At 35.0% G+C, this 120939-nt stretch overlaps 10 protein-coding genes across 12 annotated transcripts; 5 read left to right on the forward strand and 5 right to left on the reverse strand.

Moving 5' to 3' along the window:
* Positions 1-3799: 3799 nt before the first annotated feature.
* Positions 3800-32739, forward strand: LOC100377106 (1-phosphatidylinositol 4,5-bisphosphate phosphodiesterase beta-4-like). The gene is made up of 29 exons (XM_085494406.1): positions 3800-3938; positions 5178-5257; positions 7024-7159; positions 7380-7480; positions 7857-8023; positions 8426-8636; positions 8826-8919; positions 9587-9751; positions 10222-10312; positions 10493-10576; positions 12527-12598; positions 14279-14418; positions 16689-16833; positions 19064-19148; positions 19542-19718; positions 20213-20315; positions 20549-20713; positions 21315-21414; positions 21980-22084; positions 22385-22473; positions 23107-23242; positions 25199-25311; positions 25575-25690; positions 26313-26388; positions 26795-26970; positions 27641-27742; positions 28135-28192; positions 28414-28500; positions 29196-32739. Exons 1-29 carry the CDS (start codon positions 3822-3824, stop codon positions 29262-29264), a joined length of 3360 nt encoding a protein of 1119 aa, XP_085350532.1. The 5' UTR covers positions 3800-3821; the 3' UTR covers positions 29265-32739.
* A 3164-nt stretch (positions 32740-35903) lies between these two features.
* On the reverse strand, positions 35904-38108 carry LOC102803032 (uncharacterized). Its single transcript, XM_006811897.3, has 3 exons — positions 38023-38108; positions 36870-37905; positions 35904-36590 (listed from the first exon to the last, which is right to left on the reverse strand). Exons 2-3 carry the CDS (start codon positions 37903-37905, stop codon positions 36208-36210), a joined length of 1419 nt encoding a protein of 472 aa, XP_006811960.2. The 5' UTR covers positions 38023-38108; the 3' UTR covers positions 35904-36207.
* A 5342-nt stretch (positions 38109-43450) lies between these two features.
* Positions 43451-51399, forward strand: LOC100376501 (galactosylgalactosylxylosylprotein 3-beta-glucuronosyltransferase 3-like). 2 transcript variants are annotated; one of them, XM_085494424.1, is made up of 6 exons: positions 43451-43748; positions 45051-45619; positions 46127-46420; positions 49001-49067; positions 49489-49534; positions 49892-51399. In XM_085494424.1, exons 1-6 carry the CDS (start codon positions 43649-43651, stop codon positions 49893-49895), a joined length of 1080 nt encoding a protein of 359 aa, XP_085350550.1. In that variant the 5' UTR covers positions 43451-43648; the 3' UTR covers positions 49896-51399. The 2 variants fall into 2 exon arrangements, with proteins under 2 accessions (XP_085350550.1, XP_002731115.3); XM_002731069.4 differs by having other exon boundaries at positions 49001-51399.
* A 404-nt stretch (positions 51400-51803) lies between these two features.
* LOC100377257 (ataxin-3-like) lies at positions 51804-57368 on the reverse strand. The gene is made up of 8 exons (XM_002731073.4): positions 57257-57368; positions 56177-56225; positions 55899-56014; positions 55152-55282; positions 54669-54823; positions 53770-54039; positions 53515-53596; positions 51804-52903 (listed from the first exon to the last, which is right to left on the reverse strand). The coding sequence occupies exons 1-8, from the start codon at positions 57278-57280 to the stop codon at positions 52657-52659; spliced, it is 1074 nt and encodes a 357-aa protein (XP_002731119.1). The 5' UTR covers positions 57281-57368; the 3' UTR covers positions 51804-52656.
* On the forward strand, positions 57315-70746 carry LOC100376653 (serine/threonine-protein kinase Nek2-like). Its single transcript, XM_002731070.4, has 9 exons — positions 57315-57429; positions 57644-57780; positions 59057-59274; positions 62666-62903; positions 66815-66897; positions 67456-67582; positions 68194-68411; positions 69524-69597; positions 70305-70746. The coding sequence occupies exons 2-9, from the start codon at positions 57685-57687 to the stop codon at positions 70541-70543; spliced, it is 1293 nt and encodes a 430-aa protein (XP_002731116.2). The 5' UTR covers positions 57315-57429; positions 57644-57684; the 3' UTR covers positions 70544-70746.
* On the reverse strand, positions 70724-73544 carry NDUFB1 (NADH dehydrogenase [ubiquinone] 1 beta subcomplex subunit 1). Its single transcript, NM_001184933.1, is given in 2 exon segments — positions 70724-71181; positions 73380-73544. A coding segment is annotated over 1 exon segment (171 nt). The 5' UTR covers positions 71180-71181; positions 73380-73544; the 3' UTR covers positions 70724-71008.
* Positions 73545-73597: 53 nt separating this feature from the next.
* LOC144355625 (uncharacterized) lies at positions 73598-75265 on the forward strand. Its single transcript, XM_078010688.2, has 2 exons — positions 73598-73724; positions 74166-75265. The coding sequence occupies exon 2, from the start codon at positions 74180-74182 to the stop codon at positions 74636-74638; it is 459 nt and encodes a 152-aa protein (XP_077866814.2). The 5' UTR covers positions 73598-73724; positions 74166-74179; the 3' UTR covers positions 74639-75265.
* A 552-nt stretch (positions 75266-75817) lies between these two features.
* Positions 75818-80194, reverse strand: LOC100376955 (small integral membrane protein 12-like). Its single transcript, XM_085494449.1, has 2 exons — positions 80047-80194; positions 75818-77756 (listed from the first exon to the last, which is right to left on the reverse strand). Exon 2 carries the CDS (start codon positions 77741-77743, stop codon positions 77468-77470), a length of 276 nt encoding a protein of 91 aa, XP_085350575.1. The 5' UTR covers positions 77744-77756; positions 80047-80194; the 3' UTR covers positions 75818-77467.
* Positions 80195-80410: 216 nt separating this feature from the next.
* Positions 80411-105968, forward strand: LOC100377407 (phospholipase DDHD1-like). Of its 2 annotated transcripts, XM_078010666.2 has the most exons (12): positions 80411-81240; positions 85663-85827; positions 89051-89179; positions 89903-90050; positions 90370-90598; positions 91586-91851; positions 94984-95062; positions 96156-96305; positions 97314-97542; positions 99675-99818; positions 100787-100819; positions 102154-105968. In XM_078010666.2, exons 1-12 carry the CDS (start codon positions 80541-80543, stop codon positions 102312-102314), a joined length of 2433 nt encoding a protein of 810 aa, XP_077866792.1. In that variant the 5' UTR covers positions 80411-80540; the 3' UTR covers positions 102315-105968. The 2 variants fall into 2 exon arrangements, with proteins under 2 accessions (XP_077866792.1, XP_085350586.1); XM_085494460.1 differs by lacking the exon at positions 100787-100819.
* Positions 105969-109285: 3317 nt separating this feature from the next.
* LOC100377555 (protein phosphatase 1 regulatory subunit 27-like) lies at positions 109286-115888 on the reverse strand. Its single transcript, XM_002731075.4, has 2 exons — positions 115641-115888; positions 109286-109780 (listed from the first exon to the last, which is right to left on the reverse strand). Exons 1-2 carry the CDS (start codon positions 115774-115776, stop codon positions 109506-109508), a joined length of 411 nt encoding a protein of 136 aa, XP_002731121.1. The 5' UTR covers positions 115777-115888; the 3' UTR covers positions 109286-109505.
* Positions 115889-120939: the final 5051 nt, after the last annotated feature.

Genomic DNA, 120939 nt, shown 5'->3' on the forward strand with positions numbered 1-120939 from the left:
TTTTTTTTTTTTTTACTGAGTAAAATTATAATGGGAAATAAGTAAGAATTTTTTTTTTCTCTCTTAAAATGCAAAGTTCTGCTGCGAGACTGCATGTTGCTGGCAGTCTAAAAGGTCTAATTTGTTGGTGATAGAACATCTTAGTGTTTTTACTACATCAGAAATCTTTATGACTGATATTTTCACACCCATTTCTTGTATAGGATCGAAATATCCAGTGACTTCAGTTTAAAATCACTGATTAATGAATGCCAGCATTTTCCTGACTGCTAAGTAGTTATACATCAGATGGCCTTTTTGAAAGAAACAGCGCCACCACATGACGATGAGTGGGCTAATCATCAACCAGCCATTTTATGATAATCATCTTTAATACAAATTGACTACTGTAAATACTGTTTTGTACGAAGTTTATTTTCACTGCTTTTTGATGAATTTAATGTAAAATATAGAAAAAGTGTATATTATGTTTTATGAATCATCCATTCAGCAAAAATAAAGTATTCTACAATATTTAAAACCATAATGAAATTTGATGGTTATGTTGTCTTTTTTATATGTACATGTAGTAACCATCATGCAACTCTTATCTATGTACATTTTGTTCACCCACATCTGGAACTGATCCCTTGCAAATTACCGTGTATGTCGCTACATCAAAGAATACATGCTTTATTATTCGAAATAATTTATAATTCATAAATATTACTTGTTATAATGTACACACGTATATGCATGAACATTAGAATGGCCACGCCAACCTTAGTTTACAATAGAAGTAGGGAAATCAATTTAATATCAAACTGGGTAAGATATTTATCATGATGTACGATAAATATCAGAATAAATAAATCATCCAAACTATTCAATGAAATATATAGCATATACTGTACTAAAGAAAATATACTAAATTTTTATCAGTTTAAATTTAACTATAATAATAAATTTACAGTACTCTGCATGAATGGGAGTAAACTGCACCATTATAAAATTCCCATCCTGCTCTGGTTGGGGGATGATATGTGAAATGTAATAACAGGCCGAAAGCCGTATACTGTGCAATTTCATTCAGGTGTCACTGTAGCCGATTGGCAACAACAAAAACTGTGATGTTGTTATTTATCGTGACGGTTATTAGAAAGTAGCATTTATGTTTCTTCATCACTGTTGGTATGGTAACAATAAAAGGAAGGTGAGCTGATTTTATGGGGAAGTGGAGGGAGAGATAAAAGAGAAACATAAATATTTCACATCCATATCCCAACTTCTCATAAAAAAATAAAAATGCCTAAAATCGTTTTTTAATCTTTTCTTTGTGTTATGATGTATACAGAGTCATCAGTGCATATGCACTGTTGCCAAGCAGTTTTCTTTAAATATTCTTGTTTTAAAATTCCGTGGCTCAGAGACTCGATACTCTACGGGTACAGCAGTTGTATTGAAATAAAGGATATGGTTGATTGCATGACATATGCCCCAGATTCAATTAACCCTTTCATTGCAAGACTTTCTCACCTTCAATTTTTCTGGAAATGAACCCTAATTTTTGAGCCAACAGTCAAAATTGGAGTCAATTTTAATTTTTGCTCAAAAAATTTGGCTATATTTGTTCCAATCTTTTGAAGGTAAGTGCAGACTATAAACAGGACTATTTTGTGAATTTGGGATGAAAAGTGGAAACTGGTAGTGAAAAGGTCAAATTTGTACCCAAGATGTTGAATTGCTATTGTTGCCCATATCTTTGAAAAATTGAGAATTTGAAAAAATATGGTTCTTTTATTTCTTGCAAAATAGTGAAACAGGGCTGATAATGGAATTTGTGTCACCCTGTTGTTGTTAGTCCCCGTTCGGACGAAGTCCGACAACGGGGACTTATAATTCGGTCTCCGTCCGTGCGCCTGTGCGCCTGTGCGTCCGTCCGGAGTCATATCTCAGAATCCCTTGGACCGATTCCGTTCATTCTTGCCTAGTTTTTTATGTGTGACATATGCACAAGCAGGGGTTTAGCGATTGGATTCAAAATGGCCGACTGGCAGCCATCTTGTTTTTTGAAAATGTTGTATTTTGGACATGCTTTGTCAGTTTTCACTCAAATTTAGTACATAGATCATACATGTTAGGGTATATGTCCCCGACCTTCCGTGAGTTCCTGAGTCTATCCATCCGTGTGTCCGTCCGTTTGTCCGTGCGTCAGTCTCTCCAGAGTCATATTTCATAATCCTGTGGACCGATTCCGTTCATTCTTTGCATGTGCCTAGTACCTTATGTAGGACATATGCACATGCAGTGGTTTAGCGATTCGATTTAAAATGGCCGACTGGCAGCCATCTTGTTTTTTGAAAATGTTGTATTTTGGACATGCTTTGTTAGTTGTCATTCAAACTTGGTACATAGATTATTCATGTTAGGATACATGTCCATGATGATTTATTTCACAATTGGAACAAAGATGGCCGACTGGCAGCCATCTTGTTTTTTGAAAATGTCGTATTTTGGACATGCTTTGTCAGTTTTTACTCAAATTTAGTACATAGATCATACATGTTAGGATATATGTCCCCAACTGTCTGTGAGTTTCTGAGTCTATCTGTTCGTCTGTCCGTCCATCTGTCCGTCAGTCTGTGCAGAGTCTTATTTCAGAATCCTGTGGACCGATTCCGTTCATTCTTTGCATGTGCCTAGTACCTTATGTAGGACATATGCACATGCAGTGGTTTAGCGATTCGATTTAAAATGGCCGACTGGCAGCCATCTTGTTTTTTGAAAATGTTGTATTTTGGACATGCTTTGTCAGTTGTCATTCAAACTTAGTACATAGATTATACATGTTAGGATACATGTCCATGACGATTTATTTCGCAATTGGATCAAAGATGGTCGACTGGCAGGCATCTTGTTTGTTTTTTTATGCGGTATCTTGGACGTGCTCTGTCAGTTTTCATTCAAATTTGGCACATACATGTACTTTATACATGTTAGAATGCATGTCCATGACAATTTGTTTCAAAATCTGGTCAAGGATGGCCGATTGACAGCCATCTGAGTTTTTATCTTACTACTATATTTCCACAATTTATGTACCATTTTCATTCGTATTTGGCAAATACATCATACATATCAGTGTGTTTCATAATCAGATCCAAGATTATTTTTGGCCATATTACTACTACACGGAACACGTGTTTTGATGTAAATGAACAATCTGTTGTATACATCAATTGGAACTCAAGTTTCAAGGACACTCTCGCGACAACCCCTCCGCTTTAACATGACTAGCACAAAGAGAACTTAATTTAACGGGGACTGTGTCATTTTCAATGACTTGTTGTTGTTGTTGTTGTTGTTTGTGCGTGCATGCGTCCTTAATTTGGATATGAGGCCTTGATGCACCTCATTTCGTTTTTCAGATTGGATTCAAAATGGCTGACCAGTGGCCATTTTGTTTTAATTAATGCTGTTCCAGAGCAATATCTCTCAGTATGGACAAGTACTCATTTGACGATCAGATACAAGATGACTGAATGTCAATCATTTTAATTCTAAAAAATCATCAAGCATCAGCTTCCGGATCCATATCTCTGATATGTTTATGTTTATGTTTAAACTATATTATTATAAACAAAATTATACATCTTAAATTTTATAACTAATGGGTACTCTTCCATGCATTGTTTGTTATAAATGCTTTAGAACACCTTCTGGAATAGTCATTCTCTGTTTGCGTTTATAAATGTATTACGCTTCAATTTCTACTGAATATGCGAGTTTAAAACCATGGTGTTTTTTGGTTATTGTAGGAAAACAGTAAAATATATTCGGTGATGGACCCGGATGGCTCAAGAGACTTGGATGAAAGGTCAATCACAGTCTGTAGTGGGCTGGATTTAGTGAATATTAATTACATGACAATAGTAGCGGACAGCGCCGCCACAGCCCAGGTAAGAAGTTATGGTTTTATGATATGATTGTTACCCCAAATACGTATCTCTGATATTGAGGTTATATATTCAATTTGCTGTGTTTTTTCGTCGATTTTTTTTTTTTTTACCAAATGTGCATATTTTCCAAATTTTGATCATTATTTAAGGTCGTTTTTCGCTTATCTAAATTTGAACGAAATCAATAAATTGCTTTTGAGCAAGACAGTGAATCAATTCAAAATGCATGTGCTACTTATATGAGAAGTACCGGTAGGTGATCCACTTATATAATTTGTAACCGATAACCATCCTCCAATTTTCCTGGATGAGTGAGTTTTATTTATTTTTTATAGCCACTCACTGTAATTCAATACATACATGGATTAGCCCTAACGCTACACCCAAAGCAATGCAGTTGCCTCGCTATCTTGATACTGGGTACTGTTTTTGTATATATGTTATATTGCGTAAACAGGTACATTTATTTACTCCGTCAGTTTACCCTGTTCTGATTGTTTTGATCAAGTCAAGCGAAAACACAAGCTGTGAATTTTTGACAATATAAAGCTTAGTTTGGATTTCTTTCACATATATGTTTACTATTGCCTGTTCCGCTGTCTTAACTGTCAGTCGATGTCAGCTTCAGGCAAAATTGTGTACGCTGTGGATTTTGAAATGATTTTCCGTTCAAAAACAGGCTCAGGCTCATGCATATTTGCCATTCCTTGTCAACATGGCAATAACAAGCAGACTAAGTAATTACACTGCTCGATCATTCTCGAAGTACCAAACACTTTCAGAAAAATACGTTTTTCAACATGGCTGAAACAAGGAGATCTTTTCAATGCAATGAAGCAACGAACTACATTGTTTAAATTCTGGGGGCAGAATAAAGTAAATTTCACCCTCTTTTTTTTTCTGAATCCTGGTAGAGACATGAGCATCTACTTCGTCAAAACAAAAGTTGTCAGCGAATTAAATTAGAGGACAAGCTTGCAAACTTGCTGCCCCCCAATAGTTCTAATGCTTTCTATATGTTGCATAGTTATAATAGAGATAGTGTGTCACGACTGGTCAAGATTTATATCAATACCTCAAAACTTACAGGTTTCTTGGGTAGCTCATAGTCAATTAACGCAGTAGAGAGTATAGCGGCTTGAAAGGACTGTTGTCCTTGTTGTTAACAATTCTTTTGTCATCTTGAAAAAGTGCAAAGTTTTAATAGATTTGCTATGTTTTTTTATTGTTCTTATACAGTCATGGGTTGAAAGTTTACAAAGAATCACGCACAATACCAAGGCCAGTAACATATGCCCTATGACAAGTTTGCAGAAGCAGTAAGTATAGATCATGGAACAATGACTAAAGTCTGAACTACAAGAAAATGAAAAAATGAAATTCTGAAAAAATGACTTCCATATTCGTACAGTTAGCTGAAATATACATTTCATAATAGACCTTATGTTTTTAACATCAAAATTAAATAATTGTAATTATAAATTTCCTAAGTGATGGATGGGCAAAATATATATGTATGTATATATATCGTTGAAACCATAATACTGTAAATGGGTTAATTATTCACTGGGTTTTAGCATAGAACACATTATCTAAATGATAAAATCCTGAATTTAAAACCCACTGAATATGCCTGAAATGGTAAATCAGTGAAATTTAAACCCAGTGAAAATTAGTCATTTTACAGTATGCCATAGGTGTTGACTGATATTCCATTATTAATTTAGTACGCAGTCACTGTTTGGTTAAACTCTGTCTGCGTGGAAAACGCCGTAATGTTCTATTTCTCTTTAAGTTAAGGGTAGTTCTGTTCTAGTTTTTAGTTCGTGCTCAACTTTGGGTCAGTTAGTTCATCATGTTTTATGGCATTCTACAAGTTTATGTATTTATCAGAAGTTTGCACTTTCGTTTGAAGAGTTTCGTTCGCAAATAAATGCAGTTTATGTTATCAAATGATTCGTGAAAGTTCAAGTTCAAGTTCCGCTGAAATCCTACTCAAGTTGGAATGTGGCCGACCGAACCCAATCACAATATATATATATGTACATTAGTTTGATAAACTTTCACAATTGATCCACACTAAATTTTTTTGAATCCCTTCGTCAAATTGATTAAAATTTGCTGTGTATAGTTGTTTTCAGAATACATTTCAAAGCATAATGCAACAAGATAAAAACTAGAACAATTAGATCAGAAGATGAAATGAACACAACTACATGTACATGTCTTGTGGCAGTATTCCGTTTCCATCGTCATTACGTAGTGACGTATTATTGTGGATATATATTGTTGCACATGCTCAAAGCGTGTTCATTCGAAGTCAAGACTGTTGATTGATTTTACTCTATAAAGAAAAAAGAAAAGGGAAATCTGGGAGGCTATTGTAAATTTGATTTAATCTCATCAGGATTATTTGAACCATAAGATACACTCTTAAAGTGATACCTGAATTGCTCACTTTAGGAATTTTTTTTTTTCTAATCCTAACCAAGTGAATTTTAATAATTCTAACTGGATTATAGAGACTTAGCGTTGAATGTAGTCATTTTTGTTGAGTTCATAAAATTTATTGTATACCATCACAACTACCTAGTTTGAGTTTTTGTCAATTTTTATATGCAGAAATTTATATTGATATTAATGACAGTGAAGAATAATCTAGCAATAGAGGGCGCTCAACCTTTCAATAGTGAAACTTTTCTTGTCTCCCACTTGCATTTCTGCAATCTGTACACACATTATTGATGAATTTGTCTTCTTAGTCTCCATTCATGGCCGAATGGCAGCCATTTGAAGGCCAAAGATGTATCAAAATTACACATTTTTACCATTATGGATCTCAATCATGCATTGACGATTTTGTTTAAACTTGGTATATACATTTAACATAACGGTACCTTGGTGCATTTCATTTTATTTTTCGGATTGGGTTCAAAATTGCAATATTTTGTTGATATTTTATTTGACACAGTCACTAAAAAAAAAAAACTTAAACTGAATGGCAACTGTAATTGACAATGACTTTATATTTTCTCATGATTTTAAACTTTCCCTTCTTAAATTTGTTTTTATCATCGTTTTATAGTTGGATGCGTATCTGTTTTCAAGTCAACCCAAATGGGAACATTCCAGTTAAAAATCTTACGAGGACATTCGCTTCTGGTAAAACTGAAAAAATCATTTTTAAGTCGCTTGATGAAATTGGACTGCCATGTAGCAAGGTAAGTTTGAGAAGGTGATGAGTTTTCTTCTCATTTTTTTTTTTTCAATTCTCACAATTGCAGTGGAACAAGAACATAAATCGAGTGAATCTATTCAAATTCTATATTTTTGTTGATTGTTTTTCACATGCGAAGGAGTTGGCACATGTCCATCATATTTCCGTTTTTCTCAAGGAATTATTATTTTACACACTCATTTTTGTTTTTTTCCTTCAACCAGAATGAAGAAATTGATCCCAAATATTTCCAATTTGAGAAGTTTTATGAACTTTATCACAAGATATGTCCCAGGACGGACATTGAGGAGCTTCACAAAGATATGTAAGAAACTCATTTTTTTTGTTAGCTTCGCTGTTGACTTTGTCAAGAGGAGCTTATCATTTTATGATGATATCATTAATTCTCTAATTTTCGTAAATATTTTTGTCATTTTTGGTAAAAAGTTATATTTTTGACTTCTTGTTAAAAAACACAAGTTGATTGCTTTGATATATATATATATATATATATATATATATATATATATATATATAGGCACTACATGTGGACCTCTCTCAGATGGTTCATTTCGTGATGATATCCTCAATTCTCCAATTTTGATGAATATTTTTGTAATTTTCACCGTCTTTCTCAGAAGATTTATTTTTCATCTTTACTGCTGCAGATTGTCAAGCATTATTATTATTTCTCCACACAGTATCAAATCCAGTAGGGGTGGAGTGTCAGTGGATCAAATGATAAATTTCCTGAACGAACAACAGCGAGATCCGCGGTTGAATGAGATTCTCTTTCCATTTTACAATCGTGAGCGCGTTCTGCAGATCATAAGTACTTACGAGTTTGATGATGAATTTTGCAAAGCAGGTAAGAAACATGGGCCAAATATATTAATGTATCTTTACTTCTCTCAGGTCTGCTGATTTTCCCCCAAAAAAACATTTTGTATATTGGAATTTGTTGGCATCATTATTACAGAATAAATAATAATTGGTGAGGGAAATTAATATTAAAAAAAAGGAATTAATCAAAAAAAAGAAATCAGATAAAATGTGATGGAGAAAAAAATGCTGATGATAATGGTTTAAAAGACATTCTATACTTAACAAGTATGTCTAGGTATATACAATAAAGTATTTATGTATAATATTTTTGACTGAAATATATCCTTGGTGAAGTCAATGCCCTGTCAATATTTAATTAATGACGATTGAAATAATAATAAACAATCAGAAATCTGACAACTTTTTCTCATCTCTTTACTTACAGAACAGCTAAGCGTAGATGGTTTGTGTCGGTACCTTATGTCGGATGAGAACGCTCCAGTGTTTCTGGATCGTCTGGAACTCTACATGGACATGGACCAGCCTCTATCACATTACTATATTAACTCATCCCATAATACTTACCTAACAGGTCGACAATTTGGCGGTAAATCGTCGGTGGAGATGTACAGACAAGTCTTGCTATCAGGGTGCAGGTCAGTAAAAACAACAGCATCTGGAAAGTAGCACGAAACTTTTTGTTTTATATGATTCTGTACTAACGTATTTTCATTACGCTGTGTTCAATAATCAATGAAAGGAGCGTATTTGTTTCATGCAGACACTATTTAACGGTTTAATATGGCCACATTGCTACATGTTTTATTATTTATTATGCCATACAGATGTGTGGAATTAGATTGTTGGGACGGCAAGGGAGACGATGCGGAGCCGATCATCACTCATGGGAAAGCCATGTGTACAGATGTTCTGTTTAGGGTGAGTGATTGGATGGGCAGTTTAAGAAAGTTGTATATTTACATCTTGATCTGCCGTGGCGTATTAAGCTAAATCAATCAAGAAAACAATTCCCATCTAGTTGTTATTGTTGTTAACTGGGTTAATGTAATATTCAAATTTCAGAAAATAAATATGTTCAACGAATTAAGTTTTCCACGACCTCGAAAATGTGTGTTTTGAGAAGTTTAAAATTGGTTTCTATGGCAGAAACATTTCATCATATCTAAAAATTTGGTTCAATGACCTGTGCTATAAACATGTTTTGATGTCTACAAATGACTGTCATGAAAAATTGGAGAATTTTGAATATTAGTACAAGTTTTTCTATGGAAATACTGTGTTTACATGGACTCCTATAGAAAATGTTACAAAATGGTCGCTTCTTGTATTATTTTGGATAATTATGTTTTCTTAAAGACACATCTATATCTTTCTATAAAAACTTTAAATATGAATGGTGTGCATGTATGTGAATCATCACACAACAAATTTGGAATGATTTACCATGATCAATTACTTCTATGTTATAAAACTATCGGTACCTTAAAATCTACTTTGGCGGCCATTTTGAATTCAGTTTCAACATCAAATGTCTATAGCTGCATTCGTTCCTAATTGGCTCTCATTTTATATTGTCTGTCATTAGGATGTCATATATGCTATACGGGACACAGCTTTTGTCGTCTCAGACTACCCTGTCATACTGAGTTTTGAGAATCACTGCACCAAAAAGCAGCAATATAAACTAGCCAAGTACTGTGAAGACGTGTTGGGTGAATTTCTACTGAGAGAGCCCCTGGAGGATTTCTTGGTAAGTGAGACAAGGATACATTTATGTATTGGAAATCTACAGTATGCTGATCAACTCATTGTGGTTATGACTCAGAGAGATAGTCACCACTGGTTATATAGTGCCCTCGGCAGATGATTCAGTGATTTACTTTGTTTTTAACCTCTATTTCAACTGACTCAACAGAAAGGCAGACATTGAATGATTTATTCGGTGAAGTTAATTAACAATTTTTGAGTTTCTAATAGATGTTCATTTGTATAACCATTTTAAGGTTTTTTTCCACAAAATTAATTGAACCCCACTCCAAGCGCTGAACACCACTCTCATCCGGGTACTTTCTTATGCCCTCTAGTAAGTGGTGTTCTGGAAAAACCCAACTACTCGAAGTCAGGAATTAGTTAATTTGAGAGCTCAAGCAATTTCAAGACTTGTATATATATATATTGTGCAAGAACAGAATGCATATATATTATGTTTTATTTCATTAGCTTCAACCAGGTCAACCATTGCCTCCGCCGAGCCGGCTAAAGAGAAAAATCCTGATCAAGAACAAGAGGCTCAAACCGGATGTAGAAAAAAGTGAGTGTGAAATAAAATATCATTTCTTTCACACAAGAGGCAACATTTACGAGTATACTAGGACAGCAAAAATATCTACGAACCGTGAATGACAATCTCAAATTGTAATTCTAAATTTTTAGAATGTTAACAGCATTTTTTTTCCTAGTTGAAAATTCTTTTGTATTTAACCGTTCACAGGACAGTTAGAGCTGTTGAAAGTTGCTGGATTACCGATGGCGGATATCAATGATCCAGATGATGTGGAAGGAGAAGACTCATCTGGTAAAAACTCGTTTTGTTATTAATACTTATAATATTTGATAAAAATTGAGTTGTTGAATAATTATTGTTTCTGTCAAGGAATTTGAAATTGGTGAAAATATGGAATGTAATTGTAGCTGCAATTCAACAGATTTTTGTTTTGTTTTGTTTTGTTTTTGGTGAAAATTTAGCAGCCCTAAACTGGTGAATTATTTTATCTTTTTATTTTGAACAGCTGTCATATTTGTTCAACTTTTGTTTAAATTTGGTAAATAAACTAAAAGAATGCTAATCTGTTCTTTGATGTACTATTTAAAAATTGCATCATTATTGTTGCTTGATTCATCGGAAACCAAAATTGTCCCTATGATGTAGAGAACATGTTAAATTTCATAAAAATTTTACTCATTTAATTCTTGTAATGCTGCTCCGACTGCAAATTTTGTTTTCTTCAAATTAAATAAAACATTTGAGGGAAATATTGATCTGATTTGTTTACTACATTTCTTATCAAAGTATCTCTTGGTGAGCGTAGGTTAATTTATTGAGGCTACCTGTCATGAATAAATTCCGTTCATCACTATATTTTCTTTATTTGAATCGTATTTGGTGCAAGGTGGATATATATATATATATATATAAATTGCGTAAAAATGTAAAATCATTGATTTTGTGTTTATTATTTTCTACAATATGCTACAAGGAACAAGTGTCATCATGGCTGTTGCAATTTTGAATTGGGTGGGGATGGGATTTGCGGTATGGGAATGATATCACTGATTTATTATATGACTGAGTATTGACTTGTGTGTTGGGAAAGAAAACCAAAAATTAGTATGTAATTATGTGAAGCTGCTATTAACACATATGAATACACTAATATGCTAATAATTGACTTCACAACAACCAATCAGCTTCCTTCTATTTGTTTTCTAGTCTGTAACCGAATACTAAAGCTTGTCTACTAACACCCATATTATAATAATAGAATTGTATGCACGGCTTAATTTCTACTAACTGTAACCATAACAACACATACTTGTGATGCTGTTCATTTCTCTCATCTGTTTCTTTATTTTCTTGTGTTTTGTTTTTTTCAGAATATTTATTTACTTATTTTAATTTAGTTCTACGAAAAACAAGGGCAGCCCCTAGCTCATTCATTTCGCAACATGAATGCAATAAAATTGGTGATGAAAAAAAAAAAGTTCACTTTTTTTAATAATACTGATAAATTTTTAATCAAGCCTTATTTTTGAACTTTTTTTTATTCATGTACAAACAAAAGTTAGGAAAAACTCAAAATAAACATGTTCCCCATAAACATCAAAATTTTTTTTTTTTAATTTGATTGCCTAAAAAAAACAAAAAAAACTTCTAGACCAGTCCATTCTGTGCTTCCCATATGGTACAATTGCCCGCCCTTTTTAATAATGGAATTGCCCAGTGATCAAAACAAGTTTGTAATACTTTAACAAAGTGTGGTTTGTTTGACAAATCTTTTCTATCACTGATCTGCATCTTTTTTTTTCAACTCTTAATTTAATAAATAAATAAAATAAACTCTACTGGAAAGCTTTCTCTATTTGAATTTCCTCTTACTCGCTCGCAAAGATGTACTGCAGCTGCCATGATTACAAGATGTAACAGTGATTGTGATTGGTGGGATGGGATTGGCTTTATCTATACTAGTTTGATTATTCAAATTATTTTATTTATTGTACTGCAAAGTACATTGATTTACATAAATACACACTTCACACAGAAAACAAATCCGTTCCCGTCCAACTACCTGCCATCAAGCCCAGTTAACCAACAGTTGAAGTTCAAGTTTTATAAACAGCCCCCCCCCCATCCTGTTCTACTTTTTTTGAAGTGTAACAGAATTTTTTTTTCTCCCCGATCATTTTGCTGTGAATGAGTGAACTTCCTCTCATAGGTTTGTGTGTTTGTTGTTTATTAACTCACCAGACAGTGACTCACAGTCTGAAGCTGGAGATCCACCCAAGGCTTGCATCTCGAACGACAACTCTACTAAAACTGGTACAGCACTTAAACTTCACCTCCCCCCTGCACACAATTGTTTCAGTGTGTACAGGTCTATGTTTATATATTATATTATATTTTATATTTTGTTTAATTTAATTTAATTTTTTTTTTTTTTTTTTTTTTGTGAAGCAGTTTGTAATTTCGCCCACCCTCACTCATGGTGCTTGGGATGATTTTTGATGCACTTGATGTTGTCTGAGGTGGTAAAATAATTAAAAGCGCACTTGATCTAAACCTATTCACTGCATGGAACAATGCCAAGTGTTTTTTTATGCTGTCACTACTTTTCTTTTATCATGTGGGTGTCGGTATTATGGCCTGTTTCATCTCTCAATATTTAATCTTTTATCTCAAAAGTCTTTCTCAATTCAATGTTTGTTTATTTATTTTTTCTCACACTCCTCTCTTTTATCACACATTTCCATGTCTCTGGTTATACTTTGAAAATCTATTTTTCAGTATGGTAATAGATAAATTCCATACTTTTTTTAATTACATTACAGCGCATAATAACCGTTTTTAAATGTCTTCGGTGCAACATCTTTTTCGTGTGTTCGCAATAATATAATAACAAAACCCACATATTTGTTGTATTATTTACAAGTTTCCATCTACGATGACAAAAATCAAATTTAAAGTCATCTATATTTCCTACTATCGTAACATGCCGTACATTTGAGCTACTGCGTTTAATTTATGCTGAAGAGAACAACAAGATGGCTTGCAGCGATTCACGATGTGTCTTCATCAGGAATTGTTTCACCATTAAATTCGGAGTGACTCTATCTAACAATAAAACAAGACTGGTTATACTCCACCTCATTTCAATATCTCTCTATTCTTGGATCTGTGCCTGAAACCAACCATGACTAGGGGCCGTCCAATTCATTTTTTTGCAGCTTCCTTTTCTGTTTTCATAAATGTGACTTTTAACCACCACCCACCTTAACCCTCGTTAATCCCTCCATTTGATTTTTTTTTGGTATATATTGCACTAACTTCATGTTCTTGATGCATACATGCAGTCTTCTTTCCTGTACCCATATTACAGTTTTATACACACATTGCTGTATGAAAGTGCGTGTGCATGTGTATTGGTTTGATGCTATTGGGTTATGATATCTGGGACACTCTGTCTATATTCGATTACCGCATGGAACAAATCAATTCATTGTCTTCTATTCTCTCTATATATTTTCATTTTATCAGTTTTTTCAACTTTAAATACACCTCACTTTTAATCTTAATTGGTTCTTGTTTATTTTTCAGCGTTACTTTTTGATTCTCACTCTACATGCTCATCATTTTGTAAACAAATTACTGTTTGCTTTTTTCGTTTTGTTTTGTTAATTAATTAATTAACATTATTTGTACTAAAGTAAAATTCTGTGTTTTTTATTTTTTTATTTTTTGCTATCTGTACATTTTTCTGCATCACTAATTGGTTTCAGTTCTTGGTATAGATGCTTTATAGATGTTTACTTCTCTGTTTATTAAATCATTGCATTATGGTGATCAATATTTGCTTGGTCTTTCCTGCATTGCATCGTTTGCTGTGATCTAACGAATGTCTTATTAAGACATTGTTTTAACAACAGCAATACAAAAGCCGCAAACGATACCTGTTTTACTAACTTGCTATATATATTCCTACCCCTCTATCCTACCCGACAGAGGTTGCTGTAAACGGCGAAAAACCCACTGTACCAACCTTAGAAGAGGCACACCCTGAGCTGAAATTCAAGGGTGAGGTGACAGAGCCTCCAAAAGATGAAGTGAAACCGAAACAATCCAGTGTTAAAGTCACAAAGAAGGTACTGTTCCAGTAATACTTTTGTGTGAATACCTGGTTATTTATGCAAATTGTGTCATGAATATTCATTAATATGCAAAAACATGTCTTGAATATTCATATTCTTTGCATTACAATGATAGTTTTCAAATAGAGAATCATTTAAATGCTAAGTTTTGCAACAGTCAGAACTCATTCACACATCATGTATGGCTTATATGATGTGTTTTGATGTCCTGGTTCAATCATTCTAATATTTATGCTTTTATGTGTTTTTTTGCCACTCGTTAACCACATTTAATACTTTAATAGTTGCATTATTCAAATAAGGTAAATGTGTTAGATCCATATTAGGTATTCCTTATGATGTCATGAAAAAAAATCAATGCCCATATTAGGTATGAAATCATGACAAAAAAATTATTGTATTTGTGATTTTGTATGTGAGAAAATTTGGCTCAAATTTTAAACCGACAAATTTGAAAATAATTTTTGAAACTTTTTTCAATTTTTCAACATTTCTTTTCATTACTTTTTTCTCTTGGTTGTTGATTCATTTCACTTTTCTCTTCACATCACCCGCCCTGTAAAGGGGGAGCAGGTAAAGGGCGAACAGGTACAAATTCAAACTTCATCATCCTCCTCATCGTATCTTCTCATTTTCTCTCCGTCATCCATTCCTTAGTTTGTTCTTATTTTCTCATGTGTGATGTTGCGTAATTTTTTTTTTTTTATATATCGTCAAATTGGTGCTGGTGTTCAATTGCGATAGGGACGACACTGTAGTTTGATTTAAAACTAGCTGTGTACACTAGCGTGTGGGGTTTGGCCATTGATTTTTATTTTGGTCTGTTTTAGTGTCACTCGCAATTACACGCCAGCATAGAAGGCAATTTGACGATACCTCCCAATGTTTGCACCGCATGTTGTATTGAACATTGCATCTGATTTCAATCAAATTATTTTTTTATCTAAAAATAATAATTTCAACTTTGAAACCTTTTGTCATTGTTTTTTTTTTTTTGTTGTTTTTTGTGGAAGTACTTCTTCAGAATACTAACATTATTTACAAATATTTACTTTTTTCTATTTCTCACTTTATGCGATTAACAAACTTTTTCTGACAAGGTCTGCTTTTGCTTTCAATATCAGAATTTAACACTGTTTCTGTTATTATCGTATTGTCATCTGTATTTTATTGGCAGCTTTCAACATATGAATTATTCTGTGACAGTATACCCAGTACCCAATGCAATGCAACCATGATGCAAGATATTTAGGACGGAAGCCTGGAACCAAAAATAACCGAGCTTAGATTTCTTTGTGACATTTCAGAATCTTTTAACACCATCATTAAAATCATTGGTCTTTACAAAAAAAATAACAAATTCGCACGAAGCAAGTAGTTTTCAAGTTTTGAATTTTTTTCTGCGACACCATTAGGTTTCTCCTTCCAAAATTTATATGACTTTTAATTTGTGTTGCCATGGCATTCAAGCAAACTGATTCCAAGGTTACCTCTGTTTAGCATGACCCTGAAGCAGAAAACATGAATAGATTTTAGGCAGGCAAGGTGAATGACAAAATCAATCAAAATCCATCCATCCATAGTTCAGTTTTCTTCATATGTTAAAAACCTCCAACAAAATATGGAAGACAGTGCTTCAGATAGCGATCTATTAAAGTTTTAATACTTTCTATATTACTGCTGAATAAAACATTTTTGCAAAAAAAAAAAAAAAAACTGCATGTTTGATATTTTTGCAACTTTGAAAAAATCATATCCTTTTTAAGCAAATTTGGTTTCCAAAAATACTATCTACATATTCTGAGTAAGTTCTTTTCACTGATTTGTTTCTGTTTTGTTTAGAACTTTTTTCCCAGTGTTTGTTCCTTCTTATAAATATTGTTCCATTCAGGCATCACCACTTGCTCTCTTTTTTTTTCTTTTCTTTTCTTCTGTTTTTTTTTCTTTCTTTCTTTTTCCTGTATTGCGATCATATTCGTTCGTTCACCAGGGGGAGGAGCTGAACTCGGACTTGCCGCCAGAGGACGAGGCGGCGGTGGTGGCCAATTACCACTACACCGGCGCCACCACCAACATACATCCACTTTTGTCCTCGCTCGTCAACTACGCCCATCCGGTGAAGTTCCAAGGCTTTGATGTTGCAGAAGGTATAAATGCCCTAACACTAGCGTAGCGTAGATGTTAGTAGTGGCAGCACGCTAGTGGACTAACGCTGGCACTAGTCGTGTTGCGAATTGATAAACGTCTAATTTGGTTGCTTTCAGGAGGACAACAACGAAGACTCTGAGGTGGCCGTAGCGTTAGCCCACTACCAGTATTCTGGTGGCACCACCAATATTCACCCCCTTCTGTCCTCACTTGTCAACTATTTGCATCCTGTCAAGTTCAATGGCTTTGACGTGGCCGAAGGTAGAGCGAATTAAAGTGGTGACAACACTTCTTTTCACACTGTTACTGTGCATATGACAAACTTGCCATTATCTACTCTTTTGACCGTTTTGTCAACATTGTCAAAAAAAAATACCAATTTAGAGACTGAAACAAAATATATATAATAAAACTGGAAATATTAAATACTTTTATAATAGCTAACGTTGTCTTACAAGAGTAAATTATTTAATTATTAGGTTGAGCCATTCCATTCAGATTAGACCATGTTTGGTAAGTGAGAATGACACCCCTTGATTTAAAGTTAGCACTATTTATGAAAAAGAACCTTCTTTCAATCTGCGTGACCCACAAGCGAAATAAAAGTGATGGGAGTATGAGAATTACCGGTAGTGCCGCCATTTCAATCTGAAGTACGACTTGGATAATTTTGATCAGATTTATAAAAATGTTTCTGTGAAATTATTTATGTAACAATAACACCTTTTTAAGTAAACTTTGTTTTAAAGAATCCAAAACTTGATTACAAAACAAACCATATTTTAATGTTTTTCGACTCAGTTGGACTAAAATTAAGATAGCGCCCTCCCCCAGATTGAATATATGCATGCAATGGCAAGGTTTGAAAATGGTAACAGTTGTCGAACAGGAGGGTTTGTTTACCAACTTGATTCACAACAAATTTGAGAAAGGAAAAATCAAAGAACTGGAATAAAATATTGTGGTGGTTATTGGTCATAGGTTTAGTATTTGTTTGTTTGCCTGGCAGCCATTTTTATTAAAATGTGTTTAATTTTGGATCATTCAAACACAATAAATCATATCATCATTCATTAGTTGTACATTGTCTGGAGTCTAAAAAAGTGTGTTTTTTTGATTTTGCTAATTTTACGTTCTACGTGTCTCTCCTGGTTTTACAAAATCATGTTCCTGGTCCTGCCATATACTTTTGGCATCTCATGTTTTCGTTGTTTTAAACGGCACTGCACAGTTAGTTTGGTTTGTTTTCTTTGCAAATACACGCTTATAATACGAAAAAAAAACACTTTTGTATACTGCGTATTATTAATACTCAGTTTTGCGTGTTTATTATGTTAGTGTTTTCGTGTGATGGAGTCCCATCACTGGATGTATACATACATATATTTGTTAAATATTTGAGTCCTTCGTACATTCATAAAAATGAATGAAATTTGTGTATGTCATTTCAGGATTTATATGTGAAATCAATCATCACTAGACAATATTGTTTACCCACATCACAATGTACTTACATTTTGTTCCCGTATTTTGGTTGGGTTGTGGTTGAAGGGGCGAAATGTTTTTTTTTTTTTTTTTTTATTGTGCCGGACATCTGCAGTGTAATTCATGACACAACACTATTCACATGATCACATGACCTGCTGTACTTACTGTCCATTGGTTGTTTGTGAATACAGACATTTCTTGGTGAAGGAACTTCATTGGTGGTGTTGATACTAATTTTATAAAAAAATTAAAAAGTTGAATAGGATTTTTTTTCTTTTAGAAAGAGTCAAAATTGTGTGTGTATAGTTTTTTTTACCTTGGAATAAATTAGTAGTGGTAGTGAAAAGGTCAAGGATCCACAAAAGGAATTTTCAATTCTTCTATTAAAGTTCTTTTCCCGGGACTCACTAATTAAAAATTCCTCACACAATGGATAAAAAGCCACACCAGTGGAAGTTCTATCACCATAACTGTTTTGTAGTCTGTCTCAATTATGATATATTTACATTTTTTTTAAATTTTTAATATGGTTATTGTTATGCACATAAGAACAGATTTATCATTTTATTACGGCTACGATTTTTTATATGAACTGACCATGCCTGCTGTTTTTAGTGCATTCCTTTGAGTTTTGCTTGGACTTTCGTAAAACCTTTCACGGGAATCCACACTTTGTGAAACCGATTTTGATCAGGCGATTCTCAGAGAAAATTATTAAAAATATTGCACATGAAAAAAACAAATTTACTGCATGTAAAACTTCCAAGTTATAAGTTATATGTATATAAATTTTGACAAAATAGACATGTCCTAAAGAAAAAAATGTTTATATGTGTTCAGTTGATAACAGAAAGCTGCACTTAATATGCATTCTGCTTTACACAGATTCTAAAAAAAAATTCTAAAATTGATATTTGAAATTTACAATAAATAAATGGTATAAAGGGTTTTGAACTTGAATTTTCTAGCAATACTAATATATCATTTCTTTTGATTCATCTAGACCAAAATCTTCATTATCATATGTCTTCGTTTAACGAATCGGTTGGGCTTGGTTATATCAAGACTCAGTGTATAGAGTTTGTCAAGTATCCTTTGTTTTGAGTCGACTGTTGTACATTACAATGATTTGGAAACCTGTGTTTTATATCACCTACACGTGTTCGCAAGTATTGTGGGACATGATGAGTATTGCAGATACATTACTATTCCTTTGTTTATGATAGATGCAGCAATATTGGAGCAATACTTTACAAGGTTGTGACTGATTGGCTACCTGACCCTAACACTTAACAGTCAAACCAATCAGAGACCAGCTTGTATGTTGACAGGTTTTTTCAATGTTTATAAAAAAAAAAATTGCTTTCCTTTTTGATTTTTTTGCATCATGCATGCCAAACTTTTAGAGAAATACTCAAGTCTATTAATTCATGCTTCAACCAATTGTTGCAGTTCTCGCATTTCCTTAACTTTCGGTTCAGTTATAACAAACGACAGATGAGCCGTATCTACCCGAAGGGTGGCCGAGTTGATTCAAGTAACTACATGCCTCAAATCTTCTGGAATGCTGGGTGCCAAATGGTCTCCCTGAATTTCCAGACCCCAGATCTGGGTATGCAACTGAATCAAGGAAAATTTGAGTACAATGCATCTTGTGGGTGAGTATAAAATAAAAATTGTATTTCATCTAATTTTCATGATAACCAAACAGTACACCCTGCCAGCCACTGAATTCAAAATATAAAATATTAGGAAATATTATCACTTTACACTATGGTTCACACAACAATACATCAATACGTGTATACAGTATAATGAAAAACTTTAAGTTCTTTTTGATTTGGATAGATATGGTTCTGTATGCTTTTATTTCCGGTTCCCCATGTACATTTCCACTAGCTACATTTGACTATCCAAATTATTTTCAGACAGATCCTGTTTAACCCAATTTATGAATCAATTGAGGGCACCTTACTAAAAAAAAAAAAACTTTTGGTGAAAGCTGAACATGATTTGGTCTTTGTAATTAGAATTAAAACTGTCATCATTTATTCAACGAACAATATTTTCTTTCTTTCTTTCGTCTTTCCCATATAGCCATGCAAGTGAATGTTGTGCTATGATAATTATTCGTTATTATTTATCCTCACAGATATTTATTAAAACCAGACTTTATGAGGAGGCCGGATCGAACATTTGACCCTTTCTCTGAATCGCCTGTAGATGGCGTCATTGCTGCCACATGCTCTGTGAAGGTAAGCCATAGTGTTTCTATTCTTGCTATAAGAAGCGTATCTGGAATAGAAGTGTGGGTATTCCAAAATGCATATGTACATCTTGTTAGAAATAAATTAGACTCATTAGTATTCACATCTTATTTCATATAATTTATAAGTAGTCGTAATAATGAGGTATTAATTATTATCCTTTTGAAGTTTAACCATTCTTATCAGTTTCTCGACATCCCATAATATCTCCTGTTATCTAGGTCATATCAGGTCAATTTTTGTCCGATAAAAGAATTGGTACATACGTAGAAGTGGATATGTATGGTCTACCAACCGACACTATTCGTAAAGAGCACAGGACTAGAGTTGTACCCAACAATGGCCTCAACCCTGTCTACAATGAAGAAGCATTTGTCTTTAGAAAGGTAGATTTTTGATCTTTAACCTTTAGAGCGTCAAATTTTAAACTCGCACATTTTGATCAAGAATTGTAGCCAATAAGAAATTTCGTTCATTTGGGCTAAAATTGTCCAAAACATATACCGGTAGTAAAATGCATAAAAACACACAAAAAGTTGCAAAAATGTTGATGCTCAGAAGGTTAAAGGTCATCATTCTAGCGTTATGTTCCATATGATACCCATAGTGGTATATGCAATATGAGTAAAATTACATTATTTGTTTATATGAATTTCAAACACACTACCTGCAATGACCACAACCCTTTGAATAAAACAAGTTTGTGAAAATTTCACAAAGAATCTAAGTTTCATTAGTATAATATAACCACCATTGATAAGAAAGAAAAAACGTGTTAAAAATATGGATGATATTAAAACAGTCATTTATAACCACTAAAGATGAATTGGGGGTCTGTGAATCCAAAAATGTTTTATCAGGTTGATGCAAATCTTGTGTGAGTTAATAATAGTTACACTTGACATTCACGGATTCTGAAAAGGGGCCTCTCCAAAATGTTGTTTATGTGAAATTAGGACCCTTGAGTAATATGTTTTTCTTTGACAGGTCGTACTGCCGGACCTTGCTGTCTTGCGTATTGCTGTATATGACGAAAACAGCAAAATGTTAGGTCAGAGAATTCTACCTCTTGATGGTTTACAGGCAGGTATGTATGTGGGGAGCAACTGCCCTTCATAGTTCATAGTCACAATATTATGGTAGATTATTTCACTAAAGGATTTCACAGTTTTGGCCTGTGGGGGCGCTATTCGTCTTATTTTGTTGCTTCTTTTCAGGCCCCCCCCCCAATAAAAAGTTAGATCTGTTTCCAGTCATTATGTGTGTGTCAATTCTAAACACATGCTTGGAAGTTGTTGTTTTTTAATTTGAAAGAAGGAAAAAAAGGGGGATGTGCCTGCCATTGGTGGTGCAATTTCTTGTTCATCAATGTACAGATCCACTTTCTTGATGTTTTTTTTAAAAAATCACTGCTTTGATTTTCTAGACACTTTGGTCCTGAAATAAATCTTCTTTTATTTGACTTATCATACCAATTCTAATGTGGGGGCACTGTTCATTTTTCCGTATAATAAAACACAACAAAAATGAGATGAATGAACTTGTCTCTTGTATATATCTCTGACTTCAATGATTAAACCAGACTTCATCATTATGTTGACTGGAATTACAATTTACAGAATTTTTTTTTGAATTTTTTCCCATCCTCCTAGGTTATCGGCATGTTTCTCTGCGTACTGAAGGTAACTTTCCTTTGTCACTGCCAACTGTGTTCTGTTACATTGAACTAAAGACCTACGTCCCCGATGGGATGGGAGGTAAGACATTTCAACTCATTATTTGTATCAAGACTATTCAGTGGTCAAGAATACTTAATAATAACAAGGAGATACAATCATGCTTGATCTATTCACCAGCTAATCTTTGATGGGTAGAGCGTATGTATGTAGGGATTCTGATTACAACAAAATATATCTGTTATTACACATGCTCACTCACTCTTTTATAGTTTGCAAAATGTATCGCTCATTGTCATGTGGGCTTACAATTGGACAACTTAATATAACGTGACGTTTATTGATGTCAGAAATATTAAATCTTGTTTTTTCTTCCTTCAGATCTAGTCGATGCTTTATCTGCACCACTACAGTATCTTTCTCAAGCTGAGAAGAGAGCCCAGGCTTTGAAATCTATGGGTATTGAAGAGGTAAGGAAGACTCAATAATTCATGGATATGTCTCAGTAATGGCTCCCATTCATCTTCAAAGCAACACTGTCATCATAACTAATTTTTTTTTAAAGCCCAGATGTACAAGCAAGCTTGTAAATACAAAAATATGATGATGGTTAATTGTGTCTTAAACTATGTTTATTGCAGCTATATTAGGCCTGGATTAACTTATTAAACAGAAAATCAATATTTGAATATATGAACTACATAAATGTAGAATACATGCATGTGCAGTTCTGATTACAGTGTCCTTTAAATGTTTCTTGTTTCTCTCTGTGAACCATTATTTACCAAATTATTATTAATAACTCATTACCAACACCTTACCATTACCAACTCATTACCATTACCAACTCATTACCCACACCTTACCATTACTAACTCATTACCATCACCTTACTATTACCAACCCATTACCACTATCTCACCATTACCAACCCATTACCATTACCATTACCAATTCATTACCACTATCTCATCATTAACAACTCATTACCATTACCAACTCATTACCACCACCTTACTATTACCAACCCATTACCATTACCAACTCATTACCACTATCTCACCATTACCAACTCATTACTTTACCCTATTTTGATTCATCAGACAGACATTCAGGATGTTCCTGTTGGAGGTAAGAAAAAACAACCAACTACTCCAACTGGGGAAAAGAACAAAATTTCAAGAGGAAAAAATGAAACAGTAACAGATGGAAAAGTAACTACAATAAAGGAAAAGAGAGGTAGGCCTTTGTGTGTTGTAGGATGTTTTGGTGTAGCATAGTGGATATGGTGTTGTTTTTTGTGTTGGATGTGTCATTGTTTTGTTTTTTTATGTAGGATGTATATTATATAAAGTATTGGATATGGCATTGTATTGTGTAATTGAATGTGTAACGTAATGTATTAGATATTGTATTGTGTCATGTATTTGATGTGGCATTGTATTGTGTAATGTAATGTAATGTAATGTAATGTAATGTAGTGTGTATTGTAAAGTGTAATGTATTGAATGTGGTGTTATATTGAGCAATCTATTTGATGCGACATTGTATTATGTATTGAATGTAACATTATATTGTGTAGTGTAATGGGTTGGATGTGTCATTGTATTGTGTATGTAGTGTAATCTATTGAATATGCCATTGTATTTTGTAGTGTAGTGTGCTATTTTATCACGTAATGTAATGTATTGGTTATTGCATTGTATTGTGTAGTGTAATGTATTGGTTATTAGTCCCCGTTCAGACAAAGTCTGAAAACAGGGACTTATAATTCGGTCTCCGTCCATGCGTCCGTCCAAAGTCATATCTCAGAATCCTTTGCACCGATTCCGTTCATTCTTTGCATGTGCCTAGTACTTAATGTGGGACATGCAAATGCAGTGATTTAGCGATTCGATTCAAAATGGCCGACTGGCAGCCATCTTGTTTTTTGAAAATGTATTTTGGACATGCTTTGTCAGTTTTCATTCAAACTTGGTACATAGATTATACATGTTAGGATACATGTCCATGACGATTTATTTCACAATTGGATCAAAGATGGCTGACTGGCAGCCATCTTGTTTTTTGAAAATGTTGTATTTTGGACATGCTTTGTCAGTTTTCATTCAAATTTAGTACATAGATCATACATAGGATAGAATACATGTCCCCGATCGTCCACGAGTTCCTGTGTCTGTCCGTCTGTGTGTCCATCCGTCCCTGCGTCAATCTGTCCAGAGTCATATTTCAGAATCCTGTGGGCCATTTCCGTTCATTTTTTGCATGTGCCTAGTACCTTATGTGGGACATATGCACATGCAGTGGCTTAGCGATTCGATTCAAAATGGCCGCTGGCAGCCATCTTGTTTTTTGAAAATGTTGTATTTTGGACATGCTTTGTCAGTTGTCATTCAAACTTGGTACATAAATTATACATGTTAGGTACATGTCCATGACAATTTATTTCGCAATTGGATCAAAGGTGGTCGACTGGCAGGCATCTTGTTTTTGTTTTTTTATGCGGTATCTTGAACATGCTCTGTCAGTTTTCATTCAAATTTGGCACATACATGTACTTCATACATGTTAGGATGCATGTCCATGACAATTTGTTTCAATATGTGGTCAAGGATGGCCGATTAACAGCCATCTGACTTTTTGGCCTTACTATATTTCCACAATTTATGTACCATTTTCATTCGTATTTGGCATATACATCATACATATCAGTGTGTTTCATAATCAGATCAAAGATGGCCAAATAACGGCTATTTTTATTTTTGGCCATATTACTATTACACGGAACACGTGTTTTGATATAAATAAACAATCTGTTGTATACGCCACTTGGAACTCAAGTTTCAAGGACACGCTCGTGACAACCCCCCTGCTTTAATATGACTTTCAAAAATTTAACGGGGACTGTGTCATTTTCAATGACTTGTTCAACTTAAATTTTTCCATTTTGATTCAATATTTCTTTCTCATTATGCATCTGAAACAATGGAGATATATCAGCCGCTGCTTGTTTAGTGAAGCGATGCAATTAATTGTTCAGTGCTAGAAATGTTAATGTGCTGATAATTTGAATGTGTTAACAAGGCAAAACTTACTGGCATTTTTGAAAATCTGTCATTCCTGAAATTTAAGCCAGTTACAAAAAGAGAACGATAACAATATCACATTCATTGTATGGTATACTTTCTTTCACAGAGCTGCAAATTTCTAAAGTTGACATAGAGGCTTTCAAAACTGACAAAACTTACATCAAGACGTTGAAAAAACATCAAAAAGAAGTGGAGCTCCTCCGAAAGAAACAGAGTAAAGTAAGAATTTGTTTATCTAATTATACACTTCCCTTAGTTTGACATTTGACCTGCATAATTTTTTTCGGTCAAAAATTCCACATACATTTTTACCTATTTTACAAAAATTTTCAACATTTTGAATTATACAAACAATATCTGACACTGGCTTTTAGATTTTTATAAACCAGTCGTGTTTACCGTACATAAGTGAAATACGTTTGTTTGTTTGTTTTTCTGCTCTCCACTGAAAAGATATTCCTTGAATTAAATTTTGATTGTAGGACAAAGAATCTATGCAGCGATTACATTGTACTGTGGTTGATAAAATGGTGTCCAGACATGATAAAGACAAAATTACACAAGAGAGGAACCTGGAAAAGGCCATTAAAAAAAAGGGGTATGTAGAATGTAGTTTAAGGTAGAGATGCAGGTTCGTGGACACTTGGGAGAGAAATTTTTTGTTTTTTTGCTTTTTATTATCCAAAAAGTCTTGGCTATAGACTGTTAAAATTTTGTAGAATTGTGAATAGTGGAACATACTCAAAAAAAACGATTTTAAAATATAGATAACAGGTGCAAACATTCTCTCTTTTGAATGCTTAGCAAGATTTAGCAAGGCTGTACATAAATAATAAAAAAGAAACATGGTGAAAAAAAGAAATGACAGGATCTCCATATTATGCACTATATTTAACTTTTAACAAAACGATAATACATTTAAATTTGGAACTGTTACAGCCATTGTAATTATGAGCAATAGCAAGCTTTTTACTGAGTGCACATCCGAGAACTTTAAAAAAAAATAGCTCCTAGACTGCATCTCTACCTTAAGTCAGATTGGTTTAAACTATCATCTTTTTATGCTCGCATAATTTGTCACCAGAACTACCTTGCCTTTAGCTTTAGCTTTTTTTTAACAGTTCATTTTAATGTCAGAAAAAAAAAGGAGGGGGGGGTATAAAATAAAATTGTTACTGGTGAAGGACTCCACCAATAACTATTGATTGCATTATTTACAGGGAGAGTAACTGCACGGACGTGAAACTAGAAACAGAAAACCGAATCAAGTCGTTGGTCAATGATCATAAATTAAAGGTATGTGTCTACCACGAAGGCAACAAAACTGACTGATAGTATACACAAATAATGTTCTGCAAAGTTTTTTAATGATTTCAATGTGAGGTTATTTGTAATATGTGTGTGACAGTGGCATGAGAAAATTTGTATATGGAGTTCCATAACAAATGTTCAATACCAATGTTAGTGATATTTGTCACACAGAAAGTTGCATTTAGAATTAAATCTATCATTTTTCATAGATCAGATGAAACACCATGATCATCATTTTTGATCTTATCAAATCCGTGTGGACTGGTTTACCATTCAAATTGGTTGACTAATAGTTTTCTTTGTTGCACTTGCAACATAGACAGATTTTGGCACATGGAAGGTATTTAACAAGAAGTTATGTCATGAGAAAGTTTTTTTCTTCTTTCTCTAGGTGAAGGGTATTGTGGCTGACCAGACTAATGAATGGACCACCATGATTGCAAAACACAGCATGGACTACAGCGAGCTTTTAGAACGACAAACTCATCAGCTTTGTGACTTGCTTAAAAAATTGATGATACAGAAGCATGAAGAGCAGCAGCAACTGATAGATTTCTTTATTGAAAAGTGAGGGCGCTCTCCATTTTGCTTGAGCCATTATTTATTATAAATATTATACTATTTAAGGTTTTAGGAAGGATTTTGAAGTTGTTGTTATCATTATAATACTGTGTTTGTGTGTAAACAGGTTTTCATGCGATTCATATTAGCTTCAATAAACAAGAATAAGAGCCAAAAAAATGAAAATCAGCCAAAAATGTTATTTATAAAGTTAGTTCTGAATATTTGCATTTTGAAATTAGAAAACTCAAGAATTTTAATGGTATTATAATAATTTTAATGACAAATTTGAATGGCATAATTTTTCCCGCCAACATTTTAGCGCAGCCTATTGCAAATTTGTATGTATTTTGATATACTATGTTGTTTATTTTTACACAAATGTCTATTTGCCATTTTGACCAATTTCAGCAGATTTATTTCGTGAAAGGTGACAACAGTTTATGTTGAGCTCAAAAAATTTAAATAAGTTGTGGAATAATGTTGATAATTTAGGTAAAATGTAATACAAACACTTAACTTACTGCTTTTCTGTCTTTATCATTATTATGTTCATTATAAGTTCTTTGTTGAATTTTTTCAAACAAAATATTGTTAAAAAGTAACTTACATTAAATTACTGATAATTTTATGTGGAAAACATGCCTTTGATTATTTTTTTTGTATCTGTTTTCAGAGAAGGCAAAGAAATGAGATCAAATCAAACCAAAACATCAATGGAGAGCATAAAGCAAGTCAATAGCGACAAGTCAATCAAAAACAAAGCAGAGAAGGACAGGTAACGACTCGTAACAAAAAACGCTTGAATTTCATGATTAACGTGGAAAACATGAAACTTGTCGCAAAGAAATATTCACTTGAGCACAGGAGTCATTTTCACAACATTTTAACCTCTCATGAACAGCCATAAATTATAAAATGATGACAAACTACAACAATGAAAATGTTTGTTTTCATTATGACAGTGTTAACGCATGCAGTATTGAATAAGAATAATTTAAAACAATTGATTCTTTACTTACGTTCTTTATATGGTGAGTTGTTGCTTGAAAAGTCAGTTTTATATCCATTGAGCCAGCTACACTATTGTTGCCATGGCAATGATTAACTGGATTGGTTTCATTCAGAGTTGAAATTACTCAACTTGACATTATTCTTTTTCTTTGACAGGAGAATACGTGAACTTCAAAGTAACAACACAAAGAAATTTATGGAAGAAAGGAAAAGGGTGAGTTTTATTACTTTGCTGGAACTTTAATAAAGAACATTTGAACATGGTGGAATTTTCCAGACTAAACGTGTGTATGTCATTCTCTGTGTATTCAACTACCTTCTAGAAAATCATGTTTATTACTAAAATTACACACATGCCCACAAGTTGTGAATCCTTTTGTTGACTTTTTTTTCTCCATTCTGTTAAAGTGACGCATCTTTGTTTTGAAATTACAGCTTGCCATGAAACAAGATAGAGAGAAGGAACAGCTAAAGAAACAACAGGATGAAGATATGGAAAGGTTACGGAAAGAAAATGAGAAGGTACAAAACAAATGTATGATATCTTAAAATTTGCAGTGACTGGACCTCTACACAGTGACTGGAATTCTACACAGTGACTGGTCCTGTACACAGTGATTGGTTCTGTACACAGTGACTGCACCTGTACACAGTGACTGCACCTGTACACAGTGACTGGTCCTGTACACCGTGACTGGTCCTGTACACCGTGACTGGTCCTGTACACCGAGACTGGTCCTGTACACAGTGATTGGTCCTGTACACAGTGACTGGACCTCTACACAGTGACTGGACCTCTACACAGTGACTGGACCTCTACACAGTGACTGGTCCTGTACACAGTGATTGGTCCTGTACACCGTGACTGGTCCTGTACACCGAGACTGGTCCTGTACACAGTGACTGGTCCTGTACACCGTGACTGGTCCTGTACACCGAGACTGGTCCTGTACACAGTGATTGGTCCTGTACACAGTGACTGGACCTCTACACAGTGACTGGTCCTGTACACAGTGATTGGTCCTGTACACAGTGACTGGACCTCTACACAGTGACTGGTCCTGTACACAGTGACTGGTCCTGTACACAGTGACTGGTCCTGTACACAGTGACTGGTCCTGTACACAGTGACTGGTCCTGTACACAGTGACTGTTCTTGCACACAGTGACTGGTTCTGTACACAGTTAACAAAATCATCATTCATTTGTGTTTTCAGATGATTGAAATGCAACGACAGGAAGCAGAAGAAGCTAAGTTAGCAATGAAGCCTGAAGCTGTTGTATAATAAGCACAAGAAACAAGAATCTTAATTACAAGTAATTATTAATCTAAGCAATGTGGCTACTAAACCATCAAGTAACAACATTACAAAAATACAAAACATTATTTAAAGCAGCCATTGATTCATTTGAATATTTTTACTTTTAAAATAAATCAATACCCTCTAAGTTTAATGCCTTATTGTTATATTAAAATTGTAATATCTGTATAATTCAGCTAATGAGCATTCCAGAATATGAAAGGAAAAAAAAAGGACTTTTTTTTAGATTTACAATTAGTTCGTAACTTTTATTTATCATTTCGCGGTGATAATTTGGCTGCCACGTGTATGTCATTCTAAGGTCATACATTCCTGTGTTTCAATATATGGCCAGTGAGTGGTTTTATTCTTTGGAACTTGTTTGTTCCAGAATGAAATCTGAGTTCAGCTTGATGGCATATGGCAGATAAGTTATCTGATATGAAGTGCGTGTGCCTGTGTGTGTGTGCAATTCAGATTAGTTTTTACATGATATTACCGGTATTTTTTTCAAGACCTGATTACTCCCTAAACCTCTTCCTCCTTGACCTCCTTTAATACAAGATACATGACCTTTTTCATGAAAGATACAAATTGCATGCATTATCAGTTTTAGTTGGATGCCTGAATTTGAACTTTCCAGTAAATGATCGTTTTACATTTTAAAAAAATAATATAGAGTGTTTTGTTTTCTCTTTGAAATTGTAACAGTTTAAGATTACTATGTATATTGTGCTTTTTAATTCAAGGGGTGTAGTTTATTATTTGTTAAGGGTGGGTTGTACATAGTGTATATTGAACCATTATTTTTTTTTTTCTTAGGTTTCCCTGATACATATGTATTGGACTTTTTCTTGTTTTTCTTTCATTAAATTAATCTATTATCGAACCTATGTTGTATTTTTATTTTCATAATTGAATCAGATTTTTTTTTTTTAGACGTCTGTTCTATGTCAATCTTGTAAAATTCTATTGCAAGCACTTGTGTTTGAGGTTCTTTTTTTTTATTGATATTTTTTTTTTTTTTTGATCACAAATGAGATGTTTATAATTTATTCCAATTGTCAGAAAATATTCGTACTCCATTTCATTTTTTTTTTTTTAGCTTTTCTAGACTGCCAGAATTTATTGAGTGTAAAGTTTAGGTTTATTGTCCATCATTATTATATTGGTATGTTATGAGTATAATTGATTATAAAAACCATAGGATTAATCATATTTTAATGCCTGTCATATTTTTATCCTTCCCATGTACAAGTCTTCAACTCTGTTATCTGATGCCGCACAGATTACATCTCTAGCTTTACTGTGATTGTTTGTCATCAACAGTCATAGTTTGTTTGTTTTTTTACGTAAAACAACTTTATTTCCCATTTTATTACCAGAATGTTATTTGGTTTGTTTCATCTCGGATTTGTTGATTTCATGGTGAATACTTTTGTTTATACATTTGACTTCCTTTCCAAAACCGTAAGCCTTTCACTGTTTTTGATCGTTGTAATCATATTATTTGGGGGTGTTTAAAATGTTATTTTAAAATTCTTTCTTGTACGATTATTTTTAAATTTTCCTGAATTTCTACCTAAGTGTGGTAATTTTTATTAATTTATACAATTCGTTTTATCATGAAATGGATCAATTTCAGGTCAAGAACCCTACTAGTATTATAACTTTTCTGAAATCATCCAATCAACAGGATTATATTAATATCTTCGTAAAACATAAAAAATCATGGTAATTGCAAATTATTGATTAAAAAGTTGAAAATGACAGCTTTTTTAATGCATGTCTCATGCTTTTGGGTTTATTGCATGGGTCAATTTTTCCAGTTTGTGAGTTTGATAATAGATTTTATTTGTGTAACCAATTATGCGCATAATTAAGTTGTGAATCATAGTTAAAGCTTTATCATGTTTTGGACATCTCACAAATATTGTCATCTTTCATTAATCCTTTGAACGTCAAAGACAACCTTTGGTACCATCAGTAATTGAAACCTATGTAATTGTTTTCATTATTTTTTTTTATTTTGATTAAAACCGATAGCTATTAGGAAATAATGCCCATTTGGTTCAAATTTATCCAAAAAGAATACCAAAATAGCCCGAAAAAAACAAATATTTCACCAAAATTGTGTGGCAATCAAAGGGTTTAAGATGTCAATAAAGAACAGAAGTGTAAACTATTGAATTATGCAAATCAACATACCTGGTAAGATGACAGCCTGATATTAACAACATTTATAATATATTCGACTTGTAAAAAAAAAAAGAGTTGCCAAGATTTCTTGGTCTGTGAAATAATTGTTTTAATACATAATAAGTTTTCATCATTTTCTCTTATTGTATGACTAGTCAGCTGCTGTTTTCTTCATCACTAAAATAAAAAAAAATACATGAACCAGGTGGGTTGGATGCTGTCACTATTTTTTATTGTAATAATTAATGTGTACTCTTTGTTTTACTGTGTTTTTAGCTAATCTAGATTTTGCTGGGTTGTTATTTTTTAGTTGCAATATTTTTTTTTAAATTTAATAATTATGTCGGGCCTAGGAAGAAGTAGATTGGGCATCTTTTCTCAAGGAATGTACCTCTGATTCCAGGGTTTTGATCGTGATAACAAAAAGAAAATCCCACATTTGGGGGGGGGTGAGACATACTTTATTCTGTGTTGTAATTTTTTTTATAATGCAAAATGTCTTTCTCTGTATTATAAATTTAGTAAATTGTTTTTTTGTTTTTTTTTCCTTTTAAAAATAATTTTAAAGTTAATACATCATCATCCAAATACAGAAAATCACCCTTGCGGCGTAGTGTTTTTTTTTTCATCTGTATTTATTATGAAAACAGTTGATGTTTTGTTTTTTTAATTTTCTGTTATTTCCATTATTTTTTTAAATGATTCCATATCCAGTATTAAATGAAAAGGGGACTTTAAAATGATCTGTTGTATATTGTGGGTCCTTCATTTGAATTTTTCCAAAAATATTGATTTTTTTTTTTTATAGCTTCCACCTGGCCTTTTCCATGCAGCCAATTTTTTTCCAAATCTGTAAATTAAGGACTTTTAGTTGTTATGTGCTCCCTTTAAATAATGTAACTGAAACAATACAGAGATTAGATGTTCCCTTCCATTTTTTTTTGTCTCTTCAGAAGTGTTTTTAATTATCTGTGTGTGTATGGAAATCGTTTTGTCGCATTTGCCACTTTCTTCAAATTCAACTCTTTGTTTACCACTGTTTTTCACCTGTAGATACTCTGAATCAGTCGAGTATGGATACCACATTGTTTTGTGGATTTTTAATATTTAATAAGAGAACTCTGCAGTCAGCTGTTGTGAAACCTTCATCCAGCCTTACGTTTCAATGGGGAAACAGTCATGGCCTCCAGGACTGTCCCTGTTTGCGGGAAGGAGTGTTGAGGCTGCTAACATGCAAATAAATTAATCTATCTACAAGAAATTACTTTTGAACGAGTCTTTTTTTGTGTGTGTGTATTTCTGCATTCTGAAAGTTGTAAATTTCTTGTGGAGCTGTGTGTAATGAGAGTGGATCAGGTGCAAAAGGTGTGACTGTGAATCATTAGGCTTGTGTACGTGAATATAGACACCTCGCAAAGAATTGTAATCCACAAAAATGCATGATTTTGAGTTCTCTTGGCAACTCTGTGATAAGACCACAGGAGACCATGTACTGGCTGCAGGGTAATAGAAATTGCACAACACTTTCATTTCTTGCTACTTTAAGAACTTTTATTGCTGGCAGCACTGGCTATCACATGTTTTTTTCACAGGGCAGAGGGTATGCAACAAACCTTGCTGTATGTAGAGTTAGCTGTATACTTTGGTACAGTCCCTCCTTATGACTAGAGTTTACTAGTATTATGTATTGTAAAAATGCATCAGGATGTCTAACTACGATTTATTATCATTGCAGGGTACATGAATATTTGTAGGATTATGAAAAAATTCTAGTTTTTAAAATAAGTTTGTTTTTTTGATATTTAAATTGATGTATATAAAGAACCACTCATTGAATTTTGATGATTTTTGGTACATGGATCCTCTGGACTAATGTGTAGATTTGATTAGTTTTGGGTAAAAATCATTGTTTATTAATTACCTTAATTGCTAATTTAATAATGATTATTCAATTTTGAACTTTTTTCTTTCAAGTACTAATCATCACATTTCAATGAAACTTGGTACGTAGATGTCATAGGACAATGAATGGACCTGATCAGTTGTGGCTTAAAATATGTGCATATTAATTGCCTAATTTGCATAATTAACCAATTTTTAGCTTTCACACTGATATCTATAGTACTAATTATTCCATTTCAATGAAACTTGGTACATAGATGCTCTAGGACAATGCACAGACCTCAGTTTTGGGTAAAAAGCTGTTTAAATTAATTCCCTAATTAGCATAATAATTCATACTTTTTTGGTCTTATCACTTTTCAATGAAACTTGGCACATAGATGGTCTGTGACATTGCCTAGATCTCATTAGTTTTACACTATATAAATTAGTTTTCAGCTTTTCCATCAATATTTTAAGTACGAATAAGTTTTAAGTAATTTCAGCACACACTGGTTCTTGAACATGCATTAATCTAAATGATTTCTTACATAAATGTAATCTATTTATTGAAAAATTGCGTGATAATGATATTGAAAAGAACATGACAATCGTATCTCACATTTACATGAATCAATGCCTAATAATGAAGGGCAAACAATATTCATGACTACATTCAACCCTTATATACAAGGGTCTAAGCTCAAAAGAGCCCTATTAAAAAACCGAGACTTAATTCGCAATGATCAGTTACTCAGTAACATTTTTCCAAATCCTCCCCTTATTGCATTTCCTAGAAATATTAACTTGAAAGATAAACTTACAAGTTTTACTCAACATACTGACAAACTTGTGAAAAACGACACACCAAACGATGAAGAATTTCTTTATATATTACTTTATATTATATAATGAAAGTAATAACGTTGAACATTCTGAAAGCTAAATAAATCGAACGATTCGTCAAGTACTGTTCAGACTGATGAAGGGTTCAACACAGAACCCGAAAGAGCACCATCACACTAGTGAATAATCCAATTACGGATATATTTGAGTGCTGTATCGACATAGACTTTCTTTGTATTCATATTTCAATAATTTATCAGTGTTTACTTCTATCGGGATCACACATGAAATATTCTAACATGGAATAATACATCTGTTGCATATTTAGTTAGCTAATGCAATACTGCCCTCATTCGGTGAGATGTTCGGCAATCCACCACCCCCATCGATAACAAATGAATTGTTAGAGACAGTAATACAGCAGAAAGTCATTGTGATAGAGCTGGTAAACAACATCGTTGATGAAATTGTTGAGGGATCAATAAAAATCATTCTTTAAAAATTTATTTTGTCTTGATTTTTTTCAGGGGGTCTGAAAGTTTCAGATTTTTTTTACGTACATATAGTGTAGGATTTTTTTTTCAAGCATTTTTTTCAATTTTTTTCCCCACAAAATCCCCCCCGGGATATCAAATGGTCTGCCCCTTAGTATCAGGGGCCACGTTAAAACTATTAACGACTTTGGTGTCCCGCCCTCAGTCTACTAATTTGTTTATTGGTTGGCACCAAAAATGCTCATTCATACCTCCCCTGGTTAGCTCCTCCACGTTTTTTTTACTATTATTCATCTGGTTCCCTCTTCGCCGTTGAGGGCGCTGCTTATTTGTGGGCAATCGCGTTTGTAAGTCTTTATTTACTGATCAGATAGAAGATGAGCATTTTGTGTCTGGGACCACAAACTGAAGAAACATATTCATAGAAGTACCATATGCATCTCCTAAATATCGATGACTCTTGCAATTTTTTAGAATCTTGTGTATTTTGTTTCATTGGTGTGCGTTGCATTTATTCAAATTGTGTAAAGTGAAAACAAAAAACATGTCAAGCTAGTGCAATAGATAACATCTAAATTTGATGGGTTGGCGCTATATTATGCACTCTTTAGAGGGACTGTGGTTGAACATAGTGGGACCTTGATCGGGTTTAAAATCATGGTAGGTTGAAACAATATAACAGTCAAAGAATACAGTTCCGGGTCCAGCATCCAGACATAATTGGACCTATCAAATTTAAACTTCACACAGAAAATATCGATTAAATGCACGTGCTTGTTCGTGAACATCGAATCCAAAATGGTCGACCGGCGGTCATGTCGTTCAAACATGGCTGGGCATATCATATTTGAAACTTGGCACATTACATGCAAGTTATACATCTTGCCTCTGACTACTTGGTTGCTCGACTGTATACACTAAATTTCGTCAGCACATATTGAAAATCAGTCATCTGTATATGGATTGGGTTTTGCAAGTTTGATAAATTTTGTGGTCCAGCTCCTGGTATGAAGCACATAATGGAGCTTTGACATTTTATCTTGTTGGTTAAATTTTGCATCCCCCGAAGGGTACAAACAATTTACCCTATACTTGAAATAGTGTTCAAAATCTACAATGAATTGTCGGGCACTTTGTCGACCAACCAAAACACTCACTTCGGGGGGGACACATTCAGAAATATATAACAGCACATTACAACTCGTTCATATTGCGAAATTGTTTATTTTTTTAAATTCATCGTGGTACATAGTTACTAGTATTCATAGCTTATGGCGTGTAAGAGCAACACATGCTGACAGATGAACTATTTGTTAATGTTAACACCTTGTTCAGTTACGCTCTCGGTATACAACTTTGATATAGAAATATTGTAGACAAATTCCATTAAGTATTTGTGAAAAAAAAATACATTAACTATAACAAAATGTACATCATACTATATACATTTACAAGAACTGATCACACTGCAGAAATAAACTACATTATTTGTATAGTGCATTAGCAATTCAGGGTTTGCGGAATCCACAGTCTGCACAATCTGTACCAAATTCGCAATGGTCGTAAACGCTACCGGGACCGCCATCGTCACAGACTCCGTTATAATCCCAAGTACAATCATTAGTGCACACTACAGGCCTGGCACCACAGTCTCCACAATCACTTCCATAGTGGCACAAGCTCAGACAGCTCTCTGTAGCACCATCGTCGCATATACCATCGTACGCCCATACACATTCGTTAGAGCATACGGCTGGTCGTGGTCCACAGTCTGCGCAATCCGTGCCGTACTCGCAGTCTTTCATTGTACTTCCTGGTCCGCCATCGTTACACACGCCGTTATCACTATGAACACAGTACATGGTACATTTCTCAAATGAAGTACACTCGTCTTGAGTAGGGGGGAAAAATGAAATTGTTAATATGTTGATTACATTGTAAAGAACACTAGCAATTATGATTTTAGAAAGTTAAAATTTCACATATTGCCAAGTAAAGAGTATTGACGAAAAGTATTGTGGGATCTTCGTCCGACTTTAGCGGTAAAAAAAATACACTTGACGAATAATCCAGAGAATTTGGCAAGAATTCGGCCTTTTCTCAATCTTCTTGACGATACAATTTGTGGGGAACAACAAAACAAAACGTTCAATATTTTCAAATTACTTACCGATTACGCCTTTCAATGTTTCGACGAATCCCTCCACCATATCACAGTGTAATGAATTAGCCTGTACCAAATCAGCGTCATTTTCTGGTTTAGCCCCTTCACTGGAAGAAGAGCTTGATTGAGTAGTGTGTACAGGTTCGTTCCCTTCACCAGATAGCACTTTCTCAGTAGCAGTTATGTCTACCTCCCCAACGCCGGCAATACCAATCGTAATTGCATCTTCAGAGGGCTTTTCTTCTACAGTGCCTGTTATTTCGTCAACATCATTTGGCGAATTCGTTGTACCTACCTCCCCAACGTCGGCAACACCAATCGTAATTGCATCTTCATCCGAGGGCATTTCTTCTGCAGTTGCCGTTATTTCGTCAATGTTAGGCGAAACAGTAGTGCCCAGCTCCTCAACGTCGGCAATACCAATCGTAATTGCATCTTCATCCGAGGGCATTTCTTCTACAGTTGCAGTTATTTCGTCAACATTAAGCGAATTCGTAGTGTCCACCTCCTCAACGTCGGCAATACCAATCGTAATTGCATCTTCATCCGAGGGCATTTCTTCTACAGTTGCCGTTATTTCGTCAACATTAGGCGAATTCGTAGTGTCCACCTCCTCAACGTCGGCAATACCAATCGTAATTGCATCTTCATCCGAGGGCATTTCTTCTACAGTGCCTGTTATTTCGTTAACATCATTAGGCGAAACAGTAGTGCCCAGCTCCCAAACACCGACAATACCAACTGTACTAGTTGCATTTGAACGATCTGCCTCTCCAATGTCGGCATCCTCTGTAGTTGCGATATGCGCTTCAGGATTTGCTAAAGGTTTCTTGGGAATAGATTCACCATTCTGGGAGTTAGTTTTAGATTTCGATGCATCTGCGCCAGATTGTTTGTTTTTTGTCTTTGCTTTGAACTCAAATTGCCGATGCTCATGCCCGTGCCGAATCTTCCAGCGTTGTAGTATTTCTTTTGGAGACGCTTCCACCATAAACAACTCCAAGGCAACCATTGCCACAATTAACAGACAGGGACGCATCATCTGAAAACAAGGAAATGCAGTTACAAGAATGGAAAAAATAATAATTGGGTTTGTCAAAATACTTTCGATCAGAAAACCAGGGGGGGGGAACTGTGCATTGCAATTCCTGAAACTTACCGTGACGGATGATGGCTCTGGAGCTGAATGTAAGCACGGACCTTCTTCAACGAAATGCGACTAAATTGGTGGTGGCGTGGGCATTACAACTTTATACTGTCATTCAGAAAATAGAATATGCCGCATAAATTACCCAGACTTGTTTTGATTGGTCATTGAAATTTACCACCTGAAATAACAACCAATCCAGTGCAAAGTAACATACTAAATTCATGAACATAGTCTATATGTCAGGTGGATTGGTGTGGACATTGATGCAAGCTGGCATGGACACGTTGCGTCGAATTAGCGGAGGCGAAATACTACTTGCCAAAATACGACTTGCCAAAATACTACTTTTATACTGTAACTATATGGTGACAGAGAGACGCATTCCATCTATATCAATTGGCAGAATAATTCACCGACGACTACTTTGTGCATGAACATTGTGCTTTCCTATTACAGTACTAGTCCCCGCAACCAAATTGGTGTGGTCATACGTCTGAAATAACACGCCTGCCGGGATACTCGCGGGTTTCATACAGCTACGGTATTTGTTCTCGTGTTTTATTATTTCTGGATATGTATTAATTTTGAACGAACACTGAATGGGATTCACACTTATTGTATTAGGTGATGCGTGTTGATGTAACACAGTGGCCATCGACAGTGTCCGGACATCGTATATGGATTTGAGCACACATGTTGGTCAAATAGTTCTCAATGAAACATGCCAGGTCACGAATAGAAGTTTCCTTAGTATAGCCCAACCAATACAGTCAGCTCAATTTCTATCGGTGTCATTCCGCCAGGTATGTGGGTACATTGGGCATACTATGTTCTACACACCTGGAAATATAACCAACTTCCCACGAAATTATAGGAGTCCGACCAGGCTATTGTCACAGCATAAACCTTGGGTCTATGACCACATGGAATAGGGGGAAACTGTATTAAAAAAAAACATTGAACGGGTAGTTTGTCTTTTATCCAACCTCTGTATATTGACTGTTATTCCTGTTAATTACCTTTCCCGCTTTGTACAGTGGAATGATTCGTTTGTTAATGACCTTCATGGATGTACTTTTTCAAAAATTAGTCCGTCCGATATTAGTCTACAGCAGTCATGTTTTGGGAACGAAAGCCCATACCAATCAAAGGTTGAGGAGGTGCATCTTGGTTTCCTCAGATTTATACTAGAGAGTACCAAAAAAAAAATACACCCGAAATGGGTATACATGGCGAACTACTAAGTATATATAGGCAGATTCTCAGTGGATGTTTTTATTAAAAATAATTAACTAAATATTATAACCCAGCCATAAATGCGTCAAATGCATTTTTAAATAAACAACGCAATTTCAAACTGGTATAACACAATAAAGTCTAATTTGAAGAAAACAAACCTACCACGAATTATAGACAAAAAAGTACAATTTCAAAATCTGGTGCAAGTTTAATAGAATTAAAAAATGTAAAAAGCAGAAACCTGGTATGGAAAACTACGTTACGTTATCAAATGCAGAACTTTGTGAATGTCTCGCAAGATTTTGACTCCGTAATCATCATTTACAAATTGAAAAGGGTAGACACACCAGACCAAAAACCCCAGAAGAAAAACAAAATGTGCGAGGTATGTTTGAAGAATGAAGCGGAGGACGAAGAGCGCTAATTAATTTTAAGAGACATCAACACCCCTTCCAAAATAACTTTTTTTATTTATCCTTTTGCTTATTAGTGTTATAGCATGAATTCTGTATTTGTATTTTTGGCAATAATTATTGTTCGTATATTTACTTTTATTAGTGTGTGCATGTTTTCTATGTGTAACCATTTTAATTCTTTCCCGAAAAGTTTTTATGAGTAAGTATAAATTGGTAATTGCATAATTATTCACTCTGTAAACTAGTTTTATTTCCACTGTACACTAGATATTGACAAAACAATTTACTGTCAGTAACATAGAAATGAAGACGACATAAGCCAGGCTGGGGATACCTAAGCATGGCACTACAAATTGCTCGTACTTATCTCAAACTTATTTAAATTTGAAAAGGACACTATTAAATTCCTGAGGAATTTGTTTTTTCAAAAGTACGTTTTGCAATTTTGGAAATATGTGTTGTCAGAATGCATGAAGCATGTTCACAGGTAGCAGCCATACTAGTGATATTCGTCAAACTTTTATCAACTAGTACAGTAGTTGTAGTACAAATCACACGATTGTGTGTTATCGCAGGCATTTTACTTGTCAATGTGCGACTCTTGAATGAAAATTTAACAAAAAAAACAAAATTGCCGAAATTAATTCTCTGACATGATGATGGCGCTCTTTCTCTTGACAGCTCACCCTGATCCCACAGCGTTGTCAGAATGAGCGTTATTCACATTCGATCGCTGGCTGTCCACTCAAACACCATCATGGATCCTGATATAACCAAACTGGGTGGACACGCAAGACTGAATACATGGAATGGACATGCGTACACTATCAATAAAGTTGCTGTGCATTCACCCAGTTTGCTATAATATCACCCTCAGTGCCTGATCCGGCATGGTAGTGTTGGAGGGGCAGCCAGCGACCGAATGCGAATAACTCGACATATTCAAACTAAAATACAAATAAATATTATATAAAGGGTCATAAAAAAATGGAGCCTCATACCTACATCGGATTTTAATCGGATTGCGCGTTTTGCAAACTATCCGAAGGTGTGACATTACTTGTAGATGAAAGCCGTAAAATCGATACCCCAGACCATTCGTCCCGGTGTTATCGCTATCGCCACACGTGTGGCGATAGCGATAACACCGGGACGAATGGTCTGGGGTATAAAATCAATGAGAAAAAGTTGGGATGATCATTCTTCTTGTACCGTCATACCACAGATTCCAACGCCGAACATCTGTCCCCATTTATGAAAGAGCATTTGATTTAAAGAATGTTTTTGGAATCTGAATAACGTTTTGTAGAGACCATATACTAGTAGTTATGTAATCTAAGATGTTTTAATGACGTGACTCGAAAACCGACGCGTCAGCCAAACAAGAAATTACGCATCACTCGCGAATTGGCAAGTGTTTTTAATTTCGTTGTCTAAAAGTTTCTGAACTGTTTTGTGATTGATGTGGACTTCATACTGTCACGATCTTTTCTTGCAATTTGATCTGCGTAATAAGTGGGCTGTCAAAAGTTTGCGACCACGTATTTTTTAATGTGATGTCGTAATTATGACAATCATGATAATTCGAATCACCCTCTTAATTGTTGCTGTGTTTTGCTCATTTATTTTATCATCCAATCAAACGCCACCATTCACGCACTTTTCCTCGTCAGGATGTCAATTCACTTGCACGTGGCAATTATTTAGTAACTGTGATTTACGAATTATCGACTCATTATATACATATATCTGTTCTATTTTTATAGAAGAACCTTCTCAAATAAAAGAAATTCTAAAATTTAAAAATATAAGAGGTAGTCACTAAACCATGTACTTTCACACTCAAGCAAGAGAATAGACATGTTGGTGAACTAACCTTACACTGTGAGTGTTTTATTGTTTACACTCTGTAAAATACCAGTTTTTTTCACAAATAAAAAAAAAAAAAAAAAGAACTGCAGACCACACTTCTTCATATTTTTGAGTGGGCCAGCCATGTTTCCACATACAAAAATACACATATTTCTATTTAATTTATTTTATTTAAAAAAAATATATATTTTAGAAGCATAACAATACAACGATTAGATTTGGTGTCACAGTTTGCTCCCAATTCATACTGGAATATTGCCAGCAATAATTAATAAAGCTTGTTCAGAAAACCATTTATTCCCGACATCATATTCAATGGCTAGTTCTCAGGATCTACAACAGTAAATAAACAGAAATCATTTTGATGCGTGTTTTTTTGACGACACTGCCATATCGCACAGATATTCAACACCGCCATATCGAATTTGAATTTGGACCATACCATTTCAAGCTGCAGGGTGTATAAACAATGACTCAACAAAAAATAAACCCGTCTTCCACCCACCACACAAATTTTAGCCACAATTGAACAACCAAGAAAGCAACAAATATCAGACTGCATCTTGAAAACAACGAGATAGCACATTACAACCAGTCATCGCAAAAATGAAATCCTCCACCTCTCCCAATACACCCTACAGCATTAATGGTTCCTATACTCATTTATACAACAAGCTTAGCCAATAGATGCACCTGACTCATCAAACTTTTGACCAACCACTCATTCTAAATATTGCTGAGTGAGGACGCTATTTACTAATGAGAGGAATCTTTTAAACAGATATATATATTTGTTATCATTTTTCAATTTCATTGATCGCTATAATTCTATGTTTAGAATGTTAAAACATTTTCTCTTTTATATTAATTTTGAATCTTTTTTACATAGACTATCGATGGAATACATCAGTGTATGAACATATCCAGTAACCTGACAAATAACTAGAAGACAAGCTAGACGTCAAACTCGAAATAGTACATAGAGATTGTGGAGAGTTCCGTGACAATAGATGTCGGCACTGCAGCCGACTTCATCGACCACAATACAGTGACTCTGATTGTGCAGTACACGGCGGTTGATCGCGGCGACCAGCTACGCCAGAAGGGACATCTTTCGTATCTAACTCAACCCTATACGATAAACTTGATAATATGTGGTCTTTATGGTCCACTCTTCCTCGAGAAACAAGTACATGAGTGGCAATTTGGTCAAAGACGAGAACATTGAATAATAAATGTGCCTTGTATACATTATCGGCATAACCAGCAAGTCCCCCTTCATACGTCACAAGGGGTATTTGAGTATGCAAATGAGAAGTTAATGAGAAGCCTCGTTTTAAAATGCGTAAAAATAAAATTGGCGTAGTAATAAATGATTTTTTGGCCAGAAAATAGGCATTTCACAGGCACTTTAACTGCCTGTTTAGTAGAATCCGAGTGCTTAAATGCATAAAAACAAACAAAATGCTACTTGTACCGTATGAGGACAGGTACTACGAGATCTTTTTAAAAATTGTGTTGATGACCATCGTATTGGAATGAAGTGTTACCTGTGTGCGCAGGTCATATTTGGCATATTTAGTTTGATCCCTGAAGATAATGAATGACCTGGGCAATTAGAAAGAATGAAATGTGCGTTATTAGATTCCATTTATTGTTTACAAGAGTTTGAGATGTAAAATATACTAATACGCGCCTAGGATAAGAACTTGTGAACATTGTTTATAACAAACCGCGGGATTCGGAACCAACTAGAATGGTAAAGTCGGGACTTCTTTTTTGTTTTACAAACAAAATATAATTGTCAATTTAGCCTTTTTAACGTGATCGCGAAAACTAGCGTGACTGCGAAGAAATCTTTTCATCCCAAAGATTTCTATAGCGGTCAGGTTAGTTTTCGCGATCACGCTAAAAAGACTAAAAGAACAATTAATTATTTCTTTTTGTAAAACAAACAAGGTACCAACCAACGATGAAATTACTTTCCGGCGCAGAGGGCGCAACTCAACCAGCATGCTTCGCGGTTCGGTCTTCCTCTCAGCTGATGTCCTGTCAACAAAGACAGTTTAGCATGGATGTAAGTACATCCATGGTATGAGCAAGTACACATGTCAACTCTCGAAATGGCGAGGATCCATCTGAAGAAGGTTGTCATTGTCTTCGTTGTACTGTTTTTTATAACGCCAGTGATTCTTGTTATCGCGTATGGTAAGTTACCGCCGGCAGTGTCAAGTTTCAATGGCTGACACATCACCACTTTTTCGTTTTCATGGATTTCGTATCACGTACGTACATCAACCGATTTTCAAATGTTCTTTGATTAATGAATGACGTAATGGGGTCCACTACACGGGAAATGACTGCCTGGGTACTGTAAAAGTGTGCAATGGGCTGATCTCAAAGTTTGACACCACAGACCACGGGCGCTCGCAACAGGATTTATAGACTTGGATCTTTATTTCTATACTAGTACATAACCTTACCCAAGCCTACCCTTAACCATAAATCCTGTTGCAAGCGCCCGTGCCACAGACCATGGTCTCCCGTGGCCCAGTTGCACATGTCCCAGGGTGATGTTTTGTTGTTCATGTTAATTTCAATATCGACCCCCCCGCCACTGATATTTAGAAAATTGTAGACCACCACTTTTCGAAGCAGTCATTTTTGAAAAAAATGTGGTAAAACAAATATGCAAATTGGATAATTAACATGATAATGGAATTAACAATAAACACTTTCCCCTGCACTTTCCCATAGTTATTACCAAGTTTAGTCAGTTTGAATTTGGCACATTTAGATCAATAACACAAGTTTGTTTACTTTAAATACATATTTTTCCATGCATTCATTTTTTGTAGGTTTATTTTTTCAGGATTATGAGAAACATTATTACAGTCAGAAGGCAGAATAATCAAATAGGCTAATATACTATATACATGGGTTATGCTTTTTTTTTTAACGTTTAATCATTTTTTAATCAGTTTAGAAACTAGCTTCACTTGGCCCACAATAAATTTGGATAGTTGCTAATGATAAATTCTTGTTCCAATGTAGTTACACCAGGGGTTTTTCTAGAAAAAAACTGCAAGAGGGAGCAATTCAGCGGCGTTACCAAGTGGGGGAGATACGGCTCTCCCTACCAGCTCAGTCTGAGACGGTCCATTACGACCTGAGGGCAGAGTTGCTTGAGTGCATTATTGTGTGCGCCCAGGACTCTTTTGATAAATCTAAGTCAAAATGGAGCATTCTATGGCTTCCTTGGTGCCAAAATTACTATCAGACAGGTCACAGTTGAACACTGTGACCACATGTGATCCCTGGTCAATCCGAATTTCATGGTTGCCAGAGGATCTGTTCCCCAGGGTAAGAGGGCACATGGCCAAGACATGAGGGCGCTGCGCCCCTGTTTCCTTGTTTAAAAAAAATCCCTGTTACACCGTTAAATATGTAACATTGATACTAAACTAAACACTGATTTCGCCTGCAATTGGCATTTTTGTTTATTTCCAGGTGTTAATTGCCGAAATTTCATATCACCTCTCAATGAAGAAGACTACAGAGATGCAATTGCGAAAAAGGAATCACCTCTGAAAATGAAAGAAGATGAACTCAAAAAATATGAGGAGAGACTCAACACATTATCTGTGGCACTGAGGCGTCAATTTCCAAATGCAGTAGAGTACATTTTACAAATATTAGACGATAATATTCCCACAATCTATGCAATCACACCAACACACACACGGCATGTGCAGAAAGCCGAACTTGTGAGACTCACAAATACGTTTCTTCATGTTAAAAACTTTCACTGGATTCTTGTAGAGGATTCAGAGTATAGGACACCGCTGGTGACAAACTTTCTTGCACAGAGCGGGCTACGATACACTCATTTAAACACGGCAACGCCAAAAAATTATAAAATGAAGGAGAACGACCCGCATTGGCTGAAACCTAGAGGTGTTGAACAGAGGAACTTGGCATTAGATTGGTTGAGGGAGAATATAGACATTGCTACGAATTCAGGTGTTGTCTATTTCGCTGATGATGATAATACTTATAGTCTACAGCTTTTTGAAGAGGTAAGATTGATTTGGAATGTACCCGGTACCATTTTTTTTGTGGAGAAATTATTTTTGATAATTTTATTTTAGCTTCGCTGTCATTAAATATACGTGATTGTCCATTGTCCGTCAACAATCTTGAAAACCACCAGACCAATAATTTGATATGTAGGTACCTTGGATGGATCTTTGTAAAATTTGTTGAGTTCACGACAATAACTTCAGTTCTCTATTTTTAGCCTATTTTCGATTTCTTCTTAAATATTACTTAATTGCTTTGATTTTACTCCATGAAGATATTTTCTATTCTTTTGGTAAAAATTAGTGTACCATCTTTTTGCAAACCTGCTCATTTAACCCCAATTATTATTCAGTATGTGTATATCTTAGTAATTTAAAAGATGATTTACATGGTTAGTGCGGTGGTTTGTGAGGGGACTCGTAGTTCCATGATATTTTGCAAGACTGGGGGCAAATCATAACTGATTGTACAATTAGGAAATGTTTTGTTTTGCCTTTTCTCAGATGAGGTTTACTGAAAAAGTTTCAGTCTGGCCGGTTGGCATCACAGGAGGCTTAAAATTTGAACGTCCGATCGTTGGAGAAGACGGTAAAGTGAAAGGTTGGTATGCTGCTTGGAGGCCACAAAGACCATTTGCAATGGACATGGCTGGATTTGCTCTTAATTTAAACCTGCTGAAGAAGTATCCCAATGCTCGGTTTGACATCACTGCCAAAAGAGGTTATCTGGAGTCATCTTTTCTAACACAGTTGGTTACTCTCAATGAGCTAGAACCGAGAGCTGAATTGTGTACAAAGGTGAGGTTTGCCACATTCACACACTGGCTGAATGCTGGTTTGGTCCATATACATGACGTGTGCTTGCCATGTTCACACTGGCTGGGTGCTGGTTTGGTCCATATACATGACGTGTGCTTGCCATGTTCACACTGGCTGGGTGCTGGTTTGGTTCATATACATGACATGTGCTTGACATGTTCACACTGGCTGGGTGCTGGTTTGGTCCATATACATGTGTGCTTGCCATGTTCACATTGGCTGGGTGCTGGTTTGGTTCATATACATGACAGGTGCTTGCCATGTTCACACTGGCTGGGTGCTGGTTTGGTCCATATACATGTGTGCTTGCCATGTTCACATTGGCTGGGTGCTGGTTTGGTTCATATACATGACAGGTGCTTGCCATGTTCACACTGGCTGGGTGCTGGTTTGGTCCATATACATGACGTGTGCTTGCCATGTTCACACTGGCTGGGTGCTGGTTTGGTTCATATACATGACGTGTGCTTGCCATGTTCACACTGGCTGGGTGCTGGTTTGGTTCATATACATGACAGGTGCTTGACATGTTCACACTGGCTGGGTGCTGGTTTGGTCCATATACATGTGTGCTTGCCATGTTCACATTGGCTGGGTGCTGGTTTGGTTCATATACATGACAGGTGCTTGCCATGTTCACACTGGCTGGGTGCTGGTTTGGTCCATATACATGACAGGTGCTTGACATGTTTACACTGGCTGGGTGCTGGTTTGGTCCATATACATGATGTGTGCTTGCCATGTTCACATTGGCTGGGTGCTGGTTTGGTTCATATACATGACAGGTGTTTGTCATGTTCACACTGGCTGGGTGCTGGTTTGGTCCATATACATGACAGGCGCTTGCCATGTTCACACTGGCTGGATGCTGGTTTGGTTCATATACATGACAGGTGCTTGCCATGTTCACACAGGCTGAATGCTGGTTTGGTCCATATACATGACAGGTGCTTGACATGTTCACACTGGCTGGGTGCTGGTTTGGTTCATATACATGACAGGTGCTTGACATGTTCACACTGGCTGGGTGCTGGTTCGGTCCATATACATGTGTGCTTGCCATGTTCACATTGGCTGGGTGCTGGTTTGGTTCATATACATGACAGGTGCTTGCCATGTTCACACTGGCTGGGTGCTGGTTTGGTCCATATACATGACAGGTGCTTGACATGTTTACACTGGCTGGGTGCTGGTTTGGTCCATATACATGATGTGTGCTTGCCATGTTCACATTGGCTGGGTGCTGGTTTGGTTCATATACATGACAGGTGCTTGTCATGTTCACACTGGCTGGGTGCTGGTTTGGTCCATATACATGACAGGTGCTTGCCATGTTCACACTGGCTGGGTGCTGGTTTGGTTCATATACATGACAGGTGCTTGCCATGTTCACACAGGCTGAATGCTGGTTTGGTCCATATACATGACAGGTGCTTGACATGTTCACACTGGCTGGGTGCTGGTTTGGTTCATATACATGACAGGTGCTTGACATGTTCACACTGGCTGGGTGCTGGTTTGGTCCATATACATGATGTGTGCTTGCCATGTTCACATTGGCTGGGTGCTGGTTTGGTTCATATACATGACAGGTGCTTGCCATGTTCACACTGGCTGGGTGTTGGTTTGGTCCATATACATGACAGGTGCTTGACATGTTTACACTGGCTGGGTGCTGGTTTGGTCCATATACATGATGTGTGCTTGCCATGTTCACACTGGCTGAATGCTGGTTTGGTCCATATACATGATGTGTGCTTGCCATGTTCACACTGGCTGGGAGCTGGTTTGGTTCATATACATGACAGGTGCTTGCCATGTTCACACAGGCTGTGTGCTGGTTTGGTCCATATACATGACAGGTACTTGCCATGTTCACACTGGCTGGATGCTGGTTTGGTCCATATACATGACAGGTGTTTGCCATGTTCACACTGGCTGGGTGCTGGTTTGGTCCATATACGTGACAGGTGCTTGCCATGTTCACACTGACTGTGCTGGTTTGGTCCATATACATGACAGATGCTTGCCATGTTCACACAGGCTGGGTGCTGGTTTGGTCCATATACATGACAGGTACTTGCCATGTTCACACTTGCTGGGTGCTGGTTTGGTCCATATACATGACAGGTGCTTGCCATGTTCACACTGACTGTGTGTTGGTTTGGTCCATATACATGACAGGTGCCTGCCATGTTCACACAGGCTGGGTGCTGGTTTGGTCCATATACATGACAGGTACTTGCCATGTTCACACTGGCTGGGTGCTGGTTTGGTCCATATACATGACAGGTACTTGCCATGTTCACACTCACTGGCTGGGTGCTGGTTTGGTCCATATACATGACAGATGCTTGCCATGTTCACACTAGAATTGTAATGTGATCTAAATCTATTAAAAAATTGTATTCTTTATTCAATGGCAATCAATATTTATCGCTTTAGCAGTGACTTGCTAAAATAAACTTTCCTTTCACAATTATGAAGACTTATTTGGTAGATGTTAATTTTTTTTCTTTGGTTTCATTATGAAAAAAATGCTGATTTGTTTTCCCACAGGTATTGGTTTGGCACACAAGAACTGAGAAACCTAAATGGAAAGAAGAGGATGCAATGATAGCGAAAGGTCAGCCATCTGATCCGAGAGTGGAGGTCTAGAATTCTGCATCAATTGCGTCTTACTCCATCTCTGCACGTGTTTGGATCTCTTTTCATTGGCCTGATTGGATGGCAAGTTACTGCCTTCTTATCAAGACAGTAACTACAAATAAACGTGCCTTGGTTGGTTATGACTTCTTTGTATAAGCCCGTGATGCATGCTCCCGAGCCTCAGAGCAGTACTTTTCCCATAAAGGAATTCCCAAGCTTATTGACACTATTTTCTGATGAGGTGAAATTCCTCCATGGAATAATATAGTGAAGTACCTCAAGATTTAAAAAAACAAAAATAATACTGTCCTTTATTGGTATATAGTGCTTATATAATATACCACATAATAAATTATTTTTGCTCTTCTATTTGGTTTTTCTCACTTTTATCCGTATAGAAAGCAACAACTACCAATCTGCCAATGTGCAAAGATATTTATCAATGTAAGAAAATAAGTTTTTTTTTTTTCTAACACAAACACACTAACTTCAAAAACTAATTGCATAAAACATTTTACAATGCATTTGTAGCCAGGCAACGTAGTTCAGAAATAAAATTATTTTCACATTCATTCCAATTTTCTGAGATACACCATGGAAAACTGCTTTAATAAATGGACATCATAATTTAACACAGATGGGTTAAATTAAAAAAAAACAAGAATTTTAAAGTGTTTCTTAACTTTATCTATGTTTGTGCATACACAAAACAAGTTCTTTCAAAGTTTTCTTACACAGGAAATTGTGAGGGCACCTAAATTATGAAAAGTGTCTATCAACGTTTCTTTTTCTTATTTTAAGTTAACTTTTGACCACCAGCAGACGATGTGTTGAGGTGGCTTGGTGACTTTCCTGTGGTTGTGCTGAAAAAAACTTTGTGCAACATCCATCAATGCACGTGGTCTATGTGGTCAGTTTTGTGCATATCCAGGATATCATGCATGGGAAGTTATCTGCAGTATAACGTTTACTTCACTTTTATTTACTGATATGACCCCATATGCCAAAGATTTACGAGACATGTGTGTTTGTTATTTTTTGTAGCATTTATGATTATGTAACATTACATAATTGCTAATCTTAATGCATGCAGTAAAATTTGAATGGCACTGTGTTGTGGATGTATATTTCACAAATGAGACCACTTTGAATGTGCTAGTACTGAATGAATCACATCTTGGTTTCTGTTATCGATTCTAAGTTAATATATAATTTAATATGTTAGATCTACTTAATCCTTAAGTTTAATTTTGTCTCTGAGAAAAGAAACGCATATATGTTGATCAAGAGTTGCTGCTTATGACAAATTATTATAGAAATATACATAATAATAATTTTCAAAATACTTCACTGCAATGTTCAAAGGTTAAAGCGACATTGTTGTCAGAATTCAACATGTACAGAGAGGACTTGCATAACAACCGTTTACATATTGCTAGCAGCCATTTTCTTCAAGGTCTGTGAAAAGCCAGTTGCATATTCAGTAAATTCAAACAATTGTTGTGTTGTACATGGTCATAGTTGAAAGTCCTGTGTGATGACCGTGGCCAATGTTTTGAACTGCGTATAATGAGTAGTGTACACAATGTCAATAGATTAACAGGAGAATGCACATGTGCAGTTTTGACAATTATTTCTATTTAAATTGGACAGTTCCATTACTCTCAGAACAAGACCTTAAAATTTGCCATATTAGGTGCATTCATTCATTACATAAATGCATGTACAAGGCAGGTATGAAGACTTATTTGTGAGAATTTTAAGTACATTAAACTTTTTATTGGGAATTTTTAGGAGTCCCTGTGTTTTTAATGGAGCAAACGCGAAGTTATGAAGTAGAATTTATTTAACAGGAGAGTGTCAGTCAGTACTCTGCATTAAATTCAATATAGGTCACAAAATAGGTCACACTCGCAATGCATGCAAAAGTAAAATTTGTTTTAAATGTATTGGCAACTGTCACTGAAAATAGTTTCTTACTGTAACTCTCTAAATGTGAACATGGAGGTTTAATAATTTTTCACAATTTATTTATTATCAAGTTATTAAAATATTTCTGACAACGGATTGAGCTCACATTCCTTGTTTGTTTTTTTATTGTATATATATTTTTCTTTTTATCATAAAGTATTGTATTTAAATTACTGTATATTTCTGTTCATATCTGGTACCATATTGGTCCATGGACGAATTACCTACCTCTTATTTCCAAAGCAATGCAAGTAGACAAGTTGATTACTCCAAAATGTACTTTCTTGCCAACAAGGTCTGTTCTCTTGTGAATGAATAAAACTTGATTCTATCACTGACATGTAATGTTGCTTTTGTACCACCGCCATGTGCTTTGGGGGGGGGGGTACTATTTTGAATCATATTGCAAAACAGTTGTCTATGTACAACTTTCCTGCTGTACCGACTGTGGCTCGAGTTACCTGGACATTGCAGAATATATCGGTAGTACCAAACTAACAAATGTGTACATTGAGCTATTCAAAATCAATAGATGTACCCGGTATTAGCTCATGACCAAATGCAGCTGTTGCAGTACTTGTGATACCAGCTGAAAATTTTTGTGCATAGCAGATTTCAATTTATTATTTCAATGTTTTTTTACCTTGTTGCCACTGCATACAAACGAACATTGAAGATAACTTCCTAGGTTTATTGAGTGCATAGTACCCAGAACAGAATTTGACACTGATTACTTGGTCAATTTACTTCACATAACACAATAAATTGCAATTGTTTCAATTTATTTTAAAAATTAACATGTACAAGCATGGGAAGCCTCATTGTTTTTAAAATATATATATATATACACAATGCATCTTAATTGTACAAAACTATTTGACGACTTGAGGCAAATGAAAACATGTTTTCATTCTTTGTAAATTAATTGTCATTCAAGCAAAGTAATACAGTGGATATGCTAAAATTTTAGCCACATAAATTTATTCTTTCCTTGGACACCAAAAATTAAGAGTACGTTTCAGGTGTACAGAAACACAATCCCAGTTTGACGTAAACAAGTTTTGTTATTAACCCCCCCCCCCCCCCCAATAGTTGTTAGTGACAAAAAAATCAAACATGCCTGTAGATTCCATGGTAAAGTCACTCCTATTCAGCATTTTGTGAATGTTAATATTCTGCGAGTTTTTACCCTACATTCTTATCAAAATGTAGACTTATGTGGCGCCTCCCCAGTTGAAATGTAGAATTAAGTATGATGATGAGTTTCAGCAACAGACTAGATATGTATTAATTTTTGTGAACAAATAATACATGATTAGTTTTGATACTAGGTGGGTACTGGTAACTGTTTGTGAAAATGTATGTAACATCTTGTTTCAACTTGATGAAAATAGTTATTCCTGGAAGCAATGTATATTTAAAGCAAAACAGTTTTATCTTGATAAGCCCAGGTGATCATTATAAGTCAATAAAGATACTCCTAAATAAGGACACAAATGGTTCAGATGACTTTATCATTTTTTTTTACTACATTGTATTTTGCATAGAGGGTGGGGGTAAGGGTAGTGGCAAGATTTTTAGGATATACATTCATTTCACTCTGTATCCTCGGCATTCATAGAAAGGTCCATAGCAATCTTTAACATTTCTTCCTCTGTCAAGTCAGAAACAGTTTTTTTAGTTCCTTCAATGGCTGTGGTTTCAAGTTCCTGAGTAGACATTTGTTCCAATTCGTCATCCGACTGAGTAAATGATGTAATTTTGTCATTGTCATTAATTTCAAGTTCTGGACTCCCACAATTTAGCTGTGTCTCTTGGCATTGTTCCCCTTCTAGTCGATGTCTGTGAAATAAAAGTTTTGTTAACCAGCATGCAAAGCAATTCATTTTTTTTCAACGATATCATGTACATTAAAATGAAATGTAGCATGCCATCATTCAACTAGTATAGCAATTATGTGTAAATGATTCAATATCCGATCTTTTAAAAAAAACAACAACAGGAAATGTAATGAAAATGTTTATTGTTAAACTATTACCATGTGTTGGTTGAGAGAACAAAATCAAACTGTACAATTTAGCAGTAAAGTGTACACCAGGGTCACCAAAGTGTGACAAAGCTTAAAATGCAACGTATTGTGACAAATATACCATTTTAAAGAAACCAAACTTATTTGTGATTGTCAGTGAATTAGTGAACAAGTTTTCTAACTCCTTGCCCCAATACTTGTGAGACTTGCTGTAACACATGGCCAGCTGACATTGGGTTCATCCATTCATCTCTATAGGCTTGCAGCAAAAAATGTGTGACATGAAGGAGCAGACACAACACAGTATTATGCAAGGGCTAAAGTGGATGTGGAATATTGCTCTTAGAGACATTATAAATGTCAATCTTAATTAATATATACTCCATATACACTCATTCAAACAAATTTCGCTAATGGCCCTTACCTGTCAAAATATGCCTGTCTCTTTTGCCTTACTTCGTCTAAGTCAACCGCTTGAGATGAACTTGCACTGCCACCATCACAGCCTGTCAAAGATAACAATCCTAATATGAGAAGATTGCTAACTTGTACCCATATCAAGGGATTTTTTACCTCAAAAATTGATTCCACTGATCAAGTAGAGTATAAAAACACTACAACCATGGCAATGATTATCCACATTTATTACGGTAGACTGTATCCCATGCAACATTCTCACCTTGCATGCTGAGCCTAATAGCTTCCTGCAATCTGTCTTCTTCCTCTTGATCAGACTCGAAACATTGCCCACTGGCTTTTAAAGCTTTTTGTAAATCGTCTAAGTTGACATGTTGTTTTGATGTACTAGCACCATCGTTTGCACTCTTGTTTTGTTTTTGAAGTTCGCTGAGTAGTTTTGGTCTCTGTGTCTGCACGGCTTCTATTATTTGCAGTACTTCATTGGCTTCGCATTCAGGAAGCTGTCCCTTAACCACAAATATAGAGTAGCCTGTTATATGAATGAAAAATAAAACAATATATGTATGTGTGTTCATGTAAAATTCCCTGCTAAAAAAATTGAACAGATAGTCAGTTAGTGTGTTTCTAAAATGGTTTGCAATTTTCTACTTTTATCACTAAACTGAACCATGTGGATAGTAAAATTATTAAGTACATCAATGTTCTCCTAAAAAAACTGCAAGGATCTTTGGATTTAAGGAAATAAAAAATTAAATCAACAAGATAAACTAATCAATTCATACATGTGTCATGATGCTTCTCTTTTGAGAACACTGTATGTGTATGTATATCAGGAATGAATAAGTGTACTGATGTTGCAGAGAGAGAAGCGAGAGATGAGAGCACCTCAAACACTGACTATTTGTTCTCTTCATTCAATTAATTAAAAGATAATGACCTTTTCGAAGACAGAATCATAAACAGAATCATATGCTGATATTTTTTTTAGAAAAATTCAAACTATAGAAATAGTACAGTTGTATATGCAAATACATGTATTGTTTGCAATCATTGCAGATACATTGGATAGACAATATCTTTAAAGTTAAACTACTGTAAGTAAACAGCAAAGAAATAACGATGATCATAATTGTAAATCTGGCCGACAACGTTACTTACCCTCTTGTCGTAACTGCGCAAGAAACATTGAAAGATATGTATCCGATACTAGTTCTGGTCCCGTGAGTAGTGAATTCAGGTTGAACCACTGACGCCCTAGTTTGCGAACTGTAAACCAGTGTTCTTTGTAATTACAAATAAAAGCTATTTCTGTCCTATGAAAAAAATGCACAGACTGATAATGTGCATGATTTTGAGTCACATGACATTTGTCATTCACTAGGTTTTAATTTTGCCTATTTCACTGGCTGGAAAATGTGCTGAAATAAAAACCAGTGAATATGTAAAATTGAGCATAGAACACATTATCTAAATGATAAAATCGTGAATTTAAAACCCACTGAACATGCCCGAAATGCTAAATCAGTGAAATTTAAACCCAGTGAAAATTAGTCATTTTACAATATCGGTATATCATAACATTATGGACATATCCCATCAATTTGATCATTCTAGTTTTAATTTTATCACTAAAATACTTACGTTGGATCAACTGTAGCCACTGTGGCAGCCTCACTACCAAATGGTACAAGATCAAGTCCCCATACTGATAATGCACTACTGATGACTTGCACAGAGAAGAACCCACTATCATCCATGTTACCTGAGGGTTGCTGGAATAAAAATATGTCAGGTAAAATTTCCGAAAACAGTCCTTTTCTTTGTATGTCATTAGTGCTGTGACAAAATATACAAACAAGCCAAGCTGCGTCTTTGCTTTCCAGCAATAGAGGCTGTTCTTGTCATGTCAAGATCTTTGCATGAGACTTATAGCTGAACCAGTATGTCTGACATAAATATTTATCAACTAGAGAGTGGTATAATCAATTTCTTTAAATGATCGACATTAATTTACAAGAGCATAGCTTAGAATTGGAAATTATAAAACCCACAAGCTGTTCAGATTATATTTAGATTGTAAATTAAATCAACGTAAATAAGCTAATGCATTTATTTCACAATAAAATAATAATATTTCAATAAAAAGTCAAAAATATCACTTTTTTTACCAAAATTTGAGAATTAAGGATATCATCACGAAATAAACAATTCTAAAAATGGCCAAAGTACATATATACAAAGGGTCAAAGCAATCACACTTGCGGTTTGCAACAAGAAGTTGAAAAAGTAAAAAAAAGTATTACCATAGCTCCGTGCTCGACGAAGTCAACAGCATAGTTCATAATATTGTTCATTGAAAAGAATCAATGTCCTTTTCAAATCAATTACCTCAAGAAACTTCAGATATTCAGCAGATTGTAAGTCACCTTCAGCCATTCTCTTTCTTTCTTCTTCATCAAGATCTCTAGCCAGCATTGAAAGATCAACAGCAGTGAAGTACTCTCCTGTGAAATTGAAACAATACTATCAAATCTCAAGCTCCAGGGGAAGGGGCGAGTCTGAGCTAAAATTATCGAAAGGAATTATAACATAGAATTCCATGGTGTGATATTGTACAAAACTACTCAATTACTACTCAAGTTAGAACACATTTATAATCAACTCACCCTGTAGTAAAGCATTCAAGCAATGCTGAGCACATAATGAACCATCTTGCTGTATGAATAAATGAAATGATAATGTAAAACTACACATACCCATAACGTAGTGGAATACATGGAAAATAGTTGATTGACAAAATTCATAATATGTACTATAACATGGCTAATGCGATTATGTGAACTAAAAATTCGAAATCACATTATCATGCAACCTGATAGAAAAAGGCATGATGTAAGGAAATAATATTCACCACAAAGCAGTGAACAAATATAATGAGGGACTTTTAAAATACATAATTTTTTAATGAATTCAAGTATTACAACTTGTATGTGGCTAATAGTAACTTTGTATGGCTAGTAACATAACATGCTAGTCAACATAGTGGCTAATGATTATAATGAGCCAGCACTAACACAGTATGTATGCAATTTCAAGTGTGATTTTCCATCAATCATTTCCATGAGTCTTTAATTATACATCAATATACATGGCCATCAGTGTTTTATACAGAAAATGAAGCGATTATCTGAAAGCTTTAGTGAAATAAAAGTTAGCAGTCTTAGTCTGTAACAACCAATATTTTGTACATTTTTTGTTGATTATGTATGGCTATTATGGAAATTATGGTAAATTTTCAATCATACATTTACCATGTCAAATGAATTTTGTACCTGTTTAAATTTGGAGTGCCTGTCTAAAATATCAGGTACTATCACTACAGGGAGCTAAAAGCCTGATGTTTATGAAAGTTGCGCACCTTTGAGCACATCTACCTCTTGATTTAGGCCATAATGTTAATGACTCCTTTAAATTATGTTTTTTCCACCAAAAAATACATACTAGTAGTAAATATTGGGAAGGTCTCTAATTACCTACTTCCCCATTCTGAATTCGACCGACCTGGGTTGAAGTGCCCACTACCCAGTAGTCTGTGTGGTCGTACTATGTTCCTGAAAACTTATATCGTTTCTAACAAAGTTACGTATTGACGATAACATTAGGTGTTGCTATAGTAATAGACAACCGAGGGCAACGCTACTTTTACCACACAACTAAATTAAAAGTTGTCTCATTTATTTACCCACCGTTTCATGTACTATGGCGTCCATCTTGGAAAATGACGTCACAGAATTTCCCAGCGTTCTTTAATAAGGCGGCATAAACCAATCAGCTACCGGGTTCTATTACAGCCAGCCAATCAACGGATATCGTTTTGGAAGGAATTTTAAAACTGTACAAGTCCACACCAGACGTGTCGGTGAGTTTGGTCTTTTGAGTTGTAAATGATAGTGATTGCGTTGAATATCTACTCATCATAGCGGCTAGTATTTTTAGTTCATTCCGACGAACTGTAAATATTTGAAGCTCCGTTACTGCTGAAAATAAGACCTAAGTTGTGTGTGAGGTCCTGTTTTTTACAACTTTAGAATCAATCGAGTCAACGTAAACAGATCCTTTCTTCCATTCTACAGTTTTAGACGTATTTATACAAACTGATATTGCCTGTGACAAAATGCCAGCCAAGTTGGAAGATTACGAAGTCCTATATACCATAGGATCGGGATCTTACGGAAAATGCAAGAAAATACGCCGGAAAAGCGACGGAAAGGTAGGTTGACCTCCATGACCTGACATTGTATATTGTGGGTGTTGTTGTGTTGTTTGTTTGCAAATGTTTCGTCCCAACACGCTCTAACAGTGAAACTTCATATGGGCTTCATGCGTGTTCCCGTTACCACATACAAGTACATGCATTTATTTGTAAAATAATCAATATAAGTCCATCACGAGTATTTTATTTGATATTTATTAATAATTTTCTATGTAAACAAAATCTACTGATATCATTATTTTTGCCATTTGTTGGTTGGTTAGTTTTCATAATTAATGTCCTTGACATAGTTAAGACCCTGTAATAAGAATATTCCACTAACTTTAAAGTCAACAGCTAACTGTCAACTGCAATTTACAAATTTAAAAATCTTTTAAATTGTGAATTCCATCTATATTAAAATACTGCTTCAATAACCCTTACTTGTAACTTGAACTCAACACATATTTACATGATGTCGGATGAATGCTTCCATTTTAGTGTTTCCATGGAGATATAGTGTTTCTTATGTTAATATATATATATCATGTTTTTATTGCCGTGCTAAATAATAGATGTGGAATTTTATGATTTTAATTCTAACCGAAGTAATGTATTTATAATTCCTTATTGGATGAACCTTTGCTTTTATCATATCATACACAACTTACTTGAATATAGTTTTCAGAATTTAACATATACTGCCTCAATGTCTTGTAATTGTAATTGAATTTCTAATTGAGAGAGATCTCTGCTCCTTGTAAATCAGTGATTCATATTCTATAATACAACAATCAGTTTAGATTTTTCCAAGTTCAGCCAGTGCTGGATTTCATTAGAAAGCTGAGACAATGAAAATAGCTGTCTGTGATGCATGAGGGTGATTTGCATGTCATAAGCAGTGATGAAAACAAGGTGCTAACAGTTTTGATACTGTCAACAAATCAGTGTAACAGATGCGAGTAACTACTTGAATTGGTGTTACACTGGAGGAGGAAGTCTGTGAACAAAGAAGATCAATTGTTAAAAGCCAAGGTCTTCAAGTTGCAGCCTGACCACAAGACTATCCTTATTGTCTCTGTTGTATACACTTTAGATATTCTCTTTTGTTTCTAGTATTTGTTCCTTATTTAATCAATAATGGGAAATGACATATGGGCCCATGAACCAACATGCTTCTTTCACAGATGGTTTTAGAAACTTTTGTGGTCACTTGCTTGTCCTAATTGATTCTGTATTCTATATATTCGTGAATATGATACATTTTCAAAATCTATTCGTCTTCTCCCGTCAGGTGTTGGTGTGGAAAGAAATGGATTATGGCAAGATGACCGAATCTGAAAAGCAGATGCTGGTGTCTGAAGTGAATCTTCTCAGAGAACTAAAACACAAATACATTGTCAGATATTTTGACAGAATACTTGACAAAAGTAACACAACCATTTACCTGATAATGGAGTACTGTGAAGGGGGTGATCTTTCTACTCTCATATCAAAGTGTCGTAGAGACAGGTATGTTTTCGGTGCAGTTTTGTAATTTATATGCGTTGTAACATGTGGTGCCCCAACTATGGCGCTGAGTCAGGTGGTTAAAATAAAAAAAAAAAAAACGTGGTTGTCTGCATGAAAATATAGTTATCCAATAACATTTTGTTTTTATCACTTTGACTGTGAAGGCCAACTTTTGTCTTGTTCATAAAATGAAGCTGAATAAAGGTTTGCAATAATGTCAATTGAAGTAATTGTGTTAGGTTGTAGCAATTCTCAGAAATATAAAGGTTTATTCATATTTATAGTTTTTGTGCGTGCTCTTACAATCTTTCGTTCTACCTATACGTTTAAACATTTACTTCTATGCTGTTGATAAAGAGTCATTTCTCGAAACATCTAGCTATTTTTAATAGTTACTTAAGACATTGATTACCAAATATTATCTACTATATATCTTATGATAATACTACATTGTTAATACATTGCCAAAATGAATGTAAAAACTCAACGGCTAGTGGTGTGTTAATAGTGATTTCAGTGTTCTCCCCAGGCCTCTGAAGCGACACGGTACCGTGACGCTTGGACACTCGGTCGTGATGCTTGCCCTTTGTCCGTGACGCTTGGTCACTCAGCCGTGATGCTTATATTTTTGTTTACAAGTGTCAGTCTCGTCTTGCACGTATTTAAAACAATAACATGTATTGATGGATTTAGGTAATCCCGCTTTTGTTAGCCATACAAAGACAGTGATAAATCATTTACCTTCATGGTTGCCTGAATGGTCAACCAGGTTTCATTAGTTGCCCCTTGACAAAAGTGATTGTCTAAGACTACATATCTAATTTGAACCCCCTGTTTATATTTCTGTCTCATCGACTGGGCTTTTAAATTTCCTTCCATCAAATTTGACCATTTTTACTATACATATAGTTTTGTTCATCTGAACCTGTTTAGGCTAGACTTTTTTTTATTCCTTGTTTCTTGAGTCATTTTTTTGGAGGAGGGCGAAAAAAATAATAAAATTAATTCTTTTTTTCCATTAGATTTGTGTGGTTCTCAAAGAATTATAAGCGAGATCATTGATCGGAGAGAAAAAAATGAAATAAAATGTTATTCCATGTATAACGTGGTTGGCAATGTCCCCAATGGTGGCACAATTTTCAGCATTAATGAGGGATTTCTCGGTTTTTGACGACAGAGTTTCACGGCGTGTCACCACATTAAACCACTGTCAACCAACGTGCATATAAAGGCCACAAAGTATAGCTCTGCGCGAGCCCCTGGTACTTTGATCATGATACTCCCATGAACATGCAACTTTGATTTGTTAGGCGGCGGGTGGGAAAAAATGAAGATAAAAATAATATTTTTTGTCATTTTTTTGCACTCACAAGTCGGCGGGCGCGAGAAATTACGCAGAAATAAAATTTTATTTTTATTTCATTTTCGGCTCCTGTTCACTCGGCGGGTTCGCGAAACAAGGGATAATAAAAGTCTGGCCTTAGTTCAATAAATGATCATTTCTGGTATCGTATATTTACAGGTTGTGAGTCACAGTAATCTTCATGTATATGCTCAAAATAGGTTCTACAGTCAAACCTGTCTATAAAGGACAGTCAGTGGACTGAGCCAAACTGTCCTTTATAGACAGGTGGTCTTTATATGGAGATGGCCTAATTTATTCATTTAATCATGAATATTAATTAGGACCGGAATTTTAAGGGAGATCATAAGCAAAACATAAAAACAAACCTACAATGAATATGTCTTTTTTAATAAAAGTCACTCATTTTCATCTGGATAATTACACAGCTTTACTTTTTTACTACAAATTATATCATGTAAATTCACTGAAACCAAGTGATTCTGCCCATGGATTCATTGGTGTATTTAATGCAGAAGAACAATTGTCAACGATCGGTCGCATTGGCGTTTCAGCTCGGACTTTTCACACTCTCGCCAAGCAGTCTTATTCCCCAGTCTCTTACACATATTCCATCACAGGCGGTAATCAGTCCCATTGTTCGTATTGTCGATTGTACACTGTGACAAAATGCACAGGCAAAGTTGCCGTGATTGAAAAAACAAACAAGCATTAAAAATGAAGAAGCATTGGTAATAAACAAAATTGACCAAACTCGTAACGATTGCTCCAACTCTCGGTGTTGAATCAGAAAGTCAAACGAACCGGAAATGAAACACGGTGATCGTACACGCAATTTTACAGTTATTTGTTGCAAGCATCGACGTGTCAAAACTGCCCAAACGAAACGAATTTTCTCGATTGCGAAATATTGATATTACCGTTTATAAAAAAAGAGGATCAAAATAGAAAACATCTTTCGTTGAGAATAACCCCGAGATGACCCCTCAGTAAATATACGTTTTGCCCATGCGCTAGCTTTATTAGTATAATTTATAACGATCAACAACAAACAACATGGCGGCCAAAATAGGTCGGATTTTGCAATCCCGCGATGAAAATGAAATAAACGAATGTTTTATTATTTTGTTTGGATATTTCATGTCGACAAGGTAAATAAAACATCTCTCATTTAATAAAACTGGTTCATTTTTTTTGTTTTCGAGACAGGGGGAATTTGCTCTTCATGTGCGAGACAGTCCACAGAAGTGCCGCTGGCCAGCTGGGCGTCGATAGTATACCGGGGGTAGTACCGATCCGAAACAAGCTAGTTTTTCATTTCAAACTTTGAATGAAACTGTTTTAATTTGTTGTTAAAATCTTTCCAGTCTCTAGACGTTACATTCAGATGATATTCAACTTTTTTTTTTTTACTTTTTAGCAACTTCACAAACCAAGTTGCGATGGTACCCCTGTCTATTAGCCCTAAAGATTGCATACTCGGTAATCTGAACGTAACATATGGCCACTTTCCTGTTAGCGATTCGCAAGTAGCTATTGTCTTTTTGCTGAGACAGTCTGATGGAAATGTTGGTGGTCATTATACAAAGGTTAAAGTGTGAATAGGTCTACAATAGGGTGGTCGCTGGTCGCGTTGGACAGGTGGTCGCTATATCCAGTGTCTTTAACGTGTAAATTGCGAAGGGACTGTACTAAGGTGGTCGCTATGAGCAGGTGGCCGCTCTGCACAGGTGGTCGTTAACACAGGTTTGACTGTATTTATAATTTCCTTTTTTTCCCGTAAAATGTTGGGAAAATTTCAAATTTTATGATCGAAAACTCAAAGTAACATCACCTTTTGTCTGTTTGGTCCAAAATTATGATTGAATTCAGTGAAAATTACACAAAATGTGAACAAATTTACCCAAATTTAGGCAGGAAATTTAGCGCTCAAAGTGTTAGGTGTACTGAGCCTACTGGAGCTGCATTCATTGATTTATAATTTTTGGTTTCACTTTTTAAACCTTTGTCTTTTCTGTATATCAATAGGAAATATCTTGAAGAAGCTTTCATTTGGAACATATTCCTGCAGCTGACATTAGCTCTTCAAGAATGCCATCGACGTGATGCGGGACGAGCCATCCTTCACAGAGATCTCAAACCAGCAAATGTATTCCTCGATGCTGATCATAATGTGAAACTTGGGGATTTTGGTCTTGCAAGAGTCCTCAACCATGACCACAGTTTTGCAAAGACATTTGTAGGCACACCATATTACATGTCACCAGTAAGTATCTGTATTTTTGACTCCCATGTGCGAAGCACAAAATGGGAGTCTTTGCAGTTAGTGTGTCTGTATGTGTGTATGTGTGTATGTGTGTATGTGTGTATGTGTGTATGTGTGTGTGTATGTGTGTCCGACTGTTCCACTGCTATCTCAAGAACCATACATCGGTTTTTGATGAAACTTGGTGCATAGATGCTCTGGGCCAATGCGCAGATTTGATTAGGTTTTGGTAAAAATCCATGCTCGTTAATTACCTAATTTGCATGATAATTAGCTAATTTTTAGCTGTTCTATGACTGTTCCACTGATATCTAAAGAACCACTCATTGGATTTTGATGAAACTTGGTACATAGATGCTCTGAACATATGCGCAGATTTGATTAATTTTTGGTAAAAATCCGTGCATATTAATTACCTAATTTACATGATAATTAGCTATTTTTTAGTGGTTCCATGACTGTTCCACTGATATCTAAACAACCACTCATTGGATTTTGATGAAACTTGGTACATAGATGCTCTGAACTAATGCTAGGTTTTGATTAGTTTTTGGTAATAATCCGTGGATACTAATTACCTAATTTGCATAATGATTAGTCAATTTTCGGTTTTTCCACTGATATCTCAAGTACTAATCATCACATTTCAAATGAAACTTGGTACATAGATGTCATACGACACTGCACAGACCTGATAGTTTTTATGGTAATATCAGTACATATTAATTACCTAATTTGCATAATTAATTAATTTTCAGCATTTGATATAAGTAGTTAGCATTACATTTCAATGAAACTTGGTACTTACATACTCAAGGACTATGCAGAGATTGATTGTTTTCGATAAATATTTGTGCATATTAATCACCTAATTTGCATAATTAGTTAATTTTCAGCTTTTCCATGGGTATCTCAAGTACTAATCATCGCATTTCAATGAAACTTGGTACATAGATCCTTTAGGACTATGCAGAGACCTGATTAGTTTTAGGGTAAATAATTGTGCATATTAATTACCTAATTTGCATAATTAATTTTCAGCTTTTCTACTGATATCTAAAGTACTAATCATTTACATTTCAATGAATCTAGAATTATGCAGACCCAATTAGTTTCCGGTAAATATTTGTGCATATTAATCACCTAATTTGCATAATTAACCAACTTTCACACTGATATCTCAGGTACTATACATCACATATCAATGAATGTACATGGATGCTGTAGGACAATAGACAGACCTGAATAATTGTGGGTTACAATCTGTACATATTAATTACCTAATTTGCATAATTAACCAATTTTAAGCTTTCACACTGATATCTAAAGTACCGTAAAAACTCCAAAATTTCGACCGGTTTTAAATAATTGGCGTTAGAAATGTGACATGTTTTTAGAGTCGTGGCCGAGTTGTAACTCAAAATCTAAACAAAGTCATCAATCAGTGAGTATTATGACAAGCAAAACAAAACATCAAGACGCGCAGAAGAGGTCAGCACAAAACTAATAGGTCAAAAGACAAAGCTGTCTCGCACTACCTAGGAAAACTTGCGAATGTTCGAAGTACAGGTACCCATTGGACAAAAGATACATGGAAGTTTAGCAAACTATCTCCCCGACCCAGTGCAATGTATCCGGTTAGAATCAAAGCTCACGTGTCCCTTATTTGAGGGACCAAATTCTGCCGTAAATTCGCCCTTGGATTAAAAAATAAAATGGGATTTAAGAAAATAAAATGGGACTTTTAAGGTGTATTTTGGCGTCATTTTTCGGACATTTCAATCAATCCTGCCGGCTAAAATAGAGTCTAAGTTTTACCGTAGTCATTGACGTCTGTCTATTCAAGAGTACACGTGTATGATTTTTATCGTGACTAGCGTGAGCGGGTAAGCTTCCTTTCGAGAATGAGCTGTTATCACTGTGAACAATGTTAAATTATTCTTCAGATGACCAGTTTATTTTTTAAAAACAACTATTTTTTTTATTTAAAAAAAAATCATGCCGTTTTCGCATCAAAATCCAAGCCAAAATATCGTACTACAACATCAATCTCTTCGCATTGCGTTCAATAACATTAACATATTTAAATAAGCTATGGTAATTTAACACGTTGGCATCATCCAGCTTTTTGATTGGTTAATTAGCGATTTGACCTATTTGACCTAAGAGAACATGGCGGATATCCTACAGCATCAAACGTTTATACGAGACCGGAATCATTCGCTTACGATGAAACTTAGTTGACTTTTATTTGTATTTCATAACCATTCAACAAATTTATTTTGTGTACATTATTATAATCACTACTGAGTACAGTAATAATCAACAATTCAGAAACGCAGCATGCCGAGATTTTTGTGTTCGTTTTTATTTGAAACTTCGTTTATTTAGAATATATTTTCGTTACCAATAAAATAAAAATCTCTCAGTCAATCAGAAACCCGGATTCATGCCTTCGAGGAAGGTCCCGTTTGAACGCTCACATCGGTTTTTTTTTTCGTTTGGGGGAAAACTAAAACTGGTCGCAATTTTCGAATAAGAATGAGTCGGCAATTTTTAGTGGAGTCGAAAATTTGGAGGTAAATAAAACACCGAAACCCGGCAAATAAATAGCCAATCGAATTTTTAGAGGGGTCGAAATTTTGGAGTTTTCACGGTACTAATTATTCCATTTCAATGAAACTTAGTACAAAGATGCTCTAGGACAATGTACAAACCTAATTAGTTTGGGGTAAAAATCTGTTCATATTAATTCCCTAATAAGCATAATAATTCATAATTTTTTGGTTCTAATCACATTTCAATTAAACTTGGAGACATAGATTTTCTGTTACATTGCGCAGACCTCATTAGTTTTACACTCAAATCTGGTCATATTAATTTTCTGATTTGCATAATTTTCAGCTAAGTAATTTCGAATTATATTTAATGTGTCTCCAATACTCTCAGCACATGGGAGTTCTTTCTAAGCTTTCTTTGATTTTTGTATGTCTGTGCTACTCCCCCCTAATACACCAAGTCACGCCTTCTAGCGATGAAGTATTTTTGTGAAGTCAAAATGACGTATATGAGTAAAAGCTAGGTTTAGTTGTGTAGTTGTTCGTCATCTAGAAAAGAAAAATCTTTCAAAAACATAATCTTCAAATTGATATCAACATTTTGAACAACCTTTGTGTCACCCATGTACAAGTTTTTCTAATAAATTCTCAAGAAAACTCGGAGTCCGTTATATCAACATCATGTAACCCTCTCAATTCTTATTGGTGCATGTCTTAGCAGCTGTTTTTAATCTCTACAATGAAGCTAAGTTTTTTGTATAATTCAAAATGTAATGATAAAATCATACAGATTTTTGTACCAGTAGATTTAGATCTTTTTCCGCTCAAATGTTTTACATGTGGAGCATATCATGAGGTTATTGGGAGAATATCTTAAATGCACGAAGACTGTACAGGTGGAGTATCGCCCGACGCGCAGCATAGGTCAATGCACGGCATACTGTCTGAGTGCATAGTTTGAGGTATTCTCATAACAACCTTATTATTATACATCTTTTCCTTATAAGGATACATCATAGGAATGTCGAAACCCAAAAAGTTAGAACAGAATCAGCGAACTTTATTGTGTGAAGTCCGGTCAAACCCTGTTTGCAGCCATGTTTGTTTTTATTATTAGAGGACACTTATGCGCATAATCATTCCATATTTGGAATTCGCATTTCCATATATGGTAAGATGAAAATACCCTGTAAAAAAAACGCAAAATTACAACGCGCTGTAACTTATGGTGACAGATGTATAATAATAAATGTTACCCTTCTAACTGTACTAGTAATTTAGGCAATTCTTACAACCACTTATGGTACGCAGGATCCCTGCAGCATGTGTCAACTCTTACACTGTCTATTATAGGAACAAGTCAACTATTTATCATACAATGAGAAGTCAGACATATGGTCTTTAGGATGTCTTCTTTATGAACTTTGTGCTCTAAGGTAAGTTAGTTTTCAAAAATACATGCCATGGCCACCAGCTCTCTTACATGTAGCTTGTCTCTTCCAGAGTAACTCGTAAATACATGTAGTAATTAAATACAATAAACATTTTGCATCAGATTGTACTGCTGATAGTAATACTTGACCGGGTGACAATTTCTAAATGTTCAGTAAAATTATCTGATATGAAATTTAATTTATGCCACACTTTACTGGTAACCGTAATATGAGGAATGCTCAAGTGTCTCGTCTGGCTATCCTCCCAATCTGTAATACCACAGAATATACCATTCTTAATTTATTAATTAAAGATGCATTATGAGAGCATTCCTCTAGCTTTATTGAAATCTCAATTGTGTGAAATATTTGATGATCTGATTTTGCATGAATGATGTCAATCGTTTGGACTTTGGATTGTACGTTTGAAACTTTTTAGCAAATACATTTGAATTGTGTGTCTGTGTGCAGTAATTCACAAAGATTCATTTCAGCGACCCGCAGTATTAAATTTGAACTTGAAAACACGTTTATCTTAATTGTATTTATTCTTTCTTCCAGCCCACCATTTACTGCTTTGAATCAGAGGGGCCTCTCAGAGAAAATACGAGAAGGAAAGTTTCGTCGTATACCCTCTCAGTATTCAGATGATTTGTCGGAAATCATTGCAAGCATGTTGAAAATTAATGTGAGTATAATGTAACCATTCTATAGATCACATCGGTCTTTCTTTAGCATTTAAATTAAGTGAACAATTGTTAATCTTTAGAATGAATATTGAATGAAGTGTATGATTTTGGATTCAAATAATAGGTCTAAATTAGAGTTTGTGATCAACATAAAACTGCTTCTGGAAAAATATGCTTTATTGATTTTGATATTTTCCAAACTGTTATTTGGTGATTTTATTTTTTGTGAGGGCGAGATAATTTGTTGCTGTGAAAATGCAGTTAGTGAACATTTATGAAACTGAAAAATGATGATAGCAGCCTTTTACAGAAATAAACCATTTTTGATTACTGCGAGATCTATGTTATGTATGAAATTGAATGTAAAAACAAGAAGAAGGTCATAGCATAGTGATGGGGCTAAAACATCAGATTCGTCAAATATGAAAATATTTTTTAGATATGCTTGATAAAGTGCTTCATAATGTGATGACAGTAGATTTTAAAGTAAAAATATCTCAACGCATTATTCCTTGTTTTTGCGACAGACGTTCAAACGGCTTCTTTCATGCTTTACATGAGATCTCGCAGTGAATAGAAAATCACCTATTTATGTCACTTTTAATTACAGGATATTCTCAGACCAAGTATAGAAGATCTTCTTAAAATGCCGTGTCTGTCATCACGAAAACGAGAAAGTAGTAGTCTAGAGTTAAGCAACTCGCTGAAAAGGAAAGAAGAGGCTCTACAAGCACGAGAAAAGCAGGTGGAAGAGAAGGAGAAGGAACTGGAAAGAAAGGAGAGAGAACTGCTCAAAAAAGAGAAGATGGCAGATGAAAAACTAGCCAGGTTAGTAAATTAATGAGATTTTGACATTCTGTTTTCTCAGATAACAAACCTAATTATATTATGCACATGCTTTTTGTCAAACGGTCATGATTTATTTGTGAGGTGTGACAATTTAGGCAAAATGTTGGCAACTACTGAAAATAATGAACTACTACCGCAAGAGCAACTTTACTTTAAACCTGCCGACAGCCCGACTGTATAGCAAAGATCACTACACTGATTGAAATCTAATTATTTTCTCGATCAATCAGAATGTTCCATTGCAGGGCTTTATGTACACTAAATGTTGTGCTACCAACTCATACTTGTGCCCTTAATATGTACACAACTAGAATAACATGTAGAAAAATTGTCAAAAAAAGCCAGAGACTTGTCACATTGATACAAGACTCATTGTGCTACTCTTATGTATACAATATGGATTGGGTGGTAACAGTTCTTTGGCTTTTATAGCATAATCCGATCTAAGAAAGTTTAGTTTTTAAAAAATTAATTAAACATTTAAGATTAGCCTTTCAAACAAGAAGCTTGGCAATTAATATGCATGGGTTTCATCAAAATCCAATAAAAGCAGTTCTTTAGATATCAGTGGAACAGTCTTGGAACAGCTAAAAATGCACAGATTTCAACCAAAAACAAATCCAATAAGTGGTTCAAACAGACACTTGCACACACACACACACACACGCACACTGACTGCAAAGAATAGTGTTAACCTTTAACAAACTTTTCTATCGTAAAAATGGATGATGGAACAGTTTGGTTGAACACAATATGATCTTCAATAGGAACCGGACTATTAAACTCTGTCTCAACAAAAGAACAGTGTCTTTTTCCTCCCAAGAGTGAAATTTGTGATGGAGTGTTGGCAGGATTCACATTAAATGCCTTCAAAAGTACAAGACTTCCCAAAATGTATATGGGATGGAAAAAAAACTCCTATTTGGGCTCTCCTGCTGTATAAAGTCCTCCAAAGTCTGAATTGTATCGAAGAAGAGTTTAGCCTGCATATAACTTGGGCTTCAGCCTATATTTCTTGAAATTGCTTTTGAGTGAAAAATATACTATTTTTTAAAAATTCTAACATTGTACTGTTTTTTTTTTTATTTCAGGGCTGAAAGCTTGATGAAAGAGATGAATGGCCTTAAAATCAATACAAGAATACAGGAAATCAAAATCGAAACAGGTAGAGCTCCTCTAAAATACAAGAAATATAGACAGCATGAAAGGCTAGGCAAAGAGAATGATAGAACCAAGGTTTAGATGGCATGGATTCTAGTTTTGTGCAATACTGTATTCGAAAATCCAATGTACCACAAGTTGGTTATCGAGCAGCTCTGAATACTTCATTTTAATATCCATGTCTTTATTTAACGTGATCTAATTTGTTCACATCTGCAATATTATGTATTTATTCAAGTGCATGTATTTTTTAGTAAAAGAAAACCTATCATGTTTTGTCAATAAATTTTAATTTCCAAATAAGATATGGTAATCCTCCTGAATTTGCATTGGCCTAGAAAATAAAAGGGCAATATTTACATTATGAATAGAATCCCTGGTTGCTGTGTTACTGATCAAGCGATTAGTTGGTGCCAACAAAGCAAAATTAATGTTTGGTGCATACTTTATAGTAAATAGTAGCAGGTACTTTTTGTCCTTTGTAATTATTCAGTGTGACCAAACATTATGACCCATCATATACATTCACTACACTGAAGGGCAACAGTCTGCAGTCTGACATCTGGTTATTTAAAAAATTACAATCGCCTGACTAATTACATTGCTCGATTCAAACAGCTTTGTACCAAAACCTCTACCCGATTCACCTCGCAAATAAATTTCCATTAATATACGAGTGTCGCCCACTGAACAATACCTTACTACTTACAGGTGCTCCAGAAGATGTGTTCCCACAATTCACATTAGAGGAGAGTACCAAATTGAAGAAAAAATGTCCCTTGCAAGGCAAAGAAAATGAACAGACCACTTGTCCAAGCAATATTGATGATGCCATCAAAATGAAGGAACTAAGGGACAGGCTTCACAAAGCAAAATTACGTGGCATTGAATTAAGGAATGCTGAACTCACCTCAAGAATTAAAAGCAGAAAACTACTCGGAATGCGTTAAAGCACAGGGTTTTATCACATTAATTTAAACTTTTTTAATTCAAAGGAAAGACCGCTTTACTCTTTCTGTGACTTTGTTAGTGTACTACTATCTCATCCATCTAAATTTAAATTTGCTGGTTTTGGAGTTTCCCGAAAAAGGAAATAATCGTGATGCTTTTGTAAAATAGAGTGCAAATCATTTACTATGTATATTTACTTTAATTGAAGCAGAACACCAATTAAGACTGTATATTTTTCTGTAAATAACTAAGCTTTAATTATGTTATGCTGATTACAGTGTGAACACAAAATAAAGTAAAATAATTCTGAAAACAAGTCTTCTACATTTTTTTTTAATGTCCGCTAGAGTACTGTACATCAACATTTTCAGTCTACAAGTGTAGAAATTCTTCAATCTTCCAAAGTAGCATGCTTGTTTCTAAAACATCACACAGGCTTTCATAAGTGAATGAAATTACAGTGTTTATGTCCATGGATCTTTTTCACCAGGCTGCAGCTCTCTTCTATACAGGACTGATTTGTTCTTGAATCGGCTGTAGTTGTTGTCTGACCGCTTGTCTAGGTAATACCCAAGTGCTATGAAGGCTGGTGTGACTGTCACCCACCACCATCTTCCAATTAACTGCAAAACCATGACTAAAACAGATAAATAATTGGAATTTACAATTAGGTTAAAGATCCTAACGATCACATATCATTCTCTGTCTGTCTGTCGTTTCATTCAGAACCATAATTTAGCGTATATGATTCAGAAACCTAAGTAGAGGGATAAGTTCGCACAAACTGGATAATCATTGTTTACATAAGTAACACATGACAACACAAATGGTGAACCTTGTAAAAATGACTAAATCCCTGATTGGTAGAGCTCACTGTGGAATTTCCAGCTAAAATTTACGTCATGCATTGTCCGTAATCAAGTCCATTGAAATGAGTCCCCAGTAATCAAAAGACCTATTTTTCCCCTATTTCTAGAGAGTTTGTTTTTTTGTCCCCTGATTATTTCATGCTTGACACCTTCAACAGACTATTATTCGGTGACAAAGCATTTTCTTAAAAAACCCAGACATATTTTGCACGATAAGTGCGAGTAGAATGTCATAGCCTGAACGCACTTGATTTGACGATGGTCCCAATGAGCCGTACTGAATCAAACCTTAAACTCGCGAAAAACAGTTTTGGATAGTAAAACAATACAGATTTGCTGCATTATTATAAACATACACGAAGAATGGCCAAACTTATTAACCACTAATATCATAGAACCCATTAAGCATATCAGATAACGAATAATTTTGTTAATAAAGTCTGAAAATTGAAGAAAATGGCTTAGTCCCGTACTGCTGTACCATTCGAGAGACATGGCTTCCATTGGTATGCAAACGCACGAGGGATAATCCTCTGACAAACATTACTGTCCCACTGTACATGCTGACTGTTTACAAACAAGAACACTATTATCACGGTGAAACAAAATGTCCGATGATCAAAAAAACAATTTGCTGCGACAAGAAAACCATAGCTAGACGCCGTAGAAATCACAAGAAAACAGTCCCTTCTTTAGTTACTGCTCATGAATTATTGGTGAAAGAAATTCAATGATGGGCAAGCATCACCCAGTTACAGCTTCGTCACAAGGATTACCAAGTTTGTTACGCAAAATTAGTATTCAGATTACATTTTTCAATTAAAACGTTGTTTTTGACTATGCTATATCGATGTTACGTTCTGTCGTCGCAATTAGCAAGTACAATTTGTTATGACTACGTTCATTACTTTGAATTCTAAACAAAGCGTAGAATGGGTCTAACTCGTGTATCCAGGCAATCAACTTTGTGTTATTAAAATTATTTTGTAGAGAAAAAACATAAAGCTGTGTGAATTGATTTAAACAACTAACACGGAAAATTAGATGGGCACACTATCTCTGCGTAAACGGAAACGATGACTTTGTTCATTTGGCCATGGACGTACTAACATGATTTGTCTGATATTGACAAGCAACAGATTTCCTGTACTCTATTCCTTGTCTGATGTATCAGTGTCGCCATCGGTTTAGTTGTTTCAAATCTTCAAGGAAGCGGATAGTTTAACGTCTCTTACAAACCACTTGCGGGGTTGGTCATAAAATGACCCTGTGTTGAGCAAGGCTAACCTGGTCGTGACCTCGATGTGGTTCGTAACCAGTCTTGCGATTGGTTGTTGACAAATGCTGAACAGGCCACGCCTCCAACTGTGCCATGCGTTCGGGCAAACCGTTAGGAATTCCTAAATGGAGTAAATTTGTGTAGTTTTCTTGATTTATTCTGCAGATATCGGTAAAATGTAGGTAGGGCTTTGGCGAAATTTGAAGAAGCAACTAGTATTCTACAACCTGGTATTTTTTTTATATTTTATTTTTCATTCTTTTCGTCTGTTTTTTCGAGTTTAAAAAATGTGAGCTGGCTGGAGCCTTCATCCCTTGTCTATTTCTTACAATAGATACCAGCCGATACCCCCCCCCCCCCCCCCGCTCATAGAAACTGCTTATTACAGTTGATTATAGTTCCTGGGCTCCCTGTGCTAGTAAATACTAAATAAATCTTTATAGTAGTTTCTATCCTGGTGAAACAATGTTGCATTATCATTGGCTGACTGTATTTATTATAAAATTCAATATTATCAGTATTAGTATTATGTAATGATAATATTACAAATTGATAGATTCCAACGTACACACTATACAAAGAAACAACACATGAAATTACGTGCTTGACCCTAAAATATTCCAGGGGTCAAAAATACGGCGAGTAAAAATGGTAATAAATAGTTAATTCGCCAATATAAGCACTTACCTGTAACACCTTATCCGCAGGTGTATTTTCCGTTGGACAAATGCCTTATAATTTGGGTGTTAACAGCTCCGCTCAAACACTTTCGTGCGAATAACCAGGACAACAAAACTTACACCCTCAGCTTCTTTCTCTGATAGAAAGATGGCCGACCAGAACGTTTCAGCGCTTGCGCAAACGCTTCACCCGCAGGGACATCAAAACAAAGTAGTCACCGATATTAACGTAGAGGGCAGAAATAGCTAGTATGATCAGCTGTTCGTAAAGTTTACACACGAGGGCGACTCGAAATACACTAAATCAAATATGAACTACACATTTTCTTAAACCATACCAGATATAAACAATGTGAGTAGTTACAATAATGTTCTTACACAGATGCGACATAGTATTAGTATATATAATACTACTACTAGTATATGGTCTAATTTGTCAAAAATGTCATGCTTGTTGCCACAAAAAAAAAAAAAATCTTCTGACCGGCCATGTTAACCCAGATTGTATTGAAGCCAGTAAACCACCCCCCCCCAGTCTATATATACATGTATATATATATGTTATTCTGTCTCTATTTAGTAGAAGTTTTTATGACGAATATTTCATTTGTGACTTTTACAATCTTCAGTATAATATACACATCCTACTGCAATCACCGTTGTTTACTGGGCTATCTGAGTGTATCACTGCGTTCTGGAAATAATTTGAAAAAAAATCTCAATACTTAACTTTGCATTTTATAACAATCTTTACAGGCTGTAATGTTACCATAATATATCTGTATTATTGTAGTCTGATGCAGTAAAATGGCTGAAACAATAGAAGGAATCGCAAGTCTTTGCCTCTTGGAGGATGGTAGCGGCTTTCAGGGAATTCTCATCACTGCTGAGAAGCAACAGTATGGATTGGTTGGCATAACAACCAAGGTACCAAGGGGACATTATCACGAATGCTGCTTTGATGAGAAACCACATTTTTTAGCAGTCACAATCATAGACCACGGAAGGAACAAAGAAACGTGCATCAAGAATGTGATGAAGACTAATGAAGACAACTGCTCCCTCTGTTGTGAAGATTTACAGTTTAACACAGATGAACTGTTTGTAGACAGGAAAGCAGAAGCATACATTGAGAAGTATTTCAGTAGTAAGCTTCTTGGAAAGAACTGTTACGTATGTCTAGGACGTATGAAAGTTAGCGTTGAGAAAGGCTTTAAACAAGATGAAAATAAAGATGAAGATGATGATGATGATGATGATTTTTAAATACTGTTTTGATATTTAATGCGGTACATCCAGTTTTATATACAGTAATTTAACATTGCCCTATTGCACAGAAGAATCGAAGGCAATGATTCAGACGCTCTCTGGACATCAGCAATTTGCTGGTATTTTTTTCAAAATGTCCTGAATTTGGTCAATCATTTCAGACTAAGTGTTTTCAGATACTATGTTACAACCAATATGGTAAATAACTAGACATTAGATACTGAAAGAGAAAACAAAAAATTGGGATCACTGGCAAATTTGTTGAGATACCAGAGTCGGAAATGTCATGAAAATGATATTTAATTCTTCACATCTCAAAATTTTGTTCAGTGACATGGGATGGAAAAGTTATATATTATTATTTAATACAAATCCTAATATTGTATTTACTTTTATTTAGTAAGTTTCCACGGTAATAATAGTTTCCCCATTACACTAGTATACAATGGGAAGTTCTTCTCCATAATGCATTGCATATATGAGCAGTAACATGCTCAGTAGTACAAAAGTTGAAATAGGCATGAACTCTTTTACCGGTAAGTGCCAATGGTTTATGATATGTGTGAAGATAAAGATGTGAAGAACAAATTTGTTTGGAGTTAAATAAAATTAGGTTTGAGCTGATTGACAGGTTTTCAAGACGAGTCATACTATTGAGTGTTTTCAATTTCAAAACGATTTAAATCCCTATCGTACACAAGGTATATGGGTCTCGTATAAAAAAAAAAGGTGACTTTGATTGTTGCACAGATCAACGAGTACAAACTGAGACGTTACCAAGCTTTAATTGGGTATTTTTTTTAGATGATTGGAGGTATCGAAGGAGTCCCCGGCAGTAATTAATGCAAGTCAAACCTCATACTTGGGACTTCCATTGGAAGAGCACATTAGATTGTGGGAAAATCAATGTTTATCAACACAAATGTCGCACGTGCGCAGCACGACGACCATCGCTCTTTAATGAATTCCACCATTTTAGTTTATATTCTTGAATAGAACTAAAATTGAACATTCTCGCTAAATTTCTCATAACCAGTCGACTCGTTACTGTGGCAATGACTACAGCAGTCAAAAACCTGGTTATCTTGAATATTATGAAAGAAGAGTGTCTGCAAATATCTGTTGACTGGAATACAACACTGACTGGTGCAAATAAAGAAAATGTTCTTGACAACCTTTTTTTTTTTTATAGATAAATAATTTTATTCCAAAAAAAAAGTCTGTGTTGCATACACGTAAAGACAAATTTCTCGCATGTTTCACACGTGTTGATGATTAGAACATCACACTTGTACCGGTACTACACAGTGTTTCCAAGTTATTTGGTTGCTAGGCTCCCGAGTGTCCATTAGTATAATACTCGAGAGTGTGAACAGTTTTCCATTTGAAAGCATTAGCATAATACTTGTCACTATGAGGGGGGGCTTAATTTATTGAGAACAGTTATCCATATAGACGGCTACGTGAGAGGACATCTCTCAAGAGGAACGCCAGACATGAAATACTATTGTTTTGATGACAAAACCGTATCAGAGTATGACCCGTCTTCAAATCAAGTAATGTATTTGGTAGCATAGCTAACCGCAGAACCTTTTGTGATGGAGCAGAGGAAATCTATCCTTTCAGATCGCATGTTACTAGAACCATGCTTATTGTATTTATTGTTGCATTTCAGAACACAAAATACTGTAAAATTACTAATATTTTCAGTGGGTTTTAAATTCATGGTTTTATCATTTAGATTTATCAATTTTACAGATTCACTGGGTTTTAATAGCGCATTTTCCAGTTTAAAACTAGGTGAATAATTACCCATTTACAGTACCGGTATAATATTTTATGGAAAACAACCACCTGCATTTAAAATTTGTAAGAAGCCATCCATTTTAAAATTTTAATTTTTCACATAAATTCACTGCTGTATCCTTACTAGTTTTTTTGGATGGTGCCAATCTGAAAAAGCATCACCTGCTGAAAGTTTCCATGGATGTAACGACGTCAGAATGTGATTCATTAATCAATGCAAGTAGAAGCTTCGGTCACTGTATTTTCTGTTTTTGGTGTACACTGCCAATTACCTTCATTATATTCAGGCAACCTTCCTCTGATGAGATTTATCTACCAATTGAAGGACCTCTTTACTAGAATGCATAGATTTGATTGGTTGCTAATCCCAAAAGATAATTATTCAGATGTAGTAAAAAGCAATGTACCTGTATGCTGATTAATATATATTTTAAAAACAACCAGAGCCTATACTTTCACCAGATTTTAATCAGATCGAGTTAGCAAGTATATTTGTACTTCAAAATAAACACATTCATTGATCAAATTTTATTTATTTTTTTTTGGAAGGGGGGGGGTGATATAAGCACACACATTACTGTAAAAGCATTATTTAAATACAGCATTTTTCAGAAGTATTCAGGCAGAAAGGTAGAGAGCTTGCCCACTAACTTGTAAATGAGTAAGTTAATGCCATATCATATTCAAAGTCAAAACAAAAGATGTCCGCAAATTTTCTAACTTGTTGCCCAAATATTTCTGATACTTTTTGGAAGATTTTTGGAAGATTTTTTAATTCAGATATAAGAAAAAGAGTACCCTCCAAACACACAAATGAGGATCAAGTTTATATGAATTTTTTCGTCACTCTGAAAAATGATTTAATAAATTGTGTTCTCAAATCTTGGATCAAATGAGATGATAATACATAATGTGTTCTCTTCCCAATTAAAAATGTGCAGAACCACATTATACTGGTAACTACAATGTTGTAGCGCATGTTCATCTACATTGTCATCATCCTCGGCAGCATTGTTGAGGTTATTCTCGCTCTGCTCTCAGTGTTTTTTCAAATTTAAATTCTGGTTTCGGTTTGTAATCTTTCAGTGACGCCACTTGTGTTGCATCTTCCTGTCCCAACTGTTGATCAAGCTGTCTGTCATTTCTTTCCTCCAAAACTCTGTGTACTTGTGGTGATTGTTTGTTTTTGCGAACAAATTTCTCAATGTTATAGCCGACGATTCCCACGACCACCGCAAACGGGAAGGTAACGTATGGAGCATATGTCCGGACACTGGCTAGTATAAGTGGCCACATTGTTCTCAGAAACCTACAAGAGAAAGATAGGGAATGAGTAGTATTGTATTAATGACATAGCTCTTCCGGGGGGGCTTAGAGAAAATAGTTTATTAAATGCAATTTTTTGCTATAAGTATTGTATTCGGGCTAAATAGGCAACGGAGCAGGGGGCTCATTAGAAGGCAATGACAAGTCAATCGTCAAGTCCTGTGAATAAGTTTAGTCGCAGTGTGGCAAAACTAATTTACCAAGATGAGACAAATAACTCATGATTGAACATTTGAATTTTAAAAATATATATATTTGTAGCATGTAACATTTCTACAATTGTATTTACATACAAAAAATACACTGATATCAAGGATTTATAACTAAGAGTTCGCAACTTTCATAATCATGTACAGGGATCCCATTGAAACATATTTTCTAACCAATAGTGTTAAAGATCAATAATGCGGCTCCCATCATGCTCCACACCACAAGGAAACTGCACAAAACATAGGTACCAGGGGTATTACCACAGTCCCTCTATCACATGGTATTACCAAGGATTTAGAAATCTTTGTTATTAGCAATAGCATGGACCTACAAAACCCCAGGATGAACAGGGGAGATTTTAGTGGATTAAAAATCTTTCGTTTTTGCTTATCACACCTTTGTCTTGCTCATTTGGTTGAAGTACATGATTGAGATTGCCAGAATGTAAATCTATTCCCAAAGAAACAAAAATGTTTTGCTTCAGCGAAAATTTTTGTGCACACTGCCGATCGCAACTTATCCTGTGTGCACAGTGATCGTCATCTGTTTCCCGACTTTCCATTCAACCAGAAAATGTAACTTGCTGTGTCGGGTGATTGTGTGAATGGATATGTCAATTCTCTGGTCTTTTCTTTTGAGAAAACTGTGATATCATAGTTTTGATGTCTTTTGTGGCTGTGATTTAGTGATTCACAATGGCTGTTTTGACAGTGAATCTATTCATTTTTACTGAATGCAATAACATTATTTTATTTTGACTCTTGACTAGGCAAATCTGTCATTTTTTTTTACAAATTTTCCAGTCACAAATGATACATACTGTATGTCTCGTCGTCAGTCGTGTCTTATTACAGAAGTCTCGGAAATATTGGGGCAGCCAATTTGCAAACTCGCTAGCGAATTGGCTAACTGCTTTAGTTTTGACTGAACGGTTGGCTTTCGAATCTCGCTGGCGCTGTCCTGTGGTCAAGCCCACTCTGGGTGAATCTATATAACAGTAGGGGCCATCATACTTTAGTTGGATGGTGATTTCGCTTGCAAATATACTAGGGAAAGTGTTCTATTTTCTTCGTGTAATGAGGTGTTCGTATACAGGGATTGTCCACGCAAAATTTTATTAGCGAATTTTATTAGCGGTTGGTTTAATGTTACCCCAACCTCAACGAATCGTATGAATGTGAATATTTATTTTTTCCCTGATTTTGTAGGCAACTGTTTCTCTAATTGTCTCTTTATTTAGTTTCAATCAGTGTTCAGGATGGCTACCTCCATATAGTAAATATGGCCACTCTCAGGCTGACCAGGGAAACTACTTTCACATTATCACGCCTCGCAAAGCAAATCTTTCAGGGGAATCCAGACCACGTACCAGGCTACGTGAAAGCATTCCATGTTCCCTAATGCAATATATACTCGCCCAGAGTGGACACGACCATGAGTCGGCGCCAGCGAGATTTGAAAGCAAACTGTTAGCCAATTCGCTAGCGAATTTGCAAATTGGCTGCCCCAATACTTCTGAGACTTGCTGTAATTTTCTTGCAATGATACAACTTGATTAGACCATAGATGTGTTGTCAGGATATTTCAAATTAACACATAGATACGGCACATCTGGATATACTCGCAGTTCCTGATACAGGGACTGTAATATACTGCAGTGTTCATAATATTAACAGTAGTTTTTAGCTTTATTCCCTTCTGTGTCAAATTTTCTTTAACGTTGTAATAAAGCAATATTCTATTCTATTCTATTCTAATGCAAATAGTAAATGTCAACATAAACAGCGTAATCCAATGTGAGTTAGTTAATCCATGGAGCTAGCTCCATGGTTAATCTTATATACTGAGTAAATACCATAGACACTCGTTTTAACAAAGAATGAAAGAAATCTGTTCATCCATAGACCCTCTGTTAGAGGGTCTATGGTTCATCCTGGGGTTTGTAGGTCCACGCCGGTAGTGAGAGGTTCTGAAGTCATGTGTAAGAAGAAGACGTTCTTTCATCATCATTCGCAAATTAACACAACTTCACGGTTCAATTCAATAACAAAACTTGTACTTACCGTGAAATATCATAGATTCATTGGATTGATGTAGTTGAAGCACAAGTGATTCACATATACGAAGCGCACACGTACACCATAGAAACCCAGCTGATTTCCAAAGCCAAAGTTACAGCACACGCAAGGTACAGGTAAAGTGCGCATGCTCCAAGCCAGTCGCGTTTAAGTCTCACCCCGGCGTCTGCAACATATATTTGCCACTCATGCATTTGACACGTCATAATTTATACTATATTATGAACAAGATATTTTTAAACATTGATTCTTATTATTATGTACTTTGATAATATTTTCGCATCTAAAACTATATAAGTCTTTTAGATATTTTAAATATATTTATAAGTCTCGTGAATTGCGTGATTTGGATGTTGGTCAGAGTTCACGTGAATGTCGATTATGTGACGGAATCATTTGCTGTTATTTTCACGCAGGTGTTATGGGTGTGATACCGAAGTGTACGTTTCTGGGGAATGGCGAAATAGGAATATAAATGAATGAATGCAAACATGACATATCTAGCATCAGGATACCAGGCGCTAAACCTCGACGACGATGATGACGAACCTAACGGCGAAGAAGACGAGTCGATGGACGTCTCGAGTACGAGCCGAAGTGGGGACGACGAAGTGTATGAACTAATTCATGATGAAAATGATGATGACGATGATGTTACCCCTGTAGATAACGATCCTCCGCCTATTGACAACATTACGGAGGGTACTGACACAGTACAGTCTACAAACGACGACAGTACAGACGACAGTGTCATCGTAATTTCTGATGATTCTGACGACGGCGGAGAAACTATTACAAAAAAAGACGACGACGAATGCGTCTGCGAGAAGAAAGTTGAACATTCAAATGCCGTTGAGGGAGATCCCCTCACGGGCGGTGAACAGGAACATTTTGAATATGACCAGCCTAAACGAAGAGAACAGTCCACACAGGTACAGGCACCGGATATTATACAAGACCTAAACGCCCGGGAAGTTCGGTGGTTCTACAGAGAAAACAAGGAAGATAGAAAATGGACTCACTTCATAGGTTACGACTCCCTGCGAGTCGAATGGAAATATCGAGAAATACACTTCCACAACACAAAGACTCATGATACTATTGAAATGATAATTGTCAGAGGTGGTCTTTATGAAGTTGATGTTGTAACCAAAAAATGCTACCCAATTTACTGGGAAGGTAAGTTGCAGTCTAAAATGATTTGTTGTTGTTTTGGTACAATATTATATAACGTCATATTGATGGTATGAATTATTCATAAATTTTGGGAAACGCATGGGAGATTCACTCTACTGCAAGACGCAGTAGAATGGAAATTGTAAATCCACTCACATCTGTACAGTGCAAAATGTGCGTTCAAGTTGGAGAGATTGACTGGTACAATGAGAAATGCAGACGACCAGCTGACTTAATTTATGCTTCAACACAGAGACCAGCTTATCTGCATGTAAGTTCAGTAACCTGCTGGGATTGATCAACAAAATAATCTCTGGTGTGCTTTCAGGACAGATATATCCCAAGATTCACACTTACTTATACCATCAAAAATGTTTTATAATAAAGTCTAAAATACCATCACAAAATTTTTATGAATATTAAATTGTTCATATTATGTTTAGTGAGTGTGGTGGGAAATCTAAAATGTCTTCTTTCTGCATAAGATAGTTTATGCTTCACATAACCCGTAGCTTATTCGTAGCCACTGTTTCACTATTAAATACAGCAAGTCTCAGAAGTATTGGGGCAGCCAATTTGCAAACTCGCTAGCGAATTGGCTAACTGCTTGGATTTTAACTAAACAGTTGGCTTTTGAATCTCGCTGGCACCATCTTGTGGTCACGCCCACTCTGGGCGATTGTATATACCGGTAACAGCAGGGGACGATCGTCATACTTTTGGAGCTAATCAGCCACAGTTGGATGACTATTTCAATTTCAAATATACTAGGGAAAGTGTTCTATATTTAATGAGGTATTCGTATACAAGGGATTGACCATGCAAAAACGATGAATGAGGTCAATTTTTTAGTGGGTGGCTAATGTTACCCGACGAATTATTTAGATGTGAAAGTTTTTCATTTCCTTCCTGATTTGTAGGAAAGTTTTTCTCAACTTGTCTCTGTAGTTTCAAGTAGTGTTCAAGATGGCTACCCCCATATAGTAAATATCAGCAGATTAATCGCATTTATCATATTATCGCTTTACGCCAGCTGACTGTGGCCATTCCTAGGCTTACCAGGAAAACTATTTTTACATTATCACGCCTCTAACAAAGCAAATCATTCAAGGGAATCTAGACATGTACCTACCAGGCTACGTAAAAGCATTCTACCAGTGAGTCCCTTAATGCAACTTAGACTCGCCCAGCGTGGACGCAGCCATGAGTTGGCGCCAGTGAGATTCGAAAGCCAACTGTTTAGTCAAAACCTAAGCAGTTAGCCAATTCGCTTGCGAGTTTGCAAATTGGCTGCCCCAATACTTCTGAGACTTGCTGTAATGCAAATGGAATATTTCAATATTTGTCAAGGTTTGCAGGATATAATCACATCTACCATGTTTATTTTGTAGTACACGCCACTCATTGGCAAGTAAATGTTTGATTTGTAGTGAAAAATTCAGAAAAGAGTTGTTGTCAATTGGTGCAAATTCACAAGTTTTCAAGTTGCGGGACCCAAAATATCAAGCAAACCTGAAATCCATAAATTGTCTATTGTGTAATCTTTGACTTCTGTAATGCGAGTGTTTGCAGTTACTGCGTCAGGTGTATGTATTTGTGTATGTATTTATGTATGTAGATTTGTATCTGTTCCACTGATATCTCCGGATCTTATAATCAGAATTCAATGAAACTTGGTACATAGATGCTTTCAGATAAGTATTAGTTTGTGGTTGAGACCCATACATGTATGCATATTAATGACCTAATTTGCATATTAACCAATTTAATATATTTTCACTTGTTTCTCAAGTACCATTGAACAAATTTTAATGGAACTTGGTACATAGATGTTCTGGAATAATGTGTAGACCTGATTAGTTTTTAGTGGAAGATCTTGCATATCAATGACCTAATTTGTATATTAATTAGCAAATCTTAAGCCACTTCACCTTTTTCTCAGGAACTCTCTAACAGATATCAAAATTCATAGATAGTATTGTTATACCACAGTTGATTGGAACCACCCTGACCACTGCTTGTAATTAAGACATATTTCAGTGATTTTGCATGCCATAGATGCAATTTTTTGCTTTATGATGTGCTTTATGATATTAGAAAATATAGTCAATACAGTCAATGAAGTTTTCTTTGATTTGTAATTGCTGTTTTAGACCCCCCCCCAAAAAAAAAAAAAAAAAAAAAAAAAAAAAAACTGTTAAATTTATATCTTAGGTTGATTGCTCATGTTTAACCATTCACAGTATGTACATGCTCCTCGTTCACAAAAAAAATTAATAAAATTATATTATTAATAAAATCATCATCATCATCATCATTTGCCCTTAGCACAACCAGATTGGTGGAATCATTTATAATAAAGAGTTCATTCCCATTTTACTTACAATTTATTTAGTAAAGTGTAATAGCATTAGTATCAAATTTCTTTACTAATGATTGACTGATATGTTGCAAAAAGCAATAAGCATTAAAGAATAGTGTATTCAACCCTTGACATTAATAATTACACAGTAGAGGAATTTGATCTTGGCTCCTTCACTCTAGTCGGCCATTATCATTACATATCTATTTCATTTCTTATTTATATAACTATTGTTGCACATGAAATAAAAAGGTCATTCAGAGCCAGCACATAATAGTGTGAAACTGTACTATAATTATATTGCCTTTTGAAAAATTCTGTGCATTATATAATCTTTTAAGAGAGTTGTAATGAACAATAAAAATTAATTATTCAGTATTAGGTATAACAAACCTACCGTAGTTATTATTATGATGAAAGAAGATAATTAATGTTTGTCTGTCTGTCTGTAGTATTACTGTCACTATCAGTAGTAATTCCCAGAATAACATAATGCTGTCTTTGATGTATTTATTTCATCAAATTACTGTGTCATTCATTAAATGATTATGTAATAATATCCAGGTAACGTGGGATATCAATTTTCTTATGTAACTATATATTACGTTGTATAAATTAAGTGCATATATCATCTAGTTGTATGCTTGTTGTTTAACAAAACGATGAAGAACTAAAAATATGTGATCGGGCTACAAATTTCTAAGAAGGTCAAAGCATAAAGGCCATGTTCACCTAATTTTTGGTTATCTGTCAACTCGCCAGTGAAACAAAGGAGTACTTTCTGCTCACTTGTTATTATTAGCATTATTATTCTATATTATTTTCAGGCCGTTAATTAAATTACTATATTTTAAAATTTATTTGCTCTTTAGATTAATTAACTGATAAAGAACCATAAATTCTGTCACTTCATCTCTCCACTCGTTGATATATAATTATTAGTTTCTATGATGAACATGTAATGCATAATTCATACAGTCCTGTTAAAATGTTAATAATTATACTCACATAAGATAATTTGTTAGGGCAATTATGTGCTTCAATGCCTACATTGCCTACAATACTGCTTCTTTTATTTGTCACAAAAAAACACTACTGTTAATATCTGATTATTCTCCTTATATATTATGTTCTGTTGCAACCATAGACCTTATGAAGGTCACATCACAGCACACCATATTATCACAGCACATCATATTATGCTATATACTGTGAAATACTTTATTTTCGCTGGAATTAATTTTCGCTGAAAAGACTTTTTGGGTGTTTTGTATGGAATTTATTTTCACTGATTTTTGATGAGTTTAACGTGAAATATAGGAAAAAAAGTATATTCGCTGGATTTTATTTTCACGGATTTATCCCTTCAGTGAAAATAGCGAAAATAAATTCCAAGCAAAAATAAAGTATTCCACAGTATGTCATCTATTTAAAGATATTTAATTTAAATATGGGTTGCAAAATTACATAACAGGTATCGCCTATTTTCCTAATTTATTTTTCTTTACTCCTGTTGGATGTACAAATGTTCTCCTATAGTGCATTTCTGCCCACAATGCTGGGATTGAGGAAACTGATCAACATATTTAATAACTATATCTGGTCATGTGAGCTCATTAACAATTCATAAATACTATATCTGAAACATTATTGCAGATAAAGACATTCAACTAGTGATTTATTGAAGGCAATCAGTTCATAATCTGATCAACATATTTAATAACCGTATATGGTCATTTGACCTCATTAAAATGCATAAATATCATATCTGGGGCATTATTGCAAGTAAACTTTCAACCAGTGCTTTAATGAAGACATTGAGCTCATGATCGGAACAAACTATTTAATTGCATATATATATATCTGGAGCACTATTTAAAGATGCTGGCGGATCTACCATCTTTGATGGCTTTTTTGTTGTTGTAGTTATTGTTTTATTGGTAGCAAGATCTACACTACAAATTAGTTTTTATGGATGAACAACAAATATTTTCAGATGAATAAAAAGAAATTTTTTTTTTACTACAACTCAATACTATAATATTCACTTTTTATTTTAACAGCTGAGGCAGTTGATGTAATGCGAGGTACTTGGTTCGTTGATGGAACCTGGCAACCCATTGATGAATCAATGGCAGAAGAATTAGAGGAGTCTCATCTTGAGAAGTTCCGTGGCCAAAACAAAAATGAACCTCCAGAAACGTTAAACATCAAAGGAAAAGTACCTAGTAAGTGTCCTGCTTAACTAACTATTCATTGTGTCAACATTTGAAACACAATAATATTGTATCAAAGACTGTATGTACACAAGTATGTGTAGAGAAATAAATTATTGAAAGTAAAGTAAATTAATTATTTACAATAATACAATCAAATTTCTGTTTTTTCAAACAGTATTCAAGTACCGTAAATATTCAGTCTGTAAAGTGGATGAGACTGTATACATGTACTGTAAAATACTTTATTTTAGCTGGAATAAATTTTGGCTGAAATAACTTTTTGGGTGTTTTCACTGATTTTTGACCAGTTGAATGTAAAATATAGGAAAAACGGTATATTCGCTGGATTTTATTTTCACTGGATCATTCCTTCAGCGAAAATAGTGAAAATTAATTCCAAGCGAAAATGAAATATTTTACAGTACAGTATTATTTGAGAGCCTGTAATGACAATTGCTTGCTACACTCGGATCCCCAGTATAGAGATTTGAATGTTTACAGTGATTGAACTGTATACATGTATATACACCCAATCACAATAATCTAGGATGCGTATATATAAACTGGTTATATGTTTTATGATAATTTCTGTGCATACTATGGATGTATCTAAATATAGATCACATCATGTGAACATTCTATGGCAGTATTTAGGTTCACCCTTGTAACCCAACATGTATAATAATATGAGGTTATTACAAAGATACCTCAAAGTATTCATGAAGACAGTACAGCAGATGTATCGACCGACGTGCATCGGAGGTCGATGAAATGGCGTACTGTCTGAGTGCATACTTTGAGGTATCCCCCTATTAAATAACCTTATTATTATACATCTTTTTCTTCCAAGGATACATCATGGGAATGCCAAAATCCAAAAAGAACTGCTTTGTGTGGAGTCCGGTCAAACCTTTGTGGCAGCCATGTTTGTTTTTATTATTAGACGATGCTTATGCGCGTAATCATTCCATATTTGGAATTTGCATTTTCTTATATGGTAGGATAAAATACCCTGTAAAATACCGCAAAATTACGGCATGCTGTAACTTATGGCGTTATGGTGACAGATGTTTAATAATACTGGTAATACTGGTTACTATAAAGTATTTGTCTGAGTTATAGTAAGATTATAAACATGTCGCATACATTAATTGTGTCTGCCCATTTTACTATGGAAATTAGTGTGAATGACTGGAAACCATGTTAAAACAAATTTTGGTTCCCAACTTTTTCTTCTACCTTAATTCAGGCTACTAAATATTTTGAAAATAATCTATAGTACTAATGAGCCCATGATATATCAATGTATGTATAATATAATGTACTATTGCCCATATTTGAACATTGTGTAAACTCAATTGCTGCATGTATACATTATCAAAATATTTAGTAATGAAAAACCATGCAATATTTTCAGTGTTTCGAGGTTTGTGACGGAAAATAAATGCATGTTAACACAAAGCACTTTAAACAAGAAGTTTTTATCAACTTCATTTGGTCAAGTCAATGTAAAAGTACACAGGGTGCTGATAAGGGTTAGGATTAACCGAAGTGTGTTTTCTGTGTAAAACACTAACATGTGATTTTTATGTTCCATGCCACAGCTTTCTACAATAATGCACCAGGCGACACACCAGTCAAGTTTTGGTCAAATAATAGTCTAAAATAAGTGTTATCACCACAGATTAATCATCTAGCATATGCTGATGATATATCATAATAACTAGAATGCATTCCCCACAGTGCCTTATTGGGTTTTGAATAGAAATATATTCTTGATAGTGAGTTTCCATGTGGCTCCTGCACTATCTCACATAGAAGAGACTCCTCAGCCAACTCGATGGAGCTGTATTTAATAGGTCATTAACCTATTTTGTAGTCGACCGCAACCCTTTTTATATGAGGCGTTTCAACTGTGTTGATAGTAATGTAGTAGTATTTCTTTCTAATGTTCAATATTCAATGTGATATTTTTTATTTCGGCAGTGTGCATATTACATTATTTAAATTTGTTCAGACTAAAATGTTATATCGGGCAATAAAACTGATAAACTATGACCTAACATCCCAATGCGACTAAGATTAACGGTTTAATCATATCCCATTATCTTTGCGTCTCCTTGGAGACCGCCTACAATAATTATATTTTTCTTTCCTCTTCATGACGTAGTGGCATTTTTCATACAGAGAAGAGGTATGTTATAGACTGAAAAAAAATAGCAAAATACATGTATACATTGCAGGCATGTTTCTCATCTGCTTACCAAGCACTGATAACAATATTACAAAATAGCAATTTTATACGCAGCGTGAATTGTGTATTGTAAGCATCATTGCTTTCATTTTACTTTTTTTCCATATTTTGTTACAGTTAAATGTGAATCATTTTTTTAGCATCAGGCTATGGATAAAGTTAAGACTGAATTTGCTTTGTATATGTTGATGATTTGTTGTCATTAAGACTGCTAAGTGTAATTATAAATTAAATTAAATTGACCAGAGCTAAAATGTGTGGACGATATTTTTTCTGTTACATTCAATAGTGTTTATTCACATGCTAAGAAATAAGGTGTGTGTTGTCCATTAAAATGTATACATGTGCCAATGTATTGGCCTATCCTGTTAGCATAATCTGACCTGTTTAGCAAAATTACTTTTTTCCCTCAATTTATATGTATAATCTTTAAAGGATATAATACCTTGTATTATAAATTTTATGGTGGGCTCCCGACTGAAATTTCCCATCATAAGATTTTGTGAATTCCTCAGTACTAAGGTATAGACAGAAATGATGCTGTTTTATCGAATGCTCTGCTGTTGTGGCTTACAAGTAAATAAACTTCTGCTAAATAAAAGTCACTTTGGTATATATGTGTTACTTATAACAATTGCTTTTATTTATTTATTTTCCATCCTCAGTTTCCAATACATATAGTGGATGACCATTTGAATGCCAGAATTAACTTTGTTCGCCCCCCCCCCCCCAAAAAAAAAAACTTGCACAATTACTAGTATTTGTATATTTTGTTTTCCAATTTTGTTTATCTTCTATCAAGAGCTAGCTGTAGCAAATGAGATTTTAATGTCCATTTGCTTCAAAATTAAGAAATATACAGAAAAGTATGGAAAATATTGCTTTAACATTTTGGTGGATAAAAAGATGGCATTCAAGGGGTTAATAATTTGCATATCTCTGTGATTGCTTACCATCGATCTCATCTTTGTTTTACAGTTTTACATAACATAAGGTTCAAGGACAGCCATGTAGATTGGAACAGTTTGACTGAAATCTACTTTTATAGCGACAAAACCAGCTCCAAGCTAGCTAGGTCGATTGGAACAAGCATTGGTTTGTCAAAAGGTATGCAAATCACTTTCACTTCCTTGCTAAACTATTAAAGTGTTTAGGCATAGTTATTTGTAATGCAAAATAATACTGTAACAGTTATAAAACTCAGACATATACTGTTCCCAGTGTTCTCTGAAAATAGTCAAAGGTGCTTGATGATTTGTATGTGGGGTCTCTTTTCTGTCAGTTTGTCTACATTTTTAAAATTATTTTGCTCAGTATTGTCAAAGTAACAGTTTGGTTTTTTGTTACTGGTTAATTTGTTACTACGAGTCTCAGAAAGTTCAACATTTTTTTTTGGGGGGGGGGGGAATAAGTGTAATGTTGCACTTTGATTAGCAGTCGTAGTTGGATTGTCAGGTTCCTGCAATATTAACATCTATTGTCCTGGTGGTACACTTGGTGGTGAGGAATCATAAATACTACCTTCCTTAATTATCCAAGCCAACACCAAAGCACTTGTATATATATTTGACTGTTCTGCTACTCAACTAGCTGAAAACACAATTATTTGAAGATGTGGTAGTATCTGTTTGGTCAGATTTCCAGATGATGTTGGTCAGTAGGCGTATTCTAGTGCCACTTTGCGTAACAGCCAACTGATTCATCAGTTATTACAGTTGCTCAGTGGAAGTAACTCAACAGCTGAATACTCACTTCATTTGTTCTGTTGTAACAACTTCTATCATTTTTTAATTCTGACTAAAAAATATTATTTTAATTTCTCTCCTGTAGCGTCTTCCAGTGGTACTAGATTGCATCGTGGTTACTGTCTAGAGGCAGCACTTGATGACAAGCCACCACCTATATCTCATCTTGTATTTGTCATTCATGGTATAGGACAAAAAATGGATTCTAGTTGTATCATTAAAAGTTGTACTGAGTAAGTCTGCAGCTACTAATAGTTAAAAGTCTCTTTGAAATACTGTGGGGTAAAAAATAATACCTATTGTTTGTGTGGAGTGCATTTCTGAATTTGTCTTATTTGTTGGCTCTCATTGTAGGTGAGAGATTGCATACATCAATTTCATCACACATGATTACGGTAGATTCAAATCAAATCAAGTCAAAATCATTACACATAATCTTATGTATGTGTTACCTCTCGTATGATCAATATCTCATATATTTGATACATTGAAATATTGAATCTGTACACATCAATTACCTAATTTGTTTTTCTTTGTCGACCCTTTTCACAGTTTAAGGACAACAACACAGAAAATGGTCGCCAAGCATTTTCCTAGTCTTGCAAGTGCCACGTCAACTAAGAGAGTTGAATTCCTCCCAGTCGAATGGAGATCAGTACTCAAATTGGACGGTGATATGGTCGACTGTGTCACGCCGCACAGATTACGAGGACTTCGTAGTGTGCTGAATTCAAGTGCAATGGACATCATGTATTATACCAGTCCTTTATTTAGATCTGAGGTATGTGATTCCCCTGCACTGTCTGTCATGTAGTAATGTGTTGTATTTAAAGTGCAGTGGTTGTCACACAGTGTGCATCTGAATCACACATGTGCTACATATAGCATTACATTGTGAGTTATTTATGTACCGGTAATTATAATACTATGCAGCCAATCGAGTCTCCCTTTACTTAACTATTCTGATTTTTAATAGTCAGTTTGACACTGGTATATGAAATACTGGTACATGGGGTTTTGATGATCGGAAATTGCTGCAGTGAAGTTCATAGAAGTCAGATTGTCAGTTGTCCCTATCAAGCATGTTTGTCTTCATGAAACCAAATCTAAAATTTTAAAATAGCTAACATTTAAGGGGATTTAACACAAAAGCTTTGTAGAGCAACTATATTTTCATGTGGACAACCAGTTTCTCAGAGTGGTTGTAACCACGTATTTTCTTTAATATTGATTCCTTGTTCATCGCATTTGATACCATACCTGTCCAAGAGTTTGCATATGATCAAGCACATTCAACAATGATGAGGATGTTGACTTTGACTGTGTTGCCACAAACCCTAAAAACATCGTAAATTCAGGTGGTATATAATGCTTATTACAATAAAACATGCATATTTTTTGTAACCATTTCTGTTTCTTCATTGTAAAAGTGTGAAATCAATGACGGCAACAACTAATTTTTCAATTTTGTTTTTCCCAAATGGAGGTACGATTTTTCTCAATCTGGCACATGGTGAACTAAAATTGGGGGGTCTGCTTGGCTAAACACCCATGCTTCTAAAACACGTGATTTTTAGAGCTAAGTACCCTGGGCGCTAAGTCAGATGTGTATGGTAGGTAAATTCCAGCATTCTTAGATTACCTCGGTAGATTGCGAATACTAGGAAATACTAACAAGACAAAACACAGCTTCAAACAAACTGACACTGCTTTACAGTTAACAATGCTATCCACACAAAACTCATTATTGAAATAATTTCCTTTTTAGATTGTGAGAGGTTTACAGAGGGAGCTCAACAGGTTGTATAAAATGTTCTGTGAGCGAAATGAAGGGTTTGAAGCAAATGATGGGCGTGTGTCAGTTATATCACATTCGCTGGGTGCCGTGATCGTGTATGATATTTTGACAGGATGGAATCCGATACACTTATACGACCAGTACTTGATACATGAACATGCTGCGCATCCCGATTTAGATACGGTAGATAAAGAACACGAGGAGCTTGCCCGGGAGTTGAGTCGTGTCCGAGAGAGGTATGTGGTTCTTTTTTAACCAACACACTTGATATGGTGATATGTGTCCAATCATTTTTATCAACTTTTTTTAACTTTTTGTGATGTGTGGGCTGATTTTAATCAGATTTTGGTATAAATTCATGCATAATAATTAGGATATTTGCATACCATTTAAAATCTTTCAGCATGTATTGTTAATATCCAAACATTTTGCTCAAATTAGTTGAAACTTGGTACATGTGTTCTGTCTGCGTGGTTGCATGACTGATAATTGTTTGGAATCAATAGGTACATTTTAATTAGCTAATTTGCATAACAATGAAACTGTATTTTGGAAATGTTTTTTGTTTTAGTATTCTTATATAGCAGTTTGGCCAAATACTAATTATCAGTTTGTATCATGATAGTAATTTGTTTTTGAATTTAATGCATGCATACTGTGTATTCGCTTGTCAATGAATATCTAACACTATTTGTGAATATTGATGAACTATATTTTGTATCATAGTAACAGTTTGGTCAAATTGTTCAAATTTCACTCATACATCACACATGCACATGCATTTTTTTCATGATTCGATTAATGATAGCCGAATAGCAGCCATTTCAAGGCCGAAAATGCATCAAAATCGCACATTGTCACCATTCCGGACCCGGATCTCAGTTACGCATGGACGGATTTTGTTCAAATTTGGTACATACATTAAACATAATAGGACCTTGATGCACGTCATTTTTTTTTTTGGATCGTGTTTGAAATGGCCGACTGGCTGCCATTTTGTTTTAAAGAATTCAGTTCTGGATCCGTATCTGAGACTTGTCTGGATTGATCGAGTTCAAACTTCACACACATAAGGTACATCATGTCACAAATATGTTTGTACATTTGTTTCATGATCTCATTAACGATAACCAAATGACGGCCGCTTTAAGGCCGAAAATGCATTGAAATCACACATTTTCACCATTCCGGACCCGGATCTCAGTTATGCATGGACGGATTTTGTTAAAATTTGGTACATACATTAAACATAATAGGACCTTGATGCACGTCATTTTTTTTTTTCGAATCAAGTTCGAAATGGCCGACTGGCGGCCATTTTGTTTTAAAGAATTCACTTCTGGATCCGTATCCGAGACATGTCTGGATTGATCAAGTTCAAACTTCACACACACATGGTACATCATGTCACAAATAGATATGTGCATTTGTTTCATGATTCGCTTAACAATAGCTGAATGATGGCCATTTTAAGGCCGAAAATGCATCAAAATCACGTATTTTCACAATTCCGGAACCGGATCTCAGTCATGCATGGACGGATTTTGTTCAGATTTAGTGCATATATTAAACATAATAGAAGCTTGATGCACACCAATTTTTCTTCAGATCAATTTCAAAATGGCCGACATCGTGTCCATTTTGTTTTAAAGAGTTTAGTTTTTTATCCATATCTCGGACATGCCTGGACTGATCAAGACCACACTTCACACACATCATACAATGTGTTGTACATATGCAGGTGCATTTCGGATCAGACCACTGAAAGTGGTCTGAGATTTCGGTCATGATCTGCTTTGAATGTTTATGTCACTCAAATATGAACGGTACGGGGACGTGTCATTGACAATGACTTGTTTGATATGATTTGCCCATGTGCATTATAGTTGTGTGCCTATGGAGTGCCTATGATGTGTTCACAAATAAATTATTCATGCGTTTTAGATGTACCTACCATTGAGTTGTCATTTCTGGAGCGGAGCTCTATTCTTTTCCAAATATATCTCTCATTTACATATCACCAACATTCTAATAATTATTTTTTTTGCAATATTTGTTGATGTTTTAAAATTCAACATTGACTGTGAAAATGCTAATAATAGTTCCTTTGCAAATAGGCATTTGAATAATTATGAAAAAATATGTAAAATATTATTGTAATAATACTACATGTAATTAAAATTTTATATTCCTGTTGTATTTATTTATTTAATGTACAATAAATTCTGCAAAAAAATGAAAACAAGATGTGATATATGGTTTATTTTTCTCAATGTCTCAAACATCTCCTGCCCCAGGAATGGTCGTTGACACTAATACTGTAATGTAATTCGTAAAAGCAGATTTATCGTATAAACATTAGACTTCATTCGCTTCAATATATATGTATACCTGAGTCATTCTATCCAATAATAGTCTATAGGGTATCAAGTTATAAATAAGTTGTTGCTATGAATAAAAAAATCCCAGTTTAAATCCTGAGAGACTAATGAAATCTCAGCAGGTATATAAACGTAGTGTTGACTCATTGTCTGTTTCCTCATTCCTACTGCATCATTGTATGTATATATATATTTATATGTGTGTGTGATTTTTTTTTATCTTTCACTATCTCTGCTCTACATGCTCAACTCTGACATTTTGTCAATTACTCATTTGATTGAATACTTGTACATGCATTGTGTCAGTAGGCTAGTTTTTTTTTATGGTAATGGGGAGAAGAGGGTAATTATCAATAAAAGCAGCTAGTCTACTCAAAAATTGGGAAATCTGAACACTGTGTATTCATTACATTTATATCTTCTACCCTGGTCAATTGTGTCTTAATGTGAAACATGATGATTTTTGTTAGAAATTGATTGGTTAATTTGAAGCGGTGAATAAGTATTTTTTTTTATTACATGTGTTTGGCTGAAATAATAATATTATCAGCAAATTAAATATGTATTTGCACTTTCCTTGAATGGCAGAGGCATGTCAAAACAAGTCACATTGTTATGACAAAGCATACAATAATTGTAATTTTTGGGTTTTAATTAATATGTACATTTCTATGGGATATGCGCTTCTAAGAAAGCAAATACAACATTTTCAGTCCATGCCTTGGAAAACATTTTATGCTTTTAATGAATTACCATAGAAACTAATAATGCCAAAACAAAGACTTTAATAACCATTTCTCACTAAAATTTGAACATTACATTCTCAATTTAAAATGGTGACCCTACAATTTTATTTTTATTGTTTGTATGTTCTAATGACTATCAGTAATTTACTTTGAAGTACCGATACATTTTAATTTTTTAATTCTGTCCAAATTACTCAACCCCAGATAAAATGCAATGTTTTTTTTTTGTTACCCTTTACAGAGTGGGTGAATTGGAAAGCCAGTTATTAAGCACAAATCAAGTAGCTGCTGTCACCAGAATGCCAACTTTGAATTTTAAAGTAAGTACATTATAATATTCTCCTGGTAGAGGAGGAAGAAGAGTTATAAATTGATTGTGGTTACGGTATGGTGATGAGTGATATTCACTAAATTTTCATTGAAATGTGATCTTATAGCACCAAGCATTTGGTGTACTCTATAATGAAATATCTTCCACTAGGATACATGTATTGTTTGTTTTGAACTTGCCCTCTTTGATGCGCATTACTGCATGAAGTTTGCCAAGTGGCGGCCATTTTAGGCACATGATGTTTATGATACAAAATCTGCAAAAAGGTAGACCTTTTGACCTAATTTAGTAATTCAATTAACGATACAGTACAACATTTTCTGTTCCTACCTCAGATAAATGTATGTACATAATTTACTTAAAATACTAAAAAATTCAGGTATTTGTTTTGTAGGTGCACTCCCCACTGTTTAAATTTAAACCCCAACCGCATCACATAGTGTTACGGGTAGGTCCCAAAATGATGACAATTTTATGAAAAAATAAGGAAGGGGGCCATTATATTATATATGCTGCATCATTGTGTAGACCATGGATACACAGCACCTCTGTCTTCTACATAATTATATGTACCGGTACTATAAATATAGACGAAGTATGAAAAGACTCAAGTTTGGATCAAGGATGGCCCGTTTGAGAAATATTGAAATTTGTTGTTTTCTAAAGTTGACATTTCAGGAAATTTTGCATCTGCTTTATTTTAATACACTGTCATTCTTTCTTCAAGATTATATGTCATTTTCTTATTGCTATCATTATTATAGTTTTAATGCAATTTTTGTATAAACAAGTGTCTGAATTTTTGTCACTGGTGAATTTATTTCATCATACATGTTTCTTAGACATGGATGTAAAAGTATTATTATTATAAGAACTCCTATATTGTTACATGTGATACATTTCCAAAAATATTGCATTAATTTAATCTTCTCCAGTTTCAAAGTGATAATAATTTTCCATTATATACAATAGGATGTTCATTCCCATAATGCATTGCATATATGTAGAGTAATTTGCTCAGTAGAGCAATATTTTAATTGGGCTCTAACTGCCTCAACATTATTTTCACTATTAAAATGCAGGTTGATAACATGTTTTGTCTTGGTTCACCTCTGGCTGTGTTCTTGGTAATGAGAGGTGTACGTCCACATGGCAAAGGCAAACAAGACATGATACTACCAAAATCTCAGTGTAAAAGACTTTTCAATATCTACCATCCAGCAGATCCAGTGGTGAGTGACAGTACACCTAATTCTTTTGGTTAATTGTAAAGAGTGCTATCAGTTTCACAGTTAAGCTAATACCCGGTATTTAAGCCAGTATCATTAATACTGTGATGTGTTGACTCGGGGAAAACACAAAACATCAAAGAAACCAGAGAGTTTAACTTCTTGTTTATTCTACCGGCACTACTTTTTTTAACATATCTATACACTTGGGTGATCAGGTGACATATAACACCATTACAAAAGTATGTATTCTGATGCATGCAATAAAGTAGTCCCCAAAACATCACAAATGCGCTATAGTGATCGCACCGCATTTTGTTTGATATAGAACTCATAGTGACATGTGCAACACATGTAAAATACATTATTTGCTTGTCAGGTAATTCAAATACAAGCTGCGTGATGACTGTAGTTCTTTTAATGATTCACTGAATAAACTTTTAGATACAAAGGGGTAGATGGTTTGTATACTTTTAAATCAGAATAAAGCGTCCCAGTCGTCACACCACCCCGTGTTCAATACGAGTTCCATATGGCATATTCTGCACCCAGAAAATGAACCATTCATTCAGTCTTTGGCTCTATGTTGCCTGTATACATACCACAGATAAGAACACTGCACAATATTGAACTATCAGGGATTGCTACTCACTGTCAACTCATCAACTATATTGTGACAGCAAGTCTGTCTTCTTTTGATTGGTGTTGCCCATTTAATGATGAAAACAGATTGGCCATAGATTTAGTTGTGTATATATTTATATATGCATACTAACTTTACAAAATTTCAATAATCATAGAATATGACCCTCTAAACACTCATCCCCTATTTCCAATTACTAATATACAGTTCTTTGTCAGTTGTTTTTGAAAAATATTATGATGGAATGTGAATGTATGTTTGGGTTTGTGCATTGTATTATTAGATTTGTGACTTTATACTAATAAATATTAGAGACATCAATGGCATAATATTATAAACCTCTGATATATGATTTGTTATTAATCTAGGCTTACAGAATTGAACCCCTTCTCATAAAACACTACTCGACCATAATGCCGTTGAAGATCAACAACAGCGATGCATTGAAACAGAAGAGATATTCAAAAATGACGATGATGGCGTACCCGTCAGCGAAAGATAAACCCAAAGAAATGATCTCCAGTGGTGCCTCTGCCATGATGCAGGATGTTACCATCATTGACTCTGGTCCTAAAAAGGTCCACGTCAAAAAATCAAGTAAGAAATTACAAGTTTTGTTACATTTTAGTTTAATTTTTATGTTAGTTGACAATGCCCTCTTGAATGGGATATATGGAACATGTGCATATAGTGGCAAGTTTTTTTTTACAATATGTTGTATCAAAATACAGTTTTGAAATGCACATCTATTACTCTTGAATATATTATAAATATAAAGTTTCAACTTTTTTCAAAGAAAAAAAAATCATAAAATTAAATTGAGACTTTGTGACTGTTGATGTCATTATTAATTCACTTGTTAGGCTTTTGTTGGAATTTAATTATTTCCATTATAGACAAATGTATGTTTTCAGAGAGGTTTCACTGTATCACTTACATGTTTTTTTTTTAGAAAATTAATAAACTCAAAATAATAATAATAATAATCCATCTTTGTTGATGTTAATAGTCTCACATCTAACATGAGACGTTTCTCGGTCTCGCATCTCACTCATTTAATCAGTCATGCATCTCACCTTGGGTTCAAATTAACACAGCCTGCAGTGACTTTATGAATGTTACACCTTCCACTCATTTCTTCCTCCATTTCCTAGTAGTTGTTGATGGAGACACTGATACAGAGCTTGAGAATGAACTATCTTCACTTCACTCTACTGATTCAACTGCATCCTCTTCCTCCTTCTCTGCCATCACTGGCATCACATCTTGTAGTAGTAGCGACACTAATACAAGCTTCGGTAGTGTTATCTCTAACATCAATCCATCTAGTCATAGTCTCCATGACGATATAAAGCCCTCCTCATCTTATCCTTCTCTCTCAGCCGTGTCTGAGTTGTCGTCTTCTATAACAGAGTCGCTGACAGGTACCATTTAAACAATGATTAAATAAATGTGTCTATCCTCGTTAGTGATCATCATCTGCAAGCTTGCCTTCTTTTTATGTGTGTTTGAATCACATACTTTTTTTTTTTGCATCAAGTTGCTGCTCTTTCTGTAACTTAAACTATATTAAACTATACATGCTAACTGTGGCTGTTTTTTATTCCCAGCAAGCTTCAGTAAATATTGAATTTCTTTCAGAATGCCAGTCTTGTCATCTTTTTTTTTTTTTGCTCATTCTTTAGATTTTGATTTTTTGTGTAGTATTTTGATTATTTTTATGTGCAGTATTTTGAAGCTGAATTGTGTAATGAGTAGATGGGAGGTTAAAGTTGATTCCGTCAATTTGATTGAAATCTGGTACAAGCTCTGATAACACTTGATTCTGGTCACCAGCGTAAATCATCTCTACCGTACCTTTGATCGTGTGATAAATGTATACCGTAAAATATTTTATTTTAGCTAGATTCTTTTTTGCTGAAAATACTTTTTAGGTGTTTTGTATGGAATTTATTTTCACTGATTTTTGTTGAGTTGAATGTAAAATATAGGAAAAAAGGGATATTCACTGGATTTTATTTTCACTGAATCATTCCTTCAGCGAAAATAGCAAAAATTAATACCAAACGAAAATAAAGTATTTTACAGTATACAATTTATGTATCACCGAATTGAAAATTTGAAACAGATTTGAAATTCATCTGAGCTGAGTATCAAATGTGGCCATACTTATTGGTTTAGTAGTTTTAATCAATTGATTGATTCTGAATTATATCAGGTTAATTTATTGATTTTGTGTAAATTATTTGACAATATCAGCTTTAAAGTACATGTACATAATGATGTTCAAGTGGATTACTATTATTAATGTGTATATTTCATTTCACACACTTGATAACTCATTCTAAGTCTTCATTTTACACTGTGCCATATATATTTTACTGTCTATTTTACTGTCTATTCTTAGTTCTTATCTAGTTGTATTTATATACCATATTTACTGATGAAAAATATGTTTAAAATGTTTTGACTAAAATTACAAATCTGAAAATAGAAAACAAATTCACTTGAGCTTACTAATACTAAAATGTTTTTAGGATATTCTAAGAAAATGTAATACTACCGTAAAATCTGTATTAGAAGCCGCATCCCCTCTGTTGCATTGTACCATTTTAATAGAAGCCGCGGCTTCTAATACAGATTTTACAGTAGTAGTAAATTATAGTAGTAGTAAATTATAATAATGACAGTGAAAAAGGATTGAAACATTGAACTGGTTTTGTTTTAAGGTTTCTGGAGCAAATGGAGCAAAAAGACTGAGAATGTGGAGACTGATCCGCAGTTACAAGTCTTGGAAAGTATGAAGGAGATAGCTGCCAAAGATGAGGTTGAAGTGGTTGAGAAGGGAGTCCCAGTCAGTGTTGAAAGTGTTGGTAAGTTGATGTGATGGTTGATGATTGTGCTAGAACACAGTGTTTCTTTTTTTATCTGAAGTTGTGTCTATATGTTTCTATGTTGCCATGGATTAAAAATGTATAATATTTATTCCATATTACTATTAGTCTTCTTTCAGATGAAGTCTGAAAACTAGGACTTATGTTTTGACCTCTGTCTGTTTACGTCTACACCTGTATCCCCAACATGACCAATCACATTCAAACTTCACGCATATGTCATGCATACAAAAATGGTTGAATGGCAGACATTTTAAAGGTTAAAATTCCTCAAAATTAGGCCTTATGGTCATTTTGTCCAGAACTAAATCTCAATCAATCTTGGTACAAACATCTCAAATTATGGGACCTTGATGCACATAATTTTCTGATAGAATTCAAAATGGCCAACTGGTGGTCATTTTGTTTTAACTAATGCTGCCTATGCACTGACTGTTCATGTTCAAACTTTATATATTTCTTAAACTTGATAGGTCACAGAACTGTGTAATACAATTACTTGTTATTCATTATTTAACACAGTTAAATATAGAATATGATTTGTCTATCAAAGTCTCTATACACGATACACAGGTTTGGCAATTGCACTTAAGAGAACCTGTACACAAGTCAAATCACAGTCATTCACAGAATGGTTGCATGGCAGTCCCCTGGAAAAAAACCCAAAAACATTGTGTATTTCTTGTCGTAGGTTTCTAACCTTTGCGTTGAGAAGCAGAGAAAAAATACCACATTATGAATGTTGTTAAGCTTGTCAACCCATTCCACTTCTTTCCTCACAATTTTTTATTCCATAAAAATCATTGTATATCTGCTCAGATTCATAGTATGACCACAGAATAGATCACAGTTTTCTTGCAAAGTGTCAAGCCAATTTATATTTTGTCATCATAGTTTTCTCTCCTTTTTATGTTTGTGTTTTATATCGGTAATTGCCATTTATCCAGCTTCTGTGTTCAAGGATGCCCATTTATACAAAGGTAACTGTCAAACAACAAGTAAATCCATTCTAGCTGCATGCTTTCATCTTTCACTGGTGTAGGTTATTAAAATTAAAGTAAATGTTCCTCTTCTAATTCTAATACTTCAGTAGCTGCTATACGTCTTCTTTCCTTATTTGGGTTTCTATTAATGGATGGGTGGATATGCATTTTTCTTTCTCTATTGATTAAAAAAATTACTTTATTTATAACTCATTTCAATTTTTTATACATTTATAGTGAAATATACTAAACGAACCTCAGCTTGAAGAAAAAATCCTGGTCAATATTGTATTTCTCCAAATTTTTTTTTTTTTGGAAAGGTGGGCATGAATACGATGAGATTAACCTCTAATGAAATCGTTAACTGGTTTGTGTTTACTTATTTCATTTGCCGTACTTTCGAAACATCAAAGTCGTCTCTCGTCAATTTGCAGAAACCTCATCAGGAGTCTAAACTGTTCTTTTGTTTACACATCATTTAATATTTAGTAAAAAACCTCAATATTGTCTTCTTTTCCACTCAATTATGTAGTATTTCATTAAAATCACTACTAGCAAGTTTGTTTCATATCAATCTTGTTGTTTTAAAACATTTATCGGTAGTTCTCCTACATGTATTCCACGTTAGCGCCCTCAAACTTAGACCTTAAAAATGACAACAGAATCAAAAGAAAAAATACAGGGAAATATTTTGTTAGCGCCCTCTATAGTTGGAGCTAGGAATAAATTATCTTTTGTAACAGCTTTTACTGTCAGTTTACAAATTCCATCACACACGATGCATGAAACATTTAATTTCAACTCATCAAATAGCAGCTGTTTTCTCTTTTTATATGCTGTGGTTATCATAAACAACAAAACTTGTGTTAGCCGACCCTTCAATTAAACATGGGAATAAATTTTATTTAGCGATATAGCTCGGCAATTACACTCTGCTTTCCCATTCTTCAACCCCCTCCAGAGATTTATTTCTGCTCTCAAAATGAATATTATTTTTAGAACCTGTCATTTTTTTCACTTGTAGTTTTGGCTTCTTATTCTTTTTCGTCCGCAATATGCCAATTATTTTAGTACTTTTCATGACAAGGATCTGATGGATAAATTAGTTAGCCGATCTATATTAAAAAAAAAATCTCTGTGTGATGTTTCTTTTTGATCTGATGAGCAATTAAAAAATTACATTTAACCAAAATGTTGCCATTCTCCCAACTTAAGTCAGTTTATAATGAAGAGTGTACAAGTGTATCATTTGAAATAAGATCAAGCAGACAAAATGGCGCTTACCAAACATAACACTACTATGTAACTATACTTCTGTTTGTGTTTTACAGAACTGGAATATCGCATTGATTTTGAATTGCGGGAAGGTAGCATGGAGAACGCCTATATATCGGCCTTGACCTCGCATACATCATACTGGACTTCGGCAGACGTGGTATTGTTTGTGCTTGCCCATTTGTTTCCAGACTATATGATAAACAACGAGTCATAAAGTTGTGATCTTTACGTCAGCTGAAGTTTATCATTTTCCAATTCAATTTGACTAGCTGCATCTATGAATTTTTCTATATCAAGGAAAGAAGTTGTGTTTCAAGCAGTTGATTCTGGTTTCCATAGAGTCCAGACATTTGCAGATTTGAAGGTCCTGCATTCTATGTCAACTGGGAACTCCCTTTTGCAGCATTCAGGAGGTTGCTGGGAATTCAATCCTGCTTAGAGAGGAGAGAGATTGAAGCTATGCATTTCTGAGAATATGCAAACATAGATGTCATTAGAAAACTTTGTGTTTTTTTATTGTTAAAACTCATTACACAGCTGCTGTATTTGCACTATTGGTAGCACATGTGTTTACGTAGATGACAGGTGAGTGTCTATGGTCAAAATACATCATATTTTAATGAGCCAGTATACAATTAATGCTATTTTTTGGTTTATTTACTTTTTTATTGGAGATGTGCTTCTAATGGAAGAAATACGGTAAACTTCAGATCAAATTTCGGTCAGTAACCTTTACAGTACCAAAAATGTACATTTTATCATTCTTAAATGCGACTTAAAAGTGCCTCAAAAATATTTCATTTTTTGTTGTTGCAAAATAGAGTGAAATAAATGTTTTTCAAAATTTATTTTCAAAAATGCTGTAATATTGAGTTTTCCTCCTGGTTGTTTTTTTTGACTCCTCAGTAGATTTTAGTTAATGTTTGTTGAAGAAATTGAGTTTATTTGGCTTTAATCCTCATTACGAGTGACAGTATCCATTTACAGAATCATAACAATGGGGACACTTCAATGGTAAATGTGCATATAATTTTTTTTTCTTTTCACTAAAAAGTAAAATATATTTTAGGCAATGACTTTAAAATCGGTACAGAATTCCCCTTTATATTGCATTGCCATGCATAGATCAAAATCTTTAAAATATGTAATTGATAAAATATCACGATTATCATATTTAATCTAATTTATTATAGTGATTAGTGAATCATATGTTTGGTTCAGTATTGGTATTAGTATTACAAAGTACCAATAGTGAGTGAATACTATCACTTTACAAGTGAGCAGCTAGTCTACAGAAGTTATTTTAATCTACTTCCATAACCCCAAAACGCTATTATTTTCTTGTACTTTTTTTTTTGGCTGACTTCAACTTTCAAGTTATTTATTTTCTTGTGCATTAAGCTTGGTTGACTGAATACTGTCATCCACTTAGATTGAAACTAATGAATACTTAATGTCCTGCTACAGAGTTCTTAGCTGCATGTTTTTTGGTGTGGGCCTGATCATTTGGTAATCTAGTGGTGCCCTATTAATAGGCTTTCGACAAAAACAGATAAGATACTGAAAACCAAAACCGACGAACTGAGTAAGCCACCGACTACTAAATTTAATGAAGTGATGTTTGTATATGTATGAGACATGGACATATTTCGCTCTGATTGATGTCACATGTTTTATCCTTTGATTTCCTCTTCATTGCACTATTAAAACCATTCTGTAATTGCAAACCTGTTTGAAGAAAGCGGCTTTATGGATACCCATTAAAACCGCTCCATCAAATCACCAGGATATACTGTGATATAGCTTGCACTGCAGCTGAAGTCTGTCGTGCGTATTTAAATCATATTTGCGCATAAAATTCCACTGATTGGTTTTCCACTCGGTAGGGGGTATTTGTAGCGGCACTAATTGTACATGTTACTTATTGAACCTGTCGCAGCGTGATGCACAGTACACGATAGTTGACTTATCTATACAAGTGCAGCTGAGCGAGTGTGATTTACTAGTAGAAAAAAAAACACATGTAACAATGAACTTTTTGGAGGGTATTGACTGTGAGGTCAGACCACAAATTGTAATAATGCACACTGATGTTCATGTTTGATGGTGTACATTTTTTAGACTTTAGATATAGCTCTTGAAAACTTTTAACTTTTTTCATGTAAGATGATGGTTCTATTTACAAATTATATTGCCATGTGGCAGGGTCTCTCCTCACTTAGTCTTCGTGCTACTTCTTGTTGTAGCTTAATAAACATGTTGACAGTCATGGCAGCCATGTGCCGCCCATAATATGCTTTTGGAGGAGTCTTCTCACTGGTACTATTTATGTTTTATTTACATTGTTGTTAAGTATTTCTATACCCTTGGTGCAAATTTGTAAATATTTTTGGGAATGACATATCAATTGTATTTTACCAGTATATAAATGCTTTCTGTACATACACGCCAATTATGATAATTGGTTCTGTCTTCTCATTGTCAATCGTTATTGCTGGAGCTATTTTCCAGATGCCCAGCATATATCAATGTAACAATATGACTGACTTCTTTGTATCCTGTTAGTTTGTACAGTGGATCCTGAACTCCAAAACTTATTTCATTTATGATTGACAGCTTCATTTAAGGTTTTAATTCAAATTTGTTTACTATTCCAAACTTGTCTGTATCTGATACACACTGGAGAATTATCAAAGAGTTATTTGATTAGTGACACACTTTAAAATTATATTTTCTTGTCGTACTGACAGAGTATTTGTCTTTCTGTAGTGCAATCTTTATTTACACAGACCAGGGTAGGGTTAAATTTATAGTACCCTTTTTTTCTGTCAGGTAGCTACTTTTGTTTTATATACTTAAACTATTAAAAATTATTGATTATTTTAAAGAGAAATATTATAGAGAAATATTTGATTCGAGAATAACTTTTTTTTGCCAAAATTGGTTAATCTGTTGCGTTTTAAAGCCAGTACCAGTTTCTACTAGATATAAGCTATAGTAGTTTAACTGAAATCAATTATTTTTACCGTTCAATTTGTTATATTATTTTCCAAACTGTTGCTGCTAAATTTATCTCAATTGTAAAATTGATGCTGTTAATTTAAATAAATTTATAGCATAGGAAACTGCCTTATAACATTCTCTGTCACGGTTACATTGTGTTTTTTTGTATCATACTGTAAAATCTGTATTAGAAACCGCGGCTTCTATTAAAATGGTACAATGCAACAGAGAGGATGCGGCTTCTATTAGAGCGTCTACACATATGAGAAATGGTGAATTTTTGGTTCTCAATTGTTCAAAAAGAATGGGTGCGACTTCTATTATGGATGCGGCTTCTAATACAGATTTTACGGTAGTAGTATTTTGTGGTACAGTACATATATTTGTCATTATGTAAGTGGTGGTGATATATGTTACGTAATTAACGGTGTCAATTTTGTCTATATATTTCCAGTTCTTAGCGTAATTGATTTTAAAACACCTTCTCCCATGTGATATATGCCTGGTGGTTACCCCACTGTCTAGTCAATATGTACACACATCCATAAAAAAATAAGAAGAAAAAAACACTGATCGTTGTACAACAGGTCAATATGTGCAACTGTTTTTACATTCTTTGCCCTGCACTGATTTACAAATTGGTTGGTTTCTACAGTAAACACTGCAGTTCCACACTTCCAGTCCACACTGGTGCTAATGTAAATATACAGAGAACTATTTTGAAAACATTGAGTGTTTTTAAAACCTATCAATGATTGACCGAAGACTAGTGTTTATGATAACACAGAAAATGTATATAAAAAAAAAAAAATGTACCGTACTTGAAAATTTGGCAAATTAAACAAAATGCTTTTGTTGAAGAGAATGTAAATCTGTGTTTTTATTCTCCACCCCCCCTTCTCATCTTAAAGTTGATCAAATGCAGAGTGTTTTGCATATTTATAATTCCGTTATCTTGAGTTGAGTTGAATATAACTTCTATATGGCACTCATCAATCTTGTGTTGCCTCACAGAGAACTTGCTGTGAACTGTGCATTTATGTAACAAATATCAGTCATCTCATGGGGGTTATATATTCGCTTTAACATGTTTGCATTTTAGTCTAGCTACAATTCCAAAAATGTGCTATGTATTTACTTTCTTAAGCGCCACAATGCTAAAAATGTTAAACACATTCAATTGACTTAGAATTCAATTCTCAACCACAACCCCCCCCCCCCCTCCACAGCAACACCATGTGCTTGCATGTATCTTCGCTAATACCTTTACCCCTACTTTATAAATCTTTTTGTAACAAAACACAATCTTATTGACATAAGCTTCTAATTTCTTTTTTGAAAAGAAAAGAACCAATTGAGTCTTGAATTGTTTATTCACTCATTGGTGAAAAATCTTTCCCAAAAAATGTTTCCATGGCAACCGGACCCACATCTCTACCAAAATGTCATGAGAATCGTTCACGTACGCCATTTTCTAAACAAACTCACTTGTCAGAAACATGCACTAATTTTTACCAAACTAGACTTTGGTAATGCACTTTTGTGTTGTCTACCAAATGAGCATATTTAAACCACTTCAACATAAAATGCAGAATGCACTGCCAGACTTATTTAAAAGTAATCATAAACGTGACCATATCACACCGATCATCCAAGATTTACACTGTCCTCGAAGTTGTTCATAGAATTAATTTCAGAATTGTATGCATTACCGACAAAGTTCTCAATAACCTTTCATCAAGTTTTTTTTTATCCGAATCCATACATCCAATCCTTGTTCTTCTCTCGTTCAGCTAAATGAATGTTACACACTACTTGCATTTATTGGAGGAAGTACTTTTTCGCGGACAGCACTCGTCTGTGAACGACTTGCATCAAAAATCACAAATTTCAGAAAAAGTCTGAAAAATCATGTTCAATAGAGCGTTTAACATTTAATTGTACAACGGCACTAAACAGTACTCCGTATTGGGTTTTGGCGCTATATAAATTCTTTTGAATAATTGGAACGATTCAACCTGTTTGAACAATTCAATGTTCAAATACAAACACTGAGATACTTACACCATAGAAGTAAGTTTAGTATGTATAAATTGAGTGTTTTGAGACATTCAGTTTGTGGGGAAAGTTGTAATGCAAAGAACAAATTGTGTATGCTGTCTGAACATAGCGGCTTTATGCTGTTAACTTACCGTGCAAAGTTGTGTAAAACGATTGCAAAGTCGGTAGATGTATGTCTATATTTGACCTATATTTGTTGGCTTATCGAACTCTGCAATTGTAAAGTCGAAAAAAATGAATAAAAGCCAGATGAAAGCATCCTATAGTTGCAGATAGTCACATAAGCTGACCCTGACCGTAAAATGTTGAAAAAACAGCGTGCAAAATTGTGAAAAGCGATTAAAAGTTGGTAGATATGCTTGTATATTTGACCTAGATTGTGTACAGATTGGATTCGGATCCAAATCGACCAAGCAGTCCTTGTTTTATGTTTCATTTCATTCGAGCAGATCGTTTTGGATGTTATTGAATTAGCAAATTTGCGACTTCTTTTCAAACTGTTACTAGACATCAAACGACTATTACATCTTATTTCATTTGAATTAAATGTACACAAAAGCAAGACAACGTGATTGGGTAATTAATACGCAAATTAGCGGAATAATAAGCACAAGTTACAAACGTGTTTACCGAGTTGCATTTAGTTATCAACATCAATATCAACATCGACAGATATTTGACACGTCATGATGTGAGGTTTAAACCTCTTGTGCAAACACGACGTATTACTTTTTCTTTAGAATGTTCGCTAACTTTCCACTTATACTATTAAATCAAGTTTGTATGAACTTGCGAGTCGAGTATTAATAGTTCTGTACATCTCGTACATCATTAGATGCCAGGCACTATTGGTTAGGCGTATGTTTTACACCAGTAACGAGAGGCAATAAAACCGTACTGAACTGAATGTGATATACGCATCGGACTAGTAGGCTTGTATACGATGGAGATCGCATTCCAGCAAGTATCGACGATTATTCTGACCGATACGAAGTAGACGCTGTCATTTTGAATGTGTTACCAGTAAACCTCAAATATACTGAAATATCTTTTCATTATACATCCGATCTTCGTAATAAAATTATTGCGTTCAATGGCGAGACTACTACACCCCTCCCAAGTAATGCCACCCGCATACTATCAGTATAAAACCCGGGGAAAGTTTTTTTTTACGATATCGTAACTTTCGAACAGGATTTGTCCACGCATCAAACCTCAGACCACTTCTGAGATCAAACATACCAACAACAGTAGCGGAGACCACGGGAGCTTGTGAACACACGCCGAAAGCCCCTAGAGCTAGCACGCACTTCTCGCGTTGTTCTCGCTATAGGGGCTTCGCCGTGATTTAACCTACCCACGTGACAGGGACTCCACCCTCATCGTGTATATACGTTCGCTGACACGCACACCGGGACAATGAAAAGTGAAAAGTGGCCAGTTATTAATTACTATATCCATTTTGGTAGATGTCACATTATTTACCGCCACTTCGCAGATAGCATGTACAATACTTGGCATACTAAAATAAACGTGCGGAAACATAAATCAATACAACGTATTTAGACACCAGCTTTATTTTAAAAACAAGACGAGCATAACATTCGCTTATCTCATGAAACGTGATACGGTTGGAAAGATCATCTTCCAATATCTAACAATTTGAATATCCACTTTCAATTTAGCGTACACGTGTCGTGATTAAACCTCAAATAAGAATACTTCTTGTATTATATATAAATAATAATAATAATATTTGTTATTATAATAATTAACTGAATTGATTATCACAGTGAATACGATGACTCTCAGATTCCAACCGGGATTCCACATTATAGAAAGTGAATCACCATTACTAGTATCTAGTAACCGTGCTATTATTCACCAATGAAATAAACCAATTTACAAACATCACAGGAACCAATCAAAATGATGCATAAACTTGCTTTGCGAAGTCAGATTAGTCCAGCAAAGCTCTAAAACGTTCAGTTAACAAAATGATAAAATTTTGAGTAAATTTGTCATTAGAGTAAAAAACACATAAATTTATCGCTATACGCGTGATTAGTCCAATCATTATGTGCATCGTGGTTGTACTAACTCCCCCTATCCATATATCCATTATTAAGCCTCTGATTCAGAACACACGTTTGTGAATTAGTTCGGCAAGCCAGGAATTCCAACGTTAACAAAACATGTCCTTTAAAAAATGAAAGTAGATGAACACTCCTGTCCGGTAACCAACCAGTGACCCCTCAGGTGGCGCCATGCTTCATGTTCGTCAACATGCCCTGGCTTATATATACAATGTACTAACAAAACTATGACTCCATCTTTCGTCTCAGCGCAATAATTCCGTAATCTCCGTATAGTTATCGTTGACTAGATCCACGGCCAACTTAGCGTCATTCGTCATCATCGTTTTGTCAGCGCCTCGTATCACCAAGTACCTGACAATATCAAGTTGGCCACCCACGGCGGCGTGGTGTAACGCAGTCCATCCTCCATCCATGGGACAATTGATCCGGGCGCCTGCGCGGACCAAACGACGTACGCCCAACATGTCGCTTTCCCGCACGGCGTTAATCAATTCCAGTGCCTTCTCTTGGTCAACGTCTACAGTCGAGAAACAAACAAAAAATGGTACATTTTTAATACACATCGTGATATACATACACCACGATACAGGACGAATTATTGAATCCAATTAGAGTAAACATCGAGAGTAACGCACCATTTACTTGGATATGCCATGTATAAATAACCCTGGGTCATTTCCCTAAGCGAACGTGTTAATTCCATCCGATACTATGTTGTACCGTGGAACCTTAGATGGGAACTAGCATGCCGGCTTGTCGAGTTTTCTTTTCAAATTCCAATTCGTTTGTCATAAAAAATAATTCAAATGATAATTCTAACTCGATCTCATAAACCACGGGCGCGCCCTGATCCAAGCTAGCTTCTTTGAATCAAGCTCAATGGTTCCACCGCTTGGGGTCATCGGGCGCATATTACGTTTCCGTTTAACGTTTCACGGAAACGGCTAAACGGTCCTCATTTGTCAAACATGTCTACGACAAATCAATCAATCAACGTTATCGTTGTCTTGAGTACAAGACCCTTTGCACTCGGGGTTGTGGCAAATATTCCAGCATTTGTATCATTTTCCCTTTGTTTGACACTAGCCGTCAGAAAATTTATTTGTGACAGAACGTTTTCCGGTTGAGTTTCTCATTTCTGTATTGTTTGTATCATAACATATTTGAACGATCAAAAAAACGTGCGTCGATGTTGGTGTTTATCTATCATGTAAAGATAGCTTTGTATAGCTAAGCAAATACTTATTTGCGAAAACCAGTTAAACATTTTCGAAAGTGTTACAACCTTGCCCGTAATGTGGAAATATGGGTAACTAAGCAATACCTCAACTGCATAAATAAAACATGATAAAAAAAAACACCCAGTTAATATGCGCAGATTATCAGAAGAGTGATATTAAAACCCCAGTGATAATTAATAATTTCACAGTACTTCCCAACGGACGGTATTCAGTACTGGGCTGGACGCTTTGTACATTTCTGCCATGGTATCTAACCAAAGAATTGTTATTGTTAAAATGTAAATATCGCTGTCATTTTGCAATTTCAACGCAACAGAATACAATTTATCCCATCGATCAATGATGCACACCTGACCAGTCTGTATCAACATCACTCAATGCATATGCAACACCCAAATACACGATAGTGTATTGTAACCGTGTTAACATCTGCTGAATTGTAATATTACCCCCAAAAACCCCTCAGAAATGATCAAAACTTTGATTGCCTTTAAAAAAAACTGAAATTTTTACTGAAGCTGTGTTACTTTTACAAAGTACATTCTAATTAGCACCATCTGATTTAAAGCTGGAGGGGTTTCATACGCCGTGTGGGACTCATTACGGATCGTCCGGTAACGCGGCGACTGCAACGCTTCCAGTGTTGAATGACGCGGTAAACGTGATAACTAAACGACGTAGTGCGATACCAACATTATTTTTTATATATTGCATATATTTCATATATTGTATTAGCATTAAAGAGGGAGGGTCGTCACCTGCGCACGCGCAGGAACTGAGTCCGAAGCGACGATAACAACACATGCTAAAAACGCAAAGGCTCATGCGTAGACGCTTGTTTGCAAACAATGACACGCTATGGCCATCTGACGCATGCGCAGGCAACGACTCCCCCGCTTTAAATACTGTAAAACATGTTGAAAAAGCGGCATGCAATTATAGCGAATTGTGGTAAAATGACGTAATAGCGAAATGTTGATTTAGCGAATCTCTCTTGTAATTGTTGATGTCTTTGTTTGGCGGTCATTTTGAATTGATAATAAAGTCATTCATTTTTAGCGACATCTTGAAATAGCGAATCAGTTCTCTCGCTAAATTCGCGAAAAAGACATGCTCGCGAAAAAGACATGTTTTACAGTAGCTTTAAATAGCGTCCATTCTAGAGTTGCGCGGTCTGACATTGTATATATCCTGACACAGACCGTGACGATGTCTTAAATACAGAGGCACTAATATTTGGGATAATTCACTACGCGAGTCCGCAGCATTTGCGAATTGCTTCGAATATATATACATGTATATATAATCCCTGAAATGTTTAATTGAACACAATGTTGATGTCTATTTCAAATTGTTGTGATGATTTAAATGTATTGATAATAATAATAATAATAATAATAATAATAATAATAATAATAATAATAATAATAATAATAATAATAATAATAATAATAATAATAATAATAATAATAATAATAATGGTCATTTAACTAATGTGTATATGTACAAGACTTGTGTTTGTAAGGCAATCGACTATCTCGTTGAAATGCGAAAGAAAACCAGAATTTCGAGGTTTAACATTATCGCCACAACAAAATCCGGACAATGTGTGCAATATATGCAACTCGAGTTGATAATTTTGTAACTTTGAAATGTTCAGCTCCCAACCCAAGAGTTTTAAGCGGGAGAACAAGTTGCAAAGAATCTGTTTTTGTCCCGGAGTAAAGATTCAGAAGTGAAACAGGAAACAATTGTGATCGTTACAGAATAATAATAATAATATCGTTGACGTAATGTGTTTAGTTTTGTCTGCTTCCTTCTTTGTTAAAGGGTATAATTTGTTCACTTGGATTACGTAAACACGTCCTGTTATACCCGAACCATCTTGTAAAAGTAGCACTTAATCTCACATGTGTTTATTTATGGTGTACAAATAAAGTTACACTGAGTACAAACTAGTCTAAAAAGCAATACCGAACATTAAACAAAGAACACCCTTCACTATATAACGGGTATGTCTGATATAATCTAAACCTCTGTATTTGTATTCACGCAGTTGTTTGTTCTTATGATCTCGAAAGAAAAATACGATAGAGAAAAACAAACTATATAAACATACACTATATATCGTTGTTCACAACGGTTTCACAATGGAAAACTCGACGGTGTTGCTCTTTGCTGTGACCCGTAACTTTACATTGTGGCGTGGATGTTCTCTCAGAGAACAGTATTAAATGGGTAGGACAGACTTGATGACTGCTACGTGCGATGAATTACTGATTTAAGAACTCTATACTGAGACTTTACGTTGTAAATTAAAAGTATTACACCATGAGAGGATAAAGAGTCCACTCCCGACTGGATAGTTCTCACTGTACCGCCCAGTACAGCATGTCAGCGAGTGCGCCTCATAATTTTCTCTGAAACCATTCGCCGTATAACCTCAACATTTTACCATGAGGCGTACAAATACAAGTACGCCTAAATTGGCTCCCGATAATATGAATATAAATGCTGTCAATCACTCTGGCTGGTCGATGTGGTGGGGTTGTTGAAAGTATATTGTTCTAAAGAAATAACTTTCATAAATAAAAACACGTTTTTGTGCTTATATTTATATATTCAGTTCGAGGCCAGACATATTAATTATGCATGATCCAGGACATCAATATTTTTGCAAACAAGGTTACGCGATCAAATTATTATGCTATTTTATATAACTGTCTTATAGATGCGGGAAGCAATATACCATGCATAATTCGAATTGTGATAATTGTCTAGCAAATACACGCGCCAAAGATAAAACCCCGCGACCTATGTATGTCAGTTTCTTATTTCATAACTGATACCTTATGATTCATTTTTCTAAATACCATCACGTGACATCCCGGTGTGTCATCACATCTACAGAGATGACGATTAGAATTCTATAAATGGTTTTGACGCTATTACAATACGCGAAAAACGCTATGCGTGAAAACTGATTAAGTCAGAATATTAGGACGCATGTTTCACTGAAACGCGGTGGTTGCACTACAACTCATAATGTCTAATATATTCACTCCATCAGTTTTTTTTATCAACTCACTAGAAGTCTAAATAACAACGCAGTTGCAAATATGTGAAAATGCACAGACACGCCGAACGTTCATAGCATACATTACTGACACGTATTTGGAATTACTCTCGAGTTACTTTTTTAGTATTATGCTTCTTTAAGTAAGTGTCAACGCCAGCGTCAGACTCTCCAAAAATACAGTCTCTGCTTATATATATATATATATATATATATATATATATATATATATATATATATATATATATATATATATATATATATATATATATATATATATATATATATATATATATATATATATATATATATATATATATATATATATATACCCCGATGCTGTGTAATGGATTGGTGGTGTTTCACGAAAAAAAAATGTCATCGGACAACTTGCCAAAGACTGATTATATGGCGTATTGGTTGTGTTAGATAAGAAACCAGACAGTCTGACGAGACTTGCCGCAAACATCAGAGATACACGGTTGCGCGTGTGTTCATAACGGACTTTATTCGTGGTTCAATTGTTACATCATTGTTTAGTAATAGACTATTCCCATCTTAAACCCTCTGAAAAAGATTTATCACACACATTTAAAATACATTTTATCATCAGAGAGTGTAATGAGCTTTCTCCCTGTCCAAAAGCAGAACAATTTGGCCATAAAAGACTGACCTAGCGAGTCCCACTTGTTATAGCGAGTGCGAGTTGTCCGATGCTTTATTCCCGTATAGAACGTGATTTACAAAGCGGGTGTTAAGTGTGATCTTGATTTCAATTGCCTTCAACAATATCTCTTTAAATTCCTTGTACTTTTTTACCTCTACTGCATGCTGGGATTGTTTTATGAAAGGCAGAGTATTAATGAACTTGATTTCGGTCACTTACGCTTTCAAATTTGTCTCCGATTACCCCGAAGTCAGCAGTTCGGCAACAAACAGAGAAGTCGCCAACATTTTTGTTCAGAATTAATAATTAATATTTTTTAATCATAACAACAAATTCACTGGTTATTTATTTTTTAAGATGAAAATAATGGTTGCGTAACGACAAACTAATGGATGGGTATACGAGGAGACAGTTGTTGAATATAAGCTAGTTCTCTCCGGTGGAAATCAATTCATTGTGACATCCATCATACCCTTCCACTAGTTTAATGTTTCGTAATAGTATACGGGGTTCGTCGTAACTTGTTATCGTGTTTTGGTTTAAAGTACGCAGTATTCAGTGTTGTTATTGATATATAAAATATTCTGTCAACTATTTCTACTCCAACTCAGTATTCTCCCCAACTTCAATGATTTCCTGAGCTTGTTCACGATCAACATTCCGTAGGCTATCACCGAGAACTAAACATTACGCAGGGCCGGACTAGCGGTGCATTCCACTGTGGCGGGTGTTGCGAGTTTTAGCTCAGGCAATGAAAGCATACGTTATCGCCAAAGAAAAAATATAAAAAACAAAAACAAAACACGTCATTAAATTGGCCACAATACATGTGTTTTAGAGGACCTTACACGCATACGTACAGTCAGAAGTACAGTTCAAAAGTTTATACTGGGATTCAGGCCGAACACTACGTGTGTTTCCACGCGAATGTATTCACAGGCGATCAACAACACAGTGTTTTACATAGTATACAACGTTGGCAAATTCCTAATAAAAAAATCTTTGAAGTGGAGCATAAAAGAAGAGAAATTTTATTGTTTGCCCTGTCCACTAGTATTTTGTCAATATGCTCAAACCCCATAGTCCTATTTGTATAGTCGTGGCCAATTCTTATGTTAATCTATATTAAGGAGGCACCACGTATATACATTGCCCGAGAATAGGTACGACGCGACCACGTTTCATAAGACCACGTTAATAAGCACCTGCCAACTCCACCCGTTGTATAACTATAAAATTAGCCACGTGTATTTTTGATTTGTTTGTTTTCATATTTATTGTATAGTTCAGTTATGTAATAATTTGTGGATTTGTGCGAGAACACACACGCAATCATGGTGTCACTGTCTGATGTACGTCTCAGTTAACAACAAAAATATTAATTGTCACCTACCTCCATAATCCTGTTTTTTATTTGTGACGTCATAGTATTCATCCGGAGGCGGGAGACCTTTCTCCTTCCACTCCGGGACGACTCGAACTCGTCTCCTCTTGTTCGGGTTGCTTCGGTATTCCTTCTGTTTTCCCATCTCTTTCTCTTGTTGTTGTGCAATGGCGAAAATCGGACCAGGTTTTAACCACGTACTAGAAGCACTTTAAAAATCTCTAAGCTGATAGGCGAGCCGTCGATGGCAGGAAATGACAACTAGGTCGGACTATTTGTGATCGCCGCGTGATATGTCTGTTTGTTGTCGTTCGCGAATAACGGATGTGCAATCAAAGGCTTGGCTGCCAGTTGCACAGTCGCAAAATATAGAACTCGATTAAACGCACCGATGTCAAATGCCAGATATGAGCGATAAAATAAGTCCTGATGCCAGTGTAGTGCTGGGCGACCTTACCGAGCAATCATTCACACAGTGTTGGGTACAGCGAGGAATAGCGGCAGTAATAGGTATTTCTAACAATAGTGCTAATGAAAAGAACGGGATTATCTTCACTCAGGTGATCGTGTAGATAATCCGTTTACGCCCGACGACCGTCCACTACAGGCACCTATGTACCCTCCCACTGTGCGGGCGTCAGGTGGGTCGTTACGCTCCACCGCTACCTTTCGATTCGCTTCAGGCCGTTTCGTGTGTGCGATCGTTCGTATACAGCACTGACGATTACAAGTCTGGGAATGGCACGCACACAAGACGAACTGCCGTTAAAATGCTGAAGTTCCGGATGCAGTAATTAAATATTAACTAAAGCAATTCCTAGTGTTGTTTGTGTCGCTTATTGTCCAGGGCGTTGAACAGCAAACTCTGCACGGTAGGGAATTAATACGGATGTTCTGTAAGTGAAAACATGCCACCCATGCACACGAGCATAATGTGAGTGATAGGCTCCACCGAGACGAGATCTTGTTATACTATAAGTGTTGTGGTGATTGGAACGCACTTAACGGGTCGCCCCACAAAAGGTCACATTTAAACATACTAACAGGACGTGAGAGCAACAACTCCCTGCTAGAGGGCGAACGTCCATACCATGATATCGTGATAGCCGAGCCCAGAACATGATGAACTGGAACGACCGATATTTAATTGATTCTAATATCGTCATAATGTTTAGGGTTGTATTTTTAACGTTTTTATCTTTCCAATCTACTTTGAACCAACTTGTTCAACGTTCAAGGGCACTTTTACTACTTTCCGGACGACTTCTAACTACTTCCACACAAATTTCTCTAGTTCCCGAAAGTGTCTTGACATTTCCTTAAACTTTTAAAACTTCGTTTAAACTATTGTAACTTTGTAAGCTATCTACGACTTCCCATGCAAATTTTACAATTTTTCTGTGAACTTTTAAAGTCATACTTTCAATACCTTCCAGGTAACTTTCAATACCTTCCAAAGAACTTTTAATACCTTCCACGTAAATTTCAATACCTTCCATGTAACTTTTAATATTCAAGGTAACTTTTAATACCTTCCAGGTAACTTTTAATACCTCCCATGTAACTTTCAATACCTTCCAGGTAATTTTTAATTTTCAAGGTAACTTTTAATACCTTCCAGGCAACTTTTAATACCTTCTAGGTAACTTTTAATATCTTCCATGTAACTTTCAATACCTTCCAGGTAACTTTCGATACCTTCCAGATAACTTTCAATACCTTCCAGGTAACTTTCAATACCTTCCAGGTAACTTTCCATACCTTCCAGATAACTTTCAATACCTTCCAGGTAACTTTCGATACCTTCCAGATAACTTTCAATACCTTCCAGGTAACTTTCAATACCTTCCAGGTAACTTTCCATACCTTCCAGATAACTTGTAATGCCTTCCACGTAAATTTCAATACCTTCCATGTAACTTTTAATACTCAAGGTAACTTTAATACCTTCCAGGTAAATTTTAATACCTTCCATGTAACTTTCAATATCTTCCATGTAACTTTCAATACCTTCCAGATAACTTTTAATACTTCCAGGTAACTTTCAATACCTTCCAGGTAACTTTCAATACCTTCCAGATAACTTTCAATACCTTCCATGTAACTTTCAATACCTTCCAGGTAACTTTCCATACCTTCCAGATAACTTGTAATACCTTCCATGTAACTTTCAATATCTTCCATGTAACTTTCAATACCTTCCAGTTAATTTTCAATACCTTCCAAATAACTTTCAATACCTTCCAGGTAACTTTCAATACCTTCCAAGGAACTTTTAATACCTTCCAGGTAACTTTCAATACCTTCCAGGTAACTTTCCATACCTTCCAGATAGCTTTCAGAACCTCCAGGGAACTTTCAATACCTTCCAGGTAACGTTCAATACCTTCCAGATAACTTTCAATACCTTCCAGGTAACTTTCCATACCTTCCAGATAACTTTCAATACATTCCAGGTAACTTCCCATACCTTCCAGATAACTTTCAATACCTTCCAGGTAACTTTTAATACCTTCCAGATAACTTTCAATACCTTCGATGTAACTTTCAATACCTTCCAGGTAACTTCAATACCTTCCAGATAATTTTCAATACCTTCCAAGTAACATTCAATACCTTGCAGGTAACTTTCAATATCTTCCAGGTAACTTTCCATACCTTCCAGGTAACTTTCAATACCTTCCAGGTAACTTTCCATACCTTCCAGATAGCTTTCAGAACCTCCAGGTAACTTTCAATACCTTCCAGGTAACGTTCAATACCTTCCAGATAACTTTCAATACCTTCCAGGTAACTTTCCATACCTTCCAGATAACTTCCAATACCTTCCAGGTAACTTCCCATACCTTCCAGATAACTTTCAATACCTTCCAGGTAACTTTTAATACCTTCCAGATAACTTTTAATACCTTCCAGATAACTTTCAATACCTTCCATGTAACTTTCAATACCTTCCAGGTAACGTTCAATACCTTCCAGATAACGTTCAATACCTTCCAAGTAACTTTCCATACCTTTCAGATAACTTTCAATACCTTCCATGTAACTTTCAATATCTTCCATGTAACTTTCAATACCTTCCAGGTAACTTTCAATACCTTCCAGATAACTTTCAATACCTTTCAGGTAACTTACAATACCTTCCAGATAACTTTCAATACCTTCCAGGTAAATTTTCCATACCTTCCAGATAACTTCCAATACCTTCCAGGTAACTTCCCATACCTTCCAGATAACTTTCAATACCTTCCAGGTAACTTTTAATACCTTCCATGTAACTTTCCATACCTTCCAGATAACTTTCAATACCTTCCAGATAACTTTCAATACCTTTCAGGTAACTTACAATACCTTCCAGATAACTTTCAATACCTTCCAGGTAACTTTCCATACCTTCCAGATAACTTCCAATACCTTCCAGGTAACTTCCCATACCTTCCAGATAACTTTCAATACCTTCCAGATAACTTTCAATACCTTCCATGTAACTTTCAATACCTTCCAGGTAACGTTCAATACCTTCCAGATAACGTTCAATACCTTCCATGTAACTTTCAATATCTTCCATGTAACTTTCAATACCTTCCAGATAACTTTCAATATCTTCCATGTAACTTTCAATACCTTCCAGACAACTTTCAATACCTTCCAGGTAACTTTCAATACCTTCCAGATAACTTTCAATACCTTTCAGGTAACTTACAATACCTTCCAGATAACTTTCAATACCTTCCAGGTAACTTTCCATACCTTCCAGATAACTTCCAATACCTTCCAGGTAACTTCCCATACCTTCCAGATAACTTTCAATACCTTCCAGGTAACTTTTAATACCTTCCATGTAACTTTCCATACCTTCCAGATAACTTTCAATACCTTCCAGATAACTTTCAATACCTTTCAGGTAACTTACAATACCTTCCAGATAACTTTCAATACCTTCCAGGTAACTTTCCATACCTTCCAGATAACTTCCAATACCTTCCAGGTAACTTCCCATACCTTCCAGATAACTTTCAATACCTTCCAGATAACTTTCAATACCTTCCATGTAACTTTCAATACCTTCCAGGTAACGTTCAATACCTTCCAGATAACGTTCAATACCTTCCATGTAACTTTCAATATCTTCCATGTAACTTTCAATACCTTCCAGATAACTTTCAATACCTTTCAGGTAACTTCCAATACCTTGCAGATAACTTTCAATACCTTCCAGGTAACTTTCAATACCATCCAGGTAACTTTCCATACTTTCCAGATAACTTGTAATACCTTCCATGTAACTTTCAATACCTTCCAGATAACTTTCAATACCTTCCGGATAATTTTCAATACCTTCCGTATAAACTTTCAATACCTTCCAGGTAACTTTCAATACCTTCCAGATAACTTTCAATACCTTCCAGGTAACTTTCAATACCTTCCAGGTAACTTTTAATACCTTCCAGGCGACTTGTAATAACTCCCAGATGACAACTTTTAATACCTTACAGAAAAGTTTTAACGACTTCTAGACAACGTTTAATGCCTTCCAGGGAACTTTTAATAATGTCCATAACCATAATGGAATTTTCATAGAACTCTTTTCAGTGAATTATTAAAGTTATATAAAGATAATTTGAATGGTCAGAAATCGACGTATGACCTGCTCATGTGTGTAATGAATCCCTATAAAGTAAACCCCCTAAAGGTAATGTTCCCAGTCAGTTTACTATGAAAGTACCAACTACGCTGCATGCTTTACAGGTGATGGCAAGAAATCTGGCATCGGGCATTCACACCAGGAGTGTGATATTCTTGGTTAAAAAAGGTCGTGACATCAAACTGACAATCTGTTATAGCATGTATGTAGTTATTTGGAGGTAGCTGGAAAACAAACATTTTAAGGTAGATAAAGAGACACATCGTCTGACACGTAGTGTTACGAATGCCTTGAACAATTCACACAGGCCATTCGCGTGCCTGTAAGTAATGTAATAGGTTCATCATATGAACTACTGTATTCTGCTATATCCAAGCTTTTAGATGGTGTATAGATTGCTATAGTAGCATGCTCAGTAAAGTGTAAATAACATATCCAACCACATACATTTGAATAAAAGTCGTATAGAAGAATGTACAAGTACAAGAACACAAAACAATTGACTGTATACCATTGTATACTACGTACATTTACATATTCAAGTAACTTTTATGGAGCGTTGGAATCACAGATGATTGTTAAAAATTGTCATTCCTTTAGTCTCTTTAAGGATCTAGTTAAGTTTTTGTAACGCATGTTAATCAAAGTGGAATACATAGCTGT

This window comes from Saccoglossus kowalevskii, chromosome 2 (genome assembly GCF_978046115.1).
Source record: "Saccoglossus kowalevskii chromosome 2, keSacKowa6.1, whole genome shotgun sequence".
NCBI lineage: Eukaryota > Metazoa > Hemichordata > Enteropneusta > Harrimaniidae > Saccoglossus > Saccoglossus kowalevskii.

Coding starts and splice junctions, on each gene's coding strand:
- LOC100377106 (XM_085494406.1), top strand. CDS start 3,822: ATGGACCCGGATGGCTCAAGAGACTTGGATGAAAGGTCAATCACAGTC. Junction 19,149..19,541: donor CAGTGTATAGAGTTTGTCAA/GTATCCTTTGTT, acceptor CTTTCGGTTCAG/TTATAACAAACGACAGATGA. Junction 21,415..21,979: donor TCTTGATGGTTTACAGGCAG/GTATGTATGTGG, acceptor CCATCCTCCTAG/GTTATCGGCATGTTTCTCTG.
- LOC102803032 (XM_006811897.3), bottom strand. CDS start 37,905: ATGATGCGTCCCTGTCTGTTAATTGTGGCAATGGTTGCCTTGGAGTTG. Junction 36,591..36,869: donor AACATTGAAAGGCGTAATCG/GTAAGTAATTTG, acceptor CCCCTACTCAAG/ACGAGTGTACTTCATTTGAG.
- LOC100376501 (XM_085494424.1), top strand. CDS start 43,649: ATGTCAACTCTCGAAATGGCGAGGATCCATCTGAAGAAGGTTGTCATT. Junction 43,749..45,050: donor GATTCTTGTTATCGCGTATG/GTAAGTTACCGC, acceptor GTTTATTTCCAG/GTGTTAATTGCCGAAATTTC. Junction 45,620..46,126: donor GTCTACAGCTTTTTGAAGAG/GTAAGATTGATT, acceptor GCCTTTTCTCAG/ATGAGGTTTACTGAAAAAGT.
- LOC100377257 (XM_002731073.4), bottom strand. CDS start 57,280: ATGGACGCCATAGTACATGAAACG. Junction 56,015..56,176: donor CTTGAATGCTTTACTACAGG/GTGAGTTGATTA, acceptor TCAATTTCACAG/GAGAGTACTTCACTGCTGTT. Junction 55,283..55,898: donor AATATCTGAAGTTTCTTGAG/GTAATTGATTTG, acceptor TTTTTATTCCAG/CAACCCTCAGGTAACATGGA.
- LOC100376653 (XM_002731070.4), top strand. CDS start 57,685: ATGCCAGCCAAGTTGGAAGATTACGAAGTCCTATATACCATAGGATCG. Junction 57,781..59,056: donor GCCGGAAAAGCGACGGAAAG/GTAGGTTGACCT, acceptor TTCTCCCGTCAG/GTGTTGGTGTGGAAAGAAAT. Junction 59,275..62,665: donor TCAAAGTGTCGTAGAGACAG/GTATGTTTTCGG, acceptor GTATATCAATAG/GAAATATCTTGAAGAAGCTT.
- LOC144355625 (XM_078010688.2), top strand. CDS start 74,180: ATGGCTGAAACAATAGAAGGAATCGCAAGTCTTTGCCTCTTGGAGGAT.
- LOC100376955 (XM_085494449.1), bottom strand. CDS start 77,743: ATGTGGCCACTTATACTAGCCAGTGTCCGGACATATGCTCCATACGTT.
- LOC100377407 (XM_078010666.2), top strand. CDS start 80,541: ATGAATGCAAACATGACATATCTAGCATCAGGATACCAGGCGCTAAAC. Junction 81,241..85,662: donor CTACCCAATTTACTGGGAAG/GTAAGTTGCAGT, acceptor TTATTTTAACAG/CTGAGGCAGTTGATGTAATG. Junction 97,543..99,674: donor GGTCCACGTCAAAAAATCAA/GTAAGAAATTAC, acceptor TTTTGTTTTAAG/GTTTCTGGAGCAAATGGAGC.
- LOC100377555 (XM_002731075.4), bottom strand. CDS start 115,776: ATGGGAAAACAGAAGGAATACCGAAGCAACCCGAACAAGAGGAGACGA. Junction 109,781..115,640: donor TAAAAAACAGGATTATGGAG/GTAGGTGACAAT, acceptor TCTCGACTGTAG/ACGTTGACCAAGAGAAGGCA.